At 28.2% G+C, this 136,777-nt stretch overlaps 20 protein-coding genes across 24 annotated transcripts; 10 read left to right on the forward strand and 10 right to left on the reverse strand.

Annotated features, from left to right (window-relative positions):
* Positions 1-7,616: 7,616 nt before the first annotated feature.
* Positions 7,617-8,614, reverse strand: LOC119668785. Its single transcript, XM_038078420.1, has one exon. The coding sequence runs from the start codon at positions 8,540-8,542 to the stop codon at positions 7,835-7,837; it is 708 nt and encodes a 235-aa protein (XP_037934348.1). The 5' UTR covers positions 8,543-8,614; the 3' UTR covers positions 7,617-7,834.
* Positions 8,615-9,691: 1,077 nt separating this feature from the next.
* Positions 9,692-11,043, forward strand: LOC119668261 (vacuolar protein sorting-associated protein VTA1 homolog). The gene is made up of 3 exons (XM_038077714.1): positions 9,692-10,006; positions 10,066-10,216; positions 10,276-11,043. The coding sequence occupies exons 1-3, from the start codon at positions 9,835-9,837 to the stop codon at positions 10,886-10,888; spliced, it is 936 nt and encodes a 311-aa protein (XP_037933642.1). The 5' UTR covers positions 9,692-9,834; the 3' UTR covers positions 10,889-11,043.
* A 118-nt stretch (positions 11,044-11,161) lies between these two features.
* Positions 11,162-19,418, reverse strand: LOC119668262 (transmembrane protein 35A). Its single transcript, XM_038077715.1, has 4 exons — positions 18,863-19,418; positions 12,001-12,139; positions 11,761-11,912; positions 11,162-11,691 (listed from the first exon to the last, which is right to left on the reverse strand). The coding sequence occupies exons 1-4, from the start codon at positions 18,980-18,982 to the stop codon at positions 11,623-11,625; spliced, it is 480 nt and encodes a 159-aa protein (XP_037933643.1). The 5' UTR covers positions 18,983-19,418; the 3' UTR covers positions 11,162-11,622.
* A 1,505-nt stretch (positions 19,419-20,923) lies between these two features.
* Positions 20,924-22,513, forward strand: LOC119670006. Its single transcript, XM_038080084.1, has one exon. It carries the CDS (start codon positions 20,992-20,994, stop codon positions 22,444-22,446), a length of 1,455 nt encoding a protein of 484 aa, XP_037936012.1. The 5' UTR covers positions 20,924-20,991; the 3' UTR covers positions 22,447-22,513.
* On the reverse strand, positions 22,449-22,985 carry LOC119670007 (transmembrane protein 60). Its single transcript, XM_038080085.1, has one exon. It carries the CDS (start codon positions 22,913-22,915, stop codon positions 22,523-22,525), a length of 393 nt encoding a protein of 130 aa, XP_037936013.1. The 5' UTR covers positions 22,916-22,985; the 3' UTR covers positions 22,449-22,522.
* A 415-nt stretch (positions 22,986-23,400) lies between these two features.
* On the forward strand, positions 23,401-27,450 carry LOC119665488 (coatomer subunit alpha). The gene is made up of 2 exons (XM_038074710.1): positions 23,401-24,501; positions 24,568-27,450. Exons 1-2 carry the CDS (start codon positions 23,556-23,558, stop codon positions 27,315-27,317), a joined length of 3,696 nt encoding a protein of 1,231 aa, XP_037930638.1. The 5' UTR covers positions 23,401-23,555; the 3' UTR covers positions 27,318-27,450.
* Positions 27,451-27,603: 153 nt separating this feature from the next.
* Positions 27,604-28,127, forward strand: LOC119665493. Its single transcript, XM_038074716.1, has 2 exons — positions 27,604-27,787; positions 27,846-28,127. Exons 1-2 carry the CDS (start codon positions 27,673-27,675, stop codon positions 28,055-28,057), a joined length of 327 nt encoding a protein of 108 aa, XP_037930644.1. The 5' UTR covers positions 27,604-27,672; the 3' UTR covers positions 28,058-28,127.
* A 1,264-nt stretch (positions 28,128-29,391) lies between these two features.
* LOC119668410 (protein big brother) lies at positions 29,392-30,369 on the reverse strand. Its single transcript, XM_038077905.1, has 2 exons — positions 30,349-30,369; positions 29,392-30,227 (listed from the first exon to the last, which is right to left on the reverse strand). The coding sequence occupies exon 2, from the start codon at positions 30,160-30,162 to the stop codon at positions 29,527-29,529; it is 636 nt and encodes a 211-aa protein (XP_037933833.1). The 5' UTR covers positions 30,163-30,227; positions 30,349-30,369; the 3' UTR covers positions 29,392-29,526.
* Positions 30,370-37,750: 7,381 nt separating this feature from the next.
* On the reverse strand, positions 37,751-80,272 carry LOC119665879 (chromosomal serine/threonine-protein kinase JIL-1). The gene is made up of 10 exons (XM_038075135.1): positions 79,824-80,272; positions 76,591-77,554; positions 51,615-51,683; positions 50,118-50,251; positions 41,382-41,466; positions 41,044-41,316; positions 40,727-40,969; positions 40,365-40,657; positions 39,803-40,251; positions 37,751-39,731 (listed from the first exon to the last, which is right to left on the reverse strand). Exons 2-10 carry the CDS (start codon positions 77,354-77,356, stop codon positions 37,937-37,939), a joined length of 4,107 nt encoding a protein of 1,368 aa, XP_037931063.1. The 5' UTR covers positions 77,357-77,554; positions 79,824-80,272; the 3' UTR covers positions 37,751-37,936.
* Positions 80,273-83,975: 3,703 nt separating this feature from the next.
* LOC119673534 lies at positions 83,976-84,529 on the reverse strand. The gene is made up of 2 exons (XM_038084831.1): positions 84,378-84,529; positions 83,976-84,261 (listed from the first exon to the last, which is right to left on the reverse strand). The coding sequence occupies exons 1-2, from the start codon at positions 84,486-84,488 to the stop codon at positions 84,061-84,063; spliced, it is 312 nt and encodes a 103-aa protein (XP_037940759.1). The 5' UTR covers positions 84,489-84,529; the 3' UTR covers positions 83,976-84,060.
* Positions 84,530-85,385: 856 nt separating this feature from the next.
* On the reverse strand, positions 85,386-86,366 carry LOC119669813 (iodotyrosine deiodinase 1). The gene is made up of 2 exons (XM_038079841.1): positions 86,182-86,366; positions 85,386-86,118 (listed from the first exon to the last, which is right to left on the reverse strand). The coding sequence occupies exons 1-2, from the start codon at positions 86,336-86,338 to the stop codon at positions 85,406-85,408; spliced, it is 870 nt and encodes a 289-aa protein (XP_037935769.1). The 5' UTR covers positions 86,339-86,366; the 3' UTR covers positions 85,386-85,405.
* A 2,937-nt stretch (positions 86,367-89,303) lies between these two features.
* LOC119672933 (CCAAT/enhancer-binding protein gamma) lies at positions 89,304-90,043 on the reverse strand. The gene is made up of 2 exons (XM_038084106.1): positions 89,831-90,043; positions 89,304-89,654 (listed from the first exon to the last, which is right to left on the reverse strand). Exons 1-2 carry the CDS (start codon positions 89,930-89,932, stop codon positions 89,415-89,417), a joined length of 342 nt encoding a protein of 113 aa, XP_037940034.1. The 5' UTR covers positions 89,933-90,043; the 3' UTR covers positions 89,304-89,414.
* A 1,307-nt stretch (positions 90,044-91,350) lies between these two features.
* On the forward strand, positions 91,351-93,585 carry LOC119672207 (nedd8-activating enzyme E1 regulatory subunit). 2 transcript variants are annotated; one of them, XM_038083205.1, is made up of 8 exons: positions 91,351-91,654; positions 91,707-91,871; positions 91,928-92,300; positions 92,363-92,498; positions 92,551-92,681; positions 92,737-93,070; positions 93,140-93,373; positions 93,438-93,571. In XM_038083205.1, exons 1-8 carry the CDS (start codon positions 91,587-91,589, stop codon positions 93,548-93,550), a joined length of 1,554 nt encoding a protein of 517 aa, XP_037939133.1. In that variant the 5' UTR covers positions 91,351-91,586; the 3' UTR covers positions 93,551-93,571. The 2 variants fall into 2 exon arrangements, with proteins under 2 accessions (XP_037939133.1, XP_037939132.1); XM_038083204.1 differs by having other exon boundaries at positions 91,352-91,654; positions 93,125-93,373; positions 93,438-93,585.
* Positions 93,586-94,577: 992 nt separating this feature from the next.
* On the forward strand, positions 94,578-95,248 carry LOC119668901 (MICOS complex subunit MIC13 homolog QIL1-like). The gene is made up of 2 exons (XM_038078579.1): positions 94,578-94,827; positions 94,891-95,248. The coding sequence occupies exons 1-2, from the start codon at positions 94,817-94,819 to the stop codon at positions 95,219-95,221; spliced, it is 342 nt and encodes a 113-aa protein (XP_037934507.1). The 5' UTR covers positions 94,578-94,816; the 3' UTR covers positions 95,222-95,248.
* A 1,798-nt stretch (positions 95,249-97,046) lies between these two features.
* LOC119685134 (proliferation-associated protein 2G4) lies at positions 97,047-101,145 on the reverse strand. Of its 2 annotated transcripts, XM_038099379.1 has the most exons (10): positions 101,076-101,145; positions 100,753-100,917; positions 100,310-100,407; positions 100,101-100,237; positions 99,879-100,041; positions 98,533-98,754; positions 98,228-98,320; positions 98,039-98,171; positions 97,515-97,642; positions 97,315-97,452 (listed from the first exon to the last, which is right to left on the reverse strand). In XM_038099379.1, the coding sequence occupies exons 2-10, from the start codon at positions 100,838-100,840 to the stop codon at positions 97,315-97,317; spliced, it is 1,200 nt and encodes a 399-aa protein (XP_037955307.1). In that variant the 5' UTR covers positions 100,841-100,917; positions 101,076-101,145. The 2 variants fall into 2 exon arrangements, with proteins under 2 accessions (XP_037955384.1, XP_037955307.1); XM_038099456.1 differs by lacking the exon at positions 101,076-101,145 and having other exon boundaries at positions 97,047-97,452; positions 100,753-100,840.
* A 1,202-nt stretch (positions 101,146-102,347) lies between these two features.
* LOC119685286 (integrator complex subunit 10) lies at positions 102,348-104,932 on the forward strand. Its single transcript, XM_038099562.1, has 7 exons — positions 102,348-102,547; positions 102,610-102,677; positions 102,734-102,986; positions 103,048-103,334; positions 103,399-103,909; positions 103,972-104,139; positions 104,216-104,932. Exons 1-7 carry the CDS (start codon positions 102,401-102,403, stop codon positions 104,642-104,644), a joined length of 1,863 nt encoding a protein of 620 aa, XP_037955490.1. The 5' UTR covers positions 102,348-102,400; the 3' UTR covers positions 104,645-104,932.
* A 977-nt stretch (positions 104,933-105,909) lies between these two features.
* On the reverse strand, positions 105,910-107,272 carry LOC119685375 (mpv17-like protein 2). Its single transcript, XM_038099671.1, has 2 exons — positions 106,978-107,272; positions 105,910-106,919 (listed from the first exon to the last, which is right to left on the reverse strand). The coding sequence occupies exons 1-2, from the start codon at positions 107,057-107,059 to the stop codon at positions 106,288-106,290; spliced, it is 714 nt and encodes a 237-aa protein (XP_037955599.1). The 5' UTR covers positions 107,060-107,272; the 3' UTR covers positions 105,910-106,287.
* A 2,122-nt stretch (positions 107,273-109,394) lies between these two features.
* LOC119668212 (GPI mannosyltransferase 3) lies at positions 109,395-113,668 on the forward strand. 2 transcript variants are annotated; one of them, XM_038077657.1, is made up of 8 exons: positions 109,395-109,947; positions 110,007-110,124; positions 110,196-110,545; positions 111,759-111,887; positions 111,943-112,197; positions 112,252-112,449; positions 112,522-112,765; positions 112,856-113,668. In XM_038077657.1, the coding sequence occupies exons 1-8, from the start codon at positions 109,820-109,822 to the stop codon at positions 113,045-113,047; spliced, it is 1,614 nt and encodes a 537-aa protein (XP_037933585.1). In that variant the 5' UTR covers positions 109,395-109,819; the 3' UTR covers positions 113,048-113,668. The 2 variants fall into 2 exon arrangements, with proteins under 2 accessions (XP_037933585.1, XP_037933584.1); XM_038077656.1 differs by having other exon boundaries at positions 112,522-113,668.
* Positions 113,669-120,262: 6,594 nt separating this feature from the next.
* On the forward strand, positions 120,263-124,645 carry LOC119669306 (succinate--CoA ligase [ADP/GDP-forming] subunit alpha, mitochondrial). Its single transcript, XM_038079148.1, has 5 exons — positions 120,263-120,437; positions 120,892-121,109; positions 121,190-121,420; positions 123,592-123,876; positions 123,942-124,645. Exons 1-5 carry the CDS (start codon positions 120,401-120,403, stop codon positions 124,155-124,157), a joined length of 987 nt encoding a protein of 328 aa, XP_037935076.1. The 5' UTR covers positions 120,263-120,400; the 3' UTR covers positions 124,158-124,645.
* A 2,237-nt stretch (positions 124,646-126,882) lies between these two features.
* On the forward strand, positions 126,883-136,380 carry LOC119672117 (arrestin domain-containing protein 17). 2 transcript variants are annotated; one of them, XM_038083084.1, is made up of 4 exons: positions 126,883-127,032; positions 134,832-135,391; positions 135,454-135,636; positions 135,692-136,380. In XM_038083084.1, exons 2-4 carry the CDS (start codon positions 134,936-134,938, stop codon positions 136,073-136,075), a joined length of 1,023 nt encoding a protein of 340 aa, XP_037939012.1. In that variant the 5' UTR covers positions 126,883-127,032; positions 134,832-134,935; the 3' UTR covers positions 136,076-136,380. The 2 variants fall into 2 exon arrangements, with proteins under 2 accessions (XP_037939012.1, XP_037939011.1); XM_038083083.1 differs by having other exon boundaries at positions 126,889-127,059.
* The last annotated feature ends 397 nt before the right edge of the window (positions 136,381-136,777 follow it).

Below are 136,777 nucleotides of genomic sequence, written 5' to 3' on the forward strand. Positions count from 1 at the left end.
AAATTTAAATTTTTAATTCCTAATGATTGGCCGAGCATTTCTATCAATTAAAAAACGCTAATATATAAACTATATAGAATATATAAATAGAAACTGTACTGACAAATAATTTATTGATTTGTTGACTTATTAGCATTTTAAATTTATTATCCCACAGAATACACAAGTTATTTGCTGAGAATATTTAAGTCAAAAATAATTAATAATCTTCTAGAAAATATTTAATCAATTTTAAATTATTTTTTAACTTCGAATACTTTTTTATTGGGAATATTGGAAGAACTCCTATATGCATAAATTCTTAAAGAAACACTTTTCACTTTTGTGAAAACTACCAAACTACCAAAAAACTGTTCAGTATCTTAAAGAATATCACATTTTTAAGAGTACTATATTACTCTTGTTGGATGGACAAGCATTACGTATACTGGCTTTTTCACCTCTCTCCCCTGATTACTGGAATGAAGTTTTCAGAATGCTGTGGAAATCTTCTCCATTCATTCCGAAGAGGTGGTGTAATGGTTTCAAGTCTCATACGGTGGCTTCGATGCTTCCACCTACTATCAAACAAAAAAAACGTATGACAGTCAAGCTACTCTTAAAGAAAACATTATTTGCTGAGATCAAATTGCAATAAAAAAGCTTTTAAGCATTTCTATACTTTAAAAGTATAAAATTTTAAATTAATTTATTATTAAATAAAACGCAAAAAGCATATATCAAGCAAAATGTTTTTATTCACCTTCAAAGTGGGTCATATCGATACAACAACCATGCTTAACCTTGACCTAGAAGAGAGGGTGTAAATTGAATATTGCAGAATTTTCGCCTCCTATTTATATAAAGTGTTATATACAGTGTTGCACAAAAGTTTAAGTAGTTTAAGTTCAGTAATATCTGTGATTTTTATTCAACGATTATTGAATATTTGTATGATTATCGAAAAGTATGAGTCTACACGTGGAATTATGCCTATTAGTGTTTCTTTTACAGAACTTCCGATTCACAGACGGGGTCAGTAACTTCTATTTATACCCATATTCAGTTGCAGTAGCTTCAGTAAGTGGTCTGATTATAATTCGACAAGTCTTCAATACGCCCTTGTTCGATACTTTTGTCATAAATATCCACACCAGAAATTATCCAACATGGACAATTCTGATTATAAAAGTTTTCATTCATAACCACAGATTATATAAAATTAGGTTAGATTAATATTAAACTTTTAGTGGAGCGAGGTACTGTAATCTTAAAAGCTTTTTTGTGCTAAGCAGACATTAGTTAACCAAAAAATATTCCGTCTATTGAGTGCTGATCAGATTATTGTTTGTTGATTAGTTCAGAACCAAGAATTATAATTTATCCAATATTCAGTATAATCTTCTAATATTAATCTTTAACATACAAATCAAGTACAGCTTTAGATCAGTTGGCCAAAGAACGCTAACTCTGAGCTTTAAATTTGGCAGGGCACGAGTTCAATCCCTGGTACTTACAGTCTCAAATAATTACTTACAAATATTTAAATACAAAAATTATTTCGAAGACCACTGATGATGGATATTTGGCAATACTCAAAACAGCTGTATGGTCAGCCAAAAATTCAATTAATTAAAATAATATAAAAGAAGTGTTGTTGTTGTAGTTCACTACTATTCGAAAACCCTCTTTATTAATCTTTAATTTAAGAAACTTAGTTTACTTTCAAAATTAAATCGAAATATACTTAATTATTTATATGTGACAACACAATCCATCTCTCTTATACTATTTAAATAATCAATTACAGTCTCTGCCTGACTTCCTCACTTACTCGCTTTAATGTATCTAAATTTTCGTAATAAAACTTAAAGAAACCAAAACTTACTTTAACGTCTGTGAACTATTTATTTTTGGGAATTATTTTATTTATTAAGCAAAATTCATTTGCTGTGATTCATTGCACGCTTTTACCAAATCTATTCTTCTGGATGTCAACACCAAATCGAATCTCCATTTATACTCGCATTCCCAAGCAATTGTGTAGGTTCATGTGACAAATGGTTAAACGCCCAATTCATCTTCCATTCTCTGCAGTTCGACAGCGAGCATTTCGTAAGGTTAACTTGCTAATTTCGGTTTCATCTGTTTTGGGCTGTGTAAATTAATCTTCTTTTGTGGGTTATTCCAAACGTTTAAGTAAGAAATACAAAAATGATCTAATTTAATTAATTTAAAGTGACAATTATTAGTTCGATTGTGCTTTGTTCTGCTATATTTAGTTTCAAGATATTTAGAAGAATTAAGTCTTTTGCCTTCTCTGCTAATAGTGACATAATCTGATTCATTAATTATTTCGACAAAGCACTTTATTGCACAAAACCAAATGAAGCTAAATAACTTATAAATGGAATTATTTATTGATTTAATCCAAAGTACTATATTTGCTTTCTAACTTTTGTAACTGTTCAAAGATTTATTGAAGCGTGTGTCCTAAAATGGTACTAAATTACGATTTCAGATACAAAAACTTAACCCACAAACATTTTTGTATCCTTACTAATTACGTGATATCATTGGTACATTTGCTTAAATAAAATATTTTATATAAATATGCATAAGTATACAATAATAATACTTATCCAATTGTGGGATAACAATGCCTTAGTGATTTTATTTATACTATCAATAATCTATAGTTCGAATTTACTTCAAAATATATTAAGTATTAAAGCATTCGTTATGACAAATCTCACATTACTCATTAAATGTTCTTTCAAACCTCTTACTTCACTCACGCATACACTCAGTACCCAAACCTATTTAAATATATTTATAATTTAAAATAAACAAAAGACTAAAGTTCAGCTAATTGCACTAAATAGTGAAAACATAGAAAGAACTTGAATAGAAGAAAAATATTGTTATACTAAAAAGTCCTTTTTTTTGTTAGCCTTTTTGCAAGTCCCTAAGTTTTTGTATTATATGTTATAGTGTCGAGTGTAATCTATACCCATATCTTTTAAACAAGACTCCAAATAGATTTTTTGAACTTTATTTAATAATAGTTAGTGAAAAATAAATATCACAAGTAAAAATCTGTTCAAAACACATTTAGAAGTTAAAACTGTTCACCCGTTCATCTTATCAATACTAAATTTTTGAAAATATATCTAAAAATATATCTGGCCTTTGGACATACTTGAGGAACAAAATTCTGAAGTATAAATTCATGCCACGAGTACCCCTTAACTTGAATGATGGAGGGTCCCTTTGATGTACCTTCTTAAAAAACACAGTTTGTGCGATGAAGTCTTCTAACTACTATCTTTATAGTGGCCCTTTAGGTCTGACATATGGACAGTGACTCATCCGTGGTGTTACAAGTGACCATTATTTGTGCTTAAGTGAGCTTTGTTGCAGAAGGCTTTTTGGGTTAAAGTATATACAATTCAATTATGGGTTCAGCAAGTTTTTTTCATATATGTTAAAAATATTCTAAAAGTACGAATATACTATACTTAGATATTGGTAAGAATCATTAATATGATTCTTACTTAATCTTTCGTACAAGAGGAAATTGGTAAATTATGCAAAACATGAATATGTAGAAACGCATCTTAATTAACTAATTGTAAATCTTATAGACGATAGCTACAATATAAACAGAACGAAGAGATTTTAGATCTACAATACAAAATTTATATATAATTTGAATAATGTATTATAAGTAATAACAATTGAATTAAGAGAAGATGGTCTCAACGAAGATTAAATATTCCTACGTTTGTCTTCTATCAAAAATCTCAATTATTATTGTCAAAACTGACAATTAATTAGAATATAAACAATTACAACTTCAACTTGCTATTTTTTTGGTAAAATATAGACACAAAAAATTATTTCTTTTATGGAAAACGAAAAATTTATCAACTGTTTTTCGTTTATTGTTCCCTAGAAGTTCAATGCTTTATTAGTTACGGAAAGGTGTCAGGAAAGTAAATCATCATTTGTTGCAACTGTTTCAGAAAGTAGGATTTCTTAACCACAGTTAAATCTTTTAAATCACATGTCATAAGCCATAAATTTATTGTTTGGTAAACTCTTAATGTTATTAATTTTCATTATCTTTCAGAAAGGTTAATTAAAAAAGTTTTTTGTACAACAGTTTTATAATCATTACAGAAACTCATCTCATAAGCAAAGGCACAAACCATGCTCACTTTCAATGAACATAAAACTGTAAAAAAATTCATTTTTATTATACTAATCATATAAAACAATAATTTATAAACATATACTCTATTTCCTTAGGAGTAGTCAATAAATGAGCAAGGGAGGGTCGAACTTGAAGAAATCTTCTTTTTTATAAGAAGACAAACAAACAAAAAAGTTATTGTATTGAAAGAATTAACATTTTTTTTCTTATTGTCAAGAAAAACTCATCAAATTAGTAGTCTGGTTTGAATGCTACACACAACTGCAAACCCAAAGACCTTTGCCTTAGACTAGGCCTATGCCTTCGCCTAGACCTATGCCATCGATCCATAACATTTACAAATTGCTTAATTTTCATTACAATTAATTAATGCAGTCACATTTTTAAGGAGCAACCACCGTCTGACATCCTCCTAATGGCTACATTCATGTCCATCCATATCTTATACTGTTATTGGCGTAACCAGGTAGCGGGGCTACCTGGATGACAATATTTTAAAATTTCTCTTAATTTAAATAGACGAGCAAACAAAAATTTAACCCAGCCCATGCATTACAGGTATTTATAATTCATTTAATGTTATCTACTGCATATATCTTCCCGGGTTACAATAACCGCAGGAACTGAGCCAACGGCTCATTAATAAGAACCAACATATATTATAATCAGACTAATCTACGATAATTAAGAAATCAACAGATTTTAGCTTATCGTTTCCTGTATAAACGTACACTAAAGGGATAGAATATCATTATCATCAATGAATAAATATAATATCAACTGACAACAAATTTTAAACTAAACGCTAACAGTATTAATTGACTATTATATGATAATAAGTTAGAAAGGCAGTACACCGTATTCTTCAATACAACAGAGAACAACAGAGTTTCTTTTACACTAGTTATAATCAGAAAAAATTTAATAGTACTTTTCTTTCCGAATTTTCCGAACCTTATATAAACCGTTCTTAATAGATTTTGTTAAATAAATATGTTTACACGTACATGCATACGTCATATTTCGATTGTTATTACTAAATAATTCAATTTACTTAAAAAATTGTTGAGTAAATTTTCCCTAACTTATTTTTGCAAGGTAAATTATGAAAACAGAAACCTTGAAATCCTGCTTAAGGTATGAAGTATATTTTTAAAATGTTGGATTCTGAATAATTGTTCATTTGTAATAAACTATCTAATGATAAAATTGTATACAATCTATATAAATATTTTATTATTTAAATATTTTTAATAAATTATTTTTTTGATATTTAAACTTAGTTCAAAATAAAACAAAAATAAAATCTAAATTTAATTTATAAAATAATGTAAACTTTATTTTAATAATTTGTTCATTGTATATATAAAATTTTTAAGTCTTTAACATTTCGTTATATAATAAAATCAATTTAATAAAAATTTTGTTTTACAAAATAAATGAACTTGAATTGTTAATTGTTAATTATAACAATTCTTAATTAATTAATTAATTTAATTAAATGCAAGAATGGACAGTTTTTTTTAACATAGTTTCAAGATTTTCTTTTTATATAAATTGCTTTTAAAATAATTACATTAAATATAATAACATTTAGATTATAGAAAATAGTGTCCATCTATAGTATCTATTGAGTTTTAATTAATTAAAATTACCGCATCGATTTTTAATTTATTGAACTGAAATGCAACAGTCGACAGTTTTTAAATATTTTTTTCAATACTTTTTATATAATATATTTTGTAAAGAAATTATTTTAAAAATAATACGGTTAAAAATTACTATATTGATTAATTTATTAATTAAAATTAAATGCAACAATGGACGGCTTGTTTAAGATTTAACATTTGTTTAAAACTTTTATTTATATTTTAAAATTATTTTAATACAAATATTTCGGACTACTTTGTAGAACATTTTCAGTGAAATTATTTATAAAACTGTTTCCGCTTTAATGTTTTTTATTTGCTTATTAATAAATATGTTATACATTAGCAATTTTTGCTATTCTGCACATCTTTAGAACTTAAAGATTGTAGTCTGTGGACCACTAAAGTGCTAAAGGTGACACTATATTATTGACCTGTTGTTATAAACTTCTTCAGTGTATATTAGTATTACATTAGCATTATTTCATTATTACAACTCATAGTAATGGTGTGACACATGTTTTTATCTTTCATTACTAAATTAGTGAAAGTTTATGCAATTTGTTATAATAATAAGAATATTAATATAATGCAAGGAATATACTTTTAGACTACATCAGATTCTTTAAATACTAGCACAGGAAAATACTTTTTAAGGCACAATGGAGTTATAAGTAAAAGCAATATATATGTATATACATATATAGATTTGAACAATAGTTTCCTTACTTTTCTAATTATTTAAAATATAAATTTTTAGTTTATAGCAACTTTTTGTAAATCGAATTTTAAAAACATTTTCAATACAAGAAATTATATACATATATAAAATTTCAGAAATTTTCTTAACGATAGGTTTCCGTTTTCAACTATTAAGATATAAACTCAATATAAATTTAATATAAAATAATATCAATATCTTCCACGCAACTATTTAATTATGTCTGATGATCAAAAGGTTTAAAATGAATATGAATACGATAACATAAATTGAGATTCGATTTTGTATCTAATGAGTTATTTATTAAAATATATTATTTTTTTTTTTTTCAATTGATCCAAAAAATTTCATCTTAATGATCGTTATTCATTGGCACAAAAAAATAAATAATTTGGACCCATTAAAATGAACTGTTATGCATACATATTCTTCTATATAGAAATATTTACAGTCTATGATGCACTATACAATCAGTACTATAGTATATTTAAGCAATTAAGTAATTGATATGTAAATTATTGAAGTGACTAATACAAATAAAAAAAAATATTTGAGCTTGAGAATATTGTTCTAACTGTAGCGTTATGATTCATTGTGCTGTTGATTCAGTCAGTCTGTAATATAAGAGCCCCCAACTCCAATTTATTTATGTAAGTACCAACTGAGTCTATGGTTGTTATTACTTTTAAGATTTTAACCCCCCTTAAAAAAGTTATTAGCAGTTTTTTATATGTAATTTTATTTTAAGCTTCTTTGAGTTATTACGTCGAAGTATTCTAAAGTCGGTTTTATTTTTAAGATTTTAACTTTTATTTGGATCGTATTTTTTTGTATATTCCTATACGTATTTCGGCAAATTCGCTTTTACTTTGATCAAGAGAATTGCTAATATCTCAGGAAATAAAATCCTAAAAAATAAATTAGACTTTAAAATTTTTTTATAATTGTTTTCAGTGGAATTGCATAAACTTACATATATTATATATTTTCATATTTCTAAAATTTATTTACAAAAATTTTTGAAATGCATACAAAATTTGTGGACGGTTTATATAAAATATTGGAAAGATTTTGCTGAAGTCTTACACTGCTTTAATCATTTTCATTATTTAATCTTAATTGATTTTCCAACTGCAGAAACTTCAATAAAATTTTCCTACATATGAATTCGAATTTTATTTGCTTATATTTTTACCATACTTTTACTTACTTATAAGACATAAATCCTTGATGGGAACTATTCCTATACTAACCATCTCCATGTAGTCATTCAAAACGTGACTGCGAAAAGTTGAATTGTTTTCGATATCGTTGATGCACATTGGCCTCAATCAGAAAGAGTGCACCAGCAACTAAGGATAACACTGAACCAACACATGCAAACACAAATGACCAACCAAACCAATTGTTGGCATGTTCAGGCATCCAACCATTACGATTTCCAAAACATGCAAACACTATAACCGCTATAGCAGCACTGATACCAGTACCAAGCTGTATATATCCTAGTGAATTTATAAGTATTATAAAATATCTCTGTTTCGGTTCAGCACACAATATAAATATTAAAACACCAATTCCAGATATTAGCATACCAATAAATGCTATCGTATAAAATATTTGTGTTACAATCATAAATGCAGGCATCAGAAAACCACGTATTTGATCGTAGCCTGTTGTGAAAGGATCATAGACCCAACGGCAGCCAACAAAAAACCTGTCTTGACTGTCATTGTTGACATCTTGCAGTGAACGAAAACAATGCACCCATAATCCAAGACGATCCAATTTAGCGCCAGTTATGCGATAGTCACTAACAAGCCAATTGGGTGTGGCGAATGCTATTATTATCAAAGCAAATGCTAGCAGAAATATACCAGCACCAGCATTACCAGATAAAGTACGTCTTTTCATGTTTAAAATGGGTGAAATATTTTCTATTTCATTTCGGGTGTTATCAGACTTATTTTGCATCCTTTCCTTATAGTTTTGCGTAAGATTTTCTTAACTTTAAGTGAATGACACTTCGCGCTTGTGCAACTACTTAGAAATTGAAAACAATTCTGGCATTGCAAACAAGTGCTAAACTGGCAGGGTTGCAGTTTAACTAATTATGTTATACTACTTTATTCAGCAGCTTGCCATGTTTACATTACGAACTTTGCTAAAGTTGGTTACCAAACGTCAAACATTTACATTAGGTCTGTTCCACGAGCTACTCGTTGTAACTTTGAGTAACTCTGTGCATTCCACCAGCACATTTTCGAGTAAATAAGAGCATCTAAGAGAGCATAACATCTCTATCGATATATAAAAATAATACACAGACTTTACTCATACATTTTATTTCAAGTAAACTTTGTGTTGATGTGTGAACCAGCTGATTTGGTTTGAATTTAAATTTTTGTATTATTTATTTGCGCGGTACTGGTGTTCTCTTCAGACTTTATACAAAGCTGTGTAAAGAGCGTAATTTGGCACTTTATTTGTGTTACGCTCTCAGTTTATACTATACTTATGTTTTACTTAAGTTTTACTACGAGTAGCTCATGGAACAGATCTATTATCGATTAGGATTTTTATTTTAACATATGTTGCTATTTTTAATATACTGATGAGTTTGAAACTGGAAACGTTATTATGAAAACCTAGGTTGTTATATATAAATAAATAAATTATTTAAAAAAATAATCTAATAAACTGAACAGAAATGCTTAATATTTATAGAATTATCAAAGTTCTTTCTATTGATGTATATAAATTAGATCTCTAACGCGTATTCTTCAAATTACACGAAAAAAATTAACAATTATTAATTATTTGAAAAGTTTATTTTGAAAGTTGGCTTCGTCACAAAATTAAATCAAGATTGCAATCCAATTTTATACAAAAATTCGACAATCGCAATTGTACCTGTAATTTGTACACAAAAACAGTTATAAAACTAATTCGTAATGGTACGAATTAAAGCAAAATCAATCAAAACACATTTTTATATTTAATCGCAATTACAAAAACTTAAAGTTCAAAAATAGAATAAAATTATGTTTTATATATAATTTTAGTAATAAATTACAATTACTTATACGATATGAATCAGCTATGAAATATTTGACATTACGCATTTGTGCTTAGAAAAAGTAGTAGAAATATTTCTACGTTTGCTACATGGCAACACTTTAATTTAATTTGGGTGTTTGTCATAAAAAGCTGATTTCATACTTTTGTTGCTGCGTAGAGAAGTTTTTGTTGAAAATATAAAAGACATGGAATTTCCGGACTGTCCACCAAGTCTTAAGCAAATACAACATTTTTTGAAAATAGCACAAGAGCATGATGCCAGAGACATTATCGTTGCATATTGGTGTCGCCTTTATGCCTTACAAACGGGCCTTAACTTGTCGACACAGAAACCGGAGGAGACACAATTGTTATTAGGTAAGTATTGTCGGGGAGTAAAACAAAAAGTAAATGAATCATATTTGTTTTCATTTTAGCTGTTATGGATTGGTTGGAAACGGTAAAAAAAGAACATGCAGATAACGAAGCAATAACAAATGAGGTAGCAGCTCAAGCACATATGGAAAACTATGCACTGAAACTATTCCTTTACGCAGACAAACAAGATCGAGAAGGTAATTTCGGCAAGTAAGTTTAAATACAAACTATTTGTGCTATGAAAACTAAAACTACGATTTTAATTTTAGAAATGTAGTTAAAGCATTTTACTCCAGTGGAGTTTTGTACGATGTACTGCAAACGTTCGGCGAACTTACGGAAGAAGCAATACACAATCGTAAATATGCTAAATGGAAGGCAGCATATATACATAATTGTTTGAAAAATGGTGAAACGCCAGTGTCTGGTCCAATGCAAGACGAAGAAAATGAGTTTGCTGACGAGGCATCAGGTGCAAATGCAGCAGAAAATGAATCACCAACTGCAACAACACCAGCTGATGAAGAAGAAGCACCACCGGCTGATGAAGAACCAGCACCACCACCGATAGATCCATCTCCACCAAATACTACGCCACCTACAGTAGATGAAGTACTAAATAACCCAAATAAATTGCCTAGTCCACCAGTTGATGAAGAAAAACCAGGTGGTTTTGAAGCATATGTACCACCAGCACAGCCTCATCCAGCTTATACAGCACCAACACCAGTTGAAGGTTTGCAATTGACTCCGGAACAAATGATCAAAGCTCAAAAATATTGCAAATACGCCGGCAGTGCTCTTAACTATGATGATGTCAAAACCGCAATTGAGAATATGCAGAAAGCTTTAACATTACTAACTACGGGACAAGATAGTTAAATAATGACCTTCTCTTGTATTGGTCTTCATAGTATTTATTAAATCTCACATAATTAAAAAATTGCTTTCTGTATGTTAACCAAGGTTGCACCTTAAAATGCTTTAGTATTTAAATTTGCTTAGCAATAAACAGTTTTAACTATTATAAATTAAAAGTCAATGTATCTTATTTTTATGTAGCTGCAATTAAATCTAAAAATTAACTTAATAGATCGCGATGTTATGAAGACCTGTTCTATGTAAAGCATTTAAAATTTATAAAAACACTTGTAGTTTTTATCATTTTTATTAAAATTTTTACTTTCACAAAATTATTTTATCCTTAGAATCATTTTAAATTGTAATGATAATGGTGAAATGTACGAATAATGACAAGTGCATGTTTAGTTTCATTCCTAGTAGAGCGTCTTTTAAATAAGTGAACACACCAGTTTAGGTTTAAAAGTATTTTAAAAAATAAATATATACATAAAAATATAATAACCAAAAAATTTTGGCACACAAAATAATTTGTAGAATATTTTTTTGACCGTGAAATAACGAAATCTTATGACATTAAGCATTTAAGTGTGAATGGAAATTGATGCATGACCAGGGAAGGATGAATTTAAAATTTAATTTAAAATTGCCATTCTTAAGGTGCTACAGTCATTTATATAAGGTGCAAGAAGCATTTTTTTATGTAATGCAAGTTTCATTGAAACAAGTTGTGCGTTTCATTTTCATTCATTAATTTAATCCTGTTTAACACCATTTGCTTGGGCTTGATTAGCAGCAGCCTGTTCTTCATCTCTTCGATTTGTCTGAAAGTTAAGAAAAAATAGTGTTATTACTTAAAAAATTTATTTTTCATATAAATATATTTTCTTTACCTGATACCATACTACTAAACGACCACCTAACATAAATGTGAAGACAAGCGCTGGGCCGGATCTTTCAAAGGGATCGCTCACCATCCAGTGCTGATAAACCCCCAAGACCATTAAGATTAGTAATATTACATTGGCAGCATTTTTAACTCTATCTGTTGGATTAGAAAATTTATATCATTTAATTAATTAATTAATTTTCATCTATAACAATTAAATAAGTTCTCTGTCTGTTTTACTTACGATATGGAATGAGTGCCATGGCGAGGCCACAAACAATTTCGAGTATACCAACTGTCCTACGATACCATTTTGAAGGAATTTTCAATCCAAACAAAGCAGCCAATGGAAAAACTTTCGCATATTTTACATATTCAGTTCGCTAGAATAAAAAGAGTTTATTTTAAATATATATTATTATTAAAATTATTTTTACATTGTTTACATTTTTTTTTGCTTTAAATATAATCTTTATAAAATGCACTAAACATGGTATTCAAAGTAGTCAAAAGTATTTATATTAAAATATTTTTTTAAAATATAAACCTAAATTTTAACAGCTTATTTATAATTTCAGTTTTTAAATAATCGACTTAGTTAAGTTTAATTTTAAAGAAATTGTTAATAAACAATAACAATGACCACAATAATCTCACTGACAACTAATAATTGTCAGTGAGATTGACAATGATATCTCAGACAACTAATAATTGAGTTCCATACATACATATATACTTAATAATGATCAAAATCGTTTAAATGTATGATAAGGCATATGTTTCAGAAATGAATCTGATGTACTATGAATTGATTTTAAAGTCGGTTTCATTTTTTAGGATTTAAATTCGCTTTTGCCTTCATCAGGAGAATTCCTAATATTGATGAATTTGTTCCTATCGTAAACTTGTTACATATCTATAACCAAATGGTTAAATATACTCATATATAAAAAATAACATTTTATTTTCCTTCGATTGATCCAGCGCTTACTTTTGTTTACCGATTGTCATCGTAGTACTATTATTCCAAAAACATTTTCATCATCATCAAGCCTGTTTAACAACAGTCTTCCATTCTTCTCTGTTTTTTGTTTTTGTTTTCTAATTTCTTATGTTCATTTCTTTTAAGTCCTGCTGCACACTGGCTTTCCATTGCTTTCTTGGTCGCCCTCTTCTTCTGCTGGTTTCTACTTCGTTCTCATAAATTTTAAGCGACACTCTCATATCCGGCGTTCTTATCACGTAACCAACCCATCTTAATGGCTGATTTGTCATAAATTTGTTGATTGTCTAACCTTTAGCTAGCCGTTCTGCCTCGTGGTTGTATCTTATGCGATACATCCCGTTTTCTTTCACGGGTCCAAAAATAATAAAGCTTTTTAGTTTCTTTTATTTTTTTACTTAAAATCCGAGTTTTCAAACAACACCTTCAAAGTAATGGATATTTTTGAATTATAGATATCCAATTTTTGTACATCCAAATTTAAAAATTTAATGAAAATTATTAACTCATGTTAATTTATTGCTGTGTAAGATCCATATTAAAACATATAGAGTATTAAACTGTCAACTCTACACTTAGCAAATTTCTGGCTATAGACCTATGTCTAACTGTTGAAGGCCTCAGCATTCAGTGCTGCGAAATATAATTTATTTATAAATTATTATAAGTAAATTTTGTAATAAACAATAATAATATTAATAATAATAATTGAATAATTCTATGCAAAAATATACAAACTAATTTATGATGTTTATAAATAAATTATCTTTACTCAGAAGCATTTCTTGTAATTAATGTTTAAAAAAAAAATAATCAGATCTTAGATTCATACATGATTTTAAATCTTTTCTCTATATATCAAATTTTAAACTCTAATTACAATTTGTAATAATTATTTTTAATGCAAAATTAAATTAAGAAATTGTCAACCGCTATTTAATGAAATATGTTTATGTTGATTACATTTTTAAAAATAAACATTTGCATTACCTTCTGCTGGGCCAATAGCTAAATTTTCTAGTGTTTCTCTAACACACTTAAACATTATTTCATAAACATTCTAAAATATATTAAATAACATATGTAGAAGTATTTATAAACAAACTTTTATGTGTACAAAATGAAAGTAAAATAAATTAAAATTAAAATTAAAAGGGAAACATGTTCTTTTGCTCCCACAAGTACGTATCGATAAATACTCTTGAAAGCAGATGGACTTGGTATCATAAATTTTATATTTGAGGGCCATTGATATGAGTGCTGAAAAAATAATTAGATGATCTATAATATACATACATATATCTCTGATTAGGAAAAATTGCATGTGGTTTCGAAATTCGTTTTAACTTTGGTATTAAGGTTTGAATCTATGTTTTTTTTTGAAAAAACATAGAAAAGTTAAGAGATTATACTTTTATCTTAATCGTCTATTTAAATATTAAAAAATACTATTGAAACATATAAAAATACACATCTACTCGTACATACATATACTCAATGAATATATATAAATATATTTATACGTTTAGACATTTTTAATTTTAAGAGTAAAATCATTTTGCAAAACCCATTGAGAATAAATTTTGCAACGCTTTCAAATATTTTGAATATTTTTGATTGATATTAATTATATTTGGCAAAAATCTATAAAATTTGAAAAATATGTGTTTCTGCTGTAAAGTATTCATTAATATTTTAATATAAAACTTTTGTTTTTAATGAAATTTGTTTAGTCATAGTATAATATTTGAGAAAAATCTGTTCATATTAAATCAAGTATAATTTCCTATCAACGTAATAACATTACGTCAATAATATGTTAGCAATAAATATTTAATAATCGATTCAATATCAATAAAAAAAAAAAATTTAATTATTTTCGCTTTACATTATTTTCAATATTAATATCAACAAACTACGTTAAAAATTTTTGTTCGTAAAAATAACTAATGAAATTCAACTTGCTTTATATTATTATTGTTTATAGAAGGTTTTCTTTAGTAAAAATCTACAATTATAAATTTATTTCCGGTTGCACTACTAACCATTATTTATTACTGGTAGTGTGGCTGCTGTTGCTTTTCTTATTATTCGAACTTCGAATGCATATATGTATGCTTGCATTCGCAGTATAAATTGTTGTAGTAGAGTTTGTTGAAAAGTTAATGTATAATATTAAATTTCATTTTATACGTTAAGATATAGAAATATAGCAAAACCTATACCACACCCAAAATATAGCAAAATGTATCTTTACAAAAACTAATATTACATATAACATAATATATAAAACTAATATATCTTAATATATTAAGATATAGAAATATATCCTATATATATTATTTCATATTACATATAATATAATATATAATATTTTATAATATATAAAACTAATATAATATTTTTATATATTAAGATATAGAAATATAGCAAAATCATTCCCAAAACAAAATATATCTCTACAAAAACTAACACTTAAATTAGCACTAAAATTATAATTCAGTTCAGCTTTCGACAAAATTGATTATTTTACTTGAACTTGAGGTTATGTTCATTCCTTGACTATTTCTTTAGTAAATACTGTTACTAAATAATCTTAATAACTTCTCTCTCATTTATTTCATCCATTTAATTTGCTATATAAATTAAGCCTTAAGCTTTTACCAATAATGTGGACAAAAATGGACTGTATTTTAGACCTTGACTTTATTGAACTACTTTGATACTTCTTCAGGCTTATTGCTTAAGTTGTCCAAACTATTCTCTATGTTTGGAAAGTTGCTACAACTCAACACGACGCACATTTCTAATTCAAGATAGTCTAAATCAAAACATTTAGCTTTATTAGTGATCAGAATGTGACATCATTTTTATTTTTTAAGTTTTAAGTGACATCTCATATAGCGGATAATGTATTTTTCTAGCCAAGCAATAGGCTAAGATATATATATTTTTAAATTCGTAGAAACTCAAATATGAAATATACTTTACGGCTTACTGAAATAAATTAAATAAATATTTTTATTTATCCTACGCAATAAACCTTTCTAATCCTAACCAAAAAGTTTTCGTACATTTCGTGGTTTTCGAGCACTCCAAAAAGAAATGTGTTTCAAAATTCGTAGAAATTCGAAAAGGAAATATACTTTATGGTATATTTTTTAAAAATCACATAAACTACTTACTATATATTATTTTATTAAATATGTATACATTTTATTAAACATGGTTAATGTTAAATTGACCTATTCACACCTAGTATTTTGCTTTATTTAAAACGCACAATTTTTTTTTAATTTTTATGCATGTATAAAAATAAATAGTATTCATCACTGAGTCGGAAAATTTTTTTGTTATTGAACTTCAAAAAAATTCAACATCGCTAAAATTTGTTTACCAAAACATTTCGAGAGGCCGACTTTTCGATGTGGAAAATCTTTTCGAAACACTTTGAATAGATGAGAAAAACGTTCTCGATGTCATTGTCTTAACGAGGTCACTCATTAGTGGAATGGAATTGAATTCTATTTGATTATTCGGGGCATGTTTTACATTAAAACATTTTATTTTTACCAAACTTTTGTTTGGTAAAGTTTATTATATAAATAAATAAAATATATATAAATTAAAAAAACGTTTTTCTTTTTTGGAAAATCAGGAAAATTTTTTACTATAAAAAAAACGGGAACTGATAATTTTACTTTTAATTGTTAAATAAAAAGGTATTGCCTTTAGTCATATAACAAAAAAAGGTAATAATAGCTAACTACGTATATAAATAGTGTATTATACTTCTTTCAAAACCACAAAATCCTTTACTGATTTTTGTAATGTATTAGTAATATTTTTTTTAAAAATCATTATATAAGTTTTTGTTAGTAGAACTAATATTCCATATAAATTTATTATATTTATATAAATATATAAATTAAACATATAAATTTTAATTTATTAATATATATATTTTATTTTCTATAACTTTTTAAGGATTATTAATATAATAAAGAATGCAAAACTTTAGTACAAATATTTATTTGTCTTTAGTGTATATTCGTCAATGTTATTAGTCATAAAAAAATCATAAAATGTTCTCATTGAACTTGAATTTAAAAATATTTTTCAAAGTTTTTATATTTAAATGATTTCTTTTAGTGGGTAGAATACCATCTGTTAAAAGATACTATTGGAATATTATAACTCTTAAATACAATAACAGTGCAATAAATAAAATTATATTTAAATTATTTATTTATAAATATATATACAATAAATACATATATATATATATATATATATAAACTATATATACCTTTATTCATGCTGTTACTTGTAAAAGAAATTCTATAAAATATCATTGGACTTTTATTTAAATAATTGTAATAATTAATCTTTATATATCTTTTATGATATATCTTTTATTAATAATTTTTTTGTTACATTTCTAAATGACAAACGGATACGTCTATCGAAAAATCGAATTTCCTTGCAACCAAAAATAAAAAACCTGGAGAGAGAAAAAAAGAAACAAAAGAACACTTTCTTTGTAAATGTCCAGGACTGAGAAGATTAAAGTATTTCACAATGGAGCTCTACGAACTAATGAGCTTAATGAACATCTCAAATACAGAACTTCAAAAAATAATCTCCATTATCAACCGCGTAGATTGTATTTTCTATATTTTCTAGATCAGATTAATTATAAGTGAGAGTACATGCTTTTCCTTAAAAATCAATAAGTTTAAAAACTCATTTTAATAATTCACAATTTTATTCACATTCAATAGATATCATCCAATCAAGTGCAAAGCCATAATTTGCCCCACTTGGCTACGCCCGTGTCTATTGATATATAAACAATTTCTCCGCAAAATTTATATAAATATAATATAAATTGCTGTTAAGTAACTAAAGCTGCATATGATAAAACTCTCATCACATAAAGTTCTTTACAATATCATTTTTATAATTCTCATACAGTTTATATGGTTTAGCTCACGATACACAATACAGCAGATAACACCTATTTATTTAGAAATCATCTCAGGAACGTAAATTTTAACTTCCAAATTAACTAAACTATCGTTCTACTGTTAGCTTTCCTCACGAAAAAACTATCGAAATATTGAGAAGTGGAACTATGAAAGGGCAATACTTTTCAAACTTCCTTACATATATTTCGAATATGCGGGAGGTTTCCTCCCGTCACTACTGTAGTTGCATTCAAAAATTATTACAAATTCGATATAAGTTAAGTAGCTATTATTTTTCTACCGTTTTTCCCAAAGGTTTTCTAACGGAATTGATCATATTTTTGGAAGAGAAATTATGACAAATCTAACTATATAGAAGAGACCTATTACGGCTGTGTGAATTGGGTTAGCATATTTGTCTTGCTGTCAGGTAAATAGTTTAGAAGCCCATTAAATGAGTTAACAGGCACATATATTGATTTTTATATATATTATAAGTAAAAACTATATACTTAATCCTCCGATTTTTTACACCAATTTTTTATATCAATATAACAAATCGACCCATGGTTTAATCTGTATAAAAGGCAAAATAACGTCGAATACACTGACTATAAGTGTTAATAAAAAAAATCAAATGCAAAAAATATTTTTGAACCTATCTATCGTGCAAAAACTACATAAACCGAACAAACAGTTTAGATTATCCTTGAACCACTAAACGAACTACTTCAGAAATGTATGTCATTTTTATACCAATGTAATATAAAATATATTCTATGTACAGTATATCATTTAAATACTATTATAATATCTATTATTATAGATATTATTTTTATGTATAAAAAAACGAGTTTTTTTTAAATCAGAAGCTTAATGGAATATTTTTTCTCTTTCGCCATCAATCGGAAAATAGTATATGCATGTCACATACTGTGCTAGTAGTTCAACCACCTTTTCACAATAAATCCAAAAATCAATATCCTTTTATGTATTAAAGGAGCAGAAGAAGTAAACCATAAAAATATGTACCCATCTGTGATACTTGGTGAGCCGTATAATTATCGATTTTCCAAAGTGCATTTTAAGCACCCTTTATACAGGTTTAAGACATTAAAGGATTTTATATTTACCAAATCCTTGTATAAGTCCTTGCTGATGTGTGGTGTTAGTTTTAGGGCGCCGACGAAGACAAAAAATAAACCCAAAAGTATTGAAAGACTTTTCAAGACAATCGTATTTGATGCTGGCATTTTGTTTGAAGAAAATTATTTTTATATGATTTTTTTACTTTTGATTATAATTTATAAATATATTTATATTGTTATTTTGAAAAAAATTTGTTATGTAAAACACTTTAAATACATGCTCAATATTAAAGAAACACGTTCAAATATTTTCGTTTGGTTTTAATGTTTGGCAGTACTAATTTCTTCTTATTTATTGCTTATAAAACACACTAAAACCGAAATGCATTCGAATTAATATTATTTTTTAAATTTATTAATGCAAATTATTTTGATTGGCAAAAGGGACATGCTAGTCTTCTGTGGACAAACACCGGTTCTATATATAGCGTTGACCGTTGAATTTAAAATATTAAAAATACTAAAATATTTTTTACGAGCAACGCCTTTATTTTTCCACAAAAAAAACCGCACAAGCTAATACAAAAGTTCGAAAGAGACTGAAACCGTGTCAGACCCAGCATCACGGAAATGCCTCCGTACACTCAAAATAAATGCACGAAACAAGAGAGCGGCGTCCAATACTAAGAGAAATATAAGGGTAGTTCACAAATCGAAAAGTTGGTAATAAATAAATAAAATATATAAGATTTAAACGATCGGAAGGGTAAAATAATCATTTGAACTAAAAATAATAATATAAACAGCAATCTTCTAAACTTTAAAGACGTGGTGGCTTGATATATAAGTATTTATTAAATATCCATGTAAATATCTAATATTATATATAAAAAATAGCGCAATTTGACAAAAGATTTAAGTAGAACTATTAAGTAAAATTATTATTTGAACTAAAAATAATTACGTTAGCAGCAATTTATATATCTTCTAAGCTTTAAAGACGTGGTACGTAAGTACTTTTATTAAATATCCAGGTAAATATCTAATATTATACATATATAAAAAATGGCGCAAGTTGACTACCGATTTAAATAGAATCAGCTATTTTGAGCAATTTATTCCGCAACACTATATACCAATATAGGATAACTGACTTCACTAAAGTTCGTTGTCAAATGGACGTACCCAAGAAATCAGAATCTTGTCTAAAATATATATAATAACTGGTTATATCAATTCGTAAAATGAATATAAATTTTTGAATTTGAAACTAATAGCTTATTCAAGCTGACATTGATTTATTGCAATAAATAGAAAGATTGCAATTAACCAAAATATGTGTTCAAACTCGCTTATTTTAATTAATTGCAATTAACGAAACGTCAGATTTCGTTTTTATTTTGCAAATTAAATACAAATTCAATAAAAATATTTTATTTCGTTAAGAATATGAAAAATGAATAACAAAGAAGCAGAAATAATTATTTTATAAATATTTTTAAAATGTGTAAAATCATAGAAGCAAATGCAATCAAGGACCGATTGCTTATAAAATTAATAAGAAAATAATTTGTAAAATGTAAAATAATTTTAATTCAAATAGCAAAACTAGCTCAATTCAAAAACAGTGTTTGATATTATTACGATCTGTTTAATATATTATTGTATATGTTGTGTTTAATTTTTACAAAATTCAAATACAACCCAGCGTTGCAATGGTAATAAAACTAGTATTGCAATAACTCTATAATAATAATTTCATCGCATTTATTGCCATTTGTATTCAAATTAATGTTATTTACTGCAATAAATACTATTATTTGTAATTAATGGTGCAATCTGGTCGAGCTATAACAAATAAAATATGAAGGACTGATTTCATAGTAGCAACTTCAGTTTCACTACTGACTTAACTTTGATAAATTAAGTCAATATTGAGATTTAATATAATATAATTTTATATAAATAAATATATTCAATATTTTTGTAATATGTTTCAGACATAAAGAAAAAAAGAAAAAAGTATAACTGATATGTAATCTAGTGGATATTAAAATTTTACATTTTTTTAAAGCATTATACAACACTGAAAGCCTCTTTAAACGTTTAATAAACAAAAACATACTGTGAACGATATTCAGTAAAAAATAAAATTTATCAATTTTTAAATAAATATGTCGTTAGTAGCATACGCCGCTAGTAGCGATGAAGATTCAGATACTGAAGAAGATTCTAATACAACGAAAGCAATTATTCCGCAAAATAAGAAATCAGAATATTGTTCGACTCCATCAAGTGGTCACATAAGTGATGAAGAAGATGATTTTACAAATAAAAATAGCACACAAATCCTCAAACAAAAAGTACCAGATGTAAAAAATATAACTCTGACAAAACCTAATACAAATAGACCGCATCATGTCGCCGGTGGACATATTAGCGACGAAGACGATGATTTTACACCAGAAAGTCAAAGTGAACAAAAGCAGCCTATTTCAATGTCTATGAGTTTACCAAAACCTAAAAATTTAATAGACAATAATAATTTCGATGTTATTGAAGTTGATATTACACCCACATTCACCAAATTGCCAACTCCAAGAGCCTCGGACAATGTTGTTGTTGAAGAAGATGACGAGTTCTTGCATAAAAAAGCACAACTAATGGAACCTTCAATTAGTAAACCACCTCCTGTTTCCAAAACACGTGTGAAAATAACAATTCCTTCTTTAAAAGAGTTTAACGATGTTGGTAAAGATACAGAGTGTAAGGTTAAAAATAAAAGTGCACCTACAAGTAAAAGCAAAAGTTCAGGTTTGCTAAGTATATTGCCAACAGCAAAATCTGAACAAAATTTCCGTAAAACAACAAACGAAAATGAATCCATTCCTGCCACGAAAACTTCCGCAACAAATATACCTTTGAAACCAGCATTTATTCCAGATGCGGTAAAGCATGGCCGTCCAGCAGCTAACACGGAATATGTTGATGGTGCAAAAGCAGTAACCAAAAAGGATACTAAATTGCCGGAGAAGAAGAAATCTATTGTTGACTGCAGTGATAGCGAAGCAAGTGATGATGAAAATAGTAATGGTGACTTCTTTTCATTAAACACAAAACAAAAACTACCACAAGTCAGTACAAATGAGATAAATGCTATGGTAGCAAAACGAGCAGCAGAAATAGCAGAAGCAACAACAAATTATCTCAAGTCATCAACAGTAGCAGAACAAGCAATGGATCTTGACAAAGAGGATGAAGATGAACTAAAGGAAGCACAAAAAAGATATCATGATCAAGAGCTTGACCGTGAAGCAATTCAAGCACTTGTTGGTAGTAATGCTAAACGTAGACGCCAACACCAAAATCAAAATATACAAGTTGTGGAATTATCTAGCGAACAAGTGCTACCAAACCGCGAAGAGTGGATGCGTACCGCTCTGGCTTCTTCAACCACATACCAGCCGAGAGGTGAACTTGTTGACGAAGAGCCAGTTGCTGGGACAAGACGTAAACATCAAATTACTTATTTGGCACATAAAGCTAAAGCAAATGAAGCTGAGCTGCAAGCTATGTGGGCTACAAATCGCCAAAACCGTAGAGCAACACAAAGCAAATATGGTTTTTAATCATTTTATTTGTGTATCATACTACAACATAAAAACATATAAAATAATATTATTGTACAAAACAGTATTTTTTTTTTCACCAAGTTTCAATCTTTTTTAAACGCCTAAAAACGTAAATTATTGATGACACTAGTAATATCCATATGGGTGTCATTGTAACAAATATCGAAATTTCCAACTCCGGGTACTCCAGTGTCAAGCAGATCATAACTTGAGATGTAATTTTTAGAAAAACGCCAAATATGTACCATTTATAATAGCCGAGTAATTCTTTCAAACGTTTAAGGTTTCGCCATTTCCGTATGATTTTTATGATAACATATATTATCAATATTCCGTCAAAAACCCACAGAGGTATCAATGTAACAAACCAATTCCAGTGCGTACGTGGATCCAATCGCAAGCATAGTAAAATTAAGAAGACTAACACTATAAACCATGTAAACAACGCACGATGAGCGAGAGTCATAACGAAAATGGGATTTAAAAATAATTTTACATTTTTAAAGAATTAATAAATATTTTATACAAAACAGCAAGATTTGTTTACATTTTTTTTATGGTTTTCCTATTGCAAGTTTTAAAGTGTAGTTACACAAAAAACGTAGTATTTTTGAGATACGTATTAAATAAGTATGTTTTTTTTTTACAAAACTGCACTTATTATTATTTTTCATATTAAAAATTATCATTAATAAAGAATAATGAACTTCAAAGTAATTATATATGTATGTAAATTTTTTATTCTATGCAATAATGAATATTTTCTTAACAATCTAAATCCTATTAGAATTAAATGGTGTTGAGTAAAATAGAACTCTGGCGTTAACTTAAACAGCTGATGTATAAATGTAATAGATCGGAATGTACACATAAAAGCCTACCAATTGACGTGTCATTTCAGTTAAAAATTTTATAAAAGGTGGAAAAATATAGCAAAATAAATAATATATATGTTAAATAAATATATAAAAAGTATATTTGATTTATTATAAAAACTTGCCGACTTCTGAAAGATATATTGATAAAACTAAATTGCGATAAATCCACGTTTCACTTTATAATCGGCAAAAACATAATTTGGTATAAAAGGACATACAGTCATTATAATGTTGACTAATTTTGAATCAAAGTCGGCTCGAGTAAAAGGTTTATCGTTTCACCCGAAGCGTCCCTGGATTTTAGTTAGTTTACACAGTGGTGTAATTCAACTATGGGATTACCGCATGCACACTTTACTTGAAAAATTCGATGAACATGATGGTCCTGTACGTGGTGTTGCTTTCCATCCACAAATGCCGTTGTTTGTTTCTGGCGGCGATGATTACAAGATAAAAGTTTGGAACTATAAACAACGTCGTTGTATTTTTACGTTATTAGCACATTTGGATTATGTACGTACAGTAGCATTTCATCACGAATATCCATGGATATTGAGTGCTTCCGATGATCAAACTATACGCATTTGGAATTGGCAATCTCGTAATTGTATATGTGTACTCACCGGCCACAATCATTACGTTATGTGCGCGCAATTTCATCCAACAGAGGACCAAATTGTATCTGCTTCTTTGGATCAAACTGTTCGTGTCTGGGACATATCTGGTTTACGTAAGAAAAATGTTGCTCCTGGCCCAGGGGGACTTGATGAGCACTTGAAAGGTCATCCTGGTGCAACAGATTTATTCGGTCAAGCTGATGCAGTCGTGAAACATGTTTTGGAAGGCCATGACCGTGGTGTTAATTGGGCAAGTTTCCACCCCACTTTGCCATTAATAGTATCCGGTGCTGATGATCGATTAGTGAAATTATGGCGCATGAACGAATACAAGGCCTGGGAAGTGGATACGTGTCGAGGTCATTACAACAACGTCTCATGTGTACTATTTCATCCCAGACAAGATTTAATTATATCCAATGGTGAAGACCGCAGTATACGTGTTTGGGATATGACCAAGAGACAGTGTCTATACACTTTTAGACGTGATGGTGAACGCTTTTGGATATTAACTGCACATCCAACTTTAAATTTGTTTGCTGCCGGACATGATGGCGGTAAGTTTTTCTGCTTACTCATATATTTAACTTTTTTAATATAAATTTTAATTCAATTCTATGCAGGCATGGTTGTTTTCAAATTGGAACGTGAAAGACCAGCTTATGCAGTTCATGGTAACATCCTTTATTATGTGAAAGATCGTATACTACGTAAATTAGATTTCACTACAACTAAGGATAGTGTGGTAATGCAACTACGAAGCGGTGCTAAATCTCCTGTATACAGCATGTCCTACAATCCAGCACTTAATGCGGTTTTAATTTGTACACGTACAAACAATTTGGAGAATAGCACTTATGATCTGTATCAAATACCTAAAGATAGTGAATCTCAAAATGACTCCGACAGTAAACGTTCATCAGGTATAACCGCAATTTGGGTTGCACGTAATCGTTTTGCAGTTTTGGATCGAAATCAGCAACTGGTCATAAAGAACTTTAAAAATGAAGTAACAAAGAAAATACCAACATTTTGCGAGGAGATATTTTATGCAGGAACAGGCATGCTGTTAATACGTGATCCGGAATATGTAACTTTGTACGAAGTGCAACGCTTGGTGTCAGTTGGTTGCATTAAATTAGCTAAATGTCGCTACGTTGTTTGGTCTGCTGATATGTCCTTAGTTGCGTTACTCTGCAAGCATTCTGTTACGATATGTGACCGCCGTTTACAATACTTATGCACTATCCAGGAAAATTGTCGCGTTAAATCTGGCGCCTGGGATGACTCTGGGGTATTTATTTACACCACCAGCAATCACATCAAATACGCAATAACCAATGGTGATCATGGCATTATAAGGACTTTAGACTTACCAATTTATCTGACGCGTGTAAAAGGAAATCAAGTATTTTGTTTGGATCGTGAATGTCGTGCGCTGGTCTTAAATATAGATTCCACTGAATATAAATTTAAACTAGCACTAATTAATCGCAAATATGACGAAGTACTTCACATGGTACGCAATGCACGCCTTGTAGGCCAAAGTATCATAGCATATCTGCAACAAAAAGGATATCCAGAAGTAGCTTTACATTTTGTGAAAGATGAAAAAACTCGTTTTGGTTTGGCTTTAGAATGTGGTAACATTGATATCGCACTTGAAGCAGCAAAGGCACTGGATGATAAAGACTGCTGGGATCGTTTGGGACAAGCTGCTCTAATGCAAGGTAATCATCAAGTAGTTGAAATGTGTTATCAGCGAAACAAGAATTTTGACAGTCTAAGTTTCCTCTATTTGATCACTGGCAATTTGGAGAAACTGAAGAAAATGATAAAGATTGCTGAAATACGAAAAGATTATTCAGCACAATACCAAGGTGCACTGCTATTGGGAGACATTAATGAACGTATAAATATACTTAAAAATTGTGGGCAATTATCACTGGCTTATTTGACAGCAGCAACCCACGGTTTCACCGACCAAGCTGATAGTTTAAAAGAAACACTCACGCAAGAGGGTAATCCACTGCCTGAGGTTAACCCTGATGCAGTTTTGCTTAATCCGCCTGTACCAATACAACAAGTCGAAACGAACTGGCCTCTTTTAACGGTATCTAAAGGATTCTTCGAGGGAGCTATGATAACACGTGCGGGCACAAGTGCAACTGCAAGACAAGCCCTAAATGTAAATGCTGATGCAGCAATTATGGACGCAGGTACATCTGGTGATGGTTGGGGCGCTGATGCTGATCTAGATTTAGGTGAAGATGGAGATGAAGAAATGCAGGATGCTTTAGATACAGAAGCTGGAGCAGAGGGAGGTGAAGACGGTGCAGGTTGGGATGTAGGAGACGATGATCTTGTCGTTCCCGAGGAACTTGCTTCTAAAATTAAAGCGAATGCATTAGATACAGGATTCTTTGCCAACAAAGGATTATCCGTTGCGCAGCACTGGGCTAACAACTCGTCACTTGTTGTAGATAATATAAAAGCTGGCGCTTTCAAGAATGCATTCCGCTTACTAAATGAACAGCTTGGCGTAGTTAATTTTTCACCTTTTAAAACACTATTCTTACACAATTATGCCTGCTCCAGAACAAGCTTCACTGCAATGCCAAACATCAAATCACTTTCAGCATACCCATTAAGAAATATTGGTGAAACCAATGTTAAAAACCAAAGGCCAGCGTTGGGTATTAAACTGAATGACCTGGTTTTACGTTTACAAGCTGGCTACCAACTGACAACTGCTGGCAAATTCACAGAAGCTGTGGAGAAATTTCATTCCATCCTAATAAGTATACCGCTGTTAGTTGTCGATACTAAACAGGATATTGCGGAGGCACAAGAACTGTTAAAAATTTGTGGAGAGTACATACTTGGTTTGAAAATGGAAACCGAACGCAAAGGTATGCCTAAATCAACACTGGAAGAGCAAAAACGGCTTTGCGAATTAGCCGCTTATTTCACACACTGCAAGCTGCAACCTGTGCACCAAATTTTGACACTACGTACCGCGTTAAATATGTTCTTTAAGTTGAAAAATTATAAAACCGCAGCATCATTCGCGAGACGTCTATTGGATTTGGGCCCGCGCCCAGAAGTGGCACAACAAGTACGTAAAGTACTGCAAGCATGCGAAGTTAATCCAGTCGACGAACATCAGTTGCAATATGAAGAATTCAATCCATTTAATATTTGCGGCATCAGTTACAAGCCTTTGTACCGTGGTAAACCAGAGGTGAAATGTCCGTTCTGTCAAGCATCCTACGATCCCCAATACAAGGATAGTTTGTGTGCGGTGTGTGATGTGAGTCAAATCGGCAAAGATGCCATAGGTTTGCGCATTTCCAACTTACAATTTCGTTAAACTTGTAAAAAACTTTCATTTTATTTAAATGTTTACGTCAGAGGCGTTGATTATTATTTGTATTTTTATTATTAATATGAAAATGTAAACCATTTTGCAATACACCATTATTATATGCTTATAAAATATATACTCGTCGATTCGAAAATAAAAACTGCTTTTGATTTCTGACTGTGGTGAAAAATGGAATGTGGTGAAATTAGATTATGCTCTATGCCGTTGTTTATGCAGCACGACTTGCTTGCTGGCATTCCGTTTACTTTAGAAATAATTTAGGAAGTATGTTAGTTTTATCTGTCAAAAAATTGTTAAAAATAGTTTTGCACTTAAAAGTTGGATTAAAAACATAAAAATTATGGATGCGGTCGACATTATGCTAAATGCTGCACTAAAAACAATTGATTGTTATTATAAAGAACAATTGTTAAAAGAGGCTAATAGAAAATTGGAATATAAACAGACTGGATCAGGTTTTAAAGTTTTATTAAACATAATTTATTAGAAAAATAATATATTTTTATATTTCAGCTGCAATAAATAGGAAAAAGAAAGCTAAGAAGAAGCATTCAGAGGATTTCAAAGGATTCAACTATAAAGAAATGAAGGAATCCAGACGTTTATATAAAAATGAGATGGATTACTATAACACACAAATATTTACAATAAACGAAATGAAGAGCAAGTTAAATATTTCTACAAATTGCAATGATCTCCATGATTCCCAATCCTCTAGTTCTTAAAATGATGTGCCGCGTGTTGATATTAATTAATATTTAGGAGTTGTTAACATGACCACGTTTTATGATATCAAATGCCTTATGTATCAAATACATAGTTTTAATTGTATTATTCAAATTGTAACTTTTTTTTTAACATTATTACAATGTGAAATAAATTATAAATAAATTACAAACATTTTGTACCAAATGTTGGTTACGTGGTCTGGTGTGAGTTTAATAAGGCGAAATGTCTTAAACATATTTTCTATATTGTCTAATTTATTTAAGTAAATTAATATTTTGTAATATTTTAAATTTTACATAATTATTAATATTAAATTAATATTTTAGTAAGAATTTATTCTATACATAAAATGTAAAGGAGTTGCTTTCACTATAGCGAAGTGAAGATTTATAACATAATCACTTATAATGTATAAAAATTGTTATAATCCTTGTTGAAAGAGGCGAGCGGTATTTAATTACCTAAATACACAATTGGACCGTAACCTTGGTCACTACAGACTCCATTCGAGTTCAGTTTTTTGGTTTTAGCAGTGACAGTGAGGTTCTTAAAGGAAAACAAGTGCGATTGTTAGAAAAACATTTAAAAAAAATTTTGAATGTAAATATATTGTGTTAGGTTCAGATTAAACTCTGATTTTCTAAATTATATATATACGTAAAGTAATTATTGTGCATATTTAGTGAAAAGCGTAATAATTTGTAATCTAATGTGTAAATTCCCTGCAATGGTTAAGAGTTTCATGTATACCGAAAGACAATTTATTTAATTGTAAACTGTTGTATTATATACTTCTGAAGTGGCTAGGTTTCTCCATCTTGATCTTGATCCATTATCACTCTCATATAATGCTCCATCGCGTCTCATATAACCAATACCCATCTACATCATTACCTATGCATACGTCTTGTAATTCTTTTCACGTTAAATAAGTTACATTCCTGCGAGTTACAACAAGTATATGCTCATATAATAGAATTAATACTTCTCCTGTAGTACTTCCAAAGATTATCCATTCCACTTTTTCACATTGTTAGCTTAAATAACTCACTTCTTTATGAAACAGGTTATACTCTTTCTTTATTTAAATAATATAATTTATATTCATTTTTTTATTAATCAATAATATGACTGCACCTACTCCCACCTACTCTGAAAATATATTTTTAAAATTTCGACCATCGTAATAAGTATGTTTTTTGGTGCAACTTTTAAAAACATACATTTATTAAATGTATGATTATTTTCAATAAACAGAACTCGCACATTACAAAATAATTATAACAACTTAAAAGATAAAATTTATAAAAACATTTAATCATATTTATATATCTTTATTAAAAGATAAAAACTTTGAACTTAAAATTAAAAGTTTTTAGTAGGTATCATAAAAAATATTTTTGTTAAATTGAAATAATTTTTTAAACTATATGAGTATTAAATAAATATATGCCATAAGTACTCTCTAACGTCGCCATACGCCAGGTCCAATGCCTCCAGATGCCACACCACGACGTACTGCTTCCATTTCATCTGTGCGATTATCGCGATAAGCACGTTTCGAATCCTCAAACTCACGTAAACGTTGATTGTAACGATCAATTTGATCACGTAAAATAGCATCTTCATGCATGGCTCGCCGTTCATCATATTCTAAACAACCAACGCCATCTAAGCGCTCCAAATCCAACCAACCACGAAAACGCACACATACACCGTTCATAATAAAATATGACTTAATATGTACTTTACCATGCTCTTTATCGAAATCGCACTCTTTGTCTTGTATATAAGGATTTTGGTTTGCATTGAATACCAACTGCAAATTAGTGCCAGAAGCAACAAATGATACCTCGGTGTGTCCCTCACGGCAACCATTTTGAAAACGTATCTGCCGTTCTTCAGGTGCACGTTCGCGATAGCCAGTGTAACGAATTTCACTTTCGCGGCTTAAACGGCGGAATAATTCATCACTCTCAAACTTGGATTTCTGATCTGGTACCACACGTGGCATTTTAAAAATAAATCGTGGTTTTGGTTGTTCATACAAACCAATGGTATCGTAAGGAATCATACCAGCAAGAGCTGCAGCCTCATTCATTTTTTCTAAGTATCAACCGATGAATCACTTTCAATCACGCTGAATTGTTAAGTTGAGTTAGTTCTCTTTATTTCGTACAGATATATAATTAAATATATTAATTTATTATTTTTTATACAGCAGCAGGAAATGTTTGTTTATTGAAATACAAGCACAAAATTATAAAATTTCTTTTCGTATACTTACAATTTTGCGGTTTTTCAGAGTTGTATTTTTGGAGTGTTTCATTGAATAAAATTTTCCTCCACAAATATTTCAATTGTGCGTGTTGAATATTTTTGTTATTATATTTCACAACAGGCTTCTTCACAGCTTTTATTTAGAATGCTAATACTTTAGCATTCTAAGTGTGTTAAATATATTACATGAATTGTCAACATATCGCTGAATATGCTACCTTGATAAATTATTATATTCTATTCTAATCACAAAATATGCGTTCTCGATATTCCTTTTCGCGAATATGACATTTTAACACTTTAGCATATTCGAAGAAGTTTAGCATGTTAAATAAAAATAATGAAGATAACTAATATTACAATACGTTTACATTATCGAAATTAATTCCAGAAATGTGCAAGAATCATATCATAAAGGTTCAGATAGTCAGTACGTATGTACCGTACTCGTACGTGTAGTATTTTCAAATGTTATGCATACTCAGATACTCTCATTTACTCGAAAATTTGCTGGTGGAACGCACTTGTGTACACACAGTGTTACTTTAAGTTACTACGAGTAGCTCGTGGAACAGACTTAATATGATTATATGAAGACCTTCGTTTTAGTCTTGGGGTAGCCCACTCGCAACTCTCTTTTTCTTTCTATCTCTCACTCCTTCTTAGTTTCTTGTGATTGCAAGTATCGACATTTAAAACAAATTTCATAACAAAAATTAATTACTAAATAATGGTGATAAACCATTGAGAAAATTCTGTATCAGACTTTATTCGTACAATTTTTCTCAAGTAAAATTTATTGATGTGTGAATCAGCTTGAATTTAAATTTTTGAATTTAAATTTTTGAATTTAAATTTTTGTATTCTTTATTTGCGCAGTACTGGTGTTCTCACCAGATTTTAAACAAAGCTGTTCCATGAAAGTCTGTGTAAAGAACGTGATTCGGCACTTTATTTGTGTTGTGCTCTAAGTTTGTACTTTACTTGTGTTTTATTTGAGTTTTACTACTAGTAGCTCGTGGAACAGACCTATTATTATTCATTATTATTATATCTAACTCTTTAAGTTAAAATTTTTTTTAATTATAAAAATGATCTATAATCCCACCGATATAAATTTTGGTTAAAAACCTTTCTAAATAGAAATACTAGTTATTTCTAAAGAAATACTAAAGAAATACTAGTTATAATCTTAAATTGCGTACGAATAGATTGTAGAAGAATTCGTAGAGAATTTTATTGAAATTGCAAAAAAAAAATTGTTTTGTATGGACTTCGGCCAAAACTCTGATTTTATTGATAGATTTTTTACAAATATATGTCATTAATATCGCTAATTTATGAGAAAATTTTTGTATTAATTATGAACTATACACAATCACATATAGATAAAGTACACATATTAAATAAAAATCTGAAATAAGGTTAAAAATTACAAAATATAATACACTAATACCTCGTTTCATATTCCGTCGAAAAAATTTGCGAATAAATTTGCGTCATTTCACATTGCATAGTAAAATATTTAAAGAATAGGAGTATTTTTTTGACATAAATGCTTCAATAAAACAACTTTTAGTTGCTTAAGAAGAACTTGGCATCACTGCTTAAATTAGTATATATGTGATAAGTAAAAAAATTATAAACAATTTTAAATAAGAAAAAAATTTAAATAGGAAAAGAAAAAATACTCCCATTCCCATTTTATTCAAAATCGGGGTTAAAATATCTTTTAAAGAAAATAATTTTTTATAAAATTTTTTGATATTTTTATTTGAATATACAAACATATCTTGCGATTTCTTAAATTAATTTCTTATATTTATATACATATTTTTTAGTATACATATTATATATTATTTTTATTCCTACTTACAGCTCAAGCAATTTAGAATTATATTAATTTCTCCTTTAGAATTATTATTAAAATAATATTTATCTTTTCATATTTTACAATTATTTATTTCTTAAATTATAAGGTAAAATCAATTATATAATTAAAATTGTTAAAACCTAATCTATAATTGCTTATACATAAATTTGTTATATGGCTCTTATTTCGAAAAGAATATTATTTCTCCTTATAGTGGTTTCAATTTGATATGGATCTTTTAAACCCATTTTGGAACCATAACTTTAACTATATATAATGGTCCTATTTTGCTTTTCATAATGCAGTGATATTTATATTTTAATTAAGAAAATAAAATAGTATAAAAAATATTTGAAATGATTTTAATAATTTATTATTATTTTCAATAATATTTTTTTTTTGTTTTATACAAATAATATACATACATATAATGTTAAGTCTTCTAACGTCATAAAAACATTTTTCAAATGAATCTCGAAAAAAAAACATGAATTTATTAATGTTTTTATGAAAAAATTGTAATTATTAAACAATTAATTAAATAATAAATTTGTAATCAATTATTTTTTGTATACAAATTAATTTTTAAGTGCAAATGGTAGTTCTATGGTGTTTACATTTATATATTTTTGTATTCAAATAATTTATAAGGCATCTTTTTCAAAGGCATCTGTATTAGCTATTTTATGCTCTTCATCAATTTAAGTTAAATTTTAATTTTTAACTTTTATTATTTTAATGATTGTAATTATATTTACTAAATACATTTTCAAGAACTTTAAAATACGAATTTATGTGAGTACGAATTACGATATGCGATAGTTCTTGTTATTAACCTTTAAATTTAATTAATATTTACTTAATCGGAAACCTTATATAGGTATAATCGAAAATATGTATGTAATATTAATGTAATTACTTACATACAAAATTTATTAATGCTTTAGGTTTACTTAAGTAGAGCTAAAGTAATTTATGCTTATTAATTTTTATAAATTTATAGGTACATAACTAATGTATAAATATTTTTTACAGTATTCATGTCTATATTCAAATTATAATTTTCTTATATCTATTGTTATAAAAATATATATTTTGTTGTACTTTAGCTATTTATATATATATATAAATATACATATGTATATGTGTTTATTAAAATTCCCAATTATTAATGTATATACACATTAATTTAATTATAATTTTATATATTATTATTATGTATATATGAATTTAAATTTTTTTGGCAATCAAATTAATGTATAAAGAATAAAACTATGCTTTGATGGTGTGTACTTTGTTAATATTATACTAATAATATTATATTAATTGCTAACAATCTTTACAATTTTTGAAAATTCATAATGTTTGATCTCAACAAGATTTGGTGATCGTTTATTGTGTATTAAAGTTTCTTACTTTACGATTTTTACAGACTAACATAAAAGATATATACATACTAAATATACTTTTAGTTTTAAAAAGTTTGTAATTTATTTCAAATAAACGTCAAAAAAAATATGTAGTTATGTGTAATAAATAACATTATTGTTAATCGATGATATATATCATATTATCTTTAATTTTTAGCATTGAATTTGTTTATATTGAAGTTTTATGTTAGAAAGCCCTGTGGGTTCCCACTCTTATTTCACTGCTTAACAAAAAGAATTGAGTTGAGTTTAGAGGCAGAGACAAGTTGTTTTTAAATCCACACAAATTCAAACACTTTGTACAAAAAAATGACAAATGACAAATTTACAACAAAAACAATGTTGTTTTGTGTAGTATACGACTTTCTTTGTATTTAAAATATTTATTTAATACTTGAAAAGTAAACTATCGTTTGCAAGTGTATTATTTTTTTTTATTATAAGTAGTCCTTTTTTTTTATTAAAATACAGTCAAACCTCTTTATAGCGAACCTCTCTATAACGAAATTTTGTTGAAGATAGCGATTCCAATATTTTTTCATATATGTTATTTGAACCTTTTTATAACGAATTTATTTAAATACAAGTTAAACACTCAACTAATACGTTTTAACTTATAAGAAACTTCTTTGTATGCAAGCTGTATTATACTTGATATGAGCTTGGTATATGTTATTCAGTTTATAATTGAGTTGGAGACTTATTTGGTGCACGAGTGGAATGGTGAAGGCGGAAAGAAGATCTATGTACATTTGCAGAAAGTAAAAATTTTAAATGAAAGAATGATACCAAACACATGTGTTTGCTCTCGTTTTTAAAACGAGTGTTGGAGAATTTTTAGAGAGGTTTAGAAATTTTTGAGTCTATTAACTTGTCGGAGTCTAGTAATTTCTTTATATGAATAAACATGAATTAACGTACATAATTCCCAGTAAAATGCAAAAAAAAATGCTCAACAAAAGAAAATTTGTTTAACTTCTCTATAGCGAAGACCAGACCTCTCTATAACGAAGTTTTCTGCGGACACTAACGACTTTATTGTAGAGAGTTTTGACTGTATATTATAATTTACAAATTGTTTAAATTAAATTTTAACTATTAACTTAGTTAAAATAATAGCATGGTATAGTCGATTGATTTACAACTAATTATTAATGAAAACATTTTGAGTGTATAACTTAGTATTTTTAGTAAATGATGTAATGGATTTTTCTTTTTTGCCTTTACATTATATATGTATATTGTTTAATGTAACATTTATTACATTGTCATTATATGCAGTTTTTTAAAAAATTATAGTTATATAAAAATAAGATAATTTAATATATCTTCTCATACCTTTTAAAATATATTTATGATCAATAACATTAATACATTAAGTATTAAGTTATACATTAAGTTTATCAAATTGTAAATCATATTTGAATATTATATTGTATTTATGTTCAGAAAAGTAAGTCAAATTCTTTTACAATGCCAATTCTGTTGATTTGTATTTTAATATTCAAACTTGTCCCTCAGTTATTGATTTCATCGAATAAAAATTTACATATGGACAATTTTTCATCCATTTGTAAACGAGTAAACTTAACAAATAGATGAAATTGAATAATAAAACATCCTTTATAATCCAACTTTTAAGTATATAACGTTAAATCATATATATCAAAAAATAAATTAAAAAACTAATAGTACAAAATTTAAATAAATAAACAATCATTTATTTTTAACAATCTGTATCACTATATAAAGATCTAAATCTCTGAAAAAAAATAAGAGTCTAAGTTAACTTTTCTATATACTGAGCACATTTTTAGTACGTAAAAGTATGTTTGGACTATATTTCGACAACCACAAAGATAAAATAAAGACGAAAATCAAAATACATAAATACCAAACCAAAACAAATTCTGAATATAAATGTAGATTTTATTTTTTAAAATTAATTTTATTTAATTAATTAAAAATAAAACAGAAAAAATTTCTAGTTATTTTTATTATTTTTATAACGAAACAAAATTAAAAAAAAACAAATTGTTTTCGTTTTTTCTTTTTTTCCTCTGTTCGCTAAGTTTGAGTTAAAGTGTAAATGCTTAAACTTGTCTTAAGTCTAAACATACTAAAACTTAATCACTTAAATGATTTTGAGAATTTTTTCTGTTATTGAAGTATTTATTTTTTGTTTTGAACAGTTAATGACCATTAACTCAGGCTATGTGAAATACTCAACCTCATTTACTAATTATGAAATTTTCATTAAATTATCTACATACATTATTCAGATTTTGAAGTTGACTTCAAGTTCAAATAAAAAAAGTCAAATTTATTCGATCCTTAGTTGTAAACACAATATGGATCGATTTTATAGTCTTTATTAAAGTCTCAAAACTGACTTAAGTATGAATTATCAGTAAAGTGGATGACTTAATGCAGTGTTTTCAAGAACGAACGAGTCTGCGTCCCGGAACCACTCATCAACCATGACGACCAAGGGCCGTTTACCACCCCCAAAGGAATTTTATGAACAGATTCCAGCGGGTCATTACAAAAACTTAATCCAATATTGAAATTTAAGTCACGACTGTGAACCCTAAGAATTGCATTTAATCTATTTGTGTGTGTACACTTTCAAGTAAATTTTTATTCACATTTTTGAGTTAATAATGATATTAATATATTTTTATTCGTATTAAATTTAATATAAAATTATATTAAGCAATTATATAAAAAATCTTTTCAATGTTAAAATAAAAAATGTTAATTTTAATGTGAAAATAAATTCTCTTTAATGTGAAAATAAATTCTCTTTAAATATTAAAAAATCTGCAATTCTTTACGATATATACAAAAACAAAAACAAAAACGTCAAATAATCAAGTGTATAATTAAAAAAAAAAACGTAAGTTAAATATAATTTTTTCAAATTTATTTTAAATTAGTTCAACTTATTAATAACAAATAGAAGATTATATATAACTTAAAATACAATATATAATTGAAAGTAAACATTATAAATAATGTGCTTAGATAAAAATTATAATAAATCGCCAATTTAATTTAAACATATTATGAAGGATATATATTATAAAAATTTTAATATGTTATATATTATTTTTGTTTATATGACTTACATTTCTCTCAAGTATGTGCGATAATAAAATTATTTATGTTTAAAATTATTAATTAAAATAAAATGGGAAGGAACTGTTAATATTTAATTATATTAACAAGTTTATCGTATTATATATTATATAATTTCTATATTACATTTTGCATATTTTTTTAATTAAATAAAGCTAGTAATTTTCTAAATATTTGAAAATTGTAAAATATATTCTAATTCAAACAAACTCAATATTAGCTTAATACAGACAAGTTTTTATTATAATTTTTCATGTCTATTTTTTGTATATATTCAATATATATATTTGTGTGTTTATATATATACATATATCAAGATATGTACCCACCTATGTATGCAAAAATACATATACAATACATGAAAAAAATATAAAAATACCTAAATAAATATGTTTGTTTATATATTACATACATGTGCATATTTATTTTTTAAAGTTTTAAATTTAATCTAGTTTTTTAATTATCTCATAATTCATTGAAATGATCACTATAAATTGAAATAAATACAACAAATATTTACTACATATTAATATTCAAATAATTAATATTATCTATACAATTTTCCACATCAGCGACAGCAGTGGAACGTATATTGCAAAAACAAAAAAAAACAATTCTTATTACTGGCAAATATTAATTTTACTGTCTACATTTATAAAAAGATTTCAGAATGCATATTCTTCATAAATAAAATTTTTTTTTTCTTATATTATTTCAGCTATAATAAAGTAAAACTAATAACAATTAAAGAATTCTTTGATACATAATCATATAACCACCTATGGTAACTAAATTTAAAGTTTTGTGTATAATCAAATTTTTGAATTTATATTTTATATATTTAATTCAGTTTTTAAATGTTGAGTGTTTAAAAATTTGTATTAAATTATATTTAACAATACAATTGTTTCCATATGTAGTTTGAGTTCAAATTAAAAAATGTTAATAATATATAAAAATAATAATAATCTATAATAGTACTTAAAATAGAAAACATCTGGGAAATGTACTAGAAACTTACCTAGTTAATCTTAATAAGAAACTTTAAAACACAAATAATCAGTCACCAAATAATTATTCTGTTAATATATAAAAAACGGTATCTTAATTAAAAAATACGATACAATTAATTTGCCTAGGCTTTCTTTTAATCATTCGAACACATTAAGCATTCGTTGTTCTCTTGGTTTAATTCTAAATGGTTGAAATCTTGTTGGAATTATTACTTTAGGTTCTGTTTTTATGTGTTTTTTGTTTTGTTTTACAGGACGTTCCGGAAATACTGCTCTAACATGATTTACATTTTCAAGTTCATCCAGAGATTGACTTCTTTGTAATCGCTTGCTATAAACAGATCTAGGTAATTTTAATCGCTTTAAAATCATTTGTATACTGCTCAAATACGTGTTCATTCTTCTTGTTTTGTTATAGACACGTTGATTTTTATGTTTACGGAATCCTTCACATTCTGGCGTTTCATATGGTGGAGACAATTGTACATGCCTATTCAAACATATTCTATTAACCAATTCAAGATTTAAATTATATACATTATCAAAACCCAAAGTATACTCTTCGACAGTATTATTTAAAACAACTCCTTTACTCTTATGAACACTATTTGATGTAGATGTCGTTTTTTCAGTACATAAAGGACTAAATTTCTGGTTAACTCCATCACGATTATCTTCACAAACTGCATCTTGTGGTATTACATTAATCAGTTCGCTGTGTTCATTAGAGAATCCTTCAATGTATACGCTCAATTGATTTCCTTTAGTTGTTTCTGCTGCTTGAATTATATTAGTCTTCTCCTTAGTTGCCAGAGTTATATCGTTCTCTTCTTCAATTTCTGTTATTTCAGTCATATCGGTCACCTTATCAATTTCTATTTCATTTATACTACTAGTCTTATTTAATTCTGAACTTTCTTCTAAGCTTTCTTCTTCATTTGCGTCTTCCATAAGAATAATACCTGATATCTCTTCCACTAAGGAAAGTTCGTGATCTGTCATTTCTACATCTCCGGACAAATTTTCTCTATTTTGTTGTTGTATATCACAAGATTTCTTATCGATTGGTTGAGTGGTTATTATAGCTTCTTCTGCCGGTGTTTCTTCTTCATAAGATTCATCTATAAATTCATCTGTATGTTCTTTTTCAGTCATATTTTCTTCTATTTCACTTCTATCCAATATTGGCTCCTCTGATCCAACTTTTACACAATCATTCTCTACCTTTGTTCTTTCTTGTGTTGGTGCTATATTTTCTTCATCAACAGACTCATCATCTCTATCTTCTGGGATAAACTCTTCTGTAAGTTCTGTTTCTGATTGTTCTTCATCTGATAACTCATCATTTGATAACTCTTCATTTGATAGATTTTCATTAGAAATATCTCTTTCTGCTATTGCCTTTTCCATTCCATCTTCTTCGTCTACGCCTTCTTCTTCAGCTTCCTCTTCTCCTTCTTCAACGTCTTCAAGTCCTTCTTCTTCTTCTTCTTCTTCTCCTTCTCCTTCTCTTTCGACTTCATCTTCTTCTGTTAATTCTTCACCGGTTACTTCAACCAGTGAATCGATCATTATATTAAACCAAGAATGTTCAAGTACTTCAAATAATGTTATACGTTTTTTTAGATCTTTTATTAAACAGGAACGTATTAAGTCTTGGAATTCAGGACTCGAATTTTGCCATTTTTCACTTTCCGTGTAAAAATCTTCATTAAGAATTCGTTCTCTTAACGTATTTTCGCTTAAATGACTGTCGTTGTGACCTTTTCTGAATGGGGCATGACCTATATACATAGCATATAATGTGGCACCAAGACACCAAATGTCGAAAGCTTTTGAATAAATAGCGTATTCGGTATCCTTTAACGCTTCTGGGGGTGCATAATCTAGTGTATATCTAGGAGAGTCTTTCCAACTTAATTGATTATTGTAACTATAATATTAAGTAGAAAAACATAACGTTAGAATTTGAAACTGATTCTTATAAATTCAATTAGAACTTACCATGCGGATCCAAAATCAACAATTTTTATGAATTGCGTCTCCAGATCAGAAAATAATATATTTTCTGGTTTTATATCACCATGTATAAAATTTTTAGAGTGAATAAATCTAAGCGCATCACATATCTGTTTAAACAAATTGCAACATTCGAATTCTGATAGACCAATATGCATTTGTTGTACTAATTCACCACCACATACAAACTCCATTAAAATCCAGACGTCGCATCCATTTTTATAAACACTAATATATTCACAGACTGATTCATGACCATCAAGACAACATGATATTAACGCATCTACTTCGGACGCTCGGTATTTTGACATGGGAATCACTTTTGCTATATACAGGGTATCAGTATCACAGTCAGAAACAATATGACAGTTGCCAAATGTTCCATAACTATGAACTGGACCAAGTTTCAAGTTATTTGGTTTATCTGGTGGGTTCTAAATGTAAAATGTAATATATAAAAATGTATGTTCTAAAATGTAATATATAAAAAAAAATGTTAACCACATTTCTTTTAAAGTATAATTGAATAATTAAATATAGAACTTACAAGTATTGGAGTATTATTGTACTCAATTGAATAGTTGCATAAACGTTTACGCATATGTTGCGGCGCTACGTACGTATAACCACGAAATAATTTGTGTGCATTTGGTGGAGCTGGTGCAGGTAAATCGATGGCTTCCAATGTAGTAAACTCTTCAGCAAAATTTTGTGTATCATCTTCTTGCTCTATAGTTGGTACAAATGGTGCTCTCCGCCGTTTACTTCTTAACTCAGTCCAATCAACACCCTTAAAAAATGGGTGGCTCTTAATTTCAGTAGCATTTTTATTATTTCCCCCTATAAAAAATGTTTTAAATATAATTATTTATGCTGTATTTATTTTTAAAAAAATATCTAGAAACTTACCTAAACGCTTTTTTGGATCTTTATGCAACATTTTCAATATGAAATCTTTAACTGTTTCACTAAGTGAGGATGGTAACATTGGTTCTGCTTTTTGTATACGACGTGAAATTTCATTCTGTGCATTTTCTTGTTCTGCTGAAACCGTGAAAGGTGAGGAACCTGTAAGTAACTCATATGTGAGAACACCTACTGACCACCAATCAACTGCGAGATCATGCCCATTTGCGCCAGAACGAATTATTTCTAAATAAATAATTAAGAATTTAGAAAAAATATTACGATATTATTAAAAATGTACTATTTTATTATGAATTTACCTGGTGCCATATATTCTAAAGTGCCACAAAAGCTATGTGTCCGATGATCGGAATCCGGTTTAAATATTTTGGATAATCCAAAGTCTGCTATAACTATATGTCCATTATGATCCAATAAAATATTTTCTAACTTAATATCGCGATAAATCACACCTAGCTGATGTAAATGTTCTAGAGCTAACACAACTTCAGCTATATATATTCGAACCGTAGCTTCTGAAAAGTGTTCCGCTTTGAATAAGTGTGTAAAAAGTTCACCACCAGCAATATAATCTACATAAAGAAATGAAAAGAATGTTGTTTTATTTTTTACTAAAAATTTTTTCAGATATACAAACCTAATATTATGTAAAGCTTTGAGTCTGTTTGAAAAGCGTAGTGCATGCCAACTAGGAACGGACTTTGTTGTATAGCTTCGAGAACCTAAAACGAAAAATAAGGTTTTAAAATATTTTTTTAAATAAATTTTAAATAAGAACGTTTATACATTACGTTGATTTAATTTTTTGTTTGTAAATATTGAATAAAATTCTTTTTGTTTCATTATAGGAGTATTAAAAAAATGAATTTAGTTTCAGTCAAGCACTTAGTCAGGGAAAGGAGTCTCCTAAGTCTCCCGAAATAAATCAAGGAACCATCTGTAAAGCATTTTTTACATCCCGCTTGATAGTTTCTGATGGTTGCTTTTGTCAACTAACAAAAAGTTATTGAGTACCTAAACAGAATTGTACGGCAGATCCCCATGAATTGAATGTTAAGTGTTCCAAAAGTCACATATTTGTAACGACAGCTTTTGCGAATGGGTTTATTCAAATATTGTTATATGTACGCTGTGATCAGTTTTTCCAAAATTGCTATCAGTGCGAGCAACTTTTGTTGGATTTGGTACATTATGAAATATCTATACAGCTTAGCACTTGTTTCAGACGATCGACATTTTGGTATTTTTTAGTGTTAACCTTACTTTTTAAAATACCCCAGACCGAGAAATCTAAAGGGTTGGCCACTATGTTTATAGAATAAAGCACGAAACGTTGTTTTTCAGCCATTCTTGATTGATGTGTGCTTTGTGCTGAGTCCTGTTGGGTTGTCCAACGCCTGCGACTGAAATAATGCTCATCTGTCCAGGGTAACCCACCACCTTCGGCCAAACGAACCAACACTTTGGCTCCTTCGATTGACTTTTATTTGTGCATCGGTGAATATACACTTTGTTCAACTTTAATGGCTTTAGTCCGAGCTCAAAATATGTTACATTCTTTTTTGCGATATGTTCTGCGTGGATTTATCTCAATTTGCTTCTTCACTTTACGAATCTTTTCTAGCATTGTTACTGTTTTTTTTTGTTTGCCTACTTCCTGTGCGTCGGGCAACGCTACAAGTATCACAGTATCGAGCTGTGGTACGAGATACAAAGGATTTGTTTACATTTAGGTGTTAGAGGGCTCGAACGATAACCACTTGTGTTGTTCCACCTAAATATAAAGCAATCACTTTATCACTTTTGAACAAGACAATGAACTGTCAAATGAATTAATTTTGAGCTTTCTGTCATTATTGATTTGACAGCTAGATCGGCGCGAAGTTTGGACGTACAAATTCTAAAGTCTAAGCTGTTTCGACTATGTTAGTTATTTTTTTAAATCCAATTAGCCGTCATATTAAAAATTTAAATCAATTTAAATCATTGAGTAACTTGTAAAAGTTTAGTTAGGAGGAAGGGGTTAGGTACATTATTATTTCATGTCCTCTGCGATAACGATATAATCAAGGTAACACAACTGGCTACATACTGTACGGTATTGTCAACCCTCTTTGTGCTTTATACCAGCATTATTATATATAAATTTATTAAAATAAAGAAATGTTATAACATAATTTACAATATGGATGGAAGAATGGATGCGCAGTATTTCAATGTTGATCAATGTTACGATATGATTTAATATCGTAAATGACCGCAATACCATACCGTACCGTATCTCTTTATCTTATCCCCCATACACCGCTTATGTACCATACCGCATGGGTTTGTTGGAGCATATCTTAAGACGAATATATTATTTTAAACAGTACGAAGATGAAAGTGATTAAATGCAAGCAAAGTAAGAGAGTCGAATGAAATGTGTTATGTATATTTTAAAAAAATTCAGAAATGTCAGAATTAGTATAATGCAATGTGATTTAAAGTTATTGTAAACAGGCACTCATATTTATTATTGTGGTAAATCTTAAGTGCCATACTCTTTTGGACAAGGTAAATTCTATTAAACCCACACGTATGTACTGTAAAACCAGTGTATGTTGTAAAAATCTTTTTAGTTAGTTACTGGAAATTTGTAGTAACCAATCACAGTTATTCAGTTTGGCTTGACTGTTTAAGTGAAAGTGAAATTTTGCATGACTCTCTTTTTAGCTGTTACCTATTTTTATTTAACTTTTTGATGCATAATATTTTTGAAAGATTATTTATTCCACAATTACTTTCTTTGTATCTTTCTTCGTTGCTAGGCATCAAATTGCTACTTTTACTACTTTAAGCCACAAAATTGTACATAAGAAGATATAAGGTACATATGTACAAAGTAAGCATTATTGTTTGAATACACTTACTATATATAGAAATAATATTATATACAATTTTTACAACAACTGCAAAAGTAACTTGAATGTAATCATAATAAGTGTAGCGATGGATTTGTTATTGGCAACTTTCACATTTTTATTTCTTGAATTTAACAAGATTTATTTTGGTCGGCTTTTACAGCATTGAATTTGTAAAACATTTAGGCAATTATAGTTACAAGGCTAACATTTTTAACATCTTTATTGTAGCCTTTCTAAAAAAAGTAATCATTTGGATAAAACATTATTCAAATTTGTTTTTCGTTTTAAGTTTTAAGAATTACTAGGGTGAGTTACTGCAAAAAAAAATGCTCCACAGATTTTAAGCATTTTTAATAGTAAATAGATTATTATTATAGTATTATTTCCATACTTCATTAGGAACTTTAGGAGTCTACAAAAGTTTTCCACCGGTTTCCATTTTGTGCTATTGCTCTCAACTCGTTAAACGATTTGCTCGTCTTCTGCTGAACTGTTCTTTTCCAGTTCATTGCCCGTCTGCCTCTGCGTCTAGTCCCGTGGGGGATCCAAGTAAGTGCAATATAAGGCTTACGCAGTGTATGTCCATCTTCAATCATATTTTTTCCTCTCATCTCGTTGTTTACGTTAATTTGGTGCGTTATTCTCCATAACTCTTCATGTGAAATCGTTCTAGGCTACTATATACCTAATATGATGCACAGGCATCGATTGATAATGGATTTCTATTTTATATATATAAAATATTCTATTTTTTCTATTTTTTTTTTTACTGTTCATAAATTATTTATAATCCACAGTATGTGTATCAGATAGATATTGCTCCCTATAGTTTCAATTGGTACCGGCAGAGTTCCTTGGTATTGGTCGTTTATCGGCACATTATACCGATACATTTGTTAAAATCAACGGCACGTTTATCCTTCTCAATACTTGAAAAACCTCTGGGCTGTCTACTATGAGATGGATATATTGAGTCAAGTGCACAAAATGCATCTAACTTTATGTGTGTCTGATTCCATAAAACAGTATTCTATAGGAAACTGAGAAAAATTGGTAAACAATTCAAGACAATGATTTGATTATAAAATTGTGAAAATAGAAATGAATGCTATTGTTATTAATTTTTTATGTTATTTATTAATAATGGTTATTTAATCATTTAAACACAAATTCTTGATTTTTGGTGTAAATATGCTTTTAGTATGGAGAGTCGATAGTGTATTACTCGGTTACAACGACCAATATCGTCCATCAGTTCCGTTGAAGTTTTACAGTTAGTAAAGGTGATAGAAATAGATGGGAAATAACACAAATTTTGTGTTGAGATTTAAGAGGGATTGATCGCATTATAAATTGCTTCAACATAACTTAAAAAATCTTATGAAAGCTAGACACAACCTATTATATACTGATCTATGCTGGTCTATTGCACTATAAATTGTGTCACAAAACTTAAAAAATCTTATGGAAGCTAGACACAACCTTTTATGTACTGATCTGTGCTGATCTATTAGAGATATTCTCAATAGGTAAATTGTTACAAAATACTAATTAGACAAAATATTGATTTACAGGACATTACATAAATTTATAGAATCTTTTCTTGCTTCTTACTTTTCTTGTATAACTTGCATATTTGTTGATTCTGAGAAGATATATAACAAAAAACTCTACAAGCCCACATAACAATTCACATAAAATAAATATTCATATGTATAATTTAAAAAAAAAAAACATTATTAAGAAAATAGTAAAGATTGTGATATTGCGAAATAATACAGTATAGCAAAGAGCCTTTTGTACAACCCATAAGTGCTGACATTCGTAAATAAATTTTTGTCTGCTAATCAACAGTTATGGTAAATCGTAATAATATTCGGAGAAAATGATTTTTAGTTCCAGTTTTTTATAAATTAAAAATTTATGAATTATTTTTTTTTTTATTTTTGCAAACAATTAATTACACTTTATAGCTATGATGCATCGATAAAGACTATAATAACCATAACTGATTCTGCAAAATCGATTATTTGAACGATAAAAAATACTAATAAATTAATTTTATATAAGATAATAAATAAAAATTATTATTAACTTTTACATATTCGAATAAATTTAATTTAGTTTGCATCATTAAATTATAAATGAAATTTTTAACAAAAAAATAATAAGTAGGTTAATGTGTTAATAATATTTGAATGTTAAAATATAAAATATATACATAAGTATATGTACAAACAGCTTAGCAAAAGAGAAAATTATTTTAATGAACCTATCGCTATAAACAATTTAAACGGCTGATTAGGTGAAATAATAATTTTTATAATAATTAAGAGACCGAAAGACATTGAAAGCAAATCTCTCAGCGGTAGAAGAAGCATGCGCAATGCGCAGGAAAGACTTGACTACAAATTTGTCTACTACATTTGATAATTAATTTTAGATTTGGAAAATGTGTCTTTCAGCAAATGTATCTCTAGACTAGCACAAGTGCTATATATGTGCTATATATGAAAATACATACGAAAAAAAAAGTTTTACACACACAAATCACCTGACCAAAATAAAAAATAAGATAAAAATTCAAGTTAGCGCAATGTTCTTAACACATTTTTGTTTTTTGTTTTTGTTTTTTTGTTTTTTTGTTTTTGGTTTTTGTTTTCTATTCTACTTATTCGGCATTATCAACGCTTCTCTTTGCACATTAGTTTATGGAGAAACCGGTCAGGGCCTAATAAAAGCACGTTATATAAATTTTGGACAGAGCAATCCTCCATTTGCGGCGGTTAGCGAAGTATACGCTGCGATAGAAACACACAGACGAACTGCTTGTCTGGCTGGTCTGGTGTTTCTGTTCTTTACTGTCAACACTAGAATTTTCTGCTTCTGTTCTGATATTCTCTCATGCTATAAAAAACTTGCTTGTTCTCTTGAAACCTTAATGCGGTGCGGCGCGGTGTTCATCATTGAACAGAGTGTGCATGTTGCTTTGTGCCGGTGTTGCAACTTGAAATGTAGGTCAAACTCATGTTATAACTATTACAAAAAGTAAATATATATGAATAAATAAAACACAATATAAAACAATAAAAGAGATTTTCCTACAGTGAAAACTTTAATATGATGACAAGATCTATTTAAGATTTACTTTCATAGTCATGAGCTTTTTAAATTTTTTAAAATGATGAGCTCTGGTTTTAAAGCAATAACTAAGATTTTCTTACAGTGAAAACTTTAATATGATGACAAGATCTATTTAAGATTTACTTTCATAGGCATGAGCTTATTAAATTTTTTAAAATGATGAGCTCTGGTTTTAAAGTAATAGCTTTGCAGCTATATGATAATGGTTTCACTAATTTAAAATCTAATTTCTTTTAAATTAATTATAATAAAATTCTTTATAATAGAAAGGTAAAGAATTACAAAAGCAAAATTATATTATTTCCATTTAATTGAATTCTGAACTTTCTGAACTTGGCATGGTACAATTTCAACCTTTGGTACTGGCAGTCGCAAAATATTATTGACAAATAATAGGTCTGTTTCGCGAGCTACTCGAACTAACTTCGAGTATACACAAGTGCATTCCACTAGCAAATTTTCGAGTAAATGAAAGCATCTGAGAGAGAGCGTAACATCCCTGTTGGAATTTGAAATTGCTACACAGACTTTACTCGAACATTGTATTACAAGTAAAATTTGTATTGATGTGTGAATCAGCTGTTTTGGTTTGAATTTAAACTGTTATAAACAAATAGTGAAATGAATAAAGACATAATAAATGTTTTGTTAAGTAATTTAAGTAACATCACACAATCAGAATATAATGTGATTAATATACTTCGAGATATTCGAGATTATTTCAAGATCTACAAATTTAATGTAAAATGCAAGTTGTGGAACATTCTTCTACAAATTCCTTTCTCCTTCTCTGAAAAGAAGAGATTTTTCTAAATATTTTCTAAAATCACCCTATAATCATCTTTGCAAACTTTTTCTTCTACTCATATGGGTCTATGACAATAACTAGATATAATATTAAAATTTAACTAAAGCGCAATCTGCATTTTCAGTGCTTACAAGTCACTACAAGCATATTGCTCAAAATGTTTTAAAGGCACCGATATCAATATCTTTCCAAAAAAATAATAACACTAATCGGTACCAGTAAGTGGACTAGCGGTCGTAACGCCCTTATTTAGTGCGTTTCCTAATTGAAATCGATTCCATTTTACAAATTATTATATATATAATTTAATATATTTGAAAAACATTAGCTAGGATTTAAATTATAGTAGTTATAGTTATTAAATCATTAGCTAAGAGTAACTAATAAATTGTTAATTGTTAGGAGCTCAAAATCTGCCGAAAAGATAGTCCCTAAGAAAAGTTACTTGCATTTTATATGTAAACAGTATAAGATGAAAAAAGTGATTAATTAAAAATCGTTTTGGTCAACATTCCATTCTTTTTTAAATAAAATAAAGTTGTACTATAACAAAAAATTTTTATTATTTATATCATTCCCATTGTAACATTGTATTGTATATATGTACTAGAGATGGGCGCGTGAATATTTTTTGACTTAAGCTTTAAGTCATTTATTTAATTTTTTAATTCACTATTTGTTATAGTATGCTTTAGGAAACACTATGTGAAGTCGTCGACAATGAACTAAACAGTTCTATCTATTTAAAATAATAATTGAATGCTTATGGCACACTAATTATGCAAACCATTTGAGAATTATAACTTCGCTCATTTTTCATTTTTCTCATTTTTCTTAACACACAGATTTTCTAGATAGTTCAAAATTATTTTGACTATTTTAATATTCTTTATATGAACTAATCTAACTGTTGGATATATGGAGAATTTAAAAAATTCAAAATATTTAAAAATGAACAGCACTAATATAAGATTAACGTCTTATACATCCATTTATTTGGAATTTATATATGTATACAGCTTTTATCTAATGGAATCTCACTGTTCTAAAACATAAAAGCAGATTTTAAAAGCTATATTGAAGTAATTACTATAAAATAATATTGCTAAGGTTGATATATTCGTATCAGTATATGATATATGATGACTAAAGTCATCAAAGTCTCTATAATGACTTTAATAGTATAATAAGTATTTTATAAAATATCTTATGTGATTTTTTCGAAATTATATTAAAATTTTACAAATTTTGTAATGTAGTAAAAACCATGTCTTGATATCTTTACAGTTGCCAACTGCCAAAAAAAATTAAAAGCTAGTTATATAAAAAAAAAGAAAGAGAAAAGGCACTTGATACCGTCTCTTCAACCCACAAAGAAATGTGTAGTTTCGTATCACTTTTAATTAGTGGAACTTTATTTAAATTTTTATTTCTGGTATACTTATAAGTATAGAAACACATCCAGAATATAAAGAAAATAATAAGGGCGTTTACTTTAGTATTTACAAAAGTATATGGACAACCTCATTAAATTTTTTGGAAGACCCAAAAATGCTTACTACTCGAACATACTCGTACATATTTTCATTTCTTTTCGTGATTTTCTGGCACCTGACTGGCAACTTTTTTAAGCCAAATTAACAGCAAATGAAAAGCAAAGAGCACCACTTGTGTAAACGTAAGTTTATCTGTACATAAGTATCTACAATTATAGTGTACCGGTAAAATATAACGGGATTGAAAATAACTCAACCGGAATTTAAAGGCACAAATAGCATTAAAAGAAAAGAGCAAAAAATTGTAAAAAAAAAAAAAAAAATATAACAAGTAAGAAAATGATAAAACCAAAACAAAGGAATGAATCGAGGAAAACAAAAAGAAATTTGTTAATAAAAGAAAAACGTTAACAAACAAAACTAAAGAAGAAATCATAAAATTACCCAATCGAGAGATGATATTACAACAACAAAAACATCAACAATTCCACGAACTCGTTACTAAGACTAAATTGGTTACTTCAGTACGAAATCAAAGTTGGCCAAGTCGAGTTGAGTTGAACATAGACGTCGTACGTGCATTTTTCAATATTTTCTTGAAGTATCTTTAACTCTCATATTTGGAACATTGAAAGAGATATGAGGTTTACTCTTGAAGGTTACATAGCAAAGTTTCAAAATAAGTTGAACAAGCTTGAAATCGTGGCTAAAAGCACGTTTAAAAGAAGATCGCTTAACCAATTCGAAATTTAATACATATAGTTGATGGATTGGTAGATAGATTTAACTCACAATTAAATAAAGATAATGTTATTCGAGTAACAAAACACAAATGTATATATAATCTTTCTACTTACAAATTTTCATATATATTTCAAAAACAAAAACAAAACAAAACTATTTTTTTTTTTAATAATAAAAGATAAAGTATGCCACTACTCATATAAGAATAAATCACGTATTCTATTTTAACAAGTAATTAGTAACTTAATTAATTTTATAAAGGACAATACACTCACTTGTCGTTCAGTTGTTGTATGCTCTGCAGTTTTCTTCTTCTGTGACACGGTATCCTTTCTCAGTACTTTCATTGCATACAATTGTCTGTCATCATGTCCTCCCACTTTACGCACCAGATAAACTTGCCCATATGCTGAAAAAAATTATATTATTAGTTATGCAGAATTTAAATAATTTATTTTTTAATTAAAATTATGTTATTATTAATAAAGAATTATTAATTTCTTAGTAGTCATATACCCTGTTTCCACTGCTTACTTAGTAAGTTACTTAAGTAACTTAAGCATACTTTTAGTATGTTCCCACTGCTTACTTAAGTAAATTACTTGAGTAACTGAAAGATTGTGTCGTTTACATTAGAATAAGTTACTTATTGCATGGAAAATAACTTGTATGTGTCAGAAAGTTTTTTGAAAGTTCTAATAGAGTTTCTTTTTATTTAAATAAATTTCACTCAATAAAATATCAGATAAAAAAACTAAATATATAATTGACATTTTTAATCATTTATATATATAAATATTATAAACCTATTACGTATTGTTTGTTTACATTTTACATATAAAACATATGTTTCAATATTGGGATATTTATTTTTAAAATTTGCTTTCGCAAATATAAATATCATTAAATGTTGAGTTCATTAAGAAGCAAATTTATTATTTCTAATTTAATTTTAATAAATACATTTCGTTATACTAAATGTGACTTCAATCATTGTTTTAGTTCGGTAATTTAGTTTAGACCGTTTGCGAGTGAGTTCGAGTCAAATGATGGTAAATTAAGGGAAATAGTAAATTATGTCGGTATGGCAGCGAATTTTTTATTTATCAGAATTTCGAGTAGTGTAAATTAAATAAAAATTAGGTAAATTAGGTGTTACCATTGTAAAAATTTTATGATGTTTAATAAATATATAAATAAACTTGAAAATTTTTAACCAAAAATAATAAATAAAAGCAATTTATAAATAAATAAATTTTTACATAAGTGCAGGGCTAAAAAATACCTAGGAAATTTCTATTTACTTTACTTCAATTTACTCGAACTCGCACACGGTCTTAATATTTGTATTTACAATTAATATTTAAAATATTTATGTTTTTTCATCAAGCTAGCAATATTTATTATATTCAGATATTTACAAAACAAAAGTTATTTGAATAAAAATTCATATTGAATGGTAAAAAATTGGATATTAAAATTTTAATTTTAAAAAAATGTGAATTATAAAAATTAAAAAATTATATTTTAAACTAACTGATATAAAAAATAATTATTAATAATTGATGAAGTGATTTTAAAATTTGTCAGGTTGAAATGGTACAACCTATTATAGTTTCTACTTTTTAATTTATTTTTCTATTAATTTTTTTGTAGAAAATGTAATAATAGCGATTTTAATTTCATTTTCGAAATAATAGCGTTAATTAATTAATAATAGCGTTATATTTTCCATATAAATGTATAAATTTATAATAATAAAATATACTTACCACCAGTCCCAAGTACTCTCAATATTTGGAAATGATCCAAATTGACTTTATCTTCCTCATTTGCTCGACCTGGAAAAAATAAAAATATAACATTTTAATAAAGATATTTTAGTATAAAAAAATAACGAGAAATGATAGTCATATTTTATAAATATTGGTTGCAAGACAATTGCATTACTGAACTTTACAAATACAAGATATTTGATGTAATAACCTTGTGCTCTTATCAAGGCTTATATGTAAAACCTACAAATTTACATATTTTAGACTCATATTTTATTTAATTAACGAGAGTTTAACAACAATAAATATATATTTTCTATAGCAATGGGTCTTTTACTCAGCCAGCCAGCCGACACACCACTTTATTTATAGGTCTATTATACATTTTTTTTGTTTCCCCCAAATCTTCGTTAGAAAGTTTATATCTAAATAAAAAACGTAAGAGACTTAAGAGTAGCAAGTCTATATGTTCTATAGTGAATATAGAAGGTTCTTATTACTTCAAACAATCCAAGATTGTCATATCCTGGTTTTTAGTAATACCAACCGAGGACGTGAATAAGACATTCACAATGACTAAGTATTTTTGGTAGATTGTAATATTGTATTTTTAAATAAGTTTTGAATTTTTATTAAATTAGGAATATAAGACACTGTAGGTATTTATAAAATTGTTACTAAACATAGAATAATATAGTACCGATTAAAATATTTCCACCGTATCTGTGGATTAGAAAACGCGGTTTTAGTTATTTGCGCTTAAGTACGAATAACATCGGAATATGAGGTTGAAAATTTTACTACATAACATTTTAACTTTTTTACTAGAAGCAGACGTAGATCAGGACCCTAGTAGTGTTTAGATTTTGCTATATACAGGTTTGCTTTTGTTACTTAGTAGTTTTGTGCGAGTTATAATTGACACTTTCAGAGATTTCTTTTTGATAATCCCCAACTTTTGGGGATCTTGAATTTTTTTAATTATATTTTTCATTTATATAAATACATTAAGTTCTTGTTTATTCATTTACAAATTTTGCTTTACATATATTAATATGTGTCTCAAAACTTAACATTCGCTGTTATCAGCGGAAAAAGCTGGTACTAAATTTCATGGATACAGGGAAATACTGTATTATTAATTGTGTTTAATCGTATGAAACCTATGTGCAGTTTTAATTTAGACATGTTTGTTTAAAATATAAATATATAACAATTTTATATTTCTTTTGGATTCTAATTAATTGTAATATTGAAGCATTCTATTTATTTTGAGACCCACTATTTACAGCTGAGGCTGTAAAAGCTCTCAGCTGAAATTTGATTGATAATGTGTTAAATATATATTATGCCAAAACTAATAATTTTTGATTAAATAGATAATTAGATAAGAATAAGTAAAGATTTTGTTTAGGGAGTTTGGAAGGGGGTTACTATTCTTTATATTCTATTAAGAGAAGTCATATACTCTTTAGTTTTATTTAAATTTAATTATTTACCCATATAATTTTTTAACTTTAAATTTATTATATATTTATTTATTTTACTATTTATAATTTTATCTTCTTACCACAATTTTCATTTTATTTTGTGTATTCAAAACATTTTACTTTGATAAGAACTAAAATAGAAATAACACGTGTACGGAAAAAATATCTTATGAGCATTTTAAAAATAAAAATAAATAAATAAATTTTTTCTAATGTTCTCAAATAACGTTTGGTAACAAAAAATGGGTGTATTTTAGTATAATTTTATTAGAAATTTCAAGTATACTAGAAGTTCATAATAAAAACTGATTATTTGACAACAAAAAAACCTAACAATCTATTAATTGTTATAATATTTTTCTATTTTTATCTGATTTCATTACACAATACTCGTGCAAATGGATTTTGTTTAAAATATCGCACACCCTGTAAATGTCTATTATTTTTTTTAGAGCGCATGTTGACCATTGCAATGCTTTCCTTGGTGCATGTGTCTATAAAAAATTAAAAATAGCACATTAATGCGTTCATCGAATGGGAAAAGTAAACTAAAAAATTGATTTAAGTTTATTTTAATCTGTAAATGTGCGCATTTGAAAGAACAATGAAAGCACATAAAAAAACGCGTGCTTTCCTTTATAAATAAAATTTTAAAGTATGATAAATTCTGGCGAAGAAACCGATACCGATACTCATATGAGTACTACCACATATATCAATTACATGAATTTACAGTTTATATTGTGAATCAATAATGTATTAGGAAGCTTTTACTCGTATGCTTTATCAATACTGAGAGCTTTACAAGGTGAACCTTGTTATCAGTGAGAAGATTTCGGTTCCATACCACGTGCTTACGCATTTCCAATAGCGAACTACAAACTCTCAAGGACATTGTCAACCAATGCCATTCAACTTGAACGATTGCTGAACTGGAAACGTCTGCATAGTTAATAGTTTAACACTATGTATTATCTTTATACGGTCTTCATATGTCAAATTTTAACAATTTAATATAAGGAAGAAACCACAACATTAAGTATTGTACAGAACAGAAAATTTCGACGATACTGTCTCGTGAAAACTTTAATTATATTTGTGGTTTCGTTACGTCGCTATAAAATAATAGAAATTGCAAAATGAAGTGTTATGTACATATATAATATATTTATATATAATACATTTTGTTTAGAAACTCAAGCAAAGAATTTTAAATTGAAATTACGAAATAGAGTTTCCTTTTAGTTAACCTTTTAGATACCTACTATATCGCAGAGTGCTTATTTCTTCAACCTTACCTGAAGAATTCTTTTTACGGCAATTTTTTAATTACGGTAAAATTAGTTTTACACCTAATCAACGTAATTACAATTTTTTTTTTACATTATTATTATAATATTCGTCATAACATATCTCTGTATGTTCTAATAACAGATCTCGAAAATAGGTAAGGAGTTTTAATGAAAGTAAAACGACATAGAATAGTTATATGAATGATAATCGACTGACCTTGTGTGAAATTTCTAAATTTCAGAATTTTTTACCTGTGCAAGTATTCTAAATTTAGAGAAAGGAAGTAGAAGTGACAAAAAGTATCTGTAAGATAAATGCCATTTTTACTTAATTCAATATAAAACATCTCTATACCATAAATGAGATTTCAATTTTAAAGGAACATATTTTACAGAAGTTTGTTACCATAATTTTGACTATAAATGAGATTTATAAGTATATTTATATTGGTACATGTCACCAAAGATTTTAGTGACTTATGTCCAATTAATGAACACTTGAGAAGTTGCAAGAGATCTAAGATAAATTGCTAATGTATGATATGTTACATATATTTATGTTCTTTATAAAACCTCCATTTATAAACAAGGTCAGAGAAACACATCAGATCATTTTATTAAAAGGAATCTATTTTTTTTTAAATACGTTAATTATTTAATTCTATTTAATGTCGGCTGACAAAATATGTGTTAAAGTCGTATATTTTTTTAAACATTTTATTTTTCTAAATGTAATTCTTATAGAAGTTTAAAATATATACTTCAACTGAATTTAATAAAATATATTTTACTTAATTTAAAAAATTAGTTTTACTTAATCTAATAAATCATTAACACAATTAACTATCAGTAGCGACAAATCAACTTAGATTAGATATATATTATACACAGATAATCTACAGATAATTCTTCGGAATAAAACAGAGAGAAAACATATGTCAACTAAAAGTTTTTTCTAAATGAAAACTTAATGAAATACGAAACATATGGTCAGTATTAAATTTCACGTTTGCCCAAGGTGCCAAAATATACTTGACACCAAGTTGAAATATAATATATCTATTAAAATTTCAACGGTATACTGTCTAATTGGCAGATACACTATCAGACTAATTACCAAATACTTGGAAATATTCAAACAGTTGTGGTTTACAAAATAGTGGCTTAACCCATATTCTCCACCAAAACATCTATTTCTGAAGCAGAGATACATATCTTAAAAAGATTTAATAATAGTATAGGTGGGTTAGAGGGGGGGGGTTGTGAGGCATACACTAGGATCATATGACAGAAAAAAGGATCTCATTGGTCTAAGTGAAATAGATTTGCCTTTAACCTAACATAATTTTCTGGTTTTATACATATGAAATAAAATTATGTTATTCATTGTTTATTATATAAACAATATACAATATATTATATTCTTTATGATATTATATAATAATAAATATTGTTAATAATGTTATTATACTATTTTTATTTTAGAGGGATTTAGAGGGACAAACACAAAAATTTATTTTAATTTTATTGAAGTTTAGCTGACTATACAACGCTGTTTCGAGTATTGCCAAGTACTCTTTATCACTGGTCTTTAGAATAATAAAATTTTTATTAATTTAGTTTATAGTCCGTATATAATTTGTTTGGACTGCAAGTGCTAGGCTTAGAACTCGTGCCTGTCAAATTAGAAGCGATGAAGGCTGCACAAACTTTCAATGCTCAAGTTCCAGCTTTTTTATTGTCACTTATTTTTATTTAATTAGTGACACCATTTTAATAAAGCTTCTTTGTCACCATACAAAGAAAGCGTATCTTTACAGCAACACGAGTACTTTAATCAAAATATTTTTATTTTAGTTATAAAATAATGTGTGGATTTTAATCTTCTTTTAGAATCATAGTAAAACAATGGTAACCTTTTAAAGTAAATATCCAAGACGTGTCTGAATCTGTATACCGGTTAGACTTAATTTTCTGATTCTCAAGACATCGCATCTTATTTCATCATACTATCTTATTCCACCAATCTACTTTAATGTACCATATTATATCATTCAACCATCACATCTGATTCAATATTTCTATTTTATACCACCATACCAATTTTCTCTAACACCGGTTAGGTTTTAATTTCTAATTCTCAAGTTATAACTTATCTCATCTTATTTCACCATACTATCTTATTCCATCAGCCTACCTTATTTTGCCATCTCATATTACTCAACCATCGCATCTCATTCGATCTTCCTATTTTATACCACCATATCAAATCCCTTATTTTATTCATATCTCTCATCATTTTGACAGTCCCATTCTAACAGGACAAGCTTTGTAGTTGCGTACTGTACCCTACTCAAGACTTCAATAATTTTCCAAACGTTTTTTATTGAGGACAACCATCAGAAAAAGAAAGTTTTAATTGGGTGATAAACATTTCAGGACTAATATAGTCAAATACATAGATATTACTATTGATTATAAGAAGATGATCAAATATAATATTAATAGTATTTAATAATTGATTTATTTAAAAAAATTAAAACTCTCGACACGTTTCCAAGACTATAAATTTTTGAAGTCCGTAATAGAGATATGAAACCAATAATCGAGTATGAGAATATTTAAAAAACCAAATATCCATATACTTAAATACATGTAGAATTAATGTAAATTTCTTGTTAGAAGCAAATAAACAAAAAATGCAGACGCCAGGATTAGGGGAATGACCTCATTGGCTGTGATGAACTGAGTGTATTAAATGTCAAGAAAACTGAGTCATTTTTAAGCAGAAATAAACAGCAATAGACCACCACCTGCTATGGATATCAAATATTTAAGAAACAAAATAAAGCAAAAATGTTTACAAACAATCTATGCTAAGGTAGAAGAATATTTTGCAAACTAAAAGAGATTTTCTTGGATCCTTGAAGCAATGTTTAATGTTTGTACTGTAGAAGCTATTAAAAAAATCCAATAAAAAGAAGTGCACATTAAAAAACTGAAGAAGTACAAGACACAAAATAAATATATGGCACTGGGTAAAAGTTTTAAATGAAGTATATTAACAGAAACATCAACATGTGTACACAAAAAAAAGTATAAGAAAGCAGCTCAAAAAAAGACAATCTGTAAGCGCTATAAAGTTTAATGAACAGTTGCAAATCTGATGAAGCTGTTAAACAAGTGGGCACACTATAGTTGAATGACCATATGTCATCAACAATTTTTGCGTAATCTTAATGTTATCCGTGAGCTGCTTAAAAAACGGAGATTTTTTTAAATCTCCTTCCTAATATATGACATCAGCATGTGCATGTGACAGTATCTGAAACCTAGTATCTTTGCTGCATTTTTGATAACAGTTATAGACTTAGTAATTATATACCATACTTATTAAGTTAATTAAACTTTGTAATTAATTGTGAAAGTATTTTAAAAATATATATCGTAAACACCTTTTATAAGGTACATACTATACAATAAATGTAAATGTAGTGCTTAAAACTATATATACTATCTTTTGACATACAAATATTTATACGTCTTTATAATAATCTTACGGAAAGATTTTTTCGTAACAGAAACTTTTTTCTGTCTCTGAAAAAGAAGATGAAGTTATCAATAATGTTTTGGAAGAACGAAAGGCACTAAAAATCAAAAAGAAGCCAGTCTGTTTAGTGTCTTATAGTCTCAGACAACATATTTAATGAATCGAATTTACATACGTCTAACATAATAGGCGATGAAATGTAGATCATATAAAATAATTTTGCATAAGAATAGTTTTAAGTATTAACAAAAAAAGTGAAAAAAAACCGGAATTAAGAACAATGTTAAGTATAAAAGGTACCTATGCTAAGTTTTCAAAGATAAACTGAGTGGTTTACTTAAAGTCTTTGTTCTCTAAAACAACAAATAAATAAAAAAAAAATAGTTTAAGCAATATGAATGTTGAAAAAAAAACTAACAACAGAAATTCATCTTTTATTGAACTGCAGTAGAACCAAGATATAGATGGTAGAATCGAAGATAGAGTAAGCAAAACTCGTAAGTACTGACACGGCACTAGACAGGCAATGAGCAGCAATGTTAAAAATATAGGTATCTCTTTCAACAAAAATTGTAGGATATGCAGAGAAGAAGAGGAAGAAATGAGTTAAACTTTTATTTTTTTGCACGTAATAAAAAAGCCTAGCAAAATTAAGATGTGGCAGTATTGAACACCAAAAAGTAAGAAGCCCAGGAGGCACCCTAAACTTAGGTATTCGAAACATAATGTCCCTTATCAACCGCGCAGGTGGTTGATTTTCGAAATTGGGTTTGTTTTAAAAACCTATGCGTTTCTTGGACAGAACAGATAGCCCACCAATCGAATGATAACGGAGATAACATTGAACTGTAAAAGTTTGAAAATATATAAAAAAAACATATATTATTATAAAACGCAAATAGTACGCAATTTAAATGAAGCGTATATAGTAAAGCCCGTCCCTTATAACACGGTTGATGCGTTCCGTGTTGTCAATTAAATAACACAAATACAAGAGCCGTTCACAGCCCAAAGCAATTTAATTATTATATTCAAAATAACATTATTTTTAAAATAGGCTTGAAACACTACCGATCTGCAAGCCTCTTTAAGTGTTTTATACGAATACGATCAAAATTTTGTCTTGTCATGCGACATCCGTTTTATATGAACCGTGTTAAAAAGAGGCTAAAGAGAGAGTGTATTCGTACTTGTACATATAAAAAATTAATTGCGAAGATACTTTATAAAAGTCTTAAAACCCAGAATATGATAATATAGCTTATACTATTAAAGGAAAAACGCATCTGGCAGAATAACTACAAAATCAGTTAAAAGCAAAAAATAAAAATAAAGCGAGTAAATCTTTTCAGAAAACCGATTAGAGACATACTTTTCTATACCTATTTTTTTTTTTTTTTATTTAAAAATGCATTAAAAAACCCTCTTTTGTTACATCATCTTAGAACTAACTCAAAAACTAACAAAAAAAAAAGAGATAAATAATATATACACAATAAATAACAATTCACAAATTATAAAAAAAAGATTATAAAGCAAAACAAAAAACAAAAAAAATTAAAATAATAATAAAAAAAAAAAATCAAATAAAAATAAAAAATTTAGGATTAAAAATTTAGAACAGATAATTAAATATCGCAAACAGATAGGATATCAAAAAAAATTTTTCAGAAATGTAATATGTTATATTACATATATATTAATTTTGTAATATATTACAAATATATTAATAAATTTAAAGTATTGTCTTAGTAATTAAATAAACAAGAATATTTTATAATTAAGATTATAATCAAACATAAATAAAGCAATTATAAAGTAATTAAAATTATAATTAATAAAAAAAATTAATAAAAAAAGTACATTTAAAACTTTATGTAAGTTAATGAATGAGAAAATCAATTTTGAAACAGAATGTTGAACTTAAGTAAGAAAAAAATATATTATCGAAACGTTTATTGAACTCTTAACACGCAAAAATTGTTGTATTTAAGTAAAAAAAAAAAAAATACTCATCTGTCGTGTATTTATTTATTGATCCATCAACAAAAAATATATATAAAATAAATTACGATGAACTGTTAAAGAAACCCACTCAAGCAAACTTAGTTAATCATATGAACGCCAACACGTTTTTGGGTGGAAAAAGAGCTCAGGCCTAATAGCGAGTCATCAAATATATTTTACACAGGCTTTGTACGTTTAAAGGGACCAAAAAGGATACAAATGAAAATAAAATTGAGATTACGGTCGAGAGTCTAGACGAAATTTTTTTAATTTTGTCATCGCAAAAGAAAATATTCTGTGAACTCTAAAAGCATTTAAATTTGACCTTTGATGGCATTTTGAGATTTTCGGATTTATTCGGGACGCATGAAATTATTAATAGGGAGATTTTTTTGAATCGTAGTGAATTGCAACAACAAAATTTTATTATTTTTAATTAATTCAAACATTAAATTTAATGTTAAATTATTAATAAAAAAATGTAAGCTACAAAAAATTAATTAATAAACAATTACGTATATATATTAATATGTATTATATATATACAAATATAATCTTAGTATATATTTAGTATTTTGTCAAAATCCTCGTGCTTTATCTAAATTTAAATAATTTCTTATGCACTATAAAAAGCACGAGTATAAAACGCTTATAATTTTTTGTATCTTTCTGTATGTGAATTACATATATACAATATATGTATGTACGTTTGTTAAATATGTGATAGTATATGCACTAGCACGCACGAATTTAAAATTAAATAATTATATATTTATACAAAAACAAATATCTATAAAGAAAACTAGTTATAGAAAATGTAATGACCATCAAAATTTTTTTATAAAAAATTTGCGTCTCTCAGCTTTTATAAAAATTTTTCATATGAAAGCATTTATTATTTACGACATATAAAATCTCCTTGAAGACTTTAAAACGCAAATTTTAAAAATTATTTAAACAATAACTTTTTTTAATTTAATAATAAAGATTTTTTTATAAGTTATTTACAAAACTAAACTCCAAAAAAACAAATTAAATTTTTAAATTAAAATTATGATAATATAATATAATGCTGAATAATATTGAGGAAAGTGCCTTTCCTCAGAAGGATAAAACTGACGTTGCTTAAGATTTTCCTAGAGCGAGAAGACTTCTAAAGACTGTCTCAGAGTCTTCTTCTGCCAATGATGACTAAGCTCTTATTTAATTTCTGACTATAAAGTACTTCAATGTAGAATTTGTAAACTTAAGTTAGTCTGAACCCGTAAAGTCTCATATAATTGGAAAATATAAATAATAAGTATTTTAGGTTAAATATTGCATTCAGTTTGACTACCTATCTAAGGCCATACGGTTCATTGTGATACAACCACTTAACACGGCACCTTTAATGAATGCAAGTTAATGAAAGGAAATATTTCGAGGCCCTACGAAGCATTGTTAAAACCTTATTAGGGTTGTTTTTTATATTAACTGTCGAATCTTCTGTAGAAATGGTAAAGACATATCTCTTTAGATAATAAATATATTTTCTCAAACCCAAAGAAGTCTGTATCAAAAGATATTGTTGGCTTTAATTAAAAATTTTCATATGTTAGAATAGGAAACTTTATCCAGGGCTTGTATAGATTATACAGCAACACTGTCCCTGCTACTAATATAATACCTAACTCCTAGTAACTAGTATATTTTATTTTATTGTATGATATAAGCAATTTTTTATTGTGTTTTATAGATTTCCACAATGTTTTCAGTGTTTAAGTTTAAACATTGTTAAATTAAAATCCAAATTTGGTAAGAACTTATTAAAAACTAAACTACCAATCTGACAAAAACCATTATCTATCTTTATGCTTAACAATTTTATCCAAATTTCGTCTCATCTCTTTAGTCGTTTATAAACGAAATTTCAAAATATTGATGAATCAATTTCTTCATGAAAACAAATACATCCATTCATAAACACAGGAAATATATTTTAAAGCCAACTGACTAATTTCCCCAAAAATGGAAAAATAGTTGGATTTGGTGCAATTAATATTTTGACTCATTGACAATAAATGTATATTCTCTTCAACTTTTAAGATCAGAATAAAGTAAAGTATAAAAAAATAAAGAAGCATAATGTTGTGTTATATTTCTATCAATATACAGTATATTTTATTATTAATATTATAATTATATTATTTCACTGGTAGAAATGTTTAAAGCAAATTTATCTTAAATTTTATTTTGTATAAAATAACACTTTTATTTATTTGTAACTTGAAGTATTGACAACAAATTGCCATCGAATATCAAGGCTTTTAATGTATGTGTAACCTCCTTTAGGTATAAATTAAATTGCAGTTTTATAAAGTTTCCCTACTATTTCATAGTATTTGACCTTTTTTGAGATTCAAAATTGAAAACTTTTATTGAAAATTTATAAATTGCTTTCTTCAGTTCTGTCAGTGATCATAATACTAACCGCTATCAAAAATGTTTATTGTATACTAATTATAATATTGAATTGGAATTGGCGTCTTCATTCTAAGTCAAGCAACACCACTTCTTTGACTTCTTTGAGTACTTTGCTTTGATATAGGACGCCCCAATATATACATGGTTCTCTTTCTCCCCTTCTCTTTCATGCCAACATTTCGCTATCTCTTCCTCTCTATGCATCTCTCTGTTCCTTCATTTCTCTTTATTTTTTTTTGCTCTCGATACGTTCCTCTCTATTATATTTTCTCTACTTGTACCTCCCTATCTGTCGCCCGCCATCTGTTTCTCTCTGCCTCTCTCTATCTGTCTTGATCTCTCTCCATTTTTGTCTACTTATCTTTTACTCTCCCCAATCTACTCTATATTCCCGTTTTCCCTCTCGTTATCGCATTCTCTCGCTAAATTAATTTCCTTCTCTCCCTAACACAATCTCCCTCTATCACATTCTCAGTCTCTATCACATTCTCTCTCTTTATCGCATTCTCTCTCTCTGTCACTTTCCTTTACTGTCTTTCTCTTTCTCCCTTTTTCACTTTATATCTTATTCTACCCATCTAATTATTCTTCTCTCTATTCATCATTTTCACTCTACTTGGCTATCCATTCCTAGCTCTCCATGTTTTGTTTGCTCTCTCTCTCTCTCTCTCTCTATCTATTCCACTCTCTCTCAATCCCTTTATCCCCACATTCTTCTTTCTCTCCCATTCTTATCACTTTTACTCTACTCGGCTATTTCTCTCTCTTCAACTTTTGCTCTCTCTCTCTCTCTGCCCATTCCCCTCTCTATCAACCCCTTTATCCGAACATTCCCATTTCTTTCCCATCCTCATCTCTCTCTCAACACTCTGTCTCACCGCCTCTCTCTCTCTTTCTGTCTTACCCACGCTCTACATATAGATTTTTAGTTAAAGTGAAAATGTATAACAATCATTCCTTCAAATTATTTCTTTATATCAAATCTACTCTTTCCTAACCCCTGACTATGACATCCTTTCATCTCTTTTATCTTGTTCTCCAATATTGCTATTCGTTTACTTTTTTTCATATAAATATATTTTCACATACTATATATAGCATTTTTTTCACAGTACATCATAAATAAGCAGTAGAAAATAGTACGTCACCTGCAATCATTAAATTTTTTCGCTGTCACTTCAAATATAGCTAGCCATGTGATTTTTAATATATAGTATGTTTAACCATTACATTTAATTTTTATTCCAATATATAGATATATGTATATAAGAAATTAATTTAACTTTTAAATTATGTATGTAACTTGTTATTTGAAAAATCTTATCCAAAAGAGTTATGAAAATATTTGCTAATTAAAGCAATTCTGTTTATTATAATTCTGCGCAGTATTCAAATTATATGAAAATAATTTCTGTTCTAAAAACATTGATATTATAAAACAATAATTTATAAACACATATATATGTATAAATAAAAAATTTATCATTCGGCATGAAATTTTTCCACCAAAATGAAGTGTGAACGTGCAGTGCAGGTTGTTGAACTTAACCGAATTCTGAATACTTTTTGAATTCTGAATTTTTTTAGAGTTAAAAAGGAACGAAGCGAAAAAGGTAAAAACAGATGATATCATGAGAGATTCAATGGGTGTTTTGTGTCTTTACAAAACAAAAGTGTGTACTTAAGTAAATAATAAATATATATTATTTTACATATTTACTATCAAGTTATTTGAATAATTTAATTGAAACGATCTATAAATGTAAACAGTCACTAGAACATGAATTTCTTGTTATACTCGTACACATAATGTAACCTTCCATTCCATTCGATTCCATTTGAAATATGTTTTATATTTACTTTAATAGAAATAGGTATGTAAAAACAAGTACATACTCCTTTTCTTAGAAAAGCATTTTAAAAACATTTTAAAAGTAAATATAATTTATTATAACATTTTCAGAACCGAACTGCGTTTCATGGGGCTTACAAATAAAAAAAAACGAATATCCCAGTGAATGTATATTTTAAAATTAAAAATATTACTAATACAAAAACAATATTCAGAGCGAAATTTCAAGATTATTCAGGAACAATATATTAATATATACAAAACACATACCGAAATGCATATATTGTACATTGAATAAAAATAGTAAACGATTGTTGACAACAAAATGCATGTATCTATGTATGCAGATACTTTGAAAAGGTACACAAAACAACAACTGACGTCACTTGAAATAAATTTGCAATTAAACACATGAATACGAAAAATTTAACTGGAAACCGTAATTGTTCAAAATTTGCACATGTCTGTGTTATTATTGTTTGGAAAATGTTGACGCACAAAAACCTTGAACCTAACAATTTGAACTGAACTGTTAAAAAATTTGAAGAAAAATATATGAAACCATACAAAAATGTGAAGACTGAACTCTTCTACTGTTCTTTAAATTCATCTATACGAAACAAGTACACCTTATTATTGTTAACTTTTGGATTTCAATTTTCTTCTTTTGTATTGCAGATAAAACATAACAAACAAGACAAACAAAACAACCAATCAGTGTCTATCAAAATTACCTTCTGCTCAAAAAGTATTCGGATTTTGTTGTTTGTTAATTACTTCTTAAGTAATAGATTTTTTTCAACAAATTTTTTGTTATGTTGATACACCCTTCCTTGACATATAGTACAAATTTGAGCGCCATCTGTCAATTAGTTGGCAGACTACATCATAAAAAAAAATTCTTGATGTACGCGATTTTTTGACCAAACATGGCACCACTGTCAACGCTCAGGCACCATATTCGTCAGATCTGGCGCCGTGCGACTTTTTTTTGTTCCCGAAACTCAAATTGATCCTTCGTGGTAAGCGTTTTGAGTCGATTGAAACGGTAAAAGAGAATTCGCTGAAGAAACTAAAAGCTATACCTTCACGGGCCTACGAAAAGTGTATGGAAGATTGGGTTAAGCGTTGGCATATGTGTATCGCTTCAGAAGGAGCATATTTTAAAGCAGATAAAATAAATTTGGAATAAAATTTTAATTTGTGTGTTTTATTTTGAAAATCCGGGTACTTTTTGAGCAGAAGGTATTATAAAATATAAAACTTAAATGCTTTAAGGAAGATTTGACAATTTATAGAACGTTTAGAATACGTAACACGATTTTTCAAGTTCATTACTCAATTTATATTTATATACTTTCCATGCTCCTGCCTGGAACGACAGATGATATACCTCTAATGTCTAGTAAAGACCTTTTATTTACTGGGCTGTTAGAAATAACGCAAATAAAATTTATCAAATCCCTTAACTTCATCCAGGAAACCAAATAGTTTCAGAAGGATGACGCAAAGAGCCATATTGGAAAAGACGGATATTGTGTGTCTCGCCTCTAACTACACGTTTAAGAACATCACACTGGTAAATGTAAATAACTGTCACCGAGTGTAATGCCTTGTTTTCACTACGTCATTTTAAATGACAATTACAACTGACTGGTGTGTCAAATGCTTTTTCATTACATGACAAGAATACGAACATGACATCTTATGACTACCCGTTTTCATTATACTAACAATATTTGACATTGAAATTGACATAGTGAAAACGAGGCTTAAGTGTTAATGTTTGCAAGAACATATGTATTTTAAACCTAACCTTACTTAGATTTGATTCATTTGACTGTCCTTAACTACCACATAGATCCTTAGAGGTACCTGTTAAGGCAGTGATTCTCAACCGGTACTCCTGTTAAATCAAATTTAACAGGTATGGATATATAGTTTGTAATTTGTACACTGAGTCCACATTTTATAGAAAATAAGCACAAAAAATATGCAAGTAATGATATACCTATTTTATAGCCTATATAATGTACCTATGCACTCACTTATAGAATTTATTATACATTATACCAGATATGCATAAAACATATTAAAATAATCATACAGTTTATTATTCTTAAATTTTGTGATCCCTTCTAAAAATCAAACTATCATATGTTAGTAAGTCTTGGTTAAAAAAAGTGAGGATTCAATATATAATATTGAATATTGCAATAAAAGAATCCGTATATTAGAATTCATTATACATTATACCAGATATGCATAAAGCATATTAAAATAATCATACAGTTTATTATTCTTAAATTTTGTGATCCCTACTAAAAAACAAACTATCATAGTAAGTCTTGGTTAAAAAAAAGTGGGGATTCAATATATAATATTGAATATTGCAATAAAAGAATCCGTATATTCGTTAAATGGTTAAAAGGTTAGTGTGCTTGATGCTAAAAGATCTAAACAATAAAAATTAACAGTACATTAATAATGAAACAAGCCAAGATTTGGCTACTGAACGTAAACATCAATCTTAAAATCATATCACATCAACTATAATCTAAGTTTTTATGTTCAATTGGTTTTTGTTTATTTTTTCAATATCTCAATTTGAAGATTTATTTGTTTAGTATTAACATCGAATCCAGTCACCCCTGGTTATTTTATTACAAAATAAAATAACAAATATTTTAATAACAATCGTAAGGAATGTGAGCCTTGTTTTCAGTTTTTTGTGGTACTTTAATGAACAGAATTTTACAAATAAATATTAAATCAAACCATTTATTTTAATGGTAATGTTTTTCTTGATAATTAAATTTCAAAGGTTTTTTTGTTTTTAAATGGTAAATAAGTTTTAATAATATAATCTTATATTTAGTTAAATATGTGTAGTTATATAGACTATAAATTGCTATTACTAATCAAAAATTACACTGCGATTTCGCGTGTATGGAAATTTGAAACTCTTTACCATTAAAGTTATAGCATTGAGTAAAAATATTATAGAGTCACAATGCCATAGAAATTAATTTTTGTTCTAGGTATCTATTAATGGGTACCCAAATCACTCAAATCTCTGCCGACGTCGCTTCAGTCGTTTTTGCTTCATACCAAAGAAGATTTTGCAATATTCTCTGCTTCATAGGTTCAAGAAATTTTTATATTTCTTTTTTGTGTTTTTTTCTCCTTTTGCTCTTTGAGGTGTTGTTATTGCTTTCTTGAATTATAATGTAAGTAGTAAAAAGAATTATTCCCTATTTTATATTCATTCATGCCTACTTGCTTTGTGTTTAAATATGAACATATGGACATTGATATTTTTGTATGTAATTTCGGGGGCAAGAGATATCAAAATTTTATTTGCAGCATTGAAACAATTTTTCATTATGATGGCATTTGAAGAAAGAGTTATAATTGTTTTCGTAATTAATTGTTATTAAGTATGGATTTTCAATTTTATCGCATTTACATAATATTTATATTAAATCTTAGGAAGTAATACAATCATAAGAACACATGTATATAAAATTATTACCAATAATTCGTAAAACATTTTTTAAAAATAGTATGATTTAGCTTTGCCAAATGTATTACAATAAAATTATATAGAAATCGATTTAAGATTAAACCTTCAGTTTATATGGCAGTTTGGATAGTTAACGCTATTTTACATATATATGCACTTAAAAGATACTGAATAAGTATAAACGGAATACCAGTACAAGGGGTACAAGTGTATCGACTATTAGCTTTTGCAAGCGAATAATTGCCGAGAAATGGAGATTTATTTAAATAACTGCATAATCATTGATAGTTACTAGATCGACATACATGAAAGGTTATCGTTAATTAAATAGAAATGACAATTTTCATGTTACTAGTTGCGTACTAATTTCCAGACCACCTTCGAGGTATAATGCATCGCGCGTTTTTTTTTTACATGGTGTCCCCAGGAGGCCTAGTCCATGTTAACGAAGAAATTTTGTTTAAAAAAAATAATATAGAAAAGATTTTTTTTACTATTTCAAAGTTTTTTTTTATTATTTGCTCTCTATTTCGACTATAATTTATAATCGTCCTCAAGAATTTGAAGAACTTTAGTTTTTTATATTAATATATGTACATTAGTATTTTCGACAAAAAGATTTTTTGCATATAAATGATAAAGAAATATATTATCACACATAAATAATTGGAAAATAGAATGGTAAAAAGAAGAAAGAAAACAACCTGCAGAAGATTTTCCGAAAATACTCCTAAACCTGCCTAAAATCCTACCACAACAAGGCCTAAAGACAAAACGACAACAAACAATGTTCAGGAATAGAGGAATACCACCACCAATAAGAGAACACATTTGTTAGTTCTTGCCGTTATTAGATATATATATGATACATTATTTTTTTATTGTTTATATGTATAAATTGCTTTGTTTAAAATATTAATGTATATTAACAGAAAAAATTATAAATTGATCAATATTCCGTGAATAACCATAAAAAATAGCGAAAGTTTCTACGTAATAAATATTAATATTTACATTTTTATACATATTTATTAACACATGTTTATTAATAACTATCTTAAAATTAATTCACTTAAACTATGTATTTTGAACAAAATAAATAAATAAAGTAAGTAGTTATGGTAATAAATAAATTATAAATAGATGTTATTAAGCCTGTATTAGGGCAAATTTGTAATATAAGGTCATATAACAATTTATGCCGTAGTCGATTTCACTTTCTCTACCATCCAAAGGAATTGCTTACGAATATAAGCAGAATAAAGTCCAGCAATTCAATTCGATGCAGTCTGCAGACCCCAATAAACCAACTCGGTAAATTAATGTAAAGTAAACTAAAATTTCCTAAGGTTTTTTGCACTGCACTTATGTTAAAAGCTTTCAAATTTAATTATTTTTTTATTATACATCTTATAAAATGTTCCCAATGGTAATACCTAATTTACCTAATTTACCCTACTCGAAATTCTGGTAAATACCAACATTCGCTGCCATACGGACATAATTTATCATTTTCCTCAATTTACCATCAATTACTTGAACTCGCACACGGTCAATTACATACAATTATCTTATTTTAGCTAATACTAATATAACATACATATAACTGTTATTATAACTGATTAAAACAAAAAATTGAAATTGGTTGCATTTGCTTCAAATGTTCCTAAAATAAGATCAAAAAATATTCATATTCTTCCAATGTTTATAAATGTTTATGTTTATAAATATACATTTATACACATACATATATATATGTAGATCAGTAAACTTCCAAACAAGTAGGGATGTTTCTCATATTTGCATTATAATTTATAAAGTGATATTAAATGCATGAAATTTTTACGTGCTGCTTGATACTGCCAAGCATTAATTGCAAAAACAAATAATTACACCAAAAACTAATTTGACTCTTTTCTTCGTAAACAAGCAAATCTGTTTTTTGTTTTCATTTTTGCCCTTCATTCATCAATAGTAAAATTTTGAGAAAGAACAAGCATAAGCGCGACCGATCTAGCAGCAGCGCAGAAAGAAGTAAAATCTTCACTCCGCCCTCCCGTGCCTGTTGCTGAAAATTTAAAAATTGAGTCATTGTGACTCTATAATATTCTTACTCAATGGTTATAGTCAAGCTGGATTTTTTGGATAATTCGGAAACGCAATAGACCTTTTCAACACACCAGCTAAAAATTTAGCAGAAATTGAAATTATAATCAAATTTGTCTAAAAATATATATGCTACTTCTGAGAACTTTATTTCTCATAAAATTAATAAATTATATTAAATTAGATTCGCTGCACATTATTACACTCACATTATCAACTAAAATGTTATAGTTCGCAATTGAAGTAGAGATATGTCTATATCTATGAAAAAATAGGCGTCTTCGTTTCTGATAATTCAAATTATTGTACAGGCTACAAGAACTGAAGATAAAAAAACAATTAATTGCTATTCGGATATTGTGACTTCCTACGATGATGGATAGCAATAAGTGTAGAAAGAGTGAATACATATCTACCCATAATTTCGCAATAAATTATGCTTAAATTTATGTTTTATATAAGATAATTAAAACTATATACGACGTCATACAGCGTGGTGCTCCAGTTAAGGAACACATTAAAAATTATCGTATTTTTACGCGATAAGTAGCTTTGTAACAAACATCTATACGCAGAACTGGGTTGAATCAGAATAGTTTTTTCTGCCCTGGATTAGAGACTAGTAGTTTAGTATAGTTTGAAGGCAGTCGAGTCTACAACCAGAAGCTAATCAAATATCATTTACCACTCTCATTTCATCGTTTGCAAAAACAATTGGATAGCATAGCTTGCAACAACAAGTACATATATATATGTAGTATAATATGATGATATTGACAAGTAAAGTGAAATGAAGTATTAACCCAAGTGATATATACTAAAAACTTGATAATAGAATGATTCATTATCATTATCATTGGAAGTATCATGTAGGTATTTCTCCTTATATTTATTTATTTATTTTTTATTTACTTATTTTTTGTTTATTTTCTGTTGATTTATTTATTTATTATTTCCTGTACTTAATTATTTATTAATTTGTTCAGTTTTTTATTAATTTTTTTTTATTATTTATTTATTTACTTATTTATTTATTTATATTATTTATATTATCGCTATCGTTATTTAAATTATTCATATTATATAATTAATAATAAATATTAATATTATTTTTACTATTTATGATATGTATATTCTACTAGTATTCTTCTTGTATTCTTTTAATTTTCTTCTGGTGCTCTTCTAGTATTTTTTTTAGTATTCTTTTAGTATTATTTTAGTATTCTTTTAGAAAAATACTGTTCTTTTAGAAGAATTTTTCTTTTATTCTTTTAGAACACTAAAATAATAGTATTTTTCTAGTATCAAAAAAAGAAGAGCACAAAATTCTTTTGATTTTATATCAATCAACTATATATATTTATATATAGATACATATATCAGAATATATTCTTCATTGACAAAGTTTTGTGCTCATTTTAACCCATTGATTTAAGTGAGGTCCGAAATATAAAATTCACCTTTTTCATTTTATATTATACAATGTATAATATAATATAATTGATTTCTCAAAATATACTTAAGGAACACTATTCTTCAACGTTGATATACGCAAGAATATAGTAGATACGCATCCTCCCAAAAATATATAATATACCTAATACAATATAATTTATCTTAATCATTATTGTATGGAATCAAATATATCAATCTCTTCATTTTATTTTGGAAGCAAGATTGAACGAAATCTTAGCGTTGGAAGACAGTGAGGTCATAATGCTAAATACCAAACATTAGACATGTATTGACAATATGAGAAAACTATTGGGATGTAGCATCCGACTGAAACAGTGCCAGTAAAAATCAATGAAGAATATGTTCTGATATGTGTAAATATATACCTTTATTTTTAGAATATATATAAGTGTTAAGAGACATCTATCAGGAGTCGAAATGATATATATAAATAAAATAAGATATACAAATATTAAATATAATTTTTTAATTAATCTATTTATTTAATAGATATGGGTACCATAATATGCCAATTAGAATTATGACACTTCATACACCATTAATTAATTTTTAGTGAACTAAAAAACCAAAAATTATTTTCAATCAAAGTTAATTTATTTCTCAATAAAATTGAACTGCCATATTTTACGAATAGAAAAATTTGAAAGTTAACTTCCCAGTTAAAAATCACGAAACTTATATTATTTGATAAAATTTTATTTGAATTTGATTTGAATTCCTTCTTGCTGTCCGCTGGATCAGAGATCACAAGCATTCGCCACATTTAATATTGACTAACCCCTAGATTGGTTAAAAAGAATCAATTACTTTAGCCGTATGCGGTATATACACTGAACTGCTCTACAGAATTTATGCTTACGAATATTGTGTTTCGTATCTGAACAACGCAACATAAAAAGTTCACCCACCGCCACCCAAAAAAACAGAAAGAATAACAATAACAACAACAACAAACGTATAACTAAGTATATATGTCAAGGTTATATGCATGTGCTCTACTTTGAACAACACAAATACCTAAAGTAGCGACATATTCGTAGATACACAAATATAGATATGTACACTAATATTTTATGCACAAAAATATATATAAACTTTAATTGAATAATTATAAAAAAAAAATTTATTATTTTATTATTGAGAAAAACTCAATATTAAAAAAAAAAAAAAAATACACCGAGTATATAAGTGTGAAATGCAGTAAATACCCATTATAAATATTTTATTGTGCAGTTTTATTTTATATATAACTGCCGTATAGCTTTTTTAAGTGCAAATTTTAACAAATAATACAATAAATAATAAATGCGAAGTTGTGATAAAGCTATGATCCAAACAGGGGATTTCTGTAATCGGGGAAAATAATGATTTTATTTTGCTACTATTTAATAAAAACCTCATAACGTCTTTAGCTTTTTGTGAGCAGGAAAAATGTGAGTTTGCTATGTCAGTCTAAATAGAAAAGAGCAGTTTTAAGAAATGTATCTCATAAAAATGAAAAAACCCCACGTTAATGTATTTAAAATATTATTTTATGTATTTACTGCAATCCGGTTTAAATGTTTTGATCAGTCAATGGAATATTGTATCTACTCATACTGGAACATATATATATATATATATATTCATATATACTATAGAGATATTCAAAGTCAATACATTTAACCGACATGTTTTGTGTGGAGCTTTTGACATCAGCGAAAACAAAACAAATACATGAGTAAATAGATTTTTATTAAAAGCTGTCTCCGCTACAAGTACAAATATTATTGAAATTCTTTCAATTACAAAGCCATTTTTGCGAGTTAATAGAGACATATGAAATATATAGAAAAAACAAAATTGTGATTAAGTATACGTCACTAATACGTTTTTATTTTATTATCTGTTCGTTTTTAATCAATAACGTATAGTCGTACTCGTACTCGTACTCGTAGTGCTAGGCAGCATGGTTAAGCAAATAAAAATTTTAAATAAAAACACACTTAAATTATTTAAAATGGAATAATTTTTGCTTTCAGAGAGTTTTCCAAACTATATATAAATAATTAAGAGAATTAATATATTTACAAAAAACAACATATCGGTATTTGTAGGAACTTTCTCTTTATGACTGGAGGCCATTAAAAAAAATTTTTTGGAATAAATTAAACTACTAAGCAAAGCACACAAATTTAAAGACAATTCATATATATGTATATAAATTATTCCGAATTTTTATAATTTTCTTTTATATATTTTTAATAAAATAATTATAACAAAAGAATTTTTACCACTTTTTTAGAAATATATTTAAAAATACAACAAAGAAGGTAAAAAAATGAAAGCAATCACACTTCTACTTCCAGTGAAAGAGAAAACTCAATGAGAGTCGATTTCGTTATTGAAATCAACATCAAAATGGGGAAGTACCATTTCACTAAATATAATTCATTTATATAGCATCGATGTCTAAGACGATATAAACTATATATATGTTTTTACTCCGACTTGCAGTGAAAGAGAAAACTCAATGAGACTCGCTTTCGTTATTGAAATCAATATCAAAATGGGGAAGTACCATTTTACTAAATATAATTCATTTATATAGCATTGATGTCTAAGAGGACATAAACTATGTATATGTTTTTGACTAAAAATAAAACTTTTATCAATATTTTATCAATATATATTTGATTGTTTTAAAATCACCATCTTTTAATAATGTGTTCGTTTATATCAGAGGTTCTCAAATTCTGATCACAAATAAACCGCTTCAACATCACTTCAACAAATTTTTTTTGATCCCCTATCGACCCCTTTACGGATTCCAGTACCCAAAAGGGACGTTATCGCCCGCTTTAAAAAACATTGGTTAAAATAAAAGCTTATTTGACATCTTGTCTTTATAAAAAAGTCAAAAACCCTCGAAACATTGGCAATTTTAAAAACTAGGAATGAACTATATGATTAAATACACATATAAAGTAAGTCTAAACAAAAATCTGTATTTATTAAAACGTTCAGATAAGCGTTTATATAAAAGAACAGAAACACATTATTATTTTAAATTTTTCTACTCTCCATTTGCTTATAAGAACTTCAGAGAAAAATAAGTGCGAGTAGAAAAAGTGCTGATAAGTAGCATGAAAAAGTTGATATAAGAATGAATTGTTATAAAAATAAGGAAATTAAAAAATATTGCTAAGACTCTAAAAAATTGAAGATAACAGCATCTTACATATTAAAACGTTCATGCAATTGATAAATAATAATCTGTTTTTTATGTAACTTTTTAATCAGTTTAGCAAATCATTACTTCTGTGAATACTCATTTATTTATATATTATATTATTTATATTTCAACTCATTTATTATAATTAAAATTAAGACAATTGAGTTCTCATCAGTAACTAAAATCTGATTATAGAAATTAGACTTCCATTTATGTAGTTATTATTAATTCAATATAAAAGTCAATTTAATATTGAGAACAATTATTTATTTGAATAGGTAAATCCTTGGGGCTAACAGAGAAACTATTTCGAATATGCTGTCTAATATCAATTATTAGTTATTATTGAAAAGTATTTTTAGTATTTTTAGGTATCACTATTTATTAAACAAGAAGGGTCAGACTAAAAATACTCGCATTCAATATATTATTTAATTGGAAGGTAGGTTAAGTCAAAATAAGTATTATCAAGCTTATAAGTGTAACCTAACTCGACATGAAAAACAGATAAATAATAAAAAAAAATATATATGTATATATATTTTTATGATCAGAAATGCTAAAAAAGAGCAGTTATAAAATATGTCTAAAAGATTCGAAAAGTAACAGACAACTTTTATATAGATATGCAACGCCCTACAAAATTACTGTCTAATTAAATTTCTATTTAACCGTTCGATTGCCGTTCAGTCTAAAATTTATCAATATTCGGATATATACTATACATTTGAGTACAGAGAGAATGTGAAAGTGAAACTTTTCCAAAAGTAACATAAATAATATAATATAAACAAATGCATATATCATATGCGAAGAGAAGTTAAACTTTTCATAAGTCTAAAACCCACCTGATATTTCTAAAAACTTGGCTTTGTCTCTAATTTTAAAGGATGACAGTTCAGTCAGCTTAGTTACAAAAGAAATCAGAAATATATTATATTCTCTCCTAGCCAATGATATATGAGGTGGAGTACAGTTTCCTCCTTATCTTTTCATACAAAAGTCGTTAGAAGTTCTAGACTGTGTTATTGCATGCTTTCCTAATACGCCGTAACTTGTCAGGACCGATACCGTTGCACTGATTTTGTTTCGATTTACTTGAATAATAAATAACATGACAACTGATATAAATTTATTTAAATGTAGAGCTAATCAGGTTGACAAGATATATTCAATGTGTTATTAAGATGATATTTAAAAATCGTTGCTACATATATATATGTATTGTTTTTACATCTATATTTTATAATGAAATCTTTTCTAGAGAAAATAATTTTTCTTTAACACTTTATTTATTGTTAAATTTATTGATAAAGTCCTATATAATTTTCTTCCATTAATTTGAAGTCCCAGAAAGTAGACAGTTATGATAAAATTAGTTTGTAATAACAACATAGAATCTTGAAAAAAAGGAGTCGTATCTAAAAAAAACTCCGATATAAACTCCACTTATCGTTAATTCAAAAATAAGGCGTTACAGTTAAAATTTGTACAACATTTTGTTAGTAATATTTACTTTTGTTTAAAACTTAGTTGTTGATAAAAAATCTTGTTTATTTCTTCTTTCAGTTTGAGATCCCGAGAGAAAACCAAATGCTATGATAAATTTATTTTATAATTATAACACAGAATCCCTAAAAAGGGTTTATTTGGAAAACTCTGAGAATTCGTTTATCGTTAATTCAAAATTAAGTCACTTAACCACTGTGATAAAATTTTCATAATTGAAAAAGAAACTACAAAATAGACAAAATGTTTGAATAATGTCGAAATTTCGGTTCTTTAAAGAAATTCAGATTTGATTTCACATTAAAAATATTTCCTATAACCGAATTGATCACATGATCTCAAAAAATAATTAATATTCACAGTTTGAAGCGCTACTGAGCACTATATTTTTATCTTTTAATTTTTAAGTTTTATAACTTAAATTAAAATAATTCGGAAATGTTTGTATAATTTAATATAAGATATTGTAATATTTACTATGTACTTACATTTTGTGAAAACTTGCGTTACTTCCTCAATCTCGCGTAGTAAACGTTCTGGGTCCACTTGATTTGATTCTCCGTTTTCATTCTTTGGAGAAATACTACTTTCTTTTCCCTTAACATTCGGACTTTTTTGTTGTTTTTGACTGTGGACAACAGAGTCATTACTACTCGAGCTGCTGCTGCTACTCGTAGTCGAACGTCTAACAGGTAAGTTGGAAGTTTGTTTATAACCATTACTTGTACTACTCGTATTACAATTATCGGATACTTCCACATCACTATCACTGTCAGGTACTTCGACTATATCATTGTCCCTTTTACCATTAACTATTAACTGTTGCTGCTGTTCATATTCTTTCAGATGTGTTTTATTATATATATTGCTTGTTTGTATATGTTCCAATCGCACATAAGATGCTGAATTATTAGGATAACGTTTTGAATGGTGGTTATTGTTATTATTGTTGCTGTAATGATTCTCTATTATAGATCGATTTTTATAATTTGTTACAGTTTGATGTTTTGTATTTGCAATACTTGAAGCGACAATAATTTTTTGACGTTTACTTTTAGAAGCTGCTGAATCGGGTGAACCTGCTCTTTGACGTTTACTATAACCACTTACTGTACTAAAACTCGCGACCGGTTCAGTAATATAGTTGTAATAATCGCTACCATGCCCCATTTTATGCGTTCCAACTATTTTCTTGGATAAACTACTTGAGCCGACAACCAGTGGGGCTTTACTACCGTTATGATATCGACTCATTATGAGAGAACAATTTCAACAAGTTGGAGAAATAAAAATTTATTTGAAATTTAATTTTTGAATGCTTCGAAAAACACTTGTATTGTTTACATTAATTATTAACTTTTCACGATGGTGTATTTATCTTTAATGAAGGGATTAAATTAAATTATTGAAAGTATAAAATTTAACTTGTTTTCACTTCTTGTTGTAATGATTCTGAAAAGACAAAGAGAAAATATGATAATTTAGCCAATGATTTTGGTTTTAAAATTATGTGAAAATTAAAAATACTACATATTCAAGTACAATTCTTTCTTAAAGTATATAAATATTAGTATATAAATAAGTATATAAATAATATCAGCAGTTTTACTAAGTACAATAAAGATAAAATAGCCTAATGAAATGGATACCTAATAACAAGATCAGCGCAAAACCTTCTCAATAAAACCCAATACATTATCTTCAGAGTGACATTTGAATTTTACTGCAGTTTTACTCATGAGAAAGAATGGACAACGATATCTTCGTTCAACAATTTCGGTACCGCCATCTGCACGGATCACACCAAATAGATTCTGGTGTCGATGAGTGTATATACTCGGAAAGACTAAATATTTACAAGTGTGTGCGCCTTTTCAACTAATTAAGTGTTTTTCAAACATATAAGATGATTGTTGCAGAATACTTAACATATTTTTGGATACCCATATTGCAGATCTTTGGATTACAATCTTCTACTACTATCTCCTATGGCACAATGCTTCTCTGATCTAAATCCTGCAGAATCGACAGAGCGGAGGAAGCCGAAATAGCAGAAGTAGCGAAGAATAGTCACACTCTTCCAGAAGTGATACACATATCTCTTATTTTAAATGGGCCATTATTATCAGATATATTTAAATAATGAATTAAATAGCGAAATTATTAAATTTTAAATTATATTCTTTCCTTAGATTTATTTTCACAAAAATCTATATGCCATATAGAGTTTATTATCAAGTTAACTTAACTCGAGAGGCCATGCAACAAGTTGGAAAGACAAGTTAAGGCAGCACTGCGACTTTATGAAAAACTTGAAATTAAATAAAGGGATTGACTAACTTCTGATAAGAGTATAACGGAAGTTATTTGTTTGTAGTAATTTATAGGTTTAAATATATTTACGTGTGTGGTGGTATGAGACACAAACTTGTTTGATTGCTACTAAAAACACGCCCTCAAAAATAGTGCTACAGCAAAGCACAGATAAAGCTCCCCGCGCCATTAATTAAAACAAGCAAACAGTTGAAACAGTATCGGCGTTCAGCCTTTATGTATGGCATACCGGCGCAATGATGATCAGATTTATTCATTTATAGACCGTGGTGGGACCCACAGCTTCTATCTAGGGCATGTAGAGCGTCCCAATAAAATGTAAATGAAGCTTTTGGATTACTAGCGTTAGTACAATAACTGAAAGTAGCTATACTTATAAATGTATGGATTGACATTTGTCACATAAGGGAGTAAAGATTTTTCCATAACCAACTCGAGCATAAAACAAAAGGAAGGAAACTTCAATTAGGATTAGACAATTACAGCGAAGTTATTATAATCTCGCCCACATAACGGAGTAAAGGTTTTTCCATAACCCACTCCGGAATAAAACAAAAGGAAAGGACTATCAGTTACCTTTAACAAATTAAATACAATATATATATAAATAATTTACTTGAAATCAAAATTGATTGGAGATTGAAGGTGATTTTAATGAAACATATTTATTTTATGAAATTAATAATATTTTATAGTATGTTTATACGGCCACTATAGTTATAATTGTCTTAAACATCATCATATGTGATATTCTATATTCAATACTGTTCATGTTTTTCATCCGTGGTTAAAATATTATTTCGAAGAAAAAATGTGTAAAGATCTATTTAGAAAAAAGTCCGCCTATTTTTATTCAACTCTTATAAGAATGCATGAATCATATATTTAAATCATGTTCAGTTTGACACTTTTTTGGCATTTCTCATTTTTATACTAAATATATTTATTTTAAATCTCACTTTACATACAATAGATTAATTAAAAAAATTATTATATACAAAAAAACTATATAAATTTTAATTCATAAGTAATTCATATATATAGAAATTTATTAAAATCCTTATTAATGAATGTACTTATGAAATGTACCTTTAACTTTATTGGAGAATAATATTTTTAAGCAAATTAATATAAATAATTTCATAGACTGCACATTTTATTTATTTATTTCTTCGGAGAAATATGGCAATTCCCAAGATGTTAGGAAACATACACGACGACTGGTGCTCACCAGTCTTAATCTTAAAATAATCTTTGTAGTAAACGATAACGAATGTAATTAAACAACAACTCTAACTTAAATTAAAATTAAATATATACTTATATTAGAAAGTATTTATTTTGTGCTTTTAAGCAATTATAGAAAGTTAATAATTTAAATTCTTACCAGTTTATGAAAACACGATTTTAGCATTTAGTAGACATTGTATGCAAACGATAATAAATGCACTTCATTCAATTGATTCGAATGGAATGATAATAATTTGTGCCAAATATTCACTTTTAACTCAAACAACTGAATTGCAAACACTTTTTAATATATATTTTAATTTTTATAAAATTAATTAATATTTTTTTTTCATACTTTAATAAAATATTTAACCACGCTCATCATTTTTCACCACATTTATAAGGTATTTACATACATATGTCATCTTATATTTTGTCGCTTTGGTTTTAACGATAACGAATGGCGTACCAAAACGACCCGAGAATAATTCATAAACTCAAATACGACGTACATTCTTCACGCTTTCTTCTGTTTTAAATATTCTTTTGATCAGTTTTAAATTTTTCATATTGGATAAATTCCGAAAACCAATATATAAATCATGTATTTTTACTTAATATAACTGTTTTAAATAAAATTAAGCATAATATTTTTATTCTTAATTGCATATGCTTATTATTAAGTCGTTTTTGTGCCCATACGTTTATTAGTTATCATCGACTTTCTTTTCTATCACTTATACTTGGAGAAAAAAAAAACTCACTCATATCCTCATTTAGAACAGTGCATAAAATAACTCACACAATAAATTAACTTATATAAAAGAATGCGCGACGAATAAACGAACGACACACAACAACTTCATTCAACGATGGGAGCGTACTGACTAATAAAGCGACGTGAAAATAAAATGGTGGAATATGAAAAATGAGAAATGAAGCATGTTGTGTAATTTAATTTGCATTTATTCAAAAATTGAACTATGAGTGTACACACGTGAACATTTGGTTTCTTGAACAATGCCCTACCAAAATAAAGTATTTAAATGAATATAAACAAAAATTGCCCATGATTATTTATTATTTTTTATTTAAATTGTTTATAAAAATAAAAAATTAAAATATTATAATATATATTATATTATATATATTATATTATTTTATTATATATATATTAAAACTAATATATTCTACAAATTTTTAAGTAAAATTTTATAAATTGATCAAACTTATAAATAATTTGTTACACAAAAATCCAGAAAATTTATAAAACAACACATCCGTTTATTATACTTAATAAATATTTAATAATACTTGCTCTTTTCATTGTGTCTTGGTTTTTTTATGCCAAGAATACAATCAACGCCAAACGAGATTTTGAAAACCAAATGGCTTGCATAATTGTATTCCAAACAAATTGACTATCTATATATTACATTATTTTCTACAAACAAATAAAATGTCTTATTATAAATGATTATAAATGTCAATAATACATATTATCACAATACATAAAATATAGAAAATATTACATCTCTTCGAGATTTTTATTTAGCATGCTAAATAAAACATGAATTTTATTCTTTGGTCTTAATTATTATATTATAGTTCATTTTCATAAGTTTAGTTGTATTGGACTTACACGATATTTTTTTTTTTTAATTTTAACCGTCAATAATTTTAATTTTATTTTTAAAGCAACAACAAAAAAACTAGCGTATTAATCCAGTAATAGAACAGAAACTAATATTGGATTTACACGAGAGTTTTCTTTGTAATTAAAGCTGCCAAAAATGTTCATTTTGTATTGAAAGCAACAACAAATGACAACTAAAATTACAAACAAATCTATCATGTGAATCCAGTTTGCGTAATAGTTTTGTTGAAATTAAAGAAAACCAACATACCGTAGGGTTACGTTGTTATAATATTTAACAAAAATTTGAATTATATTTTTCTTCAAATTTATTTTATCTAAAATAAATTAATTATATATAATAATTATTATTTATTTTTCAATATCTACAATAAGAAGTCATAAATTTGTAAGAAAGTATATTTTATATAAATTTAACATAAAATGTATTAAATTAAACAGAGCTATATGAGAAAACCGACAGGCTGCGCTACTTAGCACTATTAATCTGGAAATAATTACTAACCGTACGGGAAAGTAAACAGATCTTAGATCCGTCATTGAATAATCACGAAGTTTATTAGGAATACACAAATTAGTTAATTAGTAATTAATAATTAGTTAATTAGTAATTATCAAATAGTAAAAGTGCCCAGATGCACTAACTCGGAAAAGGCTCAACATTAGATTAGACTTTCATGGAATACAGTAGTACAAATTGATTTGTATGTACTTTGGTATAACTTTCACAAAAATGGTTTTTAGTAAGAACACTTTCATAGAACACAATAGTACAAATTGGTAAATAGATATTTTCGGACAAAGTTAATTAAACTCAATGTTCTTAATTCAAATTAAACATATTTTGCAATTAATTAAAAATTATTAAAAATAATATTAAATATTTTAATTTTCTATAATAATTCACAGCTCATATATAATACCTTAAGGTAAATGTTATTATTTTGACGTATTTAACCGGCAAAATTTGTTAACATGATGACTTTCATTATAATTAAAGTTTTCTAAATTAATAATTTATTTATTTATTATACAAAATCTTAAATATGTATTTAGTATGGATGATTTATTAGAGTTGGTATCAATTAGTACCTCTATTGAATTTTGTGAGTAGTGTTGTTTGAATATACTACATTCTTTGTGACTGTCCAATTCTGATCTAGGCCGAGGGTAGTAATAATGTCTTGCTTTTCAATAAATCGTGACAATAATGACATCGTAAATCGTCATATCTATGAACACAATTTTTATGCAATCCGTTTAAGCTGTTTTTATTAATGGTTTTAATACTTTTGGGTGTTAGTTTTACCTTTGTCAACACAAATTATGATATGGACGGAGTGTACCTATTACACATGGTGTACAAATGAAAAATTTTCAACACAAACCAGCTTGAGGGCTTCAGCGAATTTGCACAAAACTTGTTTAGTTGACAGCTGCTCAATTCTATCGCTTGTTCGTTTGTGTAATCGCAATATAAAAATTCTTTGCTACCTTTTTGATGCACATCTATTCGTAAACAAAAGGAGAAAAAGAACATTATGATAAATAAATAACAAAGAATAAATGTGCATAAATGGTTCGTAAACATATTGAATAAAACTGCAATAACAGATGTTGATTTCTTCTGGCAACATTTTGTCCAGAGTAGCCATGACATCTCAGAATAGCGGCTTCTTTTGAAATAATAGTTTAATAAGGAAATATTATTTGGAAATCACAATATATTGTGCTGGTACAAATATCTCAAACAGTTAAGATTTTTTTTAAAAATAGTAATCATAAGAAAACTGTGATTTATACTTGTTCACAGTTGTAAATAATACAATAAATCATAATAAAAAAGTAATTTATAACTATATTATTATGCTTGTAATAATTGTTTATAACACTATTATCATATTAAAACCCACCACAATGACAATTGCCTGGTACACAATGCAAGAAAAAAAATAAAAAAAGAAGTCTAAATCGCGGAATTATTGTTTATTAAATTATTGTTTAAATCAATTGTGTAAAATAATAGTTTTCTATATAAAGTATGTGATGATTTGAAGTATGTCCAGAATCCCGACATAAGTTATCCATCCACTATTATGTATATTCTGTTAAAATCGTATGTAATTTATTATGAATATTGTACATTATATGGTACATTATTTGATATATGTACAAAATCCCGACGTTGTTTCATATATTCATTAGTTATCCGTCCACTATTATGTATATTTCGTTAAAATCGTATGTTGTTTATTGTAAATATCGTTGTAAATTATAAATATACATGTTTATAAAAGTATTCTATATCAAGTACATAATTTAAAATATGTCCAGGTGTTTCATATATTCATAAGTTATCCATTCACTATTTTGTATATTTTGTTTAAATCGTATGTTGTTTATTGTAAATATCGTTGTAAATATACATGTTTGAATGTAATGTAAAAATATCACATACATGATGAATGAATATGAATTTTTGAGTATACATCTACAAAATATGAAATTTTCATAAATATACAAAGGATTCAGTAATATAGATGATATAGGTAAATACTATTCTATTAGTATTTAGTATAGAATATTTTATTCTATACTATTCATCTTAAATTATTGTTTATAAAATTTCATAGAAATGATGCTGACCTGAAATTGTTGTTCGTAAAATATTCCATAGTTATGATACTAGTACGCAATTTTAAACATATTTTATATTAAATATGTTAACATATAGTGATTATTTTCTTCTATTTCTCAAATAACGTAGACGCAGCAACATCAAGTCGGCGTCATACAAATGAATTGCATCGTGGTATTGCTTTTCTATACGTTTATTCAACATTGGTAAAATATGCACCATTACAATTATTGTAACAAATACCAGAAGCGATATAATTCCAATCACTATAGCAGCTCTCTGTAGCCTCTCAGGTATAAACTGAAAAGAGAGTTAATATAAATTTATATTAGAAAAACAAATGGTTTAAGCACTATATCAATTAAGCAATGAGGTTTAGAAAAAAAAAAAAAGTAAAAGCTTAAGAAAATATTTACAGCTTTTGACTGAAAATCATATCCTAGTAGAAGTACAATTAACAGGTCTAGTAGAATGATAACACTAGCTACTTTTAAAATAAATGATTTTGCAATACGAAATTCTGTCATCGTGCCTTTTCTGGATTAGTGTACTAAGTGGACTTTCTTTCTCTGCGTTTAAAATATCAATGCCAAAAAAATAAAATTTAAACCAACGTCAAAATTAATACTGAAAAAAAATTGACAGAAAGAGAGACAGAGAGAGAGATAGATAGAGATATCTACACATTAAATATAAACAAAATTGTTTAAATGTTCTTGGCAAAAAAAAGAAATTAATTGAAATCAGTGGATTTTCCCTATACTTTGACTTATAATAATTAATCATTTATTAGTAATTTTTTCGTTTTTTGCATTTTACTAAGGCACATTTCTTAAAAAACTAAATTTTTATATATTTTAAATTATATTAGCATTTATATCTAAGTTACTTTTAAAAACTAAAGATATATAAAAAAAATGAAAGCGAGTGAGTTATGGGTTACTTGATTAACTATTTAGTTTTTAAAAAGGACTTACAAAGGACCAAAGGACTTTGGTCACACAAAACGCTCGGTAAGTGCAAATTAACTTTTCTTACGTACAGTTAAAGTAAATTATACTGATATGATTTTGTTTGAACACCATTAGGAAATTGTTTCTTCAATTTTAATCACTAAATTAGTTATGGTAATTGGATTATCGTTCTTAAATAATATCATATGAAACATAGGCTATTGTTATTATTTTATTCGACAAAGTGAGAAGTATTACACACCACGACTCAAATGGTATATTGTGCTAACCCCAGTTGATCAACAGGCTTTTAAAGAAAGAAACTTATAGAATTACAAATTAATATTATACCAATATCAATTATGATAATAAAGCCATAATAAAGCTAAAGAAATTGTAAAATACTATACAATAAAATATTAATAATATATAATTATAAAATATATTTTTTTATTATTTTTATTTTATCCATCAACATTTGCAAAATAAATTCAATAAGTAACCATTATTTTATTTAAAGGTTTTCGTTTCAAATCAGGAACAACACATTCTTTTGCCGCATACCCCACCGGTAACAACACTAACAGCTTCTCATATGATGGTCTCTTTAAGAGGTTACGTAAAGCTGGACCACAATTAAGAGGTGTAGTTACGAGAGAATTTAGGCCAGCTGCTTGAAGAGCAGAGAGTAATATCCCAGTGGCTATAGATACAGAAATTTCGTTATAATAGTGTTGTTTTTTACGCCCATCTGGAAGAAAACTATACATTTGTTTAAAAACAAGAATTAAATATGGCGCATCCGTTAAATATTTCTTGATATGGTTTGTTCGCAAAGGTTTTAGATCTGTAATCCATTGACGATGCATACGTTGTTCATAGTTTAATTCTTCTTCTTTTTCTATTATTTCACGTATGCTTTGTTTTAATTTCGCGCAGCCAACAACGCAAAATGTCCATGGTTCCGTGTGTGCACCACTGGGTGATGTACCAGCTGCTCTAATACAGTCTTCAATAACTTCAATCGGAACTTTAGTTTGACTAAAAATGCGTACACTACGTCTATTATTCATCATTTTATAGAATTGTTCTGCTTTACCCGGAAGAGTTATTACTGCACCATTATAAGGAACATGTTCTTTTTCTTCCAAAGCTGGTACATATTCACTATACTCGGTATCACTATTATTTTTTGTAAAATTCACTAAAATTTAAAATGAAAAAAATAAAATTCTTTCATAATTTTAAAATATAATTCTTATCAAACCTCCAATATATTCCTGTCCATCTAGTTTAGTTGTTCTGGTATTATTGTGCTTCTTATGTATCAAAAAACTAATAATGAATATCACCAAAAACGTAAATAATAGTAATTGCCAATTTTGTAAAAATAAAGAACTATTCAGATAACTTTGTAAATTCATATCACACTAAATTACAAATTATTATTACCACAATTTGTCTGAGTAAGATGAAAAGATTTCTTATCTTGATAAGCAGTTATTGTTATGTTTAAAGTATTTTTTTTGAACATCCCTGTTTTGTGACACACAACAAAATGTTAGAAAAGCAGAGAAACTATTAAAAATAATTATTTATACCTCTAAGTAAAATATATTAATAAAACTTGTTTCAGTCTTGTTTATACTAAAAATAATGTTGAATAAAAATTTAATTTTAATTTATTATTTACCAGGAATATTCCGTAAGGTCTCAACACAATAATATCGTAAAATTTTATGTTATATATATTTTTGTGAAATTCCGACGATAATTTGAATATACGTGTATTCTTTCAACATGAATACTGCAATAGAACAACTTCTGGTTGCTTAAGAATAACTTGGTATCACTGTCTTAATCAGTAAAAATATGACAAGTAAACAAATTATAAGTAAATTTGTGATGATATATATGTACATGTAAATAAAAAAATACCTACCGATAATTTTATAAGAAAATTTTTTTTATATAAAGAAATATAAAATGAATGACACAACAAAGTTATTGGTGGGCATTTTATATTGTATTTGAATTTATATAAAAATATGTATTTTATAGGCTTTATCCATGACAACGAAGAAAAATATAGTGAAATAAGGATACAAAGAGAGCAGCGCATTGATCAAATATTTGAAATTGTTTCTTTTGATGACGCTTCCAGACTAGCTTTAACCTAGTCCGTAATGGACTAGTTACAAATGATCATTTTATATTATACACTTCTTATGCATGCATTATATAGTTATACACTTCTTATGTATGCATTTATTTTACTTTTCAATTATAATTTTTTCTTTCTTAATTGTTTTGTTAATAATAAGTAAAATGCAAAAATTTGAAACTTGAACTGCATAATATTTTAAATTAACTGTAAAACTTATAAAGATTAATTCTTTTAATATTAATTCTTCAAAGTATTGTTAGCGTCATTCGTCATATGTAATATCATCATTGCATTTAACAATAAACGTCTTCAACGAACAATATTTGCATAATTTAAAAGAAGAAGTGTTTACACTGTGCACTGCAATTACCGAGTAGCAAAAAAAAAAATAATATTACATTATATATAAATGTATTTAAAGTTTAAATTTCGCTATATAAATTAATGTATAAATGAAATAAAACTAAATAATTAGTTTTTAAAAAAAATATAAATAATTTTTTTAGTGTACTTTTTGATTTTATTTTCGATTGACATACAAAAAGCTAACAGACAGTCGCAAGAGTAAAAAAAAAATGTTTTTATCTGGGATATCCGCCAAATGAATCAACCATTAATTTTATTTTCACATTTTGTGTTTCGCGTTAATGGAATATTTAGGTGTTGTGTTCAAATTTAAACAATAATAAATTCTTATTGTTAATATTAAAGATATTTTTTATCGTTATATTTACATAATTAATAGTTATTACACAACGAAGAAAATATAAAATGGTTTTATTATTAAACTGAATTATTTTGTTTTAAAATGAGGGATATTATAGTATATGTAATTTAAAATAAATATGCTTGAAATGTATTTAATAATTAGACAAAAATTGTTACATAATTTAAAGTAGGAGTCATATGACAGCTTAAGTTACTACTGCAATAACAACCTCGCACTTACCAAAAGATTAACTCAATTTTGTATACCTCGTTTATCCTGCAAATTGTTCACTTTGGACAACAAAAATGGATGAAGTGTTTCATGATTATGATTTAAAAATTGATGTTTTTGATGGTAAGAATATAAGTGTCTTATTACAATATGAGAATATAATTACACATAAAAACTAAGTAATTAACTGAGCCAAATATTCTTTACACATCTAAATGTATTGCATTTATTTTTTTTCTTTTCATATTGCTGGAATGAATGGACGTTGATTTCGATGCCACATTAGTCATTGCAGCTGCAACGATTTTATCAATAATTGTGCTGTTAATTCTTTAAATTTTTATACGAGTTCAATATTTAGAATTTAGTTGTAGTATTTTATTCGAAACATATCCATTAAATCTATTATAAAAAGTTAAGCAATTATATAATAGCAATATTATTAAAAATGTTTGTGATACATAATAATAGCTCAAAAGCAAACCATTTTAAAAAATGCATATAGCTTGTTTTGATTCCAAAGACTGAAATACATTATACTTTTATTATACTTTCTATCATAAAATGTTTAAAAATATTCATCTATGGGTTATATATTTGCCTTATTGTTAAATAAAAATAAATATTAATAAGAAAATAATTAATAATTATGTAAAATATATTAAAATTAAATAAAAAGAAATACATATAGAAAAATTAATTTTTATTTTTAATTTTGTGTTGATTACATGTATTAAGCTATGCTTTTCTTGAGTTTCTTATAGGTAGAAACTATAAGAAACCTAAGTATTTTATTTAAAGTTAATATTTGAAAAGTATGAAACACATATTTAGCCACCTCCTTTGATCTTAAATGTATGTACTTTAAAATTTTATGTTACAAACATCATCAAATGGATAACTGTAGAGCTTTTTGTATATAATTTTTAAATTTAATTAATTAATTTTTAGAGTTTGCACTATAATTAAAATAACTGACTATGAAAGAAAAAAAACACAAATAATTTTAAAAACTCATTGCGTATTTATGTTATAATAGTGTAAATCATAATAATAGTAACAGTTATATACATTTCCGACTTCCAAATCAGTTTTCTATGTAACTTGCTATGTCAGTGGCATACTTAATTTAATTTAAATTTTTTGTAACAGTTTTAGACTATAATTTTCACAACAGATATCTATGCAACTGACTGGATAGTGCCGTAATTAATTTTAATTTCACCTAGTTATGAACGATTGCATTTCAAACAAAACACAGTTTTAAATTAATATTGACCAATTATAAATGCTGACCAATTATATTGCTTAATTATCTACAGTTGTTCTTAATTTTAAAAATTCTTATTTTATAACCTTAAGCTAAGTTTTGTTTCCATCCGCAACCAACACATCAATAACTGGTCGCATTATCATCATCATCGTCACTTACTTCTTCAAGAATCTTTTTAATCATTTTGTCCTGATCACTATTTTGTGCGTTGTTAAGTAGTAAATCTTTCAACATTTTAACATTCTTCTTAGCTTCTTCAATCTTTGTTTCCAATTTTAAATTTTCCGTTTTCAGAGTATCCACATTTTTTTTACGCTCATTTGCAGTTTCTTTAGATTTTGCTCGAGTTTTCTTTACTGCCTGTAATAAAAATTTGATTCCAAGTAAACACTAATTCCTTTATGCACACAATTTGTTGTATTTGTTTGCATTTAACAAAAAACAACTAATATGTGCTAAAGTTTTATTTTGTATTTATTCTTGAACATGTAAATAAAAGTTTATAAATAAATTAATGTATATAATCGTTATCTTACATTATTATTTCGTTGTCTTTTCAATTTGTAAGCAGCATCATCTGGATCATCAGAATTTGTACTAGCAACGGATGGTGGACCGTGCCGTTTTCTAATAGGCATTATTAGTTTAACAAATTTTCAATTTTAGAAAAATTAAACGAAAAATATTTTACACAAACACTTTTCACTCGTTTGTTGCGAAATTTCTTTATGGAAAATGACATCAAAAACCAAAATATTTGTGTTTAATGCTGCCATATTGATTAAATATATGTAAACAACAGCAGGTGGGCATTTATTTATGTCTTTTTTTTTTTTTAATAATTTTATTAATTATAATTAGATAAGCCAAAAACATTATTTGCGGTAAAAATAGGCTACAATGATATAATTTATTTATTTAATTCAATTCAATTTCGAATTGACAAAGTAGTTTATTATTATTATTTTTACATAAATTTATTATCGATTAGCGCAAATAATAGATAATATTGGTCACAGTAAATAATTTATACCCACAATACACCCAGATGCAATAAGTATAATCAGGGTTAACAACCCAGTTAGATTTTTTTTACTTTTGACAAACATTGCGAGTAACTAATTCTCAAAAGTGAGAAAATCGCAAAAATTGAAACATTAGTGCCACAGATCGATCTATCATCGAAGACGTCTGCCAGACATGGAGACATATATAAAATGCGACCGAACGATACAAACGTATGGCACTCATTTTGAAACAAATGAGCAAAATATCATTAATGACCGATTGGATACATGGTCTGGCAGAGCGTAACTTTTTCTTTCCTGAATTAAAAAATTGTGAAAATTATAAAAAGTTGTCATTTCCTATTTATTAATACGAAAAACTTGCATTTAATAACCACAAAATTTTATAAATCTATTTTAATACTGCAACTTAACAGGTAAATTCTTATGCAACCGTTTATCCATTTGTTATATAGTTTTATAACGAATTCTAAGTTTGTAGTCTAATCAAAGGAAACATGTAGTGTACGCACACCACAGTTTATGTTATTATTCGTATCTGTTTTGCAATACATTGTGGACACCGTAGAAATTTTAGGTAACTATTAAAATGGCTGAACGTATACAACAAAAATGTATCCTGTAATGTACTTCTAATTTATTAGTTCACAATTTCTATGAAATATGCTTTTTAGTGCTGAACTTTAACTAAAAAATTTATTTTTCTATAATTTTTTCTTCTACGTCTTTTACTCGGAACAGATATTGAAGGTTGCTGTACTGAACTATGCGGTTAATTATCAAGGGATAGAACCCATACGCATTACAATGAGCTTGATACTTAAACGGGTTTAATGAAAATTGATATTTTTCTTTGACTAGATAAATATGCATAAGCAATTTTCTTTATTGCCCGAAAGAGTTGTGTACCTATATACATATTTACAAAAACAAAAATGATCAAGTTTTCTGACATTAGTATGAACACGCCGTTAAAATTTTTTACTGTTTACAACTTCCTACTACGTTTATGATATAAGCGAAGTTATGCAAGTTATACGGTGGTGTACGATGTAATTTGTTGTTTCGTTAAATGCAAAATTCATTTCGCTCCTGAGAACTATATATATAAAAATAGGATATATACTTTTGGCCTCGTTGCCAGTTTGTACTTCACAAATTTTTTGTCTTTAGTTTTCTATTGACATATGGCAACATTACACCAAAGTTCGATTTCTTGCCGGTGTTTACTATAGTGACAGATATAAAAGTACTGCGGTGGAAAATGTCGTCGCCAGCGCCAAAATCACCGGATCAATCGGATAAAAGTAAAAAATATGACCGCCAAATAAGGTATGTAAACATATTGCTAAACAGGATAAATAACAATTGCATTGAAATTCAGATTATGGGGTGATCATGGACAAGCACTTTTGGAGTCAGCAAAAGTTTGTTTAGTAAATGCAACTGCGGTGGGCTGTGAAGCTCTAAAAGGCATTGTTTTGCCTGGTATTGGTGGATTTACGATTGTTGACGGAAGTATAGTTACCGAGGATGACTTAGGCGTAAAGTTAGTATATAATCGATATATTATAGGTGTTCGTTTTTGCTATTCTTGTAAATCAGTTTCTTTTTAGATTCTTCATATCTTCATAAATCGAAGGCAATGGCTTGCATGCGGCTTGTTGTAGAACTTAATCCAGATGTCAGTGGTGATTATGTTGATGAGAGTATAGAATATATTTTATCAAATCGTCCAGCATTTTTTGAAACCTTTGATGTTGTGGTTGCTTCAAATTTAAGCGAACAAATTCTACTAGAATTATCAAATACACTTTGGAAGGCTAATGTACCTTTTATATATTGTCGGTCATTAGGATTTTTTGGTTCAATTCGTTTACAATTCGAGGAGCATTGTGTTATAGAAGCACATCCAGATAATCAGCAAACTGATCTTCGCTTAGAAGAACCATTTGCTTTACTGAAGCAGCATATTGAAGTAAGCAATCACATAAACATTATTAATGCACATAAAGTTAATATTAAATATTTTAATTGCAGCACACTGAAGTAACGAGTAAGGTACCTTGGTTATTAGTTCTTAACAAATACTTAAATCAGTACAGAGCCCTGCATAATAATGAGACTCCAAAAAATTATAAACAAAAATCAGAGCTTCGTGAATTAATTCGTTCTGGTATTTATAAGTAAACTATGTTTTAAATAATAATTACACATACAAATTATAGGAATGTCTAATGAGGAGGAAAATCATGAAGAGGCAATAAAAGCTGTTAATACAGCATTTGGAGGTGGAATTGTTACCAAAAATCTTAAAGAAATATTTGATGACGATTCATGCGAAAACTTAAACAAACAGGTAAACAATTTAATAAATAAACTGATCTTTTTATTGATATTTTATTAATTAAAAGAGTGATAACTTTTGGATAATCGCAAAAGCTTTAAAGGATTTTGTTATAATGGATAATAATGGTTTCTTGCCTGTTCCTGGAGTTTTACCTGATATGACAGCAAATACAGAATCATACATAAATTTACAAAATGTATATCGACAACAAGCTCTACAAGATGCTGACAACGTTTATCGTAAATGTCAAACATATCTGAAAGATTTGGGACTACCGGAGGAAAAAATAGATGAAAAGTCTGTACGCTTATTTTGTCGTGAAGCTGCTAATGTGGCATTTATTCGTGGTACTAATATTTCGAATGAATATGAGAAGAACACTCGCATCTTAGCAATTGGTAAGAAAATTAGTAAAATTAAATTATTTTGAATATTTATCTAACTTTTTTCAGTCGATAATTTAAAAGAGCAAGACTCATTCACTGAGCAATATATTGCATTACGAGCTTATGAAAGTTTTTTAACTGAATACGGAAGCATACCAGGAGAATGTAATGTTGAAAATGATGTACCGCGTCTAAAATCTATTGCTAGCAAGTTGCTTGGTGACTGGGGTTCTCCATTATTATTAAGAGATGATATTATACATGAAATTTGTCATTATGGCGGATCTGAAGTGCATTCAATATCCGCATTTATTGGTAAAGATGAATATCAAATTTGATGACACAATTATATTCTTATATATTACACTTATTATTATAGGTGGATGTGCAGCTCAAGAGGTTATTAAAATTATTACCAAACAATTCAAACCTGTTAATAATACATTTTTATACAATGGAATAACTTCCGATTCAGTAACTATTACGTTATAATATTTTTTTAATTTAAAAATAAAGTATAATTAAAAATTAAATAGTATTTTAAATTATATATTTGTTGTAATGTTATAAATATAATACAATAATATTGACTTCTTGATATAGTTAATATTGTGCCCTCCCATCATTTACAATCGTTTCTATGCAAAACTTTCGTATCACAACATATTCAAGTTCTGCTAAAATAATGAACTTGAATTATATTTTAATACAAATCTATAGAATTAGAGTATGCTTGCATTTATTGGGACACTTTTTATATGAAATTTAAAAAAATATGTGCTAGTGGATACCAATAACAGTAAATCTAAACATATATAGTATTGATCGTCTATTAGATTTAAGCATTCATATGCGGATAATTTTTCATTTTTACTTTTCTTTGTTTACATTTCAATTCGGTATATTGTAGTAAATTTACTATTGTATTTTTACCAATAAAATTTATTTTAATAGAAATAAATTATTATTATTTATGCTATTATATTACAAATAGCACGTTCTTCTTAAACATATCAAATTTTCTTATCTTCTTCTTCTTCTTCTTGAGTTAGTGCTATTACGCACTTTTACTCTATAATGACTGGGGGGTTAATCACTACCCCACACTAGGCTTTAACTAGGCTAAAAAATCATATCATTTATTTGTCTTTTAGTTGATGACGGACCTTAAATCAGCATATCTTCCTGAGAGTCCAGAAGTGGACTTGAGGATTGTTATGGCGGGGTTAAGTAGTATACTGGATAAATATGAGTTTTGATTGTAATTTTAGCTGTCAAAAATTTTTACTTTAGATTGAAAGCAACAACAATTGACAGTTAAAATTACAAACATGGCAGCTAAAATCACAAAACTTTTGTGTGAATCCAGTATCATCTATTTATGGTGCTTATTTCCTTTGTAGAGTTTAAATGTTCATGATCAGTACATATAAAAATAATCTCAGTCATCACTATTACAGTTATTTTTACAAAAAATTTTTAATGTAATTTAATTTTTCAGTTGATAGATGTTAATTCAATAAAAATTTGAAAAAAAAATAAAATAAAACATTGACAAAAATTTAGTATAAAAGTCTGGCAGCCCAAATTTGTCTTTGGTTTTTTACAAATTCTTGCCAGTGGCTTTTGGTTATATTTTGGTTACTGGAAGAAGTTTGGTGAGTGTTTTGACTGAATATTCGGAGTTGGCTCTGCAGGCTGTTGGAAAAAAATAAAAGCTTAAACTTTCTGCTAACTTTATATAAACTATCATTAAAAATGGCTATTGGGTAACTATAATATATTTTGATTTTAATTTATTTACGTAATGATTACAAACATTCCATGTATAGACTTATTATACGTTCCGGTATTCTTGTTGGAGCAATTTATTATTCCAAAACGTTAGGAGTTTGGAGCGATTCGGACAAAACACAACAATTGTATAACGATATAAAAGACGAACTACGCCCACATGCACGACAGGTTCAAAGCTATTTGCCATTCGAAATTCCTTCACTGCCCACAACTGGTGAAGTTCGTTATCTGGCTAAGCATTATTACAATGAGGGTGTGAAGAGTACTGTGAATTTTGTTGGAATGATTCCTACCTACGGTAGTCAACTAACAAAAAAAGCCAAGGACACATTTAATGATTTCAAAAAATCACCACCAACTGAATAGTTTAAAATTGTTGTGAAACTAAAAAATATTAAATGTTTACAGTTGTATAATAATTAAATAATAAATTAATGTGATGTTAAAGTTTGATTAATTGTTGATTTTATTGCAATAAAAATCATTACTCTGTGTAATTATTCTACTTCCAAACAAAGTCAGAATTACAAGGTATTTGTTATTTATATATTTATAAAATGTTCCACAAAATTCAAGCATTGTAGAATAACGGGATGTAGACCTGATCGTTCTTGGAACCCGATTACGATCGGTTGTCAACGCATGTTAAGAACTTTCATGCAAGTTCCAAAATGCTTTTTGTAAAAAAATATAACCAACTGTTTGCTGTCCAAGTAATACCTTCTTGGGTGCCACAAAGATAGACATCCCAATAGCATAATATTTAGTAGAGCCTCCAAGTCACAGCCGATGATCCCCTTCTTTATTTCATGGATATATTGATATCTATTGCAATGGAGCTAGTATCAGCGAGAACGAATATAAACGTAAACTAACAGCCCTTTAAAAAGATTCAGTAACCTCTTTGTCACCACAATTGTGCTTCAACAAAGTTCTCAACAATTCTCAGTAAGAATTGTCCTAACTCAATTGAGATTAGGATATGGTCAGGTGTCAAAGAGTTACCTGTCACGTAGGTAATTCCCAATGAGTGCCATAACTGCAGTTCTACCCTCTGTGATATCATGCATTTGCTTTGATTTCCCAATGAACAAAACTTAAGTCCAATCAATGTTGGGACCCACCTTAATCAAGTGACTAGGTTTTTCTGATCAATTTTAAATATGAATTCATATTCAGTAAAATATTTATAATTAATTCAGTCAGTCTTTGATGACGAGTCTCTTCATCTTTAAAATAAAAATAAATGAAACAATACCAGTTATAAGTTTTAAATATGCAAGTGTGTATAATTAAAATGTTATATAAAAACATGATCCACACATCTCCGTGGTTGAATTTAAATAGCAATAAAAAAAAAATTGCACTGAAATCAGTATTTTTAGATCTGTTTGCTGAACGAAGTTTCTTGGTTTTTGGAAATGATCTGAATAGTAGGAATTTAAATGATCACATGCTTGATCACATCAGAGCAGGTTGCAATATTTAAAAGATGTGAGTGGAGGAACGTGAATGAAACTTGCCACTTTAATGGAATGAAATCATCAATTAATACGATCTAAGTTCGTGTTTATGGCGGGTCAAGTCAATAAGTTGTTGTCATGCAGTTGGAACATATATTAGGGTTAGATATGTTTATGACGTAGCAAGTGACTGTTTGAATCAAATAAACGTGCCGCAGAAGGCACTATTTTGGTATACGTATAGTTTAGGTTAGGTTTAAAAAGCGAATTTTGCTGTCAACGTCAACACTAACAGTGGGAGACAGCTATTACCCACTGTAATGCCCTTAAAATTGCCATAAGTAGGCGAAGCGTACTAACCACTGTAGATGTACTAATGCTATTAAGAGATTAACTGACTGTGAAGCTATTCACTGCAGCATATAATTAAAGTAGTTGTTTTGGTTCTAGCATATTGCGATGACTAGAAGATTAGAAGAACTCAAATAGGTTCATGGTTACTTGTATAGAAAGACAGTTTAATGAATCCTGTTACTTAAAAATATATATTGATAACTTCGATATTTAAGATTGGAAGCAAAAACAAAAAAGCAAATTACGACAATTACACCTATTATGGTTCTATATATGTATGCTCCAAAAATAGTTATTAAAAAGCAATTGATTCTTTCTGAATTGTTTCTAATTCTATTTTCAAAAAACAAAAAAAAAAAACAGAAAATTATGTTAACCATTAAGGTTTTTTTTTTAGATTGTTACTTTTTTTGCAATAATCTGTTAAACATTTACATTTAAAAACTTTTAAATTTTCATCAATATATAAAAATAACTACCAATTTTTTTTAGAAAATAAAGATTAACGGATAAGGGATATCCATCCCTTAGGTCTTGACTATTTAAAATTTAAACTGTTTCAAAGTTGGCTGTGTTGATATTGTTTGTTGTGAATATTGCTTTCACGCGATATTTTCTTTCAACAGGCAAATTTGTAGAAATTTATGCTTTGGTTTCTACAGTTGGCGCCGTCTCCACTTTCGTTGTTGCCGGATCAGCATTTTCTGCTGCAGCGGCGGCCTTTTTCTTTGCAGCACCCCTGCCTTTTTTGCTCGGTTGAAGTGGCGTATTAACAAGTTCCTATATAACATAATTTTAATTAGTAATTAAATAATGAAATCAATAACAGATATAAGTTATACCTTGAGGTCATCCTGGGCAATACTGTGTTCGCTTTTGTAAAAGTTATCAGGGAATTCAATGCCGGTTACCAAGTTGACACCATTAGGCATGAGTAGGACTGTGTGCTTAAACTGTGCAACATGTTCAGCTAAAGTAAATAAATAAAGTATTATAATAAAATAAAATTATTATACTATTTATACTATAAAGTAAAATTATGTTTGCATTATTAAAGACTAAATTATAATATCGAATAATTTAGTTCACGAGTATTTGGCAAAATTATCTTGCAAGCTTTCAAGTTTAAATGCTTATCATTTTAAGCATAAAACAATCTGACTTGCACTAACAAATTTACTAATTTTATTTTCAAAATGTAGTAATCTAAAATATGAAATAAAGTGAAAAATAAAACACTTTATACACATTTCAAATCACTTCTTTTTATTTCGCAAGCTGTCTGGCCGTTTATTATTTGGTACAAACACACGGAATTAAACTTGCTTAAAATTCAATAAATTTGCTAAGTAGCATATGTACTTACAGGGTTTTTCATAGAGTACTTGGAAGGGTTCAATCATTTTATGCGAAACACATTCTACAACACCCATTCGCGCTTTAGTCTCTTCATCGAAATGTCGTATATTGAATGGCATGTTTCCATATTTTGATTTAACCTTCAATACAGAACATTTATTTATATAATTACATTTTCATATATCTAAAAACTTACTTCAGCTATGAGAGCACGCGCCGCCTTCATTTTAAGCATATAATTTTCATCTGTTTTCTTATAAATGGCGACTTTAGTATCTTTTTCCCGTCCCTAAAATGATCAATAATATATTTTAATATATATTCATATTATTTAAATAAATATTAAGTATATAGATTTATGTCCTCAGATCTCATAATCTTACAATCTTTGGGAATCAATGACCAATCCTTCTTCATGGTCACATCAAACCCTCAAGCGCATGTTTTTAATCATGGGACAGTTATTAACATTATATTTTCTCATTTTATAAGATCACTTACAATGCCTTCTCCTGTACTGACAATTACGTCAATAGCATATACTTCATGGGTTTCGAATGTACACTTCTCATGCTCCTTCTTCTGGCTTTCGTTTGGATTTTGTATTATAGTTTTTTCACCATCAATTTTGAATTGTTTCAATTCATGACTAAGCATTCCTTCAATTGGCTTACACTCGTAGGATTCGCTTACTTTTTGAACAGCTTCAGTGATAGTATTATTCTGAAAGTATGTATATGAGTATAATATTGATAAGTATATTGTCTACAAGTATATTATTTATTAGTATTATATATATAAGCATATTATAAATAAGTACATTATATATAACTATTATATATATAAGTATATTATAAATAAGTATATTATATATAAGTATTATTATATATAAGTATTATTATATATAAATATATTATATATATATTCAACTTAACTAGATAAACAATATTTTATTCAATTATTGCAATGTGCTTTACTTTTTTTTTTATACAGATCTTTGTTCGTACTGTTTAAATATATTTTTTTCTACATTTGTCTTCTTTATTCTTTATATACTGTAAAGTGATTTTGGTATAAGACTAATCAATTTTTTAAGACTTGATTAATAGACTTCGAATGGAAGTTATAACTTAATATTTATTTTGGAATATTAAGAAAACTTGGCAATGTGAGATTACAAGTAACTTTTACAGACAAGCGTAGAGTACTACTAACAGTTACCAAATTAATTTAATAAATAATTTATATACTTAATAATATAGACTTAAAAAAGCTATTCAAATATATTCCAGTTTCTGAAAAATTAAGAAAATTGATTTGTTAATATTACACTAGTGTACTAAACCTAAAAAAGTGATAAATACAAATATTCGTAGAAAGCATATAAACAGCTTTGCTTTAGTAATACTACGAAAACTCTATAAAAAGTATAAAAAAAACCACTACACTTAATAAAACATAAGTATTGACCTACTTATTTGAACTTATTAATTACAAATTAAACCCTTTAAGTTTATCACATGTTTAGTCAGTTATACACCCCCCCTAAGTTGTCTGTAATATAAATCAAAACGTCTATTATATAAACACTTTTAAAAGTGTTAAAAACGAATCATTTTAGTTCTTACTTTATAAACGATAAACCATTTTTAATGTGTTACTTAAATATTGTTTGTAAAGAATCAGAAAATAATTTTATTATATAAAAATTATTTTATGGTATTTTACAATTTTTTCTATGCAAGTGTTGAGTAGTATCTCAGTGAGTATACCTGGGATACTATACGTTTCTTGCACCAATAGTTAGCGCTATGAAACAAAATATATAATAAATATATGACACTTACGCTGCTTCCCGATTTAAGTAACCTCAGCGCTGCTTGTACAGACCAGTAAGCCGCTAGCACAACATCAGCTTTACGTCCAGTAACTTTTGTATCATTTGAGGCACCAACAACTAAACTATGTGCGGCTACAGCAATGAATCCATCAATATGTGCACCCAAATCACTACAAATTTTAAACAATTAAAACACATAAAGAAAATAAATAAATAAGTATATATTTACACTTTAACAACATCGCCATCTTTCAAGGTTTGATCGGGATCATTTTTTGTCGGTGAAAAATGACATATACAATTATTTACAGATATGCAAGTTGGAAATGCAATTCCTTTTTTCAAATCCTTTTCTTTTTTGTATACCTAGAGTAATTATATTATTCATTATTAAACAAAATTATATGATATTAACAAAATTGTTAAACTCGAACTAACTTTGCCAGTTTCGTCGATTATAAGATTGTCGCCCTGCGTACATACATCCCTGACAGACGCTCCGGCAACGCACAGTCCCACTACGGTTTTTAAAGTTTCTAGAAAATAAAAGATAATTAATTAGACACTCAAAATATTTCGAGAGACATGTCAGTTTAATTTAAACTATAAGGCATCATGTGATTAATTATGAATATTTAAAATATAACAAATATTATTACTAATTATTATGTATTTACACTTTTCGATGTATACGTACTAAATCATCATCTTAATCTTAACTAAAAAAAAAAAAACTTGCAAAAACAAGTTCGTGTTTAAGGTTATGTGTAGCGTGTACATATTTGCTAACCGCCGCGTGGCGCTTTTTGTTTGGCCATGCACAAACGACTACATAATACATATTGAACACATATATGTGATTGCATATTAATTGTACTTACTGTTGACTATTTCTCCAGCTAATTTATATTTTGTTACAACCAAGTCCTCAGCGATAGTCTTCTCTGGCTCTTTTTCAACGTCTGCCATTTTTCCAATGAATTTCAAAAATGCAACAACCTAATGCGTTTTATTTGTTCACAGAACAATTATAATCTTGTAACAAACTAAACAATAACAAATTGTTAGTTTTTCAAAAGAAAAATATTTTTCTTTAACTTAAATTAATTTTATCAAAAATATAATACAATAAATTTACACGCGTCGCGTTGGTAATCAAAATGAAAAGAAGAATAAAGGGAAGAAATATAGACAGAAATTTTACAGTGCAATGGAATTAATATGGCGATATTTTTGTAGACTGCGGAGACTTATTATTTGAATATTTGTATTTGTAATAAAACTGACTATAAAACTATTTATTTATTTAATAAAATAAAATATTTTATGAAAATTGGAAATCAAATATTACTTCAGTTTAGTCAAACATATTAGTTTATTTATATATAAATAATATTATCAGGTTGCTTTAATGTTAATATAATTTTTTTATTCCAAATAAAGTTGATATTTAAAATAAAACTGAATAAATTTTTACAATTGACCAATAAGAATTTTATATAGTTTAAATAAGAGTTAGACAAGTTGATGATATTATTATAATAAACTTAATTTACTATAAAATGGATTTAGAAAAACACTCAAAGCAATAATTGAACTTATATACAATATTTACTAGTTCAGGTAAATTGATAGTAAATTGAGAGAAATAGTAAATTATGTCGATATGGCAGCGAATGTTAGTATTTACCAGATATTCGAGTAGGGTAAATTAAATAAAAATTAGGTGAGTTAGGTGTTTCCATTGTGAAAATTTTATAAGATGTTTAATAAAGAGGTTTTTCGAACAGTAGTGAATTACAACATCAAGAATTTATTTTTTTATATTATTTTTAATTAATTGAATTTTTGGCTCACCATACAGCTGACCATACGGCTGACCGAGTATTGTCAAATACCCAACATCAGTGGTCTTGGAAATAATTCTTGTATTTAATTATTCGTAAATAATTATTTTTAAGACTGCAAGTACCAGGAATCGAACTCGGGTCCTGCCAAATGTGAAGCTCAGCGCACCTTAACCAACTGATCCAAAGCCGTACTTGACTTTTTTTGTTCGCATATTTCGCATATGTTCGCATATAAGATGTTTAATAAATAAATAAATTTGAAAACTTAATTAAAAAAAATAAATTAGTGCAATAAATAAGGTTTTTCGAACAGTAGTGAACTACAACAACACCAATTAATTTTTTCATATTATTTTAATTAATTGAATTTTTGGCTGACCATACAGCTGTTTCGAGTATTGGCAAATACCCATCATCAGTGGTCTTGGAAATAATTCTTGTATTTAATTATTCGTAAATAAAAATTATTTTCTAAAAAAGTAAAAGTATTATTAAAACAAGTTTCCTATTCAATTAGCATAAAAGAAAAGGGTAAAACAATTCCTATTGGGGTTTTGAGAATCGTTAGAACAACTTGACATTTCATAAAAAATATTACTGATTGGCAGCACTGAAACTCTGTTATCATATGTTTGCAAACAAAATTTTATTTCATTATTGCCGATCAACGGTGTAATTCATGATGGAAATGGAAGTGGATAATAGTTTAAATGAAGACTATTTCATATCTAAAATTAGAGAGGCGCGAGAAAGTAAGGATTATTTATCTGCACGTACTTGGTTAACTACAGCAAAATGTGGATTCCCAAATAGTTTCAACATGGAGGTAAAAAAATTTGAATTTTGTCAACAATGAATGAAATTTTTGATGTTCCATTATTTCATTAGTTGGAGTCGTATAAAATTGAGATGGAAGCAAACAATTACCAAGCGGCTGCTAACAGTTTTAGCTTTATGTAATAGTAATTTAATTTGAATTTATCATTGTATATTTTGTATTTTTATTTGTTAGAGCACTGTCTTGTAAGATGAAGAACGAGGAAATATGGACAGAAATAAATGAACTAACTGCAGCACTTAGAGCACCTGAAAATGAAATAACTGCAAAGCAAGAATTCTATGTGAAAATGTTCCAACACTTATCTGCTGACGTACAACAAAAGATACTCTTGTTGACTGTTAATAATACTGAAAATAATTTAAGTCAATGCAAATTACTTTTAATGGTATTAACAAGATTCCCAGAACTGATAATGACACATTCGGTATAGTTATTGTTTTTTAATATATTCTAAACAAATAAAAGACATTTTTAAATTTCTTCAGTCAAGGCTTTTAGAATTAATTACTGACGGAATATCACAAAATCCAGAAATATATCAAAAAATGTTAATGGATGAAGTTATTCCATTGCTTTATAACAATCAAGACCCACCTGAGTTGAACCCAGTGCTAGTATGTCGTGTATTTACGATATCATTAGAATATTCTATACGCGAAATAATGGAGGACAAGAGCGATGCTAATGAGATTTGGAAAAAAATTTTTCAAATTCTAAATTTATGTGCCAAAATTTTACGTTGGGAAACATTCTTATCTTTTAACAAAAATTGGTAAATAAAATTAATCTTAATTGATCACTTTTAACACTTAATAACACATATTTATTTTCCATAGGGGTCACAATATATATTGGGAAAAAATAATAGATATTATTGCCAAAAGCCCAGGTGGCAGTCCTCAAGTGCTTTTTTATGCTATAACATTATTTATTTACTCCTTACATTCCTACATAAAACATTGTCATGCACGTCTGGATGATTTAGAAATCAATCATGTGCTAGTTGAAGGGTTCACCGAATGGAATGTCGACCGTAGTGATGCTCAAAACCTTGAACCGCCACAGATATCAGTGACTACCAATGCTAGCAAAACCATTTCGAAAGCGTTTGTGCATGCTGCACAATGCTGGCAGTTACTGAATACCGAACAATTCAGACGTGATTTGGGTGAATTGTTATTGAAATTACCGATAGCTCCATGGATATCACGATTTTTGTTCGACTTAGCGATGTATTTCGGACATTATGATGACGCAAAGAAAGTTATGGTAGATTTGAATGTCAACAATAGTTTGGTGCAAAATCTACAAATACTTAGTTTGAATATGATGCAAGGCACACTTACGGTTAGTACAATCATTTGATATTATTAACAAAACTTTTTACTAAAATTACTTTTAAACTTTAGTTACAAGGATTTGAGTGTGTACTCGCAATACTATCTGAGTTGCCAACTACAACTGGACAAGATATGGAAGATTTATCTTTGAATATAAAAAGACATTTGATTTTTATACCACTTACGAAAAATGCTTTAATCCAATATTGCGTAAAGGCAATAATTACTGGTTTGAGCGTAAGTGAAACTTGAACTTTTAACTAAACATAAACAAAATATATTTATAATATAATTATACTTTAAATATTTGTAGCGCAAATTATATGAACCAAATTGTCCTGATCACATTCTTGGAAGTTTGTTAGTGCTGTTGCAATTGGAATATCCACGTGAAGCTATAATGGCAGGACAAATATTCAATTTAATCCTTTCAAGACGTTCGTTTTCCTTTAAGTTGTTCATTTCTTATATTGTTGAGATTGATTTCATTGAAGAGTTTATGTATTTTTGGGTTAACTACGAAGATTTTACCTTAGATATAATATCGCCAAGCGAGCCCAGCTCTCATCGGCGTTCACGTGGAACAGAAAAAGGGACACGTGATGAGATTCGAATACTTCTTAGACAACAAGTATCACGAGCAAATGATAACATACCATCTCTAATGCTAAATTATATATCACAAGAAAGAGCGCAGTTGATAGAAAATATATTTGGAGTGGACAATCAAAGTGCATTTTAAATCCTATTCGCTAAACTAAACTTAGTGTAAGACATTATAACTTAAGATAATTTGGTATCACCAATAAAATATACTTGTAATGCTTTGGCTTTAGTTATAAATAAATGTGAGAAAAAAATTATATATACAGTTAAGTTGAGTTGCTAGAGTAGATTTGCATGTATTCTGTTTACTGGTTAAAGGTATAAATACACGTATAATTAGATATATTCTATATACTATTGGAGTTATGAATTAAAGTATAATTAGATTTATTGTTTATACTAGAGTTGAAGCTATGAATGCATGTACAAGAAACACTGATCCAATTATATTTTATTATAATATAACTTTTATGACATTATTTTGGATTATTATAATTGAGATTTGATTTTTGTTGCTTTGTTCAGTATTTTGATTATTTATAAATTAGAAATAATCTCGTACTTGCATCTTTAGTGAGAAAAACATTTAGCAAGTTTTTTTCATAACAAATTAAATTTGGTTTTGTTTTTTTATTTATTATTGTAACGAACCTTTCTGACAGGGGTTTTGCTCGCCGGATTCCAGGTTCAGTCCTACAATAAATTTGTTTGTTAGGAACAGTGGTGAGTTTGGATGTACGGTGGACGGTGGCTTCGCTACAATCACTGAGTGTTGCTTTCGTTATATACAAAGAAAATAGCAATGTATGTTTCTATTGCTACTGTATATCCGACTATTGATTTTATAATAGAAATGTTTATTTCTATTATATTAGAAAAAAACGATGTGAACTGAAATGTATATTTCTATTCACCGACTATTGATTTTATAATAGAAATGTTTATTTCTATTATATTTAAAAAAAAAACAATGTGAACTGAAATGTATATTTCTATTCACCGATTTGGTTTACAAGTAATTATATAATAGAAATGTTTATTTCTATTATATTTAAAAAAAAACAATGTGAACTGAAATGTATATTTCTATTCACCGATTTGGTTTAAAGTAATTATATAATAGAAATGTTTATTTCTATATTATATTAGAAAAAAAAACAATGTGAACTGAAATGTATATTTCTATTCACCGACTATTGATTTTATAATAGAAATGTTTATTTCTATTATATAATTACTTGTAAACCAAATCGGTGAATAGAAATATACATTTCAGTTCCCATTGGTTTTTTTTTAAATATAATAGAAATAAATATTTCTATTATAAAATCAATAGTCGGTGAATAGAAATATACATTTCAGTTCACATTGTTTTTTTTTCTAATATAATAGAAATAAACATTTCTATTATAAAATCAATAGTCGGATATACAGTAGCAATAGAAACATACATTGCTATTTTCTTTGTATATAACGAAAGCAACACTCAGTGATTGTAGCGAAGCCACCGTCCACCGTACATCCAAACTCACCACTGTTCCTAACAAACAAATTTATTGTAGGACTGAACCTGGGATCCGGCGAGCAAAACCCCGGCCAGAAAGGTTCGTTACATTATTATTACATTTCTTAAAAATATACAATAAAATTGTTCTATATAAATGATATGTTATTTATCAATGTTGTATATATTTATTTGGCAGCTACATTAAAAGTATCTTACGTTTAGTTAAAAGTATCACAAAAAATATTTTACAAATAAATAACAATGTGCAAGAATTACTGAAGGTGATGAAAATCGTGTTTGATATAGGACATGAATATGTTATATAAAGCCGTACATACATTAACAAATGTAACTCTGTATTTTGTATCTAAATACCGAAAATTTATGTACTGCACGCCAGGCCACAACATCCAATCCATTAAATATACAATAGGAAATTTCTCCACCAACTCGTCATTCGTCTCCTTGAGCGTTTTATTCTCCAAAAAGCATGCACCATAAAAGAATATGAGAATACATGCGGGCGACATAAATAACTGATCGATTAATATTTTTTGAATAGTGTTTCTAAAGTTTGCAATAGGCATAACACGATCCATCCAATTGTACACATAATGGTGCAATGGACCCATTAGCGCACCAACAACAAACATACGTCCCATCCGCTCGAAATCAAAATGCTCGTAACCAAAGCTGCTGTGCACCGCTCTCCCGCTGCGTTTAAATTCAATTTGCTGCGCTGCAACATCTCCCACCACCATCAGAGCTCCAGAACCGATGATATTTGTGGCTAGTAGAAATTTACCAAATATTTTATTCCATGCTTTTTTTGCTATTGAATGTTCCGCTCCAGCAGTTTTTTCAATTTTTCTAATACCATTTTTTAAAATTTGTGCTCCATTTCCTATAATTAAAGAAATTATTTATATATGTTTACATTATATTAACAGACTTAGACTTACCGTGTACATTTAATATATTTTTGCTGCCATGCAAAACGTTTGTGTTTGATAACACAATTCTACAAGCGTGGCGTGCAAACATATTTCTAACTCTATTTGTTATAAAAGTTTTGATAATTTATATATATGTAATGCGCCATATATCAATATTACATATGCCTATCTATTATCAACAAATTATTGAATAAAAAGTGTGTAAATCTGACTCTGGTTACATCAGACACACAAAATTTAAATTTCCGTCAAGTTCAGCTGGTTGCGTTGCCAACTTTATATAATTTTTTTAAAAGTATGTTTAAATTTAAAAATGAGAACTAAAAAATTGTAAGTTTATTTGTGTTTCAACAAAAAATAAAACCAAAATTTTTTTATCGTTATTTTAACGTTATACAGAAATCTTTCATATAAATGAGTTCATTATCAATAAATCAGCTTAAAAATAAATTTCTTACAAGGGAAATTAGCAAAATTTGAAATATATTGACCTATTATATATTACATTGACTAAATTTAAATATGTGTCATAAGATGGATATGTAAAAAGTAAACAAACAACAGCTGAGCTATAAACAAAGATGGTGAGGAAGTAAATATTTAATAAAATCTTTGTTTTTATGAATTGTATTTAGTTTTTTTGTGTGGTATAGGTATTATTAAGTTAAGTTTATAAAAGTTCTATCAGCTGCATAAAGGAGCTTATTATAATGTGAACGTGCACTTATTAATAGCTGTGTTCCACGAGCTACTCGTAGTAAAACTTAAGAAAAACACAAGTAAAGTACAAACTGAGAGCGTAACACAAATAAAGTGCTAAATTATGCTTTTTACACGGAACAGTTTTGTGTAAAGCTTGTGGCTCGTTTATGTAACTTTTTTACTTAGTTTTCTCGAACGATTCCTGAAAACGAAAAACGTTCCAGAAAACGAAGTGTGAAAGTTGCATAAACGAGTCGCTGGTGAGAACACCAATGCCGCACAAAGAAACAATACAACAATTTAAATTTAAACCAAAACAATTGATTCACACATAAATACAAATTTTACTTGAAATAAAATGTACTAGTAAAGTCTATGTAGCAATTTCAATTTTCGACAGGGATGTTCCGTTTACTCAGATGCGTAATATAAATAAGCAAGCTCCTAAATAAGAGAGTATGAATGTACTATAGGTATGATTAAATATTGTAGCCACAGTTATCGTTTAATAGTCCTATGTTATTAAATAAAATAATACTGAATCTAATTAGGAAGTTTTTTTTTGATATCTATACAACATAGAAATTTAAAGAGAGTTTGTAATAGTGTAACGAACCTTTCTGGCCGGGGTTTTACTCGCCGGATTCAAGGTTCAGTCCTACAATAGATTTATTTGATAGGAACAGTGGAATACGGTGGATGGTGACGTTGGTACGGTGATATGGTTTGAAGAAATGTGAATTTCTTCTCTATACAATGGATTTGACGTAGAAATGTTAATTTCGACGCCCCTGATAAAAGGTTTGAAGAAATGTGAATTTCTTCTTTATACAATGGATTTGGCGTAGAAATGTTAATTTCAGCGCCCCTGACAAAAGGTTTGAAGAAATGTGACTTTCTTCTCTATACAATGGATTTTGGCGTAGAAATGTTAATTTCGACGCCCCTGACAAAAGGTTTGAAGAAATGTGAATTTCTTCTTCATACAATGGATTTGGCGTAGAAATGTTAATTTCAGCGCCCCTGACAAAAGGTTTGAAGAAATGTGAATTTCTTCTCTATACAATGGATTTTGGCGTAGAAATGTTAATTTCGACGCCCCTGACAAAAGGTTTGAAGAAATGTGGTGCTAATACTCATGTGGTATTATCACCTTACCGCGTAATTTACTAACGAAAATTTGATTTCGTTTTAGTAAATGAGTAATAGAAATTTATATTTCTATTACTATTAACGAAATGTTAATTTCGTTATTAATTATGATTTTTAATAGAAATGTGTATTTCTATTAAAAATAAAAAAAATAAAACAAAATAGAAATCGAGATGTAAATTTCGATTCTTGGTGTTTCAGCACATGTAACATAGAGCGACCTGTTCTTAGCTCGCTGTCTTGCTGAATGCCCGTCTACTGCGTTTGCTTCGTTTTTATTATATTTGTGTTGTTTGGTATTATTTGTGTAGTAAAATTTAGTTAGTGTAAATTTTATGTTACAATAGGAAGCTATTAAATATTTTAGAGATATCTTGATTGGTTAATATATTGCACAAAATATAACCATTCATCTAAATATTTTTATAATTGTTACTGCTTAAATTTAATACGTTATATGTATAATATATTTTATTTATGATGTTAAGTAAAGTTTCATATCTTATTGTATTTCTTTGCTTCCTTCAATGCTCATATTTAGGTAGATGTGGCATCATTTTAATTTGCGTTTTTTTTATTCGGTATAAGTTGTTTAGGTGACGTCACACGCTAGATTTTATTTTTGTTGCGTTTCATTTTAGCCCGCCAATTCACATATTTGTTATGTTATTTATAGCATAATATAAAGAAACAAAAGAGCAAAATAGAAAATTAACTAAGACGTTATTAAAAATGTATTTTTATAAAATTTCTAATGCAAAGAATTTGTGACGCTGCCGCCGCGTGTGAGTGACTGGTTTAGCGTACGAAATTTTCTATTCTGAAGAGGATTTAAGGTTATGAATGTGGCGATATTATAGGAATCATTGCAATAAAACGTTTATGTTTTGATAACAAGTTTAGAAACTGATATTGTTATAAACATTAAGGAAGTTTTTTACTACCAAGTGGAAGGTGACCTAATTTATGTGTGTGGAAAAAGTTAATTGTTAAAATGAATATATTTTTTGTGTTATTATTAATACTTGCGGTGCGACTAGCTTCAGTTTTTGTTGTAAAAACGTTTTATGTGCCAGATGAATACTGGCAAAGCTTGGAAGTAGCACATAAGCTAGCCTTTGGGTAATATCTAACTGCTATATGCAATAAGAAGTAGCAAACACTAACTATAATCTTTCTAGTTACGGTTATATAACATGGGAGTGGGTACAAGGTATACGCAGCTATATATACCCACTTTTAATTGCTGGTGTTTATAAAGCTTTAGCACTATTAAATCTTGACAGTGCTTACTTATTGGTGAGTTAAGTTTTTCTTTAGTACAATTGTTAGTTTACGTTATAAACTTTTCTTCTTCTGGTATATTTCAGGCAATATTACCACGTATTTTGCAAGCGCTACTAACAACCTATTCCGACTATCGGTTTTACGTTTGGACTGGTAAAAGAAAGTGGGCATTGTTTCTTATTGTGGTGCCATGGTTTTGGTTTTATACTGGATCGCGCACTTTGACAAACACTTTGGAAGCATCTTTAACCACAATAGCTTTGAGCTATTTCCCATGGACAGGAGAAAGTAGTTTATATTTATGGCCAGCAGCACTTTGTTGTTATCTTAGGCCAACTGCAGCCATTATATGGCTACCGCTATCCATCTATCACCTCCGCAAAACAAAACAATCTTTAATTGGATTGTTATTTAAAAAGTTTTTGGTAATTGGGTAAGAATTTCATTATTAAAATATATTTTGTGCTATTTTATGATAATACGAAGAAAAAGTTTGCTCATCCATGAAACAAAATGATGAAAACATACGGTCGTGTCTGGATATAGTAAACCAATTATTGCAAGTTGTGTTCGCAGTATCCTCGCTGTTCAGTTATCACTTATCAATTTAACATTTTTTGTTTTAAAAATTATTTATTTTTTTGTTTCAAAAATTATTTTTTGTTTAGAAAACATTTTTTTTGTTTAAAAATATTTTTTTTTGTTTTAAATATTATTTATATTTTTGTTTTAAGAGTTTTTTTTTTGTTAAAAATTTGTGTATTTAAATGTTCATTTTTGTTTTTTATTTTTATTTTTATTTTTATTTTTTTTTTATTTTTTTTTTTATTTTTTTCATTTTAAAAAATGAGTTAAGGGAAAACCCCTTTGTTGCATTGTCTTAGAACTAATTTAAAAACTAACTAAAAAGAGATATATAAATAAATAGAAGTACACAATAAATAGAAATTTATGTATTAAATAATAAAGCGAAAAAAAATATAAAAAATTAAATTGAAAATATATATTTAGGATTAAGAATTTAGAACAGATTAAGATCATTAAAATAAATTTACAGTAAAATATAAATAAATATATTGGCGTTCTCGATTGTCAAATCTAGATTCAATCTAGATTTACTCTCGATCTGTCTAATTTTGTTACCCATTCGAACATATTTAGAGTAAAATCGAATTAAATCTCAATTTGTCAAATTATATAAAACAGCTGTTAACTTCAGGGTAATTTTGCTACTCTGAAAAAATATTTAGAGTATTATAAATTAGAAGTGAAAAAAGTGGATTTCATAAAAAAAAAGTCACCACAGATTTACCAATCGAAAACGATATATGTTATTGACTTTTAGACCGTTTTTTTGCATAGACATCACAGTACTAGTATACCAGCATAATCAGTAGTCTTGGTCTCAGCCCATGCGATTGCTTTAACGAAACTTTCAATAGCTTCAGTAACTTTTGCTCAATATTTAGCGTAAAAATTTAGGTGTTCAATATATTAAGTATTCACTATAACCAGACACGACAATAAGTGATTTATAAATAAAAAACTTATATTTAAACTATCTATTCTTCTATCTTTTTATAACTTCTATTCTATTCTATAAAAAAATCTTCTATTTAAAAATTCTCCGTATTTATTTCTATTAGAGTTTTGGTTGCTGCTCTAGGTATTGGAGTCGATACTTATCTACATGGAAAATTAATAATTACTCCATATGAATTTCTTAAATATAATGTATTTCATAATATTGGAAGTTTCTATGGCTCACATCCTTGGTGAGTAAAAATTATTAACTGCAATAAATAGATTTTTAATTGAATCAATTTAAAGGCATTGGTATTTCACTATTGGCTTACCTAGCGTTCTGGGTATCATTACTCTACCATTCTTGTTTGCTGTCATTGAAACAGTACGTCGGAGTGAAACTTATCCTGTACGGAAAAATCTGCTATTAACTATTGCAATTTCGCTAGTCGCCTTCAGTTTTATCGAACATAAGGAATTCCGATTTGTTACTTCTCTTCTGCCATTGTGTTTGTACATAACTGCTGATACTTTGACGCGTTGGAGTTATAATGCTTCGAGGTTAGTACTATTAACCATTTTAATAATATTTTACTAAAATTGTTTTTTAAACAGAAAAATGCTGTGGTTTATAGCACTTTTAATTGTTTTTGGAAATGCGATACCAGCTTGGTACTTAAGTACTATACACCAAAAGGGACCAATTGAAGTGATGTCTAAGTTACAAGAAGTTGCGGCTGATTACCGCGATGAAAATAACCATCGTGCAAATATACTATTCCTTATGCCTTGTCACTCAACACCTTTTTATAGGTAAATATGTATATAATTATAAAAGTTTAAGTATTATTAATATTTGTTTTGAATTATTGTTATTAATTGCAGTCACATACATCAAAATGTTACGATGCGCTTCCTGACTTGTGAGCCGAATTTGAAAGATGAAAAGAATTACAAAGATGAAGCAGATCAATTTTATGAGTCGCCTGTTCATTGGTTACGTTCACATATACCATCATATCCACGTACTGCAATGCCTACGCATGTAGTGCTCTATGAACCGTTAGCAGGCAAAGTTAATGAGTTTTTGCTGAATTATAAAGAATTGTATCGGATTATTAATGCGGAGGTAAACGATAACGTACCCACCCCATTGATTCCCAACAACTGGTCAATACTTATTAAAGAAAAACAGCTTAACGTTGATTCTCTTTTACAGTATGTACAGGCTAGAACTGGTAAGAATATATTAGTTTATCAACGATTGCGTTCGGGCGAAGAAAATACATTTAATCGTGACGAGTTTAGAGCAAACCCCAATAAAGAAACCATTGCAAGCAATATTGAAGAGGCAAATGATAATGGCAATGACAATGACAATGATTTTGATGATGATAATATGTTTAACTAAGTAAAGTATCAAATGTAGAAGTACAAACAATTTAATTGACAAGAGTCTTTATATCATCAATATATAGACACGCAATAACACGATGCATTTAAAATGCATAATTCATATTTATGCCAGTGAGTATAAAACCATATTGATAATTGCTACAGCCGAGAAAGTGCTTAAGTTTTAGAACGACTTGCTGGTTGTTTTAAAACAGTAAAAATAATAGACTTTTAAGATATTTTTTTAATAAATTATTTTAAATAGATTAGACAAAATTAAATTTTAACAAAAACTTTTATAGTGGTTTTGTGCTAAAACAACTGCCACAATAAATGAAAAACACAATTAAATATTTCCCTCAGGTGCCAGAATGACATTAAAATTTTTTGGAATATAGTATCACAGTATCTGTGTTGAAAACGCAGAGGATTAAATGCTGTAATGTAATATCCTTTTTTTATATAAATTCAAAATTAATCACTTAATATGAAATATGTAGAAAAGCATTACTTTTCTGTGTTTAAACCAGGGTTTCTTAACCGCCGGTCCGCTCCATATGCACCAACCGTCCGTAAAGTATTGCATTTCCACCTTTAATATTATTATATTTTGGGAAGATATTGGCACTGGTCTTTGCAAAATACAATCCTTGTAAAATCGGGCCGGTAATATATTTACTTCTGGGTTGGTAACCACTGGTCTAAACTACAGATTGTCCATGTGTTTAAATTTTTTTTTGCAAAATTATAAATATCATATCAAACGAGTTTTTAAAATTTTATAATTATTATTATTTTTTATAACATAATTTATGTTATTCGTAGTACAAACCATAAATTTGTAAAAAATTTTACATAGAACAGATCGTTTTTGCTCTATTTATCGAACAAAATAGATAAACCCAGTAATTAAAAAAAAGTCACTTAAATAAATTTTAATTAATTTTAAATGTACCTATTATTTTGTATAAGATTTTTATAATTATGAACAATTTAAAACTATAAAATCTTTTGTGTTCCAATACAAAAAGTTTTTTATTTTAATTTTAAAAAGGTGAGGAACTCTATACAAATTCACTAAAGCAGGGCTGTCCAAAGTACGGCCCGCGGCTAATGTTTGTGCGGCCCGCGACATGTTTTAATCTACTACAATTAAGAAAAATATTCTCTTGGTGTACTGGTAAAACTACATTATTTTATTTTTATTTTTGTGGAAAACAACTATGAACGTATGTATTTGTTTCTGCGGCCCTCCAATCTGTACAATGATTTGTATTAGCTCGCGATCGCATCTGATCTGGACATCGCATCCCTGCTCTAAGTAATAAAGATGATTTACATGATTTGAAATGATATGAATATAATATACATATTATATTAAATAAATATTCTTCGATATATAAAATATATATATAAATATATTTAACGATTTTAAAAGATAATATAATATCAAATAAAATAAAATATTTTTTATATTCTATTAACTATAAAGGTGAGATTGTATACTTTGATGCAGATACAACTATTAAGTATACTCCAAGTAATCAAAATTTTAATAAAAATTGAATTTAATATTTTTAGAGGAATATTTGAAATTTCAAGACATCAATTTTACTGATAATTTGAACTCTTTCTGAAACTTGGTAAATATATGATGTGTGTATACAAGGTGAGATGAAAAAACTGCAACCAACTTCAGACTGCTGTCATTTCTAAACCGCTCGTCCCACAGCTGTCAGATTTATTCTAGTGACAGCTCATTATTTTTCAGAAAAAAAGTTATTTGTGATGGAATTCAAGCGTGATAGTGTGATTGCTTTGCATTTGGCTGGAAAACCACAAGTAGCTATCGTCAGAGCCCTCCAGCATTTAAAAGTTAATAAATCTTTTGTGTCTCGTACCATCGCTCGTTACCATGATACTGGTAGCGTAGCCCGACGTCAAGGAAGTGGACGAAAAAAAACAGCAACATCGGCAGAAATGGTTCGAAAAGTGAAGAAGCTAATTGAACGAAATCCGCGTCGCAGTGGACGAAAAATGGCTCGTGAGCTGAACATATCGCAATATGCCATTCGGCAAATATTGAAAAATGAGCTTGGACTAAAGCCATTCAAGTTCCAAAAAGTGCAAGATCTTACTGATGCGCAAAAAAAAGTTAGACTCGAAAAAGCTAAAGAGTTGTTTCGCTTGGCCGAAAGTGGTGAACTGCCGAATTTGGTTTTCTCCGATGAGAAACCATTCGTTATCCAGCAGTTTGTAAACAAACAAAATGATCGTGTTTACTTGCCAGAGAGGTCAGCTGAAAATTTGCAACTTCGGTTGGCCATCACAACTCAAAAGCCGGCCATGGTGATGGTGTGGGCCGCCATAACAGCCGATGGTCGCTCGCCGCTCGTATTCATCGACCGTGGTGTCAAATTAAATGCGCAAATCTATCGCGAAAATATTTTGGAGGGAGTTCTGAAGCCCTGGGCACGCAAACATTTCGGCCGCAGACCTTGGACATTCCAACAGGACTCAGCACCATCGCACTCAGCACGCGCCATCCAAGAATGGTTAAGAAATGAGGTTCCTCGCTTCATTTCCACCGCACAATGGCCACCAAAATCTCCGGATGCCAATCCGTTGGACTATTGTGCCTGGGGTATTTTGGAAAGCAAGGTTGGAACTAAAAAATACCAAAGTGTCGATCATCTCAAGCAAGCGCTTCGCCGAGAATGGGACAAAATACCGCAGAGCCACTTTCGGGCAGCGTGTGATGGTTTCATTGGCCGTTTGAAGGCCATAGTTCGTGCCAAAGGTGGCCAATTCGAACAAATCTAAACCGATTCTCAAATTTGATGTTATTTCCGACATTTTTTGCTTTCATTCAATAAAATTTAAAAAAAATGAAAAAATTATGGCGTTTTACTTTGTTGCAGTTTTTTCATCTCACCTTGTATATTATTAAAGACGCAGATGGATTTCATTAGACTCACTCATTAGACTATAATGAAATATATAATGTCAAAGCGAGATTATACTGTATTAGTAAATATAAATAAAAAGTTATGATATATTTTTAAAGACCGAGATGGATGTTATTATGGAGTTTTAAAATTAAAACCAATGAAACTATATTAGACTCTCAGTATAACGAAAGATATAACGTCAAAGTCTTTAGAAGTGAGACTATACTGTATTAGTATAATCCTCAAAGGATACCGTAACGTGGTTACATAGTTCCCAACCCTTTCAAAATATATACTGTATTATTATATAGAAATAAAAACGGATGAAAGACATTAAAGAGATATGAAAATCTCAAAAAGTATGGCAATAAAAATTCTCTAAACCCATTTCCTTCTAACCCATTAAAATTTACATAGTATGAAAGATGATGAAAATCAGATGAATGAATATACGTGTTAGAAGAAATGTTAGAAGAAACGAGTAAAAGAAGAAGACTTGTAAGATATAGGAGAGAGTTGAGAGAGTACGTGAATGGTAATTGAAACCAGCTTGTGTTGAGGTAATGCTTCGATATGATTGTAAATTAGTCTTATTTTATGTTGGACCTCATTGATGTTAATTGCGTTGAGTTGCTAATGTATTTACAAACTAATGAAAGGAATCGATGCATGAAGTGTGGAGAGAGGCTGTACTGATTATTTTTCTAGTGGGGTTATGCAACTGTACGGTCGAAGGAGACAAGAGCTGATGATGTTCGTTACTATACCATTTGTTAAAGTAAGTTAGACATAAGAATGTCTGCAAGTTCAAATAAAATAATTTAAACTCTTCAAAATTTAATTAATAAATTAATTTGGGATCTGAACATACACTTTCTTCTTAATTGATATTTCTAAAATTGCTAATGGGTAATAATAAAATTAAAAATAATAAATTACTTCTCAGGAAATTTTAGTCATATTCATTAACTATAGACCTGCTCATATATTAAACGTAAGCAGTCGGGGAAATACTAGAAGAGAGTGCAAGAAGCAGTGAAAAAAGGGCCTCTTACATTTTAGAGACCCTTTATTTTAAATTAGAAATAGGATATATAGATGGATTAACCATTTTTTGATTTACCATTTAAATCATTGTTTATAAAAGTTGAGTTCCGATTTCGATATGCTAATGTGAGATGCCGGAATATTATTTAAATTGCTTTGAGATGCATTGCTCAATTTCTCAGGGTGCCATAGTAAGTAAAGAAGCGATTTTAAAGGTTATCTATAATAGCGAACAATTATTATACTGTGCTGTTGTAGATTTATTGTATTTAAAAGTTAAAATTTGATTACATCTGTAAGATCGGCATATAATTTTTATGAATTGGAGATGAGAAGATTGATTTATTAAGGCAGCATAATATGTAGTTGTGATGTGAGTTTGGAAATGCTCATCGGTGATGTCGGAATATTATTTTGATTAATTCGAATTAATTTACTCATTAAGGTCTCACGGTATTTAGTGGAGATATTTTGTTGAACATATCTATCTGTTATAAAGTATAGGAAGTAAGTTTTTGAAATATGTTATGATTTGATACAATTAGGCCACATTTTAAAATGAACACTTAAGTGGCGAATGGACTTTGTTTTAAGTGACACTTTAATGTATCTTATTGAACACTTAAGGGCCACTTAGCTTAGGTGTGCATTGTAAAACTGGAAAGATCTTATTATTAGAATTTCTATTGGAATTAAGTATTAGAAATCTATATGGAAATTAAAATTCTTCATATTCCATTTTTGGTTTATCAATTTTCTATGGCATCATTATATTAAAAGGTTCAGATGCAATTGCGGTAGTTTTGTGTATTTGTGTATATGTGTATTTCATTTCGAATAGTTTTGATTTATCAACTTTTTAAAATATTTCGTCCTCGGAAATTCTCATCTATGATTTTCGAATAGTATTTATAATTAAAGGCATATATTGATCAGTTTTAGAGCTACAATACATTTGAACTTTTAGTAAATTTTTTAATTATATTAGTATTATTAAAATAAATTTGTTAATAATTAAAATTTTTCCTTCTGCTTTTGATTAATCCATTTTTGAAATCATTTGAATCTCGGAGATGCTTTTCTGTAATTTCGAATAATATTTTCGATTAAGTGAATTGTCTATTCTACTTTTCATTAGTCATATTTTTAAGGCAACATGGCTCTTACAAAACTCATCTGTAATTCCTTTACAATGCTTTTGATTAAGTGAATCTATTTCTATTGTAAGATAAATTAAATTAGTGGTTTATAAATTTATTTTTTAATAATTAAAGTTTTGTATTCTATTAAATTTTAAACTTATTTGTCGGCCTGATTTTTTAATAATGTTTTATATATATTTTATATCTGCCTACAGATTTTCTTTTTTAATAATTAAACGTTTGTTTAATATTTTGTAATATATTCCATATTTCTATATGTATATGTAATATGAACAACGAAACTAAACTACGAACGTGACGTACGGATATAGATTTTATTAATATTTAATAATTTGAGATCCTGATCCTGATGATGACTATCAAAGAGAGTCGAAATATAGAATATATTAAAAAGTATTGAACAAACGTTTAGTTTTCTATTCTCCTTTTGATAAATCCACTTTTTAAGACAGAGATCGTGTCTGAGATTTTCATCTTTGTTTCTTGTGCATTGTTTTCGATTAATTGCATTTATTTCTATTTTAAACTATAATATAATATATTATATATAGATTTTCAGTATATTTTTCTATTATATCTTTAGTACACATATTATAAATCTATTTGTTAATAAATAATATATTTAACTATTTTCTAAAGCATTACGATGTCGAAGATGCTCTTCTACGATTTTCGAATAATATTTTTGATTAAGTACTTCTATTGTGTAGATAAAGAGGTACGTTTCTGAACATTGTTTATAGGTATATGATAAAATACTTATATATTTTAAGTCTATTTTTTAACTTTATTAGTTAATCTTGCTATTCTATTTTTGATTAATGAATTTTTTAAGGCATTGCGAATTTTCAGATATTTATTTATGATTCCTATGATGATAATATAATATCAATCTATGATTCCTGATTTACAGGTTTGATATAATACATATATATGTTTTCAGTTTATTTTTCAACTAAAGTAGTCATATTATAAGTTTATTTGTTAATAACTAAATCTTTCTATTTTACTTTTGATAAATCAATTTTTTAAGGTGTCGAGATCTTTGAGATTGTTATCTTTGATTCCTGAATATTATTTACAAATATGCTATAATACATATACTCTTTCGGTCTATTTTTCAACTAAAGTAGTGGTATTATAAACATATTTGTTAATAATTAAATCTTTCTATTTTACTTTTGATAAATCAATTTTTAAGGTGTCGAGATCTTTGAGATTGTCATCTTTGATTCCTGAATGTTATTTACGGGTATGTTATAATACATATACTCTTTCAGTCTATTTTTCAACTAAAGTAGTGGTATTATAAATATATTTGTTAATAATTAAATCTTTATATTCTACTTTTGATTAATCAATTTTTTGAGGAGTCGAGATCTTTAAGATTGTCATCTTTGATTTCTGAAAGTTATTTCATGTATGTTATAATACATATACTCTTTCAGTCTATTTTTCAACTTAATTAGCGGTATTATAAATTTATTTGTTAATAATTAAATCTTTCTATTCTACTTCTGATTAATTAATTTTCAAGGAGTCGAGATCTTTGAGATTGTCATCTTTGATACCTGAATATTATTTACAAGTATGCTATAATACATATACTCTTTCGGTCTATTTTTCAACTAAAGTAGTGATAGTATAAATTTATTTGTTAATAACTAAATCTTTCTATTTTACTTTTGATAAATCCATTTTTTAAGGTGTCGAGATCTTTGCGATTGTCATCTTTGATTCCTGAATGTTATTTATAAGTATGCTATAATACATATACTCTTTCGGTCTATTTTTCAACTAAAGTAGTGGTATTATAAATTTATTTGTTAATAACTAAATCTTTCTATTCTACTTTTGATTAATCCATTTTTTAAGGTCTTCGATGTTCATCTGTGATTTCTGGACGTTGTAATACATATACTCTTTCAGTCTATTTTTCAATTGTACTTGTAGTATTATAAATTAATTTGTTATTAATTAATTGAAATTCTCCACTGTACTGTTGTTGCTACACAGACTTTTCTACTACTATTTTCCAACATCTGCTTCGGTCATTAAAATTTGTGCGGTTCACTCGCAACACTTGGTGTTTGCCTGTTCGCTCGACAGGTTATCGAAGTTCGCGAAAGTAGTTCGAATCATACATTTTTTAATTTATTTTTATTCAATATTTTATAATAAAATATTTACTGACATATTTATTTGAATATGGCTTCCTCGGCAAGAGTTTTGTTAAAAGTACGAGGTGTGTATGAGAGAGGAAAATAAATTATTTATAAATTTTACTTAATGAAAAATTATATAACTTGGAACAAAATTATCTGTGCAATGCCAGGCAAACAGACAAAATTTCATTGACAAACGAGTAAATGCGTTATTCCGGCAATTAATTTTTAATTAATTAATGCATTCTGATAAAAGCAAAAATGTTGCCCTTTCGTTTTATCAAAAATTGGTGTGTGCCCATGAAAGACAAAAACTGAAAGAATATTCATGTGACTCAATGAAAAGTTAGAAGTGAAAGAAAACTCATGCAAAGGCCAAGGTGTGAAGAAATAATAAAATTTATGCAAACTACGAATTGGTATCAAGGTTATGCCGATATTTAATGATGCAAACAAAAAAGAATATTATGTTTTTTTTGTACTTATAAAGCAAATAATTTATTTAATTTCTCTTATACAATTTTTTTTATTTAGATGCATTCATTACTGGCATTCGTGCGAATTCACAGTACAACCAAACTCGCCTCAATCTGCAGTTGACGGCAGACTCTCGTGTTATTTGCCAAGGCTTTACAGGCAAGCAGGGAACCTTCCATAGTCAGCAGGCCTTAGAGTATGGAACAAAATTAGTGGGTGGTATTTCACCGAAAAAAGGTGGCACAACTCATCTGGGTTTACCGGTTTTTGCCAGTGTAAGTTGAACGTTTTTATGTATTCCTCTATGAAATTATTTGGTTTGGATATATTTTATTGAAACTCTCATATATTATAGGTAGCTGATGCTAAAAAAGCAACTGATCCGCATGCTACTGTTATTTATGTACCACCACCAGGTGCAGCAGCTGCTATTATAGAAGCACTTGAATCTGAAATTCCTTTAATTGTTTGCATAACAGAAGGTGTACCTCAACATGATATGGTCCGAGTCAAACATGCCCTATTGACACAAAACAAATCACGTTTATTAGGTCCAAACTGTCCCGGAATTATTGCACCAGAAAGAGTAAGTTTCCTATTATAGTCGGCTTTATTCTTTTATTTCTGTTTTTGAATTCAATTATGCATAAACTGTATTTTATTGTTTGTTTAATTATTGTACTGATAAGGTTGTTTAATTTTATTTCAATTGGCTTCTTATATTTGTTGATAGGGGCAAAGTTTAAGTAGATTACGCCCTGTACTTTGCTGTATCTTTACTTATCAATATAAAAACTTTGTTCCACACTAAAACCATTTAATAATGCCATCTTCAAGAAAAGTATTTATGACGAAAGCAGTTTCTTTCTCATGATTCATAATGCAACATCTGTAATCAAATTTATAAATTAAAATTGTTTTTCCAGATTAAAAATAATTACTTTAAAAATTAGAATTATACTTTCGTTTTTCTATTATCAGCGAAATGATAAATTTTTTACCTGTAGCATTATAAAAAGTGTAAAGTTCTTTATTTACAAAATGTTTGGATGTGTGCCAATTTGAGATCTCTTCAATTATCAACAGGTCACGGCGCCGCCTTAATCTATTTACTATTAGATAATGAATCTTAAATATAAATTAAGTTTAAGGTTAAGGAATTTAAATGTAAATATTATTTCGATTAAATTTTGTTAAAACTTAAGTTTTTATATACAATTTTTTTATTCATTTAACCTATCAAAGTCTGCCTTTACATAGATCCGCTCGTAAGATTTTGATAAAGTTTTAATGTATATTTAGTCTATTAGAGATCACAGAAGTTGAAACAAACAAAAATTTTTTTGATATCTTGAAATATAGTCGAGATATAGCATGGATATAGCAATATATCCGACAGGCGTTGGTGTAATAATTTTTCTAACAATTTTACATATTTTGCATCTCTATTGCATAGAGGACACATTAAACTGCCTAACAAATAATCGCCTCTTGTGGGGATGAGTTCACGTTCTCAAGTTACTTGATCTTTTCACACCATCAAGTGCTTACAGCTCAAAACGAGTTAATATATAATATTTTTAGATTTAAAGCAATTTTATATATAACAAATATAAGATCAAATTGGTCAAATGAGTTAATTTATGTTGGACAGCTTTAGCTTTATGCCGTAAATCTCACTTGAACATAAATAATAACCCATTGTAATACCAGAGATAACATACTTTAGGTACACCAGATATAAAAAAATTACCTTTTAGGTAGAAGTTCGAAGGTTTTAGTATACGAACTGCGTCTATTTTAGAAGACGAGATTCCACAATCAAGTAGACGGAAACAACATGACACATCTATAAACTTGGCTGTAATCATAACTTTAAATGATGACAGCTTTTTTATGTCAGCTAGAAATGGGGTCCCAAAGATTATAAAGCTCCTCTAAGCTAACACATGAAATATATTTATAATGAGGAGCATAGTTACTTCCTCATCCGCAGAGACAAAATGTTGACAAAAGTCGTCCTGGAAGCCAGAAAATATGAATGCATTTAACGCCAATATATGTTTTGAAATTGATTGTGAGACGTGAGAAGGATATATGTTGTTTTGTTAAAAAAAATAATGAATCGGACCAATGATTCAGAGTGTGCTCGAAATACTGAACCAAATTCCTTCAGTAATTTATGTGGTTCACAACTCTGTGTCTAGAGTTTAGGTTAGGATAGTCACACTGAGTTCTACAATACTTTCTTTAAGTTTCTTTATCATTCACAGTTATTTTAAACCTAGTCACTTAAATTATGTTTAATAAATATTAATGTTTTAGTAAAATATAATAAATTATTTATATTTTTATTCCTTATATGTTAGAATTATATAGAATACAGAATATATTAAATTAAATTTATTAATTAAATTAGTGTTTTTGAATGGTATGGACGAATAAAGAGAATTGTTGGGTCAAACTTTGATAGTTTGATAGTTCTTAACACTTTTTGCAAGTCAACAATTTATTACTATATATGTTTATAATTTTACATTTTCATTATTTATTATTTATTTATATATTATTAATTTTCATTATTCCATTTATAAAATTATTTTTTTATAGAATTGTTCTTATTTTTAATATAATTTTTAAACCAATCATTTAGTTTAAAAAACAAATTAAAGTCGAATTAATTTTAATTAATAATAAATAATAATAAAATTATAAATAAATCAAAAATTTAATTTATAATTTTTAATATTTTTATAGTGTAAAATAGGAATTATGCCTGGTCACATTCATAAGCGCGGAAAAATTGGTGTTGTGTCCAGATCGGGCACTCTTACTTACGAAGCTGTAAACCAAACTACTGAAGTTGGACTTGGTCAGACTTTATGCGTAGGCATCGGTGGTGATCCATTCAACGGCACTGATTTCATTGATTGTCTCGAAGTTTTCTTGAAGGATCCCGAAACTAAGGGTATTATTTTAATTGGTGAAATTGGTGGTGTTGCTGAAGAAAAAGCTGCTGAATATTTGACACAATATAATACGGTATGTTTATTAAATAAAAATATTGATTCCTTTATATATAATATTAATTATATTTATAATTATAGGGTATTAAAGCTAAGCCAGTAGTATCATTTATTGCTGGTCTTTCTGCGCCGCCCGGCAGAAGAATGGGTCATGCTGGTGCTATTATATCAGGCGGTAAAGGTGGTGCTGGTGATAAGATTAAGGCACTAGAGAAAGCAGGTGTAATTGTTACTAGAAGTCCCGCACAAATGGGTAATGAACTCTTTAAGGAAATGAAACGTTTGGAACTTGCCTAGAATCCAATAAAATATATATAAAATTAGGCCAACAAAACACGAAATGAACTACAAATTAAAAAATAAAATGTCACATTTTTATGTCATTAACATTAATATTATGTATTATAAGTTCTCATTATTTAACAATGTCGCTAAAATTTCTTTAAATTGATTCCGTACTAAACTGCCAAGCATATATGAGCCCTAGCAAAACACAATATAAATTAACAATTTAGTTCCACCGGATTTGAATTTTTGATTTTGATAAGATGTGAAGTAGTTTTTTATTCGTAATTTAAGTATATTTTGTGGGGTAAAATAATGTTACATTGAATAATTTTATAAAAATTGAATTGTATATTATAGTTATAAATATTTAAAAAATTTTCTTGCACCAAATTAACTATGAATTTTAATGTATTGGCTGCACTTTATCGATATTACCAAAAGTAATAGTTTATAAGAGAACCAACTCGAAACGGAATATCCAAGCAAAAACAAAAACAGAAAAAACAAATAAACGATCTGCTTTATGTGAAATATTTAGCTTATAAAAAATATTTTATTGTAAAATATATACAATATATAATATAATATGAAAAACTACAAGTCTACTGAAATTTTTGCTAATTGTTAAATTGTGATTGAACTGTTCCATAAAACGAAAATAAATTAACTCTATCCATTAAAATGAACATTTTTTAATTTAAATTCGTTATATAGGAATTTGTGTTTCTTCGAGGTAATAATATTATGAACTATCACTATGAGTATTGATTATTTTAGCTACTAATACTATTCATATTCATAGAGATCTGAGAATCGATTCAGTCGAAAAATATATTAAAGATCGTGCACTGAAACTGTTCAATATCATTGACAATCACAATAATCCAACACTCAACAACCTAAAAACACAGCGAATTCTGGTAAACACAGGCAGATACAAAGGCATCAGATCCATCATATTATAAAGCCCCGTATTCAGTTATTCTTAGTGTGACTTAAAACTGTTCACAGATATAATAGAGTCAAGGTAATGAAAACATATTTTATATCGTATCTTTTATCTTTCGTCACCCACTTTGATATCTTTGACTCATCCCATTGAAATTGGTGAATTTAGGATCACCACCAAACCAAAAATCATGGTTATCGTTCTTAACAGTATATTGGTGTGTTCTACTCATGCCACCGCGATATGTATTGAAAGCTTTCGCAGGCTGTTCATGGAATAAACAAATCTTGCTAGGCATATACAAAGGATATGTCTTATTACGGTATACGCTGCGAGATGCAAGGGAATAATATCAAATCTTGTTAATACTCGGCTATGCGGATTTCATTTGGTTAAAATCGCATGGCGTATATTAACCACATTCCGGCAAAAAGCTTCTTGTAAAAGAATATAATCAAGTACTGTGTGAGTAATATCTACCTGTCCTGACTCTACAATACGTTTATCGATCCCTTTCTTCGTATCATGAACATATCAACATCATTGCAATGAAGCCAATATCAATTAAGTCGAATACAAACGTGGACTAACAACCCTGCATATAGATACATAAATAAATAGTGAAGACGCGAAGAAAATGCGGTGAAAATGTGGAGGTCTGAGCATGGTTTGAAATGCTAACATAAAAGAGACCCTATTCGAAGTTATGTGAACGCGTTTCCGAGGGAGAATAATGTTATTAATTTTAGAGAGTTGGGCATACCATTCTGACGACAGTTGATCAGTTTGATGGTGCATAAAGCATTCCACCTCTTCACCAAAAAAAAAAGAAAAATAAATGAAGTGGCGTCTTCATATTTATGGATTGAATTTTTATTTCTTCAGTTATATAAACAATGAATAATACTTTCATTATAATAAGAACATACTGATTTAATCTGTGCATATTTCAAACAGAAAAATGTTATTTTATATTTAAAGTCGCAACAATGTATTAAATAGAACCTTATGGTATGTGGTGCTACAATCGTTTATTAAAGACACCCTTGGCCGATCATATAATAAATGTAGAAGGGCTAAGACGATGTCAAAAAGACCGCGAATCATTTATAACCATAAAGCTCCGTAAGACAGTTTATATTAAGTGCTACTATCCTTCTAGTAGTAAATAAACCCTATTACAAATGATACTACAAGGAATAATAAAAGGAAAAATGCGGTATAAGACGTAATAGATGTTGTGACTTAGAAGATCCGTGAATGAGCTGGACTAAGAAAAATTTGGTAACAGTTATTCAAACGACTTAATATGAAATGGCGTATTGGAATTCTATTGCCAAGATAAAATAGTTCTTTTTTTACTTTAACTTTTGCAATATATCTCATGTATTTTATTTCTTTGTATCTTATACGAACATTTTTATTAAGGTGAAATAAATCTGACCGTCAAATTCCTGCAATGGATAGGCAGTTTAAGAAGAAGCTATTTATATGCGAAATGTAGGGGTGATCATTTTAAGAGGTCGTAGTCGAAAAGAGAAATAGTTGAAACTAGTTATAATTCCGACTATAATTCAGGTATTTGCATTATTAAACCTAATAAAAACCAGCAGATAAAAAAGCAAATTTAACAAAAAGAAGAGAAATCAAGAAGAAAAAGAGAGAGGCGAAGAGCAACAGAATAGAAAAGCCAACACGTCAAACCTGGCCAAAATAAAAAACTTGCTCGAATAAATACTGGCTTACTAGTACTAGTACATTTGAAGGTACGAGTGATCACTGATCAGTACTGATTCGAGCGGCGGTGAGTTAAGTTGTTTTGGTATCGCGAGTGGTGGTTAAGTGTGACATAGACGTTTTAGTCTAAAGTAGAGGAGATATTCCGGGGGCATAAATTGTATTGTGCTTTATATGATCGGTGTATGCATGTGTGCGGTACGTTTTTAAAGAGCTCTCTGGTTGGTATGTAAATATACGAAGACATTCAGTGTTTTCATAGTCAATTGCGCGAGTTGCACCCACTGTGAGTTGGCTAAGATAGCTTGTAATCGCGTTTGATCGCAGTCGTTGTATTAAAAACATGCGCATATGATATAAGAGCTTGACACAAACGGACTTCTAGTCAAAACTTGTTGTTTATGAATTACGTGAGCGCTGGCCAAAGACGAGCTTAAACAGCTGTGATTGTGAATATCGCCTGTGTTTAAATGGGTACTTCCATGTAGGATAGACAAAAAAGGCTTGGCTAAAAACAAAACAAAAAGTGCAGTTTTTTAAACATAGATTCGTTTATATGGTATATAATATACAATACACATAATGTTTAATAGGTATATTAAAGTCAGACTAAAGTGAGCTTGTATGCATGTATTATGCAAAAATACGATTTGAAAAAGGTATTTCTGTGGGGTAAACACTGTGAAGAGTGTGCAGTACAAAGTATAAAGGAAGTATGTTTAAATAAATATTAGCTATTCAAATCAGCTCCAATGGGTTATGTAGATGATCGTTATCTATGATAGTGTGTGTTTATAATATTTTTGAATTATTATTTTAATTTGTTGAATGTTAATTATTATTATTAAAAACACTGCCATATCAAATTCTATCTAACGAAAGTAAAACTGGAATATACAATTTTGGAGATTAGAAACGCTGTTTTTGGTTTTTAGTATTTTAGAATTTCAATGTAGTTCTATATAAAGAAATACATATCATTAAAGTGTTATATATGCAATCTTGTGGAATTGTATTCATAAATTTAAATCATAAATTTTCTCTTAATTTAAAATACCCAGGCTGTGTTTTGAGAGTGATCCTAGAGTTACCGAGGTCTTTGCTGATTAAAATAAAAAGGGTTTTATTCATTTTGAATCTTATCTGAATTCCAATATGATTTTTAAGGAGATGTTTTGTATATAACGACGATGCTCTAGAACAGTGGTTTCCAACCTTTTTTGACCAATGACTACTATATTATTTTTATTTTAAATAGGAACCACAAAGTTTAAGAACAATAAACTGTATGATTATTTTAATATGCTTTAAGCATCTCTGGTATAAAGTATAATGAATTGTCTAAGTGCATAGATACATTTATATAGGCTATAAAATAGGATTATAATTACTTAGAAATTGTTTGTGTTTATTTTCTAATAAGTAAAGACTCAGTAGATAAGCTACAAACTACAAACTATTTATTATTTACTTACTCTAGAAAGCAAGTCTCCGTTACGCATATGGCAATGACTTAAAGCCGCGGCAGTAGTTATTGAAAGAAATATTCAACCTTCTAGCATGATTGCCTTACTTATAGTAATCCTTTAACATTCTATCTATCGATAGTGTCTAAGTATAAAGATATTTATATAGAGCGTTGCATTTAAAAGAGATTAAGAAATTTACAGATGTCTAAATATCTTTAATCTATCCCATTATCTATTTAATTGTTCTATTAAAGAAGATTTATAGATTTTCTTTACAAAGAAGATTTAAGTAAAAAGTTGCAATTGATGTACTTAAATTTTTAGGATAACCTCTCTGACCACCTTAATCGGCTTACAAATGGTTGTTATATTCCTGTGACTGAGAAAACATATATGTACGCAAACCTACATTAATTTATAAATACTGAAAGTGTGATTAAGCTATTAAAAAATTAACCTACTTTAAACAATAAATAATATTGAACCGTCGGGATGTCAATAAAATGGATGGATAGTTACGTGATATTTAAATAACCTCCATGCATAGCTATCATATGCATAGGAATGGGACTACTGCTTCGCTGAAAGATAGATTTTCAATTAATAATGTATTCTATTTTAAATATATTGTTATTAGCATCATATTTTAAATAGACATTTATTTGAAATTAACTATTTTACTTGTGAGTTTATTATTCGCTTTAGAAGTGAGTCTATAAGTGATCTATTTACACGCTTATAGTTAATAAAATATTTGCTTTCCGTTGTATTTACATGTAAGGTTTGTTTCTTTAATGAGATTTTGTCAGACGCTGTTCCGTTTCTCTTAATTAGCAATTATTCACCGTTTTACTATCATATTCCCCGTAACAAACACCCATAGGTAAACAAGATTCATCCCGAATATAGTTCAACAGATATTTATTTCTTACTGATAGCTAGTCTGACAGACTGTTTATCAAAGCCAGGGAGTCACTTTATCTTTTCTTAATATTGTTTTTCATCACTTCTGCAATAAATGTTAAGCGGAATGCGCTGTTTCTATGGAATAATTTATCTTTGGCCTTAGAGAACTGCAATCAGCCTAGGAGTTTGAATTCGGCCCCTGTTCATTATGCCATATCTATTGTATTATTGCATATGTTATGTGTATCTTCCATCTATTATTAGCTAACTGAGGAAAGTAAACCGTTGCCATTCTTAACGACACCTAAGTGAATAGAAACTAGTACTCCTAAGAGGTATCCATATAAGTGTTAACGTGAATTAAACTGTCTGCTTATTTATTTCTATCAATTATTCATATGACCGGGAATCTAGATGAGAATCATATTTAGCAAATTTAGCCCAACTATACTTTCTCACTAACTTTGATTTAATGAGTTTATATTACCACTTGGCTGTCAATGAAAATGACAACCTTATATCTATCCTTGATGTGATTTGCAAATAACCGACATGTCTTCCTAATTGCTATCATTTCAACCTAATAAACTGTAGCTTCATTAAGTAACCGTAGGGTGAAATGACTAACGTGGTATTATAACAACTCATTATTTGTTTTCAAGAGATCTTTGGTGCACAAGGCTGACACTACAATCTTATCTAATCCAAATCACAGTTGATTTCAAAGGTATTTGTAAAAATTGAGATATCATATTTATTAGGAAAGTTTCTTATTTTCCACTCATTTTCTAATGGAAATATTACTGCAAAAGTTAAACTGTAAAAGTTTTTTTAATTTCTAATCATAACAAAGAGTTCTGAGGTTTATGTTAAGATGATCATCTCAGCATATGAGATGTGCTATGTTTAGAATATTAGAATTTAGAATATTAGAATATTGTACTTTCCTAGACAAATCTCCAGTAATATGTGCAATTTTCATACTAAATCCGTACATAATCATCCCAAATGTGCTAAAGAGATTCCATAAGTTTAGGTATAAACATTGTATTCGCTACAATATATCTGCAAATGTCAGACCTGCTTTTTTAACTGGTTGGATTTGAAATTTTTTCTTAAAAGTCACCGATTAGGATGGATGAAATTAGAGTGGCAGCCTTGCAACCGTTGTGATGTCACGGATTATCGTTCCGCTTACGTAGAGCAACAAAACCACCAAAAGGATCATAGTGGTTAGCGTACACAGAACGCTGAAAGGCACCTTCTCTCCCATTCAAGTGAATTTTAACCAATCTGATATCTCTTGCTGAGGAAGACACTTGCAGGCTATGCCAAGAAGAAAAGGAGACAGCGGTGCATATATTCTGCCAATGTCCAACACTGGCAAGCAGGAGAAAGATTGTCTTGGGACATCATTGGGTTGTTAATGACTTGGAAAGCAACCTTAAGTTAAATGAGCTGCTTGCATTAATAAGCAAGGTAGTTATGCGAACGGAAGCCTGTCTAGCTTTAACTCAATAACGACATCCGAGAATTGAAGAACGAAAAAGGATTCAAGTCGTTTCGTGGTTTACTTCGGCTAATCCTACACTTTAGTGTGGCGACTTACTGGACGGTGCGGTGTTCCAATGTCCCACAATATAATCTGATATCTCTATAAATTAGTCAGTCTTATTAGTAGTAGCAATTGTTTAACATATTAATTGCAGTGTATTCTATGTAAATATGTTTTGTTTTTAACTGTTTCCGGACATTTTCACTCCAACCTTTCTGGAATTATGTGCTTTTTAAGAATGTCGATGTGGATGTGATGTATGTGTGATGTGGATTGAATTCGTTTTAATACCATATACGCAAAACAATAAAAAATAGTAATAAAGTTCTGTTTTGGGCCTAAAAGTGAGAGTGCTAATATTTTATATTAGTTTTTGAGTGATTTTGTCTTTCTTGTGAACTAACAAAGCGTTTAGCTGAAAGCTAGTCTAAGTCATTAAAAAGTGAAAACGACAATTAACAACGATTTCTGCTCCCGTAGAAAAATTTAAAAATAATATTTTCTTATTCATGGTCGGTTGGAGTATTTTTTTTTTTTTAAATAAAAATATTAAAAAGCATTGAACTATAATTACAAAATATACATAAATAAATAAATGCTATACACATATGATTAAGTAAGTTGCCTTCTATCTAAGCACACGCAGATACTTTAGTTTGCATTTCGTTTGTCTATTATTATTTAGACACGAAAAAAATCTACCTACAAAATACAATATGCATGAATTTAAAATTAAAAAAAAATTTTTTTAAATTATTTTATTAAATAAATACTACGAAATTGGTATCATTTCAATTAAAATAAAATTTTAATAATTCCAAAATGGCAAAACTGGTTAGCGAACACTTTATTCTGTGTTTTCGTACAGAGATTTGTGCGTACATCGCTTTTTCCTCTACAAATAAATACATATTTAGATATATATTTATTATTTATATATAAATATTTGTGTATATATTTATTCGCTTTATTCTAAGTTTGATCTTCACTCTCCGGTTCTCTCCGGTTCTGTTTGTATCTGACTTCAAAGATTCGAAGTGTACGCTTGCGTCTTCTGAGAATACCGGCTGCTTCGCTCGGATATGCTGATGAAGTTAATGCGCTTGACCTTGTTAACGTGCCCACAACGTTTTAGCCTATTGTGAAATATTTTCAGTATGACTTAACATTCCAATATTTATACTATTTAGTTCAAAATTTTTGTATAAAATCAAAATGTTTTAAAGCAATGTATTATATTGTTGAACAATTGATTTGTTTATCTTTGGTATGTTTATTGTGGTTTGGAATAATGATTGATTGAGATTTTATTAAAATTAGGTTACTAAAGCTATAGAAAATACAAAGAAAATTAAAGGAAGAAATTAAGATAAATGAGAATCAATGGACTGAAAGTTCAGCGCTTAACTTACAAGCCATCTCCTTATTTATCTAAATTCATTCAATTCAATTGAAATTCATAGATACGCGCTAACACTCATGTTGTCGGAGTAATCATTCAATCGAAGTTCATTCAAGATATTTGCAAGTGAAGGACGAAATTAAGATAAATGAGAACGAATGGACTGAAAATTCAGTACTTAACTTATAAGACATCTCCTTATTTATCTAAGTTCATTCAATTCAATTGAAATTCATAGATACGCGCTAACACTCATGTTGTCAGAGTAATCATTCAATCGAAGTTCATTCATTTGCAAGATATTTGTAAGTAAAGGAAGAAATTAAGATAAATGAGAACCAATGGAATGAAATTCCAGCACTTAACTTAGAAGCGATCTCCTTATTTATCTAAGTTCATTCAATTCAATTGAAATTCATAGATACGCGCTAACACTCATGTTGTTATCAGAGTAATCATTCAATCGAAGTTCATTCATTTGCAAGATATTCGTTTGTGTTTTAATCTGTAAGTATATGCTTGATGTAAATGTGTGTTATACTTAATATATTGTTGGACGTTGGGACAGCGCACCGTCCAGCAAGTAGCTCCACTGAAGTGAAGGATTAGCCGAAGTAGACCACGAAACGACTTGGGTCCTTTTTCGTCCTTTGATTCTCGGATGTCGTTATTGAGTTAAAGCTAAAGTGGCTTCCGTTCGCGCAACTACATTTCTTGTTATTGCAAGCAGCTCATTTGGCTTGAAGTTGTTTCCTGTTTGTCAGTGCTGGACATTGGCACAATATATGCATCGCAATCACTTTTTCTTCTAAGATTAGACTGCAAGTGTCTTCCTCAACAAGAGTAATCTTTTTGAGGTGATACTTAAAGTTTGTTCAGTAATTAATGAGATCTGCCAGCTTAGGGTGCTCTGCGGATAGTTAAGTACTTTTAGCGTTTCCCTGGTCAACGGTTTCGGCAGCATCATGATTTTAGTCTGTCTGCAAGTGCTCTCTTTCCATTTGTTAAGATGAAGTGAAGTTATCCGACATAAGCTGCAATTATGTTGTAGCCCAAAGGTATTCTGGGCTCTGGGCCGCAGAAGTTATGTTACACTCTAAGTATTAGTCTAAGTTGTACTCTTCAAGTGTATGCTCGCTTTTTGTTTGCGTTATACTCAGTACAATATATTTTATTTGTCTTATTTGCATAGACATGAGCATTTGTTTTTTTTTATGTGGAGGAGGTGGAATGCTTTAGGCACTGTTAAACTGACTGTCGCCGGAATGGTATGTCTGACTCCTACTATGAAGTAGGTATTTCTTCAGCCGAGACTGCTGTCTATCCATGTCATATGCTTCTCGTTGAACTTGCGTTCATGTCCCCATTCTTGTTCCAAATCGGAAAATCTTCAGATTGTTGTTCGTTTTAGATTAGTTAGCCACCAGGTCTTTCTTTTTTCCCTTAACACATTTCATTTTTTCAATGATATTCTCGACTGTGAAGTGACCATTCCATCTTTTACAGTTGAAGAAAGTATGCTCAGCATTGTCCTCTACTGATTCGTAATATATACAGTTGAGCTGCTCTGTTTTTTGCATTCTATGTAGATATTTTTGAAAATATCCATGTCCAGATAGGAATTGTGTGACATAATAGTCAACCTACCTGAAATTCCTTTCTGTCCACGACCTTACATTCGAAATTAGTTTTGCTGTCTATCTTCTTCTTAAATCGGAGTTCCATCGACATCTCTTCGACATTTCTCTAGATTTTAAACTTACTACTGCATATAATTCTTGGCGTCTGTTTAGTTGTCTGCATAAATTTTCCTGGATCCTCCTTGAATTTTCCATCGTTCAACGAGTTCTAGTCTATGTTAACGTTGGTACTACTTTAAGAAGTTTATTTGCTATATTCATCAAGTGTTTATTAAGTTTTGGTGATAAACCTCCCAGTAAAAATTACGGACCAGATCTCATCTTAATCAAATCAGATAAAGTCTAATCTTTATTTCTTGCCATCTTATTATAATATATTATTTTATCTCCTGATATTTTTGATGTTTGATAGAACAAATTATTTTTTTGTTGCTCATTAAATTAGACTTGGAATATATGGTACTATAGCTAAACTATCATTATAAAGTCAAAATAGTAAATATAGGTTTTATTTCAATAAACTACACTATTAATAACTTGTTGTTATTATGTATTAGATAAAAATGAATTGTTCGAAAAAGCCTATTTAGCTTAGAATCGTAGTCAGATACAATTTTTCAGTTTTACAACGCTTGATAAAATTAGGTAGAAAACAAGCAGACCCAAACTCAGATAGGATTCGAATGAATATATATAAAGAGTATTGTTAAACTTCTTAACTCAGCCAAGACTATGAGAACTCCATTACTATTATTATGTAAAATATAACTTCTAAGTAGCCAGATAGTGCCTCGCATGTTTCAAGATAATCTTACATCCAACACTGCTACAAGTATTGTACATAGCATATAAATCTAATTAATAAAATATATTGATAAGGACCTTAAATCATCCGTAGCTAATTGGATCTGCAGTGGGTTCTAATCATATTTTACATTTACGTATGCAATCACTGACTATTTTTTTTTTACAAATTTATTCATTTAAACAAATTAATATTTCTTCATTTTTTTTATGATCCATAGATTAAATTAAATTTCAAAAATTTCGCCATATTGAGACCGACAAATCTTTTTTATATAAACTAATAATGCAATTACATTAAACAAAACTATACATAGTCAACAAAATGCCACGAAAACTTCTAAAGTTTCTTATTATCTTCGATAATACATCTTTACTTTACTTTCCTGGTCAATTTTTATCCGGTAGAGTACTATTGGAATTACAAGACGATACCGCCGCATTGGGTCTACACTTTCATGTAGTTGGTGAAGGTGTGGTGCGCGGTGGTTCTGCAAGACAGGAACGTACATATGATAAAGAAAATTATATAGACTTCCGTTTACGCTTATTGGGTGATATAGATCAAGGGCCTTCAGTACTATCGCCTGGTATACATAGTTTTCCATTTAAACTTGGCTTACCAGTGGGATTGCCATCAACATTTCTAGGTCGTTATGGTTGGATACAGTATTATTGTAAGGCAGCACTGCGGGAACCTAATGGTCTTATACACAAAAATCATCAAGTTTTTATAGTTATGAATCCAATTGACTTAAATTTGGAGAAACCTATTTTGGCAGTAAGTTCTAATACTATACTTTTTATATATAAAATAATCTTTAAATATAAATTTGATTACAGCAACCATTCACCTGTGAAGTGGAGCATAAATTAGGTGTAGCATGTGTGGGTGGTGGTCAAGTAAAGTGTAGAGTAGCGCTGGATCGCGGCGGTTATGTGCCAGGTGAAAGTATAATTATAACAGCATTCATTTCAAATTATAGTAATGTGACAATTAAACGCACGAAGGCATCCCTAACTGAGGTAACAATAGATTTACTAGATAATAGAAAAGTGTTTTTCAAAAATTTAATTCCAGACCATTGAGTACTTGGCACGCGGTAAAGTGGTACAAACGGAAAAACGTGCATTAGCAGTTTTAGTACGTGGAAAAATACGTCCAGGTAGCAAAGATGAATGGCAAAATGATAGCCTCTATGTGCCACCACTGCCACCAACAAATCTACATGGCTGTCATTTAATTAAGATTTCTTATGATGTGTTTTTTGTTCTGGAACCAAAATCGATGGAAAAGGAAATCAAGTTACAATTGCCAATTGTCTTAGCCACATATCCTTTTCGTAATAATGGAAATGATGTCTCAAATACATGGCCTGATTCAGTTTTAAAACCGGATACACATTATCCTTCGACTCTACCAATATTTCGTCCATGGCTACATGAAAAACCAGAATCAAATTAAAAGAACAACTCATTACGATAAATAATATTTTTTAATTTGTTTACATTATTATTATTTTTAATATATAGCAGTTTGTGTATTGTTAATAACTTCTTTGTAATTATATGCCAATATAATTTTTTGTTAAAACTAAATTTAATGTTCGTTTAAAAAACAAAAAGACAAAAGTATAATATTTTAAAGCTTATAGCCATAATATTTGTTTAAGTATTTAGCTTATTTATTGAATAATATTTAATATATGTCCTTTTTTGTTTATTAATTAATAATAAAAATAATAAAATATGAAATAAAATAATAAGGGTTAAAATTGTTGTATTTTTTGTTTTTAAATTTTACTTTATATTAATTAAAAATATAATTAAATATTAATATAGTTTTAATTACCTGTGATTTAAATATAAACATAATTCGTTTAACTAAGAATAATAAGGATTGTATAAATAAAATAGAATCACACGCATATGTACATTATACTACATAACATTTTGAAAAAATATAATTATGTATATTAATAATTATAAAAAAATATTTATAAAAAAATTAACACTAATAATTATGAAATAATAATAATCATATTAAAAATTATTGTATTAATAATTATGTTAGTAATTATAAAATAATTGTACTGATGAACTTAAAAAATAAAATATTTATAATTATGAAAAAATAATTATATTTACAATAAAAATATAAATAATA

This window comes from Teleopsis dalmanni, chromosome 1 (assembly GCF_002237135.1).
Source record: "Teleopsis dalmanni isolate 2A chromosome 1, ASM223713v2, whole genome shotgun sequence".
NCBI classification, from domain to species: Eukaryota; Metazoa; Arthropoda; class Insecta; order Diptera; family Diopsidae; genus Teleopsis; species Teleopsis dalmanni.

Coding starts and splice junctions, on each gene's coding strand:
- LOC119670007 (XM_038080085.1), bottom strand. CDS start 22,915: ATGACTCTCGCTCATCGTGCGTTGTTTACATGGTTTATAGTGTTAGTC.
- LOC119672207 (XM_038083204.1), top strand. CDS start 91,587: ATGTCGTCGCCAGCGCCAAAATCACCGGATCAATCGGATAAAAGTAAA. Junction 92,499..92,550: donor TCGTGAATTAATTCGTTCTG/GTATTTATAAGT, acceptor TACAAATTATAG/GAATGTCTAATGAGGAGGAA. Junction 92,682..92,736: donor GCGAAAACTTAAACAAACAG/GTAAACAATTTA, acceptor ATTAATTAAAAG/AGTGATAACTTTTGGATAAT.
- LOC119668262 (XM_038077715.1), bottom strand. CDS start 18,982: ATGCCAGCATCAAATACGATTGTCTTGAAAAGTCTTTCAATACTTTTG. Junction 11,913..12,000: donor CATGGCACTCATTCCATATC/GTAAGTAAAACA, acceptor CTAATCCAACAG/ATAGAGTTAAAAATGCTGCC. Junction 11,692..11,760: donor GTTTAGTAGTATGGTATCAG/GTAAAGAAAATA, acceptor CTTAACTTTCAG/ACAAATCGAAGAGATGAAGA.
- LOC119665879 (XM_038075135.1), bottom strand. CDS start 77,356: ATGAGTCGATATCATAACGGTAGTAAAGCCCCACTGGTTGTCGGCTCA. Junction 41,317..41,381: donor AAAGCTTTACATAATATTAG/GTTTGTATATCT, acceptor TTCTTTATGTAG/ATTATATTGCTGGTGGTGAA. Junction 40,658..40,726: donor AGATCCAAAAAAGCGTTTAG/GTAAGTTTCTAG, acceptor CATTTTTTATAG/GGGGAAATAATAAAAATGCT.
- LOC119668410 (XM_038077905.1), bottom strand. CDS start 30,162: ATGAATGAGGCTGCAGCTCTTGCTGGTATGATTCCTTACGATACCATT.
- LOC119673534 (XM_038084831.1), bottom strand. CDS start 84,488: ATGACAGAATTTCGTATTGCAAAATCATTTATTTTAAAAGTAGCTAGT. Junction 84,262..84,377: donor ATGATTTTCAGTCAAAAGCT/GTAAATATTTTC, acceptor CTCTCTTTTCAG/TTTATACCTGAGAGGCTACA.
- LOC119669813 (XM_038079841.1), bottom strand. CDS start 86,338: ATGAATTTACAAAGTTATCTGAATAGTTCTTTATTTTTACAAAATTGG. Junction 86,119..86,181: donor TGGACAGGAATATATTGGAG/GTTTGATAAGAA, acceptor TTTAAATTTTAG/TGAATTTTACAAAAAATAAT.
- LOC119672933 (XM_038084106.1), bottom strand. CDS start 89,932: ATGCCTATTAGAAAACGGCACGGTCCACCATCCGTTGCTAGTACAAAT. Junction 89,655..89,830: donor AAAGACAACGAAATAATAAT/GTAAGATAACGA, acceptor TTTTTATTACAG/GCAGTAAAGAAAACTCGAGC.
- LOC119672117 (XM_038083084.1), top strand. CDS start 134,936: ATGCCACGAAAACTTCTAAAGTTTCTTATTATCTTCGATAATACATCT. Junction 135,392..135,453: donor TGGAGAAACCTATTTTGGCA/GTAAGTTCTAAT, acceptor ATTTGATTACAG/CAACCATTCACCTGTGAAGT. Junction 135,637..135,691: donor CGAAGGCATCCCTAACTGAG/GTAACAATAGAT, acceptor ATTTAATTCCAG/ACCATTGAGTACTTGGCACG.
- LOC119669306 (XM_038079148.1), top strand. CDS start 120,401: ATGGCTTCCTCGGCAAGAGTTTTGTTAAAAGTACGAG. Junction 121,421..123,591: donor GAATTATTGCACCAGAAAGA/GTAAGTTTCCTA, acceptor ATATTTTTATAG/TGTAAAATAGGAATTATGCC. Junction 123,877..123,941: donor ATTTGACACAATATAATACG/GTATGTTTATTA, acceptor TTATAATTATAG/GGTATTAAAGCTAAGCCAGT.
- LOC119685375 (XM_038099671.1), bottom strand. CDS start 107,059: ATGTTTGCACGCCACGCTTGTAGAATTGTGTTATCAAACACAAACGTT. Junction 106,920..106,977: donor AAATATATTAAATGTACACG/GTAAGTCTAAGT, acceptor CTTTAATTATAG/GAAATGGAGCACAAATTTTA.
- LOC119670006 (XM_038080084.1), top strand. CDS start 20,992: ATGTCGTTAGTAGCATACGCCGCTAGTAGCGATGAAGATTCAGATACT.
- LOC119665493 (XM_038074716.1), top strand. CDS start 27,673: ATGGATGCGGTCGACATTATGCTAAATGCTGCACTAAAAACAATTGAT. Junction 27,788..27,845: donor ATATAAACAGACTGGATCAG/GTTTTAAAGTTT, acceptor TTTATATTTCAG/CTGCAATAAATAGGAAAAAG.
- LOC119668261 (XM_038077714.1), top strand. CDS start 9,835: ATGGAATTTCCGGACTGTCCACCAAGTCTTAAGCAAATACAACATTTT. Junction 10,007..10,065: donor GGAGACACAATTGTTATTAG/GTAAGTATTGTC, acceptor TTTTCATTTTAG/CTGTTATGGATTGGTTGGAA. Junction 10,217..10,275: donor CGAGAAGGTAATTTCGGCAA/GTAAGTTTAAAT, acceptor TTTTAATTTTAG/AAATGTAGTTAAAGCATTTT.
- LOC119685286 (XM_038099562.1), top strand. CDS start 102,401: ATGATGGAAATGGAAGTGGATAATAGTTTAAATGAAGACTATTTCATA. Junction 102,987..103,047: donor AACTGATAATGACACATTCG/GTATAGTTATTG, acceptor AAATTTCTTCAG/TCAAGGCTTTTAGAATTAAT. Junction 103,335..103,398: donor TTATCTTTTAACAAAAATTG/GTAAATAAAATT, acceptor TATTTTCCATAG/GGGTCACAATATATATTGGG.
- LOC119668212 (XM_038077656.1), top strand. CDS start 109,820: ATGAATATATTTTTTGTGTTATTATTAATACTTGCGGTGCGACTAGCT. Junction 109,948..110,006: donor GCACATAAGCTAGCCTTTGG/GTAATATCTAAC, acceptor TAATCTTTCTAG/TTACGGTTATATAACATGGG. Junction 110,125..110,195: donor TTGACAGTGCTTACTTATTG/GTGAGTTAAGTT, acceptor GGTATATTTCAG/GCAATATTACCACGTATTTT.
- LOC119668785 (XM_038078420.1), bottom strand. CDS start 8,542: ATGCAAAATAAGTCTGATAACACCCGAAATGAAATAGAAAATATTTCA.
- LOC119685134 (XM_038099456.1), bottom strand. CDS start 100,840: ATGGCAGACGTTGAAAAAGAGCCAGAGAAGACTATCGCTGAGGACTTG. Junction 100,042..100,100: donor GATGGCGATGTTGTTAAAGT/GTAAATATATAC, acceptor TAAAATTTGTAG/TGATTTGGGTGCACATATTG. Junction 98,172..98,227: donor CGCGTGCTCTCATAGCTGAA/GTAAGTTTTTAG, acceptor TCTGTATTGAAG/GTTAAATCAAAATATGGAAA.
- LOC119665488 (XM_038074710.1), top strand. CDS start 23,556: ATGTTGACTAATTTTGAATCAAAGTCGGCTCGAGTAAAAGGTTTATCG. Junction 24,502..24,567: donor TGCTGCCGGACATGATGGCG/GTAAGTTTTTCT, acceptor AATTCTATGCAG/GCATGGTTGTTTTCAAATTG.